A 117,550-nucleotide genomic window follows, 5' to 3' on the forward strand; every position below is an offset into this window, starting at 1 on the left:
ATCCTAACGATTACTTACGCTTGAACATACGTCATCCTTCTCTGAAATCTGGTACGAGTTTACCCAATGTAAACATTTGAACGAGGAGGTCATTTTAAACAAAATAGAAGCCGTTCAACAATCTAAAAAAGATTTTAAACTGGGAGACGGGTCTATGAAATTCGACATGTTTCATGTGAAATATCCTCAAGGAAGTGGTGGAAATAATTCCAAACACCTGATGATCAATAAGGACACTTTCCTTAAAGGAAAAAAATCTATCGTTCAGATCGATAATCCCTGGGATAAGATGTGTTTAGCTAGAGCTATTGTCATCACCCGGTTACACAGTGAAAAACCAGAAAATCCCGACCTCGAATGGGAAAAAAGATGGAAACGTATGCGGGTAGGAGATGTAAGGAGTAATGATCAGAAAAATCAAGCTAAAGCTCTCATGGAACAAGCCGGGTGTGATATTCATCAATCTTGTGGACCCGAAGAATGGGGGAAATTACAACAAGTGTTATATCCTCAATATCGACTGAAAATATTTCAGATCAAGTCTATGTCTTCTAAATTCTCCTTAGAACCTATCTACAAAGGGAATGGACAAGGAATTTCTTTAAACATTTTGTTAGAAGATCATCATTACCATGCCATTTTATCCATGCCTGGTATCACAGGGTGTCAATATTATTGTGATCATTGTGATGTGGGGTATAGAAACATCACAGACCATCGATCCAAATGTCCTTTTCGATGTGATTTTTGTTTATCTTACCCTCCATGCCCTAAAGACGGGAGCCAGATTTCATGTCCTCATTGCCAGGGATTTTTTAAGAATAGAGGTTGTTATGAAAATCATTTACGACCTTAAAGTAAAAATAAGACAACAACCATCTGTAATTTAATGGGACGATGTGGCCAATGTCAGAAATGGATGCCTAAAAAATTATTATCTCATCACTTATGCGGAGGACGGAAACAATGTAAGATCTGTAAGAAAATTGTACAGAATGATCATCAGTGTTACGTTCAACAGAAACCTCCCAAAAAGAAGAAGGGAAAAGAGACATTACAGATTTACATTTATTTCGATTTCGAATGTACGCAGGAAAACGGCATTCACATTCCTAATTTATGTGTAGCACATCGGGTCTGTCAACATTGTGGGCATTTACCCATTGAGGATCCTTGTCCTCATTGTCGGCACATGGGACCCCGTCAACATGTGTTTAAAGGATTAAATACCTTAAAAGACTTCATGGACTGGTTATTACAACCCATCAGCAAAGGAGATAAGTATGGTACTTTATTACACGACGAGACCATCGTCATTGCTCACAATTTCAAAGGATATGACGGACAGTTCATTTTAAATTACCTGGTGCATTCTGCTTGCATTAAACCCACCGTCATCCAGAACGGGAGTAAAATCTTATCCATGGAAATCCTTGGATTGAAATTCATCGATTCTTATAATTTTTTACCTTTTGCTCTGTCCAAGATGCCTTCCGCTTTTGGATTCACCGAACTGAAAAAAGGGTATTTCCCTCACTTTTTCAATACGGTACAGAACCAGAATTACGTGGGACCTTATCCCCCTCCAGATCAATACAATCCGGACGACATGACTATTAGTGGACGACAAACTTTTTTCCAATGGTACCACCAACAAGCTGGAAAAGTGTTTGATTTCCAGAAGGAATTTTTAGAGTATTGTATTTCCGACGTCGATATTTTACGACGATGTTGTGCTCAGTTTAGAGCCACCCTCAAGAATTTAGTGAATGTAGATCCCTTTCAGGAATCTATCACTTTTGCCAGTGCAGCCAATTTAGCTTACCGTCGAGGATTTATGCCCGAAGATACCATTGCCATCATTCCTAACCTGGGATATCAACCTGCTCGTCAATATTCGGCCAAAGCCTGTCGGTGGTTAACCTTTTTGAGTCAACAGAGTGGATCTCACATCCAACATGCGAGAAACGGGGGAGAAGTCAAGATCGGAACTTATACTGTAGACGGATATCAGGAAGATAGCCACACCGTCTACGAATTTTACGGATGTAATTGGCACGGATGCCCCACCTGCTTTTCCAATCTACAGACCGAAACTCATCCTCACCAACCCCAATGGACTTACCAACAATTATATGAAGAAACTTTAAGAAGGAAATCGGTCTTAGAGCAATTTGGTTATTCTGTCACCTCTATCTGGGAGCACGAATTCGATCAACAAGTGCAAAGAGATGAAGTTTTACAGAATTTTTTATCAGACCTAAACATTTCAGATCCTTTAAGCCCCCGAAAGGCTTTGTATGGAGGTCGGACCAATGCTACACGATTATATTGTGAGGAAGGAGATATGAGATACATAGACGTTTGCTCTCTCTACCCTTACGTGTTAAAACACAGACCTTTTCCTGTAGGGCATCCTCAAATCATTACCGATCAATTCCAAGACGTCAGATCCTATTTTGGACTCATTCATTGTCGGGTCTTACCACCTCGAGGCCTCTATCACCCAGTTTTACCTTATCGCACAGGAGGCAAGTTATTATTTCCCTTATGTCGAACTTGTGCAAAACAACAAGACCCTAAACATCGATGTCGACACAATTCCCGTGAAAGCAGTCTTACAGGTATCTGGGTGACCACCGAATTACACAAAGCCTTGGACATGGGGTATACTTTAGAGAAGATATACGAAGTTTGGCATTTTCCAGAAAGCAGCACAGATTTATTCAGACCTTACATCGATACTTTTTTAAAGATCAAACAAGAAGCGTCTGGATTTCCACCGGAGTGTCAGACGGAAGAACAGCAACTAAATTACATTCGTCAAGTGTTAGAAAAAGAAGGAATTAGAATGGATTGGTTAAGAATTGAAAAAAATCCAGTGCAAAGAACCATAGCCAAACTTTTTTTAAATTGTTTGTGGGGAAAATTTGCTCAACGTCTGTTATTACCGAAAACGAAATACTTAACGGAAGAAGAGGAATTACATCAACTCTTACAAGATTCGACCAAAGAGATTAAAGGGATCCAACTCTTAGAAAATAAAGAAAAGCCGGAATTAGACATGATGTTAGTCAATTATCAAGACAAAAATCAAATTGTAGAAGAATGTCCCTTTGGAAACATAATACTGGCCTGTTTCACTACCGCTCATGCCAGATTACACCTCTACGAGACTTTACAACCTTTAGGAGATCGGGTGGTTTATTTCGATACGGATAGTATCATTTACCAACATAAGGAAGGACAATTTAATCCGATTCTTGGAAACAGTTTAGGAGAATGGACCGATGAATTGGACGGGGATCACATTATCAAATTCATGTCTGGAGGTCCCAAAAATTATGCTTACCTTACCTCCAAGGGAAATTCCATCCTTAAAGTCAAAGGATTAACTCTCAATTTTAGGGCTTCTAATATCGTATCCTTAGAGACTTTAGAAAAAATGCTCAAGAAAGAAATAGATGAAGTCACAGTGTCTTATCCTTACAAAATACAGAGGACCCGAGATCATCAAGTCAAGACAGTACCTTTAGAAAAACAATATAGAATTGTTTACGATAAGAGACAGATCTTGAAAGATTATAACACTTTACCTTATGGTTATTAAAATGATGGTTATTGACTATAAATAAAGCATTGAAACTACCTTTGTCTTCATTTGTCATCATGCAACATGAGGAGACACCTCTTCCCTCTTTTCTTTTAAAACATGAATTTACCATGGTGGTAGCAGGACCTTCTAAATCTGGCAAAACTGAATTTGTCAAGAAATTAGTAGAAAATTTACATTGGATTACCCCCGTGCCACAAAAAATTGTGTGGTGTTATCGGGAATGGCAACCTGCTTACACTTCTCTAAGAGATCGGGTGTCTTTCATTCGAAATATTCCCGAAGACGATGAGAAATTAGTGGCTAATTTAAATATTCCACACTTACTCATTTTTGACGACATGATGGGAGGAAAAGCCATTGAATCGATCGTGGATTGGTTTACCCGTAAAGCTCATCATCGGAATACCAGTGTGATTTACATCACTCAGAATTTATTTGATAGGGCAGCATCACATCGCACCATTAGTTTGAATGCTCATTATTTAGTCTTGTTTAAAAATCCCCGAGACAAATCTCAAATCAGTGTCTTGAGTCGTCAGTTAGCTCTACCTCATTTGATGTCCGCTTATCAAGAAGCTACCAATGTTCCTCATGGGTATCTCTTGGTGGATTTGAGTCCACACACCCCAGACGAATACAGATTAAGAAGTCGATTGTTTGAATGGTAAACTATACACATGCCTCAAGAGTATAAATAAAAATGTATCATCCTCACCCTTGTCATTTATCATTCAACTCTCATCATGGCACCATCAGCCAAGAGTAAATTAGTGAAAACTTTAAGACGTTTACAGCGGGAAAAAGATCCTGCTAAGCGAGCTCATTTAATTGAATTAGGGCGTAAAGCCTTATTGAATTGGTTTGCTATGGGAGCTCGAAATTTAATGAAAGGGGTCTTACCCAATAATAAACAGACTCAGAGATTTATTGATCATCATCGTCAAGATTTAAGTATCATCTCTGATAAATCAGCTAGTGAGGAAGACAGAAAAAAAGCTATTTTAAAACGTGGCGGAGCAGGATTTTTAGGAGGAGTCATCATTCGTCATTTATTTAAATGGAATACCCCTAAAAAACGACGTGCTCGTCGTTTGAAAAGTGTGGTGGTAAGAGTCCAGAACAAAAAGACAAAAAAGAGAGTTTTACCAAATTGGATGGTTCGACTAGGTGGGGGGTCAAACAATAAGAAAAAACCTTCTCAAAAGAAGAAGAAGAAGAAAAGAAAAAGAAACAAGCTGAAATGAGAATGGATCGTGCTATGGCACCCATAGGCAGTCAAAGAGCCCCGGATTTATTCAATTACATTTAGTCAATGTAGGAATTCCTTCTCCTGGAATTAAAGTACCCATACAGACTCCTAAAATAGCCCGCTTTCAACCTTATCTGCTTCTACACCTAAACTTCCAAAAGGAACGAGATATAAATGCCGATATTGTTCCAAAATCTATGTCACCGAAAAAAATAGAGATAAACATGAGAAAGACAAACATGGTATGTATGCTCCTCCTCCTTAAAAAGAGTATAAAAGGAGGACACACTGAGGGACACCTCTTCATTATTTGAAAAGGATGGCTAAGAAGAAGAAGAAGACTTGTTGTTCTACAAGATTAAAATCTCATGGGCCTCTTTTAAGAGTGTTATCTAATCCTCATTATTCTTCACCCTTAAAGACAAGTATTTTAAAACATTGTTCTGGAGATTGTATCCTGAAGATTTGTGAGATTGTGTACAACCTATTAAAAGGAGTGTTACCTCTCACTTCGGTTCAGAAACGAAAACTAGCTGGAAAGAAACACATCTTAAGGAGACTAATTCAACCTCAATCTATTCAGAAAAGACGAGCTTTGTTAGTCCAGCAAAAAGGAGGCCTCTTCCCTCTTTTACTCGGTCCTTTACTAATAGGAGCAGCATCTCTCCTAGGGGGAAAATGAGTCGTAAAATGGTATTAGTTCCTGAAGTCTTATTGAATGAACTTAAAGGAAAATTACCGAAACCTCCCAAATTTCAAACTACTCTCAGTTTAGGTCAGGAATTAGAGGACATTACAAGACGTGAAGATTTAACCCCAGAAGAAAAAGTCGCTTTATATGGTCAAGAACTTCATCGCTATAGAAATGAAAGAAAAAGTGAGCAAGCTCACATACCCCACGCTTCCCCAAAACTCGACAATGCAACACGTAATGAATGGCACAGTGCATTTTAAATACACAGTATAATTCAAAAAAGGGGCATTACTTGCAAAAAATCATCACATCAAAACTTCTTGCATATAAGGACATTCAAATCTTTGTATGTTACAAATTTAACTGGGCTGAAGTTTCTAGATAAATAATGGAATCAAAATTTCTTGGTAATATACAAATCTATACATTATTCTGAAATACCTACAAAGTTTCAGGAAATTCAGTGCCGGAATTATGCTGACAAACTGTTATTTAAATTCCTCAGTGATTTCGATTTGTTAATGAGTGTAAGTCCATGTCCAACACATGACAGTTTACACATTTAAATAATTGATGGAAACAAAATTATGATGTAGTCATATGAATCTGTTTATATACTGTACTTATGAAATTATTTAAGGCAAAGCACACCAATTTGAAGGGGGGGGGGAGAGAACTATCGAAGATGGTGTGTGTGTGAGTGTGTGTTTGTGTTAAACCATTAATATTTTGATCTCAAAATCAATAGGGGTCTTTTAAGGTCATAAAATATTTCACATAGAATTTCATTATAAAAAGCTGATTCCAGTGGAGTTTCTTATTACCTAGCTGGAAAGTTTCTTCAATAAAAGGCAAAAATCTTAAGGCAAAAATAATGGAATCGGAATTTCCTGGTAATATGCACATCTACACACTGTGTACTAAATATCTGCAAAGTTTGTCCAAATTCTGTGCAGCGGTTTAAGAGGAGTTGTGCTGACAAACTGTTCACCTCTATATTCAAGATATGGCCAAAAACCTAAGTTGAAAAGTGCCAAAATTCCCAGAAAAAATAATGGAATCAGAATTTCCTGGTAATATGCACATCTACACACTGTGTACTAAATATCTGCAGAGATTGACCAAATTCTGTGCAGCGGTTTAAGAGGAGTTGTGCTGACAAACTGTTCATCTTTATATTGAAGATATGGCAAAAAATCTAAGTTGAAAAGTGCCGAAATTCCAAGAAAATATAAAGGAATCGGAATTTCCTGGTAATATGCACATCTATACATTGTGTGCTAAATATCTGCAAAGTTTGACCAAATTCTATGCAGCGGTTTAATAGGAGTTGCGCTGACAAACTGTTCACCTCTATATTCAAGATATGGCCAAAAACCTAAGTTGAAAAGTGCCGAAATTCCCAGAAAAATACGGAATCGGAATTTCCTGGTAATATGCACATCTACACACTGTGTACTAAATATCTGCAAAGTTTGACCAAATTCTGTGCAGCGGTTTAAGAGGAGTTGCGCTGACAAACTGTTCATCTCTATATTCAAGATATGGCCAAAAATCTAAGTTGAAAAGTGCTGAAATTCCCAGAAAAATAATGGAATCGGAATTTCCTGGTAATATGCACATCTACACATTGTGTCCTAAATATCTGCAAAGTTTGACCAAATTCTGTGCAGCGGTTTAAGAGGAGTTGCGCTGACAAACTGTTCATCTTTATATTGAAGATATGGCCAAAAATCTAAGTTGAAAAGTGCCGAAATTCCAAGAAAATATAAAGGAATCGGAATTTCCTGGTAATATGCACATCTATACATTGTGTGCTAAATATCTGCAAAGTCTGACCAAATTCTGTGCATTGGTTTATGAGGAGTTGCGCTGACAAACTGTTCATCTCCATTTTCAAGATATGGCCAAAAATCTAAGTTGAAAAGTGCCGAAATTCCGAGAAAAAATAAAGGAATCGGAATTTCCTGGTAATATGCACATCTACACATTGTGTCCTAAATATCTGCAAAGTTTGACGAAATTCTGTGCAGTGGTTTATGAGGAGTTGCGCTGACAAAAAAACAGGACTGACGGACTGACTGACTGACTGACTGACTGACAGACACACTGACTGACTGACGGACGGGTCAAAAACATTATACCTCACGCAACTTGTTGCGTGGGGTATAATTATTTACAACAAGCTAGACAGGAACCTATTTCTAAACTGAAAATTCCGGCAGCAGCAGCTCCAGCCCCAGCAGCAGCACCACCTCCACCAGGAGCAGCTCCAGCCCCAGCAGCAGCATTACCAGCAGCTGAGATTGACGATGAAATTCTTGAAACCGTCAATAAAAACATGAAAAGAAAAGCTGGATTATTATTAAATCATTTAAAGAAAAACCCTAAAGTGTTAACTTGGAATAAAGAAGGTGAAATTAGTTATCGAGGTCAAAAAGTTGTCAATTCTAACATTGTGGATTTAATGGCTGATAGTATGAGATCTCATACTCTGAAAAATCATCCGGTTCCTACAGGATTATAACAATTTGCTCAAGCTTTAAAAGAGACCCGTACTCCTTTGGAATACCTGAGTAATGGAAACCTTATAAAAGCCATGCAGAAACCTGGAAAAATCAGTACTCCTAAAAGTGACGAAAGAGACGATAGTGGATTTTCTTCCTTTTTAGACACTCAAGTAAGTAGTCCTATAGAAGATCCAGGAACCGTCATTAAAAAAACCCATTTCAACCCCTGTAGGGACAAGGGTAGGATCCAGATATAGTCCTTTACCTCGACAGAAATTAAAAAACAAACTCGAAGAAGAAGAAAAGAAATTAGCAAAAATTGAAGAAAATTGGCTTCCTTTACCTAAGAAGAAATGAAAAAGAAACAAGTGGAAGATATTTTAAAAGAGATTTATTATGATCCTAAAAGAGGGTACGGAGGAATACAAGCTTTGTATCGTCAGGTCAAACCTTTAGGAATTTCCCTGAAAAAGATTCGAGACTGGTTAAAAGAACAAGATACTTATACTTTACATAAACCCATTCAAAGAAAATTCCACAGACAACAAACTAGAGTGACCGATATAGATGAACAATGGCAATTAGATTTAGCAGATGTGTCCAGTTTAAAGAAATATAATGATGGATATACGTTTTTATTGTGTGCCATTGACGTCTTATCTAAATATGCCTGGGTAGTGCCTTTAAAACAGACAACGGGAAAAGAAATGATTCGAGGATTACAAGAGATTTTTCAACAAGACGGACGACGTCCCATCCGCATTCAATCCGATCAAGGCAAAGAATTTACCAATCGAGAATTCTTACACACTTTTAAATCCATTCATTTTTTTACTACTCGTAATACGGACACTAAAGCCAGTATCGTGGAACGATTTCAGAGAACCCTCAAAGCACGCATGTGGCGTTATTTCACTCGTCATAAAACCAGACGGTATGTAGACGTCTTACCGGATTTAGTATATGCTTACAATCATTCTTATCATCGAAGTATTAAAAGATCACCAGCTCAAGTGAATGCTTCTAATGTATTGAAAGTCTGGAAAACTTTATATGGGGAAAAATCTCAAACATTCCCTAAAAAACCTCAATTTAAACAAGGAGATCGGGTCCGCATTAGTAAAGCTAAACGCACTTTTGAAAAAGGATATTTACCCAATTGGACTACAGAACTGTTTACCATTTCTAAAAGAGTGGCTGGAAGATATCCTTATGTGTATAAAATCCAAGATGATCATGGTGAGGAATTAGAAGGCACTTTTTACGAGAAAGAATTACAACAGATTAATAAAAAAGATGATGTGTACGAAGTAGAAGAAATTTTGGGGTATAAAAAGCGACGTGTAGGGAAAAAAATCATTCAAGAAGTCAAAGTGCGGTGGAAAGGATATCATCCTAGTTTTGATTCATGGATTCCCCAAACGAATCTCATTCAATAACTCCTCATTGGAAATTTTGTGGAGAGAATGTGCCTCGAGAAGAAATTGTTTATTTTGCACAATTATTGATTTGTGTATCTCTTATCATTACCAGTGTGGTCATGTTAGCTTTACATGATACTAATCGAGAATATTGGATGGTCTGTGTGAGTTCCTCCGTAGGATACATTATGCCTAGTCCTACCCTAATGCATCATACCCCTAAGAAGACCACAAATCCAGGGAGTCTAAAAATAGACACAATAGAGTATATATAAAAATAGACACAAATCCAGAGAGTCTAAAAATAGAGACACCATAGAGTATATAAAAATAAACACAAATCATAAGAGTCTAAAAATAGAGACACCATAGAGTATATAAAATGGAACAAGTCCAAAAAAAAATTGATCATTTCTGATTTCACTGAGACAGAGAGAGAGACAGAGCACACACACACAAAAAAAAAATACAATGGAGTATTTAAGCTCAGAGTATCGTTGGAAAATTAAAGGTTCTACTAAGAAAGGAGAATGGATGAAAAACAAACAAGAATGTATTCAAGATTTCAAAGATAAGAATCCAGGAAAACAAAAAGATGCCACCCTGTATAAGAGAATGAAGTTTCCAGACCATCCATGGGTAATAACACATAAGATGGCAATATTAGGGGGTCGAAAGGAACCTAAGTATCAGGAATTCAAATGGAAAGTGAAATGTCTTGTTTCACAAACAAAAGGGGCCAGAAAGGACTTGGATTCAAGGAAAATGGATGGAAAGAGCCAAAGAGTGTATCCAAGATTATCTGAAAGTGCTCTTAAAAGGATACAGTATCATGGACTGTGCTTGTGAAACAGAATATTTGTACATGAGAAGATCTTTTCCCATAGATGAAACAAAAGAAGTGTACAATAGTTTTGAATGTTTATTAATATGATTATTTTGTTATGATTGTTGTTATTATGAATAAAAAAAAAACACACAAAAAATTACAAGTCTTATTTTTGATCTGTATCACATTTTTTAGTGTGATTAATGACGTCATAATGGACATACTTGAATCGATGCCAAGATTTGTGTATTACCTGTGTATTAATGACTCAGCAAAAAAAGAAGTTTTTGCACACAGCACACTCATGTGGCCAGGTGTTTTCAGAATAAGATCTCGTGCTAAAAATAAATATAGTAAAATTCTAAAAATAAAACACAGAAAAAGGTATATAAAGCTTAGTTTTGAGTACACTGCGCTCAATCATGATTTTTATGTGGAGACTGGCGTATTTGTTTGACGTAGAAAAGTATTACTGTCATTACTGTGATAGGGAAATGATTCATGAGCGTACATTTACGGTGTATGATTATCCTGGATGGCATCACAGAACTTATCGAATTTGCGAGCATTGTGAAATGACTTTTCCTCACTGGTTTGTGGATGATCCCCCTTCTATGGAGACCTGTGGATGTAGCTGGTGCATTAAATATTTCACATGGAAGTTCGGGGTAGAGAATATGGTGCCCCCATGGGTCAAAGTGACCAGAAAAAGAGCTTTAAAGAAATGCCTGACCTGCTGGGAGGAAAATACGGAGGGGAGATGGAAGTGTCAACAATGTCGACAGTATCCATGCTGTGTGAAATGTGTCGAGAACTTTGTCTTGTCGTGACTTGCTACAGACTTTGTCCCTTATGTAGATATGAAGTAAATAAATCATAAATTGAAAATGTGTATAAAGAACATTATAGAGACTTCTTACAGACAATGTCCCTTATGTCGATTTGATGGTTAAAAAAAATAAAATTCTTTTTAAAAAAGAATTGTTGTTGTTATTATTATTATAAATAGAAAGGTTAGAAGTAATTATCTCTCAGTCGCTTACTGAACAAGGGTGAGAACAGTGGTTTTTACATGACATTACCCAGTGATAGCTCCATGCAATCTTTTCCGAGGAATACGACCGCTCAATTTAAAACTTTATTACCACAATCTGTGGATTTAACGGATGGTCAATGGGAAGTAGCATTAACCGAAATGATTTATCCTTGTAGTATAGAAAATATAAGTCAGGATGAATCTTATATCGAAGTGTGTATAGTGGAAAAAGTTCCACCTTTTTTTAAAGGCGTTTCACCATCTGAGAAACTGGATCTCGAGGACCCTGATAAGTACCAGTGGGGACGGTTTCAATTATTGAAAAGTACTCCCATCACTTTTCAACAAACCAAGCTTTTAGTAGATTGGAGTAAAGCTTATTGGTTAATGGGTACTTATGATCCTAGAGAGAAAATGAATTTGTATCAACTTCGATTTAGACCGGGACCTTATCCTAACCCTACAGCTATCCTGGCAGAAATCAATGAAGGTTTAGTACAGACCATGAAAAAAATCTGGAAAAAGTATCACAAATGGAACGAGAAAAAAACCCCACAGATCAAGGAAGTGATGACGATGATGATGTGTATGGAAATTTAAAACAAAGCTTAAAGACAGTGATACAAGACTTGAAAGAAGAAGAAGAAAAACCCTCAAAACTTGAGATGAAATTTAATTATCGGGAGGATTTCAATCGAGTGAATTATGTCACTCATTTACGTCCAATTCCCATCTTTGTACATCTTCCCTTAAGTCTGGCTTATAAATTAGGATTTCATGATTCTAAATTAGTCCCGGAAAATTGGACAGAAGACACGACCAAATGGATTAACATCAGTTATCTGGCTCCAGACACTGTAGATTTATATCGAAATTTAAAATCCATGTATGTGTATTGTGATCTGATTCAACCCCAGACTGTAGGATCGAATGCCTTGAAATTATTAAGAGTGTTCCCTTGTCAATTTGAACATAATGACAATCAATGTAAATGGGAACCCATCCGTGCGGAATATCTCCCTTTGAGTAAAAAACATTTTGATACCATTGAGATACACATCATGACACCTTTAGGAAAACCCATGCCCTTTTTAAGTGGAAAAACTTTAGTCAAACTTCATTTTAGAAAAGTGTACTGAGATGAGTGTACAGCTTTTTTGTTACATCCTATTGGGAGTCATGATTTGTCTGGTATGCTGTCTATATTTTATTCAGCCCTAAAAAGGGGTATAAAAGGAAGTCCTCAGAGTGCACAAAAGTCAGTTTTTAAGAACAGTTATCACCATGCAGTATCATCCAGGAATATTAAGACAGAGAGGACATGGTTGGACTTATCATAAAGGTTTATTGCGACAAAAAGGACACGGGCTTGGTCTTTTAGCTCCGGTGTTAAAATTAGCAGCTCCAGTAGTCAGTAATCTATTAGGTGGAATATTAGGAGGGGGTCAACAGCAACCACTCCCACCCCCACCACCACCAGCTTATTATTATCCACCCCCCAAAAACTATCAAAGAGGGGAAGGATTTTTTACGGATTTACTGAAAACGGGAGCTAAACATGCCTTGACCGCTGCTGCTAGAACGGGGTAAGATGTGTTAGAAAATAAGAGATCTTTAAAAGATGCTATCAAAACTCACGGAATACAAGCCCTAAAAAATACGTCGGGAATGGTAAAACAAAAAATGAATCTAGGAGATAGTAAGAAAAGAAAAAGAAAACAGACAGAAAGAGTTCTGTTGGCTAGAGGAGGTCCTAAGAGAAAAAGAAAAAATCAAGAAAACAATATTCCCAAGAAGAAAACACGGTCTTTAGATGTCTTTGACTGAGAGACTATAAATAGAGGAGTGTGAGGGAGAAGAGTTTCATTTGTGAAAAATCAATCTTAGTAGACAGACATCATGTTACAGCCCGATTCCTGTGCTTGTGGGATGGACAATTTACAATTGTTCCAAGTCCCTCCCACTAATATTGCTTTAGAAGACTCCAAATGGGAAGAATATTACCCTATTTCTAGTACTTTAGATTCAGAGACAGCTCCGATCGAATTTGAAATTAAAGGACAAGGAGATCAATATCTAGATTAATCTCAAACTTATCTTCAAATGGTATGTCAATTTGTCCAAAATGATGGAAGTGATCTGGCTGGAGTTCCTGCTAAAACAGCCCCAGTGAATAATATCTTACATTCCTTGTTTACGGAAATCGATGTCAATGTCAATGGAAAAATAATCACTCCAGGGACGGATACTTATCCTTACAAAGCTTATCTGGAGAAATTACTGTCTTATAAACCCAGAACTTTAGCCACACAAATGAAAGCCTGTAGTCTATGGGAAAAAGATACGGCAGGACACATGGACGAAAGGGGGCTAGCAGCTCTGGGAGTGGCTGCTAATCAGGCCTTTGCTGTAGCTGCTGGTACTTGTACCATTAACAAACCCATCATTCCAGCGTACCCAGCCAATTCTAAAAACGAAGGATACAGAAAACGTCATGAAGCCATAGATGCTAGTAAGAAAATTACTTTGTTGGTTCGTTTACATCTGGATTTGTTTCAACAAGATCGATTTCTACCGAATGGAGTCGACGTCCGTTTGAGATTTAATCGAGCTAGACCTGATTTCTACATGATGACGGCTCAAGCCAATACGGGAAAAGTCAAAATATTAAGTATGGTCTTGTGGGTGAGAAAAGTGAAACCTTCCCCTACTTTAATGAATCACATCAATCAAACTTTGAATCTCACAGAGCCAAATATCTATTAAGAAGAGTCGAAGTCAAAAGTTTTACCATACCTACAGGAACTCAATCTAAGGTTACGGATCATCTGTTTCAAGGCCAGATGCCAAAAAGGCTCATTTTAGGGTTTGTGGAGAATGCGGCTTTTAATGGAGATAAAACTAAAAATCCCTTTAATTTTCAAAATTTTGGGATTAAAAAATTAGATGTTAGTATCAATGGAGAGACCATGATGACTCGTTGTTTCGAACCTAATTTTAATGAAGATTTATATTTGAGATCTTATCTGAGTATATATCAAGCTTTGGGAAAATTAGGAGAAGATTGGGCTCCGGACATTACCTTAGAAGAGTATAAAAACGGATACACTTTATGGGGCTGGGATTTCACGAAAGATCAAGAAGCCCAATCGGATAAATTTCATCTCATAGAAACAGGAAATTTAAGAGTAGAAGTTCAATTTACTAACAATACGGCTACCACTTTAAATTGTGTGGTGTATGCAGAATTTGATAACCTCTTAGAAATCAACAAACAGAGAGAAGTGAGCATTGATTATTAATGGATACAGGACAGTTGAGAGAAGTGTTATCTAGAGAAATAAAGAGTTCGTTTGGTGGAGTGTATCCTTTAGATTTATTACCAGATCAATTAAAATTTGGAGAAAAAGCCATTGTAGTCAATACAGATCCTCAAGATCAACCTGGAGAACATTGGGTGTGTTTATATGTAAGCAGTCCAGTGGTAGAATATTTTGATTCTTATGGATTTCCTCCCTTACAAAAAGAAATTCAAGACTTTATCCAGCGTCATGGTCATCAATGGATTTATAATCCGTATCGATATCAAGATTGGAATACGGATGTGTGTGGACAAAATTGTGTGTATTATTTACATCAAAGACATATGAAGAAAATTAAAGCAGATGAATGGTTATTTCCCTTTGACCATCATACAGCTTTACAAAGAGATCATTATGTAGCTCAATGGTTTAAAGACAGTTATCATAAAAGACCAACAGGTCATGGACAAACTTGTCAATGTTTCTATCAAAATGTATTGTAAAAAAAATTGTTATTGTTGATTGTTGTTTGTTTGTTCTCAAAATAAAAAAAAAAGAAAAAAATGCTACCTAGATGTTTTTTTAAGAATCTGAACTGATGCTCCTATATATATATATATATATATATATATATATATATATATATATATATATATATATATATATATATAAATAGTAACAAAGAGTTAAAAATAAACTTACAAAAAAGGTATAAATACAAAGGGATAAGGTGTATTAAAATCAGTTTGATGAGGATGAGCTTGAGTAAAAAGTCAAAAGATATGGAGGAAGAGAAAATACCATTATTAGAAAAAAGAATGATCATGCCTATGGAGGTAAATGATTCCAGTCCTCCCAAAAGAAGAATAGAACTAAAAACAATGGATGAAGAACCCTGTAATGTTTACTTGCCAGCAAATGAGAAGATCCATGACCCAAAGGACCCATACAGAAGTTACAGAATAGCCACTAACTGGACATTTGTTTTAAATCAAGTGAACGAAGAAATAGAAGATATAGACATTTTTCTGAACCTTGAAGATGATGAAATTCAGTACCTGATCCTAAAAAAGGAAATTCATCCCTGCACAGGAAAAGTGCATCAAATCAGGGGTTTCATTCAAATGAAAGAACCTGTAGGAGGACTGGATGTGCATAAACTTAATCTTACAGCAAGATTTGATATGTCCCACAGTACACCAGAATTAGAAAGAATGTTTTACAGGCAAGGTGGTAACTATCAAGAATATGGAATTCTGAAACCTGAGGAGAGAAACAAAGAATTACTGGAGAAATGGGAAACAGCAAAATTGTGCCTGGAGAAATTTCGTAGAAAAGAAAAAGAGAAATGTTGTTTTTGTTCAGCTTAAATATATGAAAAGTGACATTTAAAAAATTGTGTGTGTGTTAATAAAATGAAAGAGTTCTATGTTAATAAAATGTTGATTTGTAAAATAAAATAAAATTAAAATTAAAAAAAAAAATATATATTTATTTCTTTTTTAAAAAAATTAATGTTAATAAAAAAATTTAATTTTAATTTTTAAAACAACAGTGACCTCTGGGTGTTTTTATGAGACTTTTCTATTATAACCAACTGTGTATCAAAAGGTATCTATTCGAATCATTGAAGTGGCCCTTAAAAGGGCCGATGTTGATTTTTTTATTTAAGGGTTTACTCCCTTACTCTGGCTGTAGCCCAAATCCTCGCCAAGGGAATGGGTTGTAGCGGCATAATGGACAAGGTAAACGTCGATCTATGATCCTTGCTGAACATAGATAGCAAGCTGGTCTTTGCCTGCATTGGTCGGATATATAATTATTCTGTTCTTCATCGCACAAACACAGGCTGCAGAATATGGTAGATACAGGGACTTGTAAACCCCAGCTGGGGATACATCCCTGAAACCTAGTCTGGGTCTGCTGGCTCTGGCGATTGTAAACCTCATCCACCGTTGATGGTATCCCAGGAGATGGAGGTGGTGATTCTGGAGAATCAGGGAGAGAAAGATTTCTTCCCTCTTCCTGGGGTCTAGGGTGGTAAATAGGCCTTGGTGCTGGTGGCGGTGGTGAGGGTGGCCTTGCTGGTGGTGAGCGTGGCCTTGCTGGTGGTGAGGGTGATCTCCTCCTCCTCCTCCTGGGGTGAAGTCTATCATAAGGTGTCGCTGATATTCTTCTGGCATGGGAATTTTCACTTATCTGCACCCGCATCATCGGACAACGCAACAATTCTTGGCCGTCTGTAATTCTACGTACAGCATAGTAACACACTAACTCAATCCCTGGGATGAGGTATAACTCTTCATGAAAATTTTCGTCAGCCATAGAAAGGGTCGCTGTGAAATCAGCTAGTAACGAATGACAGTTAACAGCTGACGAGCGTTGGTATTTATACACACAGCGCGACCCGAAAAGATAGCCCCAAAAGCCCGGATGAAACAGAGCTCAAAAAATCATGGAGAATTCAAAATTGTGTTATTCTGTGTTTGTGAATATCTCTATTGGATTAAATAACATATTATGGAATGATATATAGTTTCAAACCTTCTAGTGAAAGAATGAAGGTAAGTTTTGAGGATGATTTCACAGTATTATTCATACATGACATTCCTCCGTTGTTTAGAACAGGCTCATTCATGCCGAAGTGAAGGTCTAACCTTGAGTGACCTGAATACCTAAAATAAGTCGTTTTAAACTTTTAAAAGTGTGACACCAAGAAAACTTAATGTCTATCATAAGATCGAACCTAAGGAAAAGTGTTGAGAGGGTTTTTAAATCAAAAGAATCCTTACAAGTGTAGAAATAAACTTAGCGTTGGTTTAAACATAAACACAAGGGAGGTCAAAGGTCAGCCATTTTCAGAAAATCACTGTATAGACTTGTATAGAGCTTATAAGATTCTTTTCAATCCTGATCTTTGATGATGAAAATTTTGAAATGAATACAATCGGAAACTTATAAAAATCATTTGTATCTACTTTATTTGCAATGGGAATGTCTAGATTTTTATAAAAAGACTAAAACAAAAAAAACATCTCAGCGTCTAAACAAGGACACAAGATGGCGTCCTATTTGTATAGAAATAATAACAAAAAAAAGAACTGATTGTTTTTTTCATTCTTTTTTTTTTTTTTTTAATTTTTTTAGTTTTAACAATTGTTCCAAGTGTTGAATTCTCTTTTGTAATCTTATTCTATCCGCTACTAGAGCCATCCATTCACTTTTCCGATCTTCGGGGGGTAAATCATGAATTTCATTCAAGTCTGTATTAAAGGTCACACATTTTTTAGTAGGTCTGATATTTCCAGAGATTTCATTCCGTATTGAATACAGATTTTCTCCATCGTTTCTATTTCTTTCCAAAGTAGAATCACTTTGCTCCCTTGGGGATGACATAGAAAACTGTAGGGTTTTTGTAAATATTGCATCATGTTCATCCCGTACATTTTTTCGGGTAAAGTCTTTTTCATTCGTTGACATATGAAATGAATAATCGCTAATCTCCCCACTGTCGTACGATGGGATAAAGCCAGGCATTGTAACCACAAGTCCTGAGTGGTTTCTATGATGTTGTCTGCTTTCTGAAACACTTGTTCCGCTTCGGGGGGTAATGGTTGTTCCTGTTGTTCTAGACATTGCATTAAAGTATCATAACTTTCCAACACTAAAGTGTGATAGTGTCTCAACATGATATAAATGATTTTTAAAAAAAAGAAATGTTTTTATGACCTTATTTATACCTTTTGGTTTTCTATTTATAGAAATAAAACCAATCAAGGTAAAAATAGGCTTAAGTTAAATTTTTTGCACACGGTACTACTACAGAGGTGTGTTTTAATTGAATTGAATTGGTGCCAAGATTAGGTACATGACCCCTCTCTGCAGGTGTTTTAAGAATCAGATCTCGTGCTTAATATATATAATTATATAATTATAGTAACAAAAAGGTAAAAATAGTTTTTCAAAGTTGAATAGGTGCCAAAATTTCACCTGTGCAGGTGTTTTAAGAATGGGATCTAGTGCTATTATAATTATAGTAACAAAGAGCTAAAAATAGTTTTTCATAAGGTATATAAACTCAGAGTTAAGTCAGTTATAGCATCAGTTTTGACACATGTAGAGAGAATAGAGATGGCAGAAGCAATGATGAATCTTAATAATCTTACAGGTCAGAATTATATTCCACCTCAGAGTACAGGACTAGGATATGCCTTACCCACGGCACCTGATACACAAGATCCCATCGGATTGGATTTGGGACTTTATAATATGCCAGAACCCATGACCAAAGAAGATATGAGCATCTTAACCACCACTCTGGATGGAATTATTAAAATGCTGACGGATTTAAAAGAATACAACACCAGTGAATTTTGTTTGATAAGGGGGAAATTATCCAGATTAGAAGTTAAAGTGACTAATATCCAGGAGAAAATGAATGGTAATTTTATCAGAAAAAACAGAGTAGCAGCAGTAGCAATAGGAGCAGCACCACAGGAAAAAAGACAAAAGAAACAGATCCATGTTACATTTGTAATGAGTTTGGGACATTGGGCTCCAGACTGTCCCAGAAAAAAACAGGATTTGTGTTACAAATGTGGAAGAATGGGACATTGGGTTAATGAATGCCCAGAAGATGATCATCAATTTGTGAAAGAAGTACAAAATTTAGAGAAAAATTAAGAGAAGAAAAAACATCAGGAACATCAAATTCCTACTAAAGGCAGTAACAAAAGAAAACTTGAGAATACCAATGTAAAGGAGAAACTAAAATTGAAACTCTAGAAAAATAATTGACAGTTTTGTTGTGAATAATGGATGTGAAACAGTAAGTTTTCATGTTTTTAGTGAACCTTGTGATATTCCTGTTAGGACTGTTTCTCTGATGTCTTTTTTTCTTGTTTTTGTGTGATAATGACGTCATAATGGACATACTTGAATCGCTGCCAAGACTGTGTACGTCCTGCCTATTGGTGACTAACCCAAAAAAATTCCTTTTTGTACAGTGATAAAAAATTTGTGATTTTCCTGTTGTAATAGGACTGTTCTCTGATCTTTTTTTTTTCTTTTCATATTGTATTGTAATGTATTGTATTGGATTGGATTGGATCAATAATAAAGGTTTTGTTGAAATTGAAAAAAAAATCTTTTTTTTTTTGATTTTTTTTTTTTTTTTTTTTTGTATTTTTTTTTTTAAAAAGGGAGAAAAAAAATGCACTTAATTGACCCGTCCAGCGCATTTTGGGACTTTTGATACGGTATCCTGTATAGACTTTCTTATTTTGACTTTTTTTTTACCGTCTATAACGGCCCCTATACGCCTGGATAGACCGGTCCAGCGCATTTTACATTTTTCGTATTTTTTCCATTTTTTTACCGTCTATAACGGCCCCTATACTCCAGGATAGACCCGTCTATCCTGGAGTAATCTACTACTTGCCTCACATAAGATTTTTTTTTTTTTAATTTTTGAGCAATATAACCTCATTTGAAGTCAGCATTTCGTTCATTCTATCGTTACGATGACCTTGTTATCAAGTATAACCTATCATTGGGTATATTATGGCTGACTCGTAAACTGCTAAGCCTTTACTTGACTACGGAATGTTCTGTGTACCTGATCAATACGCAGGACTCGCGGCGGGTGTGACAGGTCAACATGGAATGCTTACTCCTAGGCTCCTAATCCAATCTTTAGTATTTCTAAAGGTCCGTGTTTTTCCATGCCCTCTTGACAGATTGACATTGTTTATAATTTTTTGAGATCACTTGTTCGTTATTTTCTCCATTTTTACATATATAATAAAATGACTATTTTCTTACGAATGGGAATATCAAAACCTAAAACAATAATTTCATATTAGTAGAGCTTCGGTTTTAATAACCTACCCGGAAATAAAAATGTGGGTACAAATTTTTTATTTAAATCTACGGATTTTTTTTTTAATTTTTTTTTGGTTATAATATGTATGTTTCAATGATGCCGACGATTTGCCTGGGATTTGACAAGCATCCTCATTAATAAGGCTTTACTGTACATTTAGTAAAACCTGTCTCATCTGTTACGTATCTCATCGAACTTAAACTCCCTTTTGTGGTTGCACCCTCGTTCTGTAAGCGTGATACATGTATGAATAAAACTTTGAATCAATACATAGATATATTTTTATATTAATACAACCAAATGTATTCCTTCTGTCTTGAAAAAGCCTTTTCTCTATTTTTGAGTTCTTTAATGACCCCATCTCTGGTCACATCCTAGTCTCAGAGGCCATAAATTGAAGAAACACGATCAGCTTTCAATAAGGAAACATTCACTATTTTTGTCTTTAATTGTTTAGTTCTTCTTTTAAATGATCCCACCTTATCTTTATTATCTCCCCTTTGAATTGGGAAGTTTTTCACTTGAACGAACTAAGTCTATGGATTTGTACCCTTTAAGGCAAGCACGCAAAATTACGTGAAGAAAAATATTTTACAATTTATCGTCTTACCCGCATCATTTTTCTTGTTTGAATACGAAAATTAATTTTGTGTTTGATTGCAGTCTCTTTTCCATACAGAAAGATTAAAACTTGTAGAATGTTCTTTGTCAAGAAAAAAAATGTAGAAATGTCAACGTAACTGATTAGGTTATGTAAATTCTATTAAATGCAATATCATTGATCAAGTAAATATATTAAAAGCTTCATGTTTTAAATAATGCTTTATCAAATGAATATGTTCCATTGATTTCATGAAAATTACGAATTATCACATAACATCTTTGTTACCAAACCGTTCACAGTAGCTCAGTCGGTAGAGCGCTCGCTTCGTGGTCGGGAGGTCGTGAGTTCGAATCTCGGCCGCGACTGACCTAAGTCGATAAAAAATTGGTAGCAACTGTTCTTCGCCATGCGCTCGGAACTTTGAAGTGAAAGTTGCGGGCCCATCGGATGAGAACTTAAAAACCGAGGCCCGCGTTGGTACAATAAAGATTCCTCACTGTTCAATGGCCCTGAGTGCCTAGTAAAGGTCAAAATTTGAAGCCCTTCACCGGTATATGGGAACGTCTATATATGAGTGAAAAATCCTCGAATCTCGAATGGGGCGTAAAACAACAATCAATCAATCAATCTTTGTTACCATTGAAAGTATTGTGTTTGCTTGTATGTTGTTTAACGTCCCTCTCGAGAATTTTTCACTCATATGGAGAAGCCACCACTTGCCGATGCAGAGCTGCAAATTTTGTCCTATACTCGGCGCTTACGGCCATTGAGCAGTGAGGGATCTTTTTCGTGCCAGCACCTACAGCGACACGGGACCTGGGTTTATACGGTCTCATCCGAAGGACCGGTCTCCACGTCCCACATCGGGATTCGAACCCGCAACGTAAGGATCAACTCCTTACTTCGCGACTCTTAGAGCAGACGCTCTAACCACTGGAAGTATTGTGTAATTGTCCTTAAAAATACTGTACCAAGAAAAAAATCACACTTCTTATTTCTCTCTCCAGCTTATTTTGTTACATGTGATGTCGTCACAATGGGTAGCTTTACTGACTTGAATCCCCGCCAGTGTTTTTGTGTATTGCCTGTTTATACTAACTTGAGTCGCCTGCGTGGCGCAAGGGTAAGCGCGTCTGCTCTAGAGTCGAGGTACCGTGTCGCAGTAATTGCGGGCACGAAAAAGATCCCTCACTGCTCATTGGCCCAAAATGCTGAGTAAAGGTCAACATTTACAGCCCTCCACCGGCAAGTGATGGCGTCTCGAGAGGGGCGTTAAACAATAAACAAACATACCTTACCAGACTCGCGCCTTTCCTTACAAAAGAGTCTGTTTTAGCAGGAGGAAATTGGTTTCATTATGGACAATTAATACACACTTGTCAAAAACGTGTACATCCTTCATAAAGATTGAATGTACGTTCTTAACATTGATAGAGTGTGTTTCGTGTTCGTAAAAATTGACTGTGTTTAATGTGTTCTTAAATAAAAAAAATATTGTGACCTGAGTTTTTAAAATTCTTTTATGACAGCTGTTTTAAAAGCACCTTTTTCTTAAAATTTGAGTGAGCCTTAAAAGGGTCATCGAATTTTTAGGTCATCTAAGTCACTCAGGTGACCTATTGCTATCTGTTTTCGTCTGTCGTCGTGCGTCGGTCGTAGACTTTTGAACATTTTCAGATTCTTCTCTTGAACCACTGAAGCAATTTCAACCAATTTTTGGCATATAGCATCAATGGGTGAAGGGGTACAAAAATTGTGAATTTTGTGGTCCCTGCCCCATGGGGCCTGAGGGGTGGGGCTAAAACCATCAAAATTAGTGCTATCTTTAAAAATCTTCTTTACTCCTGGACATCAAGCAGTCAAACTGTTGGCATGATTGTAATAAGATTGAGCCCTCCACCAAAATTGTGAAATTCATGGCCCCAGGGTCAGGGGTTCTGGATCTAGGGAGGGGCTATATAGATCATATAGTGAAAGTGCATTATTTATTTTAAAATATTCTTCTCTACTCCTGGGTATTATTGAAACAATTTGAATACATAGTTATGATGTGCAAGGGTGACTCTATCAAAATTGTGAAAGTGCATTATTTCTTTGAAAATCTTCTTCTCTACTCCTGTGTATTATCTAAACAAATACATAGTTATGATGAGCAAGAGTGACTCTACCAAAATTGTGAAATTCATAGCCCCAGGGTCAGGGGTTCTGGTGCTAGGGCGGGGCTATATAGATCATATAGTGAAAGTGCATTATTTCTTTGAAAATCTTTTTCTCTACTCCTGGGTATTATTTAAACAAATTAAATACATAGTTATGATAATCAAGGATGCTTCTTCCAAAATTGTGAAATTCATGGCCCCAAGAATCAGGGGTTTTGGTGCTAGGGTGGGGCTATATAGATCCTATAGTGAAGGTGAATTATTCCTTTGAATTCTTCTTCTCTACCCCTGGGTATTATTTTAACAAATTAAGTACATTGTTATGATACGTAGGATGCCTCTTCCAAAATTATGAATTTCATGGCCCCAGGGTCAAGGGTTCTGGTGAAAGGGGGCGGGGGCTCTTGATTATATAGTGGAAAAGCAAAATTTCTTTGAAAATATTCTTTTCTGCTCCTGGTTAAAAAGCAAAGAAGCTAAGTGTATAGTTATGATGAGCAAGAGTGCTTCTTCCAGAGTAGTGAATTGCATGACCTCTGGGTCAGATGTGCTGGTGTAACGGTGGGGCTTTTGATAATATAGTGAAAATGCATTAATTCTATTAAATAATCCTGTCTGATCTTAGTGTTAAGCAGATAAACAAAGTAATTACTTATGATGAACAAACTGCTGGTCCCAGGGCGAGAGGCTCTGGTGTTTCTCACTGGGGGGGGGGGCTGTATTGATAATATAGTGAATCTGTACTAAAAATGCATTATTTCTTTAAAAATCTTCTCTGCACCTGGGCATATCAGAGGCAAAAAGAGTAAGAGTTTTAATAAGGAAGAGTATTTTAACCAGATTTTTGAACATCTGGACTATTTGGTCAAGTGTTCTGATCCTGGCCAGGGCTCTATTAATTTGTATTCTACTGAGAGGAGTTATTCCCCTTTGCCATTTACTTTTGATAATTAATCACTGTAAATAATGTACTTGAAAGGTTAATAAAATAAGAGAATTATGCAAGGATTTTTATTGCATAATACAAAAAGTACTATCATAGTTTTAATGATCAGGTAGACTTGTAAGTAATAGATAAATAAAAATGAGACAAAAATAACTTGTCCTTTTAAATGTTCATAAAAGACCAAGAGAGGCCAATGTAAGGGATTTCAACAAGGAATTAAAATAGTACAGAAGTACTGTATGGTGATAGTGATAAATGGGGAACAGATTAGAACCTAATTTATGAACTGTTAATGAATACTTGACTAATTATTTTGTTGATACTGATCACCCTATTTTTCTTGCTTTGGGGCAACAAAGCTTCACCTTTCGGTTCATTTTATACTCTATGGATCCTTTAAATTGTTGTATTATACTCAGGTGACCGTTAAGGCCCTTGGGCCTCTTGTTTTAATCAAGGGTTTACTCCCTAAGAGGCCTGCCTCGGAGGGGTGGACTCTGATTAGATGTCAGGGGCTCCAGAAAGTCCGACCTTCTTGGTGGGGGTGGACGTAGCTGTCCGAGTGGTGTCGATCCTCGCCTGTGAGGTGCAGCATACCTTTACGCCTGCGTCTAAATAGAGGACAGCATGCATTCCGATGTACCAGCACAGTTGAACAATGGAATGGCCATTGGGTTGATTATTTTCATCAAGGGTTTACTCACCGAGAGGCCTGCCTCGGAACTCCCCTATACCTTAGAGGGATGGTCTCTGATTAGATGTCAGGTGCTCAAGAAAGTCTGGTCTTCTCAGTGGGGGTAGCCCGCAAGGTGCAGCATACCTTGGACGCTTGCGTCTACACAGAGGACAGCATGCATTCCGGTGTTCCAGCACAGCTGAACAATGGAAGCAAACCGGACGTTGTCGACACCTGCAACAACAAAGTAGTTGTTCAGCTGCTGGTCTTCTAGGCACACTGCACAGTTATCCTGCCTGGCTTCCTGCACCGAAATCCCCCCTTCTAGTCATTCCTGGAGACATCGGGCACCAACGTGAAGATGGCAGCTTTTGCTCCGGGATGAATTCTTTGGAGATGACCAATCCAGCTGTCCAGCAGCAGCTCCCTGTAGTTGGCTCGATGACCAGGTAGGGTTCGGCAGTCGTAAAGGGGTGAAGGACTCTCGAACTCTCCTCTGGTGGAGGTGAAGGATTCCAGAATTCCTCTAGAGGCAGAGAAGAATATCTGTTTACTGATAGACACAGGGAGGTAAGGGTCGGCCCTTTTTAAAAAATCACGACAGACATATATAAAGAATATAAGACTTCTTAAATCCTGACTTTTTCTGACATAGTGTTCCATACACAAATGTGATTTTTATGAATCCTGACCTTTTATGATGGAAATTTTGAGATAAAAAGAAAAGAAAATCTTTTAAATCAATCTATATCTACTTTATTTGAAATGGGAAAGTCTAGTTTTTTTCGATAGAAAAAGACCCAGGCGAACCTGGAGAAGGTCCGTGGAAATGGAGGCAAAAGAGACAGGTTATACTTGGACCCAATTAAAAAAACATAGCCAAAAGCAGTCAGATGGCGCGGTGTGGTTGCGAGAATGTTAAGATTGGAGGTAAAAGTGACTTTGCATCCAGGACAGAGTGGGAGGAACCTACAAAAAGAGGGCACAGGGTGTAGGAAAAAGACCAAAGAGACAGATCATTGTATCATTTGGAACCTGACTGTCTCAGAAAAAAAAAACAGGACTTGTGCTACAGTTGAAGCAATTTTGGACATTATGCGAGTGACTGCCTGGATGAAAAGAAATAGTCAAAGAAGTGGATAAATTGGTGGAAAAGACGAGTCACCAGGAACACAACACCAGCCACCAAGAACACAAAACCAGTCACCAAGAACACAAGAAAAACCTGATTCCCACCACTGAGAGGGACTACAACAAGAGGAAAAATTCTAACAGTGAGAATAAGAAGCAGTCACTGAAACTTTAGAAGAAAAAGTGACTTTGTATGTACTGATAATATTATTGTGTTATTAAAATGCTACTCGTATAAGTGATTTTAATCTTTCAGTTTTATTGTTTTTTCATTGTTAGATACTCAGAAAATAGGATGTGAATAGCATTACGTCACAATAGAGATTTGATTGATTGTATGCTGTTGAACCTCCCTCTCGAGAATTTTTCACTCATATGGAGACGCCACCACTTGCCGGTGGACAGCTGCAAATTTTGTCCTATACTCGGCACTTACGGCCATTGATCAGTGAGGGATCTTTTTCGTGCCAGCACCTACAGCGACACGGTACCTCGGTTTATACGGTCTCATCCGAAGGACCGGTCTCCACGTCCCACAGTGGAATTCGAACCCGCGACATAAGGATCAACTCCTTACTTCGCGATTCTAGAGCAGACACCTAACCACTGCGTCACGCGGACGACACTAAAGATTTGAATCGCTGCCAAGACATAGTATCGTTCGAACGTAGATCCAACATAAACAAGTTTTTTTTTTCAGATTTTATTCTGGGAGAGGTAGGGTGTTCAAGGTTGACCCGCCTATCCCCCCCCCCCAGGGAGGGGGATGTACTAGGTTGACCTCGCTATCTAGTTGACCCGGACCCAAAACACCCGCCTACCTCCCCACCCGCACCCAAAAAATAAAACCAGGATTCTTACACAACTGTCGGGGATACTGTGACGAGCTTTGGTCCCTAGATTTGCTTGGACTCGCTAGGAGGTGTTTCTTAATGCTTCTTAAAGTACTTTTATTCTCTTCGTTGCGTTTTACTTAAATGACTAGCAGATTTTGTCGGTCCATTAATGAGCAAATATTTTTGTTCAAATTTCGGATTAGTAACTGTCTTATTTTTTATTTTTTTGTGGGTAGGTGTACATACAAACGTTTTGATTTCCTCTCTGCATATAGTTGTAATCTACGCTTCTACTTCGTCCTCTAAAGAGGGTTCGGCAAGGGGCGAGAATTTGACTGCTTAATTCCAAAGTTTTCCGTTTCTTCCCCAGTTTGTTCACTCCTTGAAGATTATCTCAAAAGTAAACTAACTATAGTTTTACCTAAACACGTGAGGTTTTGAGTTAAATTCAGAAGGTGTTATGCGAGGTCAATTCAGTAAAGGTTATCGTATTTACCGCCTAAAGTGCAATTGGAGAGTGCAATTGGAGATAATCGATACAGTGTAGAAACAAGGAAGTCGATAGGTATAATACTGAGCACGCGAAATTTAAATTGACTTTTTGCAGTAAGAAATTGAAACCATCGCGATTGGTACTTTTTGAGAAATCATGAAATTTTAACACAGTGAAATGAAAAAGACTTACAGAAATACACAAAGTTTTGTGAATTTAAAGACATTATATTAGTACAAAAGAATATCAAGACACGTTTGTGGAGAATGATAACTGTATTAATAAAGGACTTTTGCGAGAAGCGCTGACTTTTACAATCGACGACTTACTTTTACACTGGGACATAATACGGCAGCTCTTTTGCAATATAAATATTTAGCTTAACAATTAATTAAACGATAATAATTTGGTATTTCAAAGCACATATTACGTTGTCTAGGGAGGGGAGGAGAAAACACCCTCTACTAACCCCCTCCCTTCCCATTTGACCAACGACTCCCAAGTTTTCATTCCGAATCTTTTTTTCTTCCTTATTTGATTCCTTCATAAAATAAGATTGAAAGGAAATACTATCCCTCACGAATAAGGAATTTTATGTTATTCTACCTCCCATCATCTCTTGTGCTGATTGCATACAAGTAAATCATGTAAGTGCCCCTGTCACCATACCTATGACCACTAGTAAGGTTTTCTAATCTAATTTCAAGTCCGTACCTCCGTACATGACACATGTTTAAATGTCAAAGTAAGCCGTCGAGTGTAAAAGTCAGTGCTTCTCGCAAAAGTCCAAAAGTAGCAGGTAATGTTCAACCAAATGCAAAAATTATGTCAAAAAACAAGGGGGGTATCGAGATTTTTGATTCGGCCTATCGAGCTAAGCACAAATGTATGCACGCGAGTTCTTGCGAAATTACCATGTCATCTTGTCTGGACTATTAATTTATCTTTAAATCCTTTCAAAGCATTTCACCAGAAATATAAATATTACGTCTGTATCAAGTAAATGTATCAAGTATTGCAAGCGCACACACGTGCATGCATGTTGTCTTATCTACACTACTAAATACCTTACTATTCTGAGTTTCAAAGCAATTCAATATTTTGAACAGCATTGATCTGGTCTCACTGAGCAAACATCCCTTATCTACGGTTCCGTTAATCCGTCCAAGGGATTCATTCGTGATAGTTACGGCAAAGGATTCAACGATTGCACAGACATTACGAGAACGATTTTCTTCGACGAGTTTTGCTTTTTTACAAGCACTATCCTCTGATATTCATTATATATATATCTCCAAGCCTTGACTGCTTCCTACCAGGGTTTTTTTTTACCTTGTTTTTTTCTTTTCTCGTAGAACTGTTTAGTTGAAGGATTTTGTAGGCATAGAAATATCAATGATCATTTGTAGTGATAATTTTGCAGACAAAATATGACAGCAGTAATGAGGAATAAGACAAGAACAATTTTCTTTGGGGAATAACTGAATTGTGTATAACTGTCCTGTAGGTCCCATTCCTATAATACTTTCCATTTAGGGAACAACAAAAAGAAACCCTGTCACCTGATAAAATTGGCTTTTCAAATTTAGACAGGTTTGAGTACTTCATTGATTACTCAGGTCATCCGTAATGCAAAACTCAATTCTTAATTGATTTAACAAGAGACTTGCAGTTACGGACGAAACCTGAGTGTTGCTTATATTCATCAAGAGGAATCTCTTAAGTGTTGGTATTCTGATTTAAGAGTAAAATCCCCTAAATCAGTTTTGCCTTTCCTTATTTCTTCAGGATAATACTTTCGTAAAAATCGGAAGGATAAGACAATGGCATCTTTTGTTTCTTCCTTCCAGTCATTAAGAACCGTAACAAATTACAACTATCACTGTGGTTAGAAGTAACACCATTTTCGGTATGCAGTCAATCATACTGTTTTTAAGAGAACGAAGCTGTATTTTTGACCCCGTTGCCTTTTGTGATTTTATTTCAAGATCAATAGAATTTAAGTTCCTCAACATAAAAACTAGCATCTGGCTTATTGCCGCCAGATAAAAAGGTATATCCCTCTACGTCTTTTCATAGATATCGCAGGCATCCAACAATTTTTGGGGTAGTTACTGTCTCATTTGCATTCAATATACTCGGTTCCATGTCAATCTTTACAATAATAGTTTACTATAGTTAAAATTATTTTACTATAGTAGAAATGTTTTCACTATAATTAATCAATTTTTTTTTACTAAGGATTTCAGGTTGTTATATTTTATGTTCTCCAATTCTTTTTATATTAAATGGAAAAATTACTTGTAGATTCACATATTATTTCAAAATTTTACATCACTGTTATCGAATTAAAATGATTTTAAGCTTTGAATTCTCAAAAAAGTTCCATAGTAAATTATCATAGGAAAAGTTTTTACTATAATTATTAATATAGGCAGAAATGGTTTTTTATACCCCACGCAACAAGTTGCGTGAGGTATGTTTTTGACCCGTCCGTCAGTGTGTCAGTCAGTCAGTCCTTTTTTTTTGTCAGCGCAACTCCTCATAAACCGCTGCACAGAATTTCGTCAAACTTTGCAGATATTTAGCACACAAGGTGTAGATGTGCATATTACCATGAAATTCCGATTTCTTTATTTTTTAGGTCACCTGAGTCACTCAGGTGACCTATTGCCATCTGTTTTTGTCCGTCGGCGTTCGTCGTGCGTTAACAATAGAACATTTTTAGCTTCTTCTCTGAAACCGCTCAACCAATTTCAACCAATTTTGGCATATAGCCTATGGATGAAGGGAAACAAACATTGTGAATTTCATGGTCCCTGACCCCCTGGGGCCTTAGGGGTGGGGCTAAAACCACCAAAATTATTGCAATCTTTAAAAACCTTCTTTACTCCTGGACATCAAGCAGTCAAACTGTTGGCATGATTGTAATAAGGATTGAGGCCTCTACCAAAATTGTGAAATTCATGGCCCCAGGGTCAGGGGTTGTGGTGCCAGGGTGGGGCTATATACATCATATGGTGAAAGTGCATTATTTCTTTGAAAATCTTCTTCTCTGCTCTTGGGTATTAAATAAACTAACTAAGTACATAGTTATGTTGAGCAAGATCGCCTCTTCCAAAATTGTGAATTTCAATGCTCCTGGGTCAGGGGTTCTGGTGTTAGGGCGGGGCTTTATTGATTATATAGTTAAAATGCATTAAATCTTTGAGAATCTTCTTCTCTGCTCCTGGGTATGAAACAAACTAACTAAGTACATAATTATGATGAGCAAGAGTGCCTCTACTAAAATTGTGAATTTCATGGCCCCTGGGTCAGGGGTTCTGGTCTTAGGGGGTGTGGTGGTGGTGGTGGTGGGGCTCTATTGATTATATAGTGAAAATGCATTAAATCTTTGAAAATCTTCTCTGCTCCTGGGCATGAAATAAACTAAGTACATAGTTATGATGAGCAAGAGTGCCTTTACCGAAATTGTGAAATTCATGGCCCCAGGTCAGGGTTTCTGGTGTTAGGGCGGAGCTCTATTGATTATATAGTGAAAATGCATTAAATCTTTGAGAATCTTCTTCTCTGCTCCTGGGTATTAAATAAACTAACTAAGTACATAGTTATGTTGAGCAAGATTGCCTCTTCCAAAATTGTGAATTTCATGGCCCCTGGGTCAGGGGTTCTGGTGTTAGGGCGGGGCTTTATTGATTATATAGTTAAAATGCATTAAATCTTTGAGAATCTTCTTCTCTGCTCCTGGGTATGAAATAAACTAAGTACATAGTTATGAAAAACATGGCTGCCTCTTCCGAAATTGTGAATTTCAATGCCCCTGGGTCAGGGGTTCTGGTGAAAGGAGGGGGGGGGGACTCTATTGATTATAAATCAAAATTCATAATTTCTTTCAAAATATTTTTTTCTACTCCTGGTTATAAAGCAAAGAAACAAGTGTATAGTTATGATGAGCAAGGATGCTTTTACAAATTTTTTTTAAACTTGTGGTCCCAGGGTTCTGTTGTTTATCTGAAGGGGGGGGGGCTCTATTTGATTATATAGTGAAAATGTGTGAATTCTTTGAAAATCTTCAACTAATTTCATAGTTATGATGATGAGGGTACCTCTTCCAAATTTGTAAATTTTCATGACCCTAGGTCGTGGGTTCTGTGTTAGGGTAGGGCTGTGTTAAATAGTGAAAATGCATTATTTCTTTGAAAATCTCCTCTGCTCCTGGGCATATTGGAAACAAACAGAGTAAAAGTTTTAATAAGCAAGGTATTTTTACCAGAATTTTGAACATCTGGACCGTTTAGTCAGGTGTTCTGGTCCTGGCCAGGGCTCTTTTAAATTGTATTCTACTGAGTGCAGTTATTCCCCTTTGCTATTCACCTTTGATAATTAATCACTGTAGATACTGTATTTGAAAGGTTAATAAAATAAGAGAATTATGCAAGAACATTTATTGTATAATACAAAAAGTACTTTAATAGTTTTAATAATCAGGTAGACTTGGAAATAATAGATGAATAAAAATGAAACAAAAATAACTTATCTTTTTAAATGTTCTTCAAAGGGCAAATGAGGCCAATGTGAGAGGTAGTAATATAGACATTTTGTTAAAAGTCTGCATGGTAATAGTGATAAATGGGGGGAAAATTAGAAAGATACTAGAACAATTATTTTGTTGATCTTCATTATACTGTTTTCCTTGCTATTGGGCAACAAAGCTTCATTTATCAGTTTATGGATCCTCTAAATTGTTGTACTCAGGTGACCGTTAAGGCCCTTGGGCCTCTTGTTCTGGGAATTTCGGCACTTTTCAACTTAAATTTTTGGCCATATCTTGAATATAGAGATGAACAGTTTGTCAGCGCAACTCCTCTGAAACTGCTGCACAGAATTTGGTTAAACTTTGCAGATATTTAGTACACAGTGTATAGATGTGCATATTACAAGGAAATTCCGATTCCATTATTTTTGCCTCAAGAGTTTTGCCTATTATTGAAGAAACTTTCCAGCTAGGCAATAAGGAAATCCACTGGAATCAGCTTTTGTAATGAAATTTTTTGTGAAACATTTTATGACCTTAAAAGATGCCTATTGATTTTGAGATCAAAATATTAATGAATTAACACACACACACACATTCAAAAAATCTTGGCTAGTTCCCCCCCCCCCCCCCCAATTGGTGCTTTTTGCATTAAATAATTTCATAAGTACAATATATAAATAAAATTCATACGACTACATCATAATTCTGTTTCCTTCATTATTTATATGTGTAAATTGTCGTGTATTGGACATGGACTTACACTCATAAACATATCGAAATTACTGAGGAATTTAAATAACAGTTTGTCAGCATAACTCCTGCACTAAATTTCCTGAAACTTTGTAGGTAATTCAAACATAATGTATAGATTTGTATATTACCAAGAAATTTTGATTCCATTATTTATGTAGAAACTTCAGCCCAGTTAAATTTGTAACATACAAGATTTGAATGTCCTTATATGCAAGAAGTTTAGATGTGATGATTTTTTGCAAGTAATGCCCCTTTTTGAATTATACTGTGTATTTAAAATGCATTAAAATAAATTGTATAAACATTAACATTTGTAAAAAGTTCATACATCGTTCTCACATTACCAAAAAGTCTACTTGGAATAGGCGTATATTCGGAACATTCCAAGAGAATATGATTTATAGTTATCGGACAGTCACATGATATACATTCTGGCTGAGACTCCCGATTTAGTAAGTATTCATGCGTAATTTTTGAATGACCAATACGTTTTACTTGAAATAATCACTTCGTAAAGCTTGCTTTCAATCCAAAACTCCCAATAAATTTGCGAAAGAGAATTGACATAAATTTTAATGAGATATTTCAGATCAGTGGAAGGAATTTTAAATAAAGTAATTTCATGTTGAAGTGCCGTTTTTGCAGCACTGTATCAGCCTTACTGTTTCCAGGGATGCCGGTATGAATCGGAATCCAACAAAAATTAATTGTTTTACCTTGTTGAGTGAAATGATAATACTGAATTAATATATCTAAAATGTATGGTTGATCAATATTCTTATTTAGTACAGATTGTAAGCAAGAGAGCGAGTCCGAAAATATAGTAAATATGTTGTCACTAGAAGATTTTATTTATTTAAATGCAAGTTGTATGGCTTTTGCTTCTGCTGTGAAGATTGTTGTTCATTTGGAAGCCATGTTGAGAAGATACGATCTTAAATCACTGCAGATGACGCAACTGTATCCTTATCTTTTGAACCATCTGTATAAATCTCGACTGTAGAACCCTTAGAATGTTTTATTTCAGCCAATTTTTGTTTAAGGACAAGAGAATTCGTTTCTCATTTCTTAAATTCTATTAAAGATATGTCTAAATTTGGTTTTATTAATTTCCAGGGCGGTTTTTCAGAAAAATTTGTAGGTTTTATAATGTCCAGAGGTAGGCGAAATCTCTGATATGTTTTTTTTTACATCTTAGATCAAGTGGTTATGTACATGTTTTTCTCTTATGATACAAATCTTCACTCTGCGGATGAAAAACACAATTATAAGCAGGATTACTAATATTTGCTTTTAATTTCAGAATATATTGTAAGGTGAGTTTAATTCTTCTTAAGTCGAGAGGTGGTTCATTTGCCTCGACTATCTACAGGAGAAGTTCGAAAAGCTCCTAAGCACAGTCGAAGGACTTGATGGTGTATTGCATTTACGTATGAAGTTCTTGCAGAGCCATAAATACTGCCATAATCCAACTTGGATCTAACTAAAGATCGATAGAATTTTAAAAGAGTATTTTTATCTCCCCCCCCCCCTTTTTTTGTTTTTGCAATAATTTTAAGAACATCTAAAGCTTTTGTTCAATTTTCTTTGAGCATTTTAATATGTGATACAAAAGAGAGTTTATTATCAAAGATATACCTAAAAACTTTATCTCTTTAACAACTTTTAATAGGATTTCCATCCAGCCACAGACGTGGTTCGTCATGGGCTTTCCGTTTTGAGCAAAAATGCACGCTAGCGGTTTTACTTTTTGAGATTTTAAATCCATTTACATCAGCCCAATTTTGAATTTGATTTAGACAAAGCTGTAATGTTTTGCTCATTATAATTCATATTCTTGGATTTATAACGAAGAAGAAAATAATCGACATATAAACTTCCATCATTTTCAAGAACTTCTGCTAAGTTGTTAATTTTTATACTGAATAGTGACTGATAAAATACTACCTTGTGGCATGCCCAATTCCTGTTCAAAACTTTCCGAATATGTAGACCCCAAGCGTACTTTAAAATGTCTATCATTCCAAAAAAAAATTTGATAAAATTTGGCAAATGTCCTTTAAGGCCCAGATTGTAAAGATCTTCTAAAATGCCATGTCTCCATGTAGTATCATATGTTTTTTCTAAATCAAAAAACACAGATATAGAATAGAGGCATCTCGAATATAAGTTTCCAGTCTTACTAACTGGTCAATAGTACTCAGATTGTTTTCTAAAACCACATTGAATATTAGTTAAAATGGTATTGGTTTCAAGAAACCATATAAGGCGTTTATAAATCATCCTTTCCATTGTTTTACATAAGCAGCTTGTTAAAACAATTGGACGGTAATTATTAGGATCTTCGATCCAGAAAGGTGAAAAATGATCTCGCTCCCAAATCTTATTAAAAATTTGCAGAAGACATTCTTTACTCATCATAGGAAGGTGTTTAATTATTTGATAATGGATTTGGTCCGGTCCTACCGCTGTGTCATGAGATTTTTCTAAAGACTTTTGAAGTTCATCTAAAGTAAATGAATGATTATAGCATTCATTGCTTTCAGATGTAAAATCTATCGTTTTCTTTTCTTGTGAATTTTCATATTTACTAAACTTGGTGCTGATGTTTTTGGTAGAGGAATTTTTAGAAATTGAATTACCTATTTCATTTTATATTTCTCTTTTATCCGTAATAATTTGATTTCCAACATTAAAGGTGCTTGGACACAGATTTGAAGTTAACATTTTCTCAAATTTTCTGCATAATTTCATGACTTATATGTTGCTATAGCATTTCATACTAAAATATAATAAAACTCATTTCATCTCGAAGTTATTGAAACTTCAAATTTATGGACGCGTTTGATTGACACATCCTTGCACTTTCACAAATTTTAATTCTATTCTTAATACTTAAGAAAAGTGGCAATTTTGTTGTGTATAAATGAAAAATATTAAAACTATAATCCAGAAAATTTCAGAGTAGAAATGTTCGAAAGCAAAATCCACTCACAGTATTGTCAGTCCGTGCTCAGTGGTGTGTGCAGACTTAAACAATTGAACACACCCGGTGAATCGTAAACATTAACAATAACAGAGCTCGTGCCCTGTTTACAAAAACAGTTTATGTTTCACGGGTGTATTCAATTTGTTAAACTCTGTACACAACACTGAGTACGGGCTGACGATATTAGTGAGGGGGTTTACTTTCGCACATTTCTACTCTGAATTTTCTGGATTATAGATGTAATGTTTTTCATTAATACACAAAAAATAGCTTCTTTTCTTAAATATTAAGGATAAAGATAAAATTTGTGAAAGTGCAAGGATGTGTTAATCAATGTGTTAATCAAACGCGTCCAGGAATTCGTAGTTCCAATAATTTCCAGATAAAATAAGTTTTTAATTATATTTTCATGTGAAATGCTATTGCAATATATAAGTCGTGATATTATACAGAAAATTTGAGAAAATATTAACTTCAAATGTGTGTCTAAGCACCTTTAAGATGTTGATATTTTTCAGGACCTTTACCTTTTATTTTTCTTATTGCATTCCAAACCTTATTGAGAGGGGTATGAGAGTTAAGATTGGAAACGAACCTTTTCCAAGATTTTCGTTTACTAAAATTTATAGTTCTGCGAGCTTTTGCTCTAAATATGCGTAAATTGCTTAAATTTGATGATGTCGGTATTCTAATAAATTGTCTTTCTGCTTTTTAGGGAGCTTTAATAGCATTATTACATTCTTTGGTAAACCATGTTTTTTTAAATTTTAATAGAATTTGTCGAGGTTTTAGGTATACATTTATTTGCAGTATTTAATAGTATTTCAGTAAGTTTTTGAATAGGATCAGGGTTGCTTTCAAACTTTTCAGCCGAAATATTTTGTAAGCATAAGTTTTCAAATTGCGTCCAATCAGCCTTGTTTAGTTTCCAGTTTTGAACAGAAGTATTTTCGGAGGGTATATTTAGTTTAATGATAATTGGGAAATGATCACTTCCGCATAAATCGTCATGTACTGACCAAGTAAAATCCAAGAGTAAAGAAGGGTCTACTAAAGTGATATCTATGGAAGAATATGAACCATTACCCGGATGCATGTAAGTGTTAGAGCCGTCATTAAGTATACAAAGATTATGATGTGTATTGCATCTTCAATTTTCTTCCTTTTATCTGTTATTTTGTAGCTACCCCATAATGGGTTATGGGCCATAAAGTCACCCACAATCATAAATGGAGCAGGGGGTTGTTGTATCAATTTTGTAAGTTCTAAATCTTGTAAATGATGCTTTGGAGGAACATATACAGAACAAAGGGTAATTGTTTTTTCAAGAGAAAGGCGTACAGCTACTGCCTGATGATTTGTTTTTAAATCTATTTGGCTATGAATGTATTTATTTTTAATTGCTAAAGAAGTACCACCAGATGCTCTCTCTGTTTGAGCATAATGGTTACACATACTATACAGCCATTCTCCAGAAATGGTTCCAAATATGTAAAAATGGTGTCGCTTGCATTTAATACAAAATTATTTTTTCCTACTTAATGTAAATTACTGAAACTTTACTCAAAATATGTCTACAACAAAATTAAAAAAATTAGGTACCAATTATTATGCATTTGAAGTGTTAGATTATGTCCAAATATTCCTATGAAAAATAGTTTTGTTCGTTTCTCAGCATGTCGTAAGTGCATATTCCAATTTTAATACTCTACTGAGTGGCATATACTTGAAGAAATAGACAATTAAAACTTAGTCTTTATTTTAACATCACAAAACCTGTTTTCTCAGTAAGACACAATCAGAAATCAAACATTCTTCCTTCATTTACCCCGATTTATATATTGTCGCTGAAACAGGCCTGATTTCCGTAACGCGTGATTGATTTGAAAGGAAGTGATTGTATTCAAACGAATATCTATGGATAGTATCGTAATAAAAAGTAAAAGGCACACTAGAAGAAAAATATATACCTCTGAAAGTCGGAAATGTATGGGGTTTTTTAAATTTTTGGTTAAAAAATGAATATTGAGTTTGACGCATTTTAAAGCCTGACTTCCGTAACGCCATTTTCAACCAAATTAATGACATTTGGCAAACTTATTCTTTATGTTTTTGAAGAATACAATGATCCAATGCTACATACGCTTATCTACAGAAAATGACGATGATAACGTGGTAAATAGAGAGGGAAAACAACTAAAAATCCTGATCGGCGTAACGTATGACATCCGTAACAATGTTTTCAAACAAAAATTATCGGGTTCGGCTTTCCATTATTGACATAAAGAGTGTTCAGTGAAGTAGAACACGAGTTAGCATATGACGAAATTTTGAAATTACCGAACTTAAGCGATTATTGTATGAAGCAAAGCGTATATTTGAGAAAAATATGACAAGGGTGCGTTAAAATGTTGAATAAATACGAATGGATATGTGTGGAATTGTCTGATTTAGTGTATACTCATTTACAAGAAGTATATCTGCTGTAGACTAAAGCCATTTCACCTAAGTCAATTAATCATTTGACCTTATTTTTAGAAATTTTCTGTAGCGTTACGCATGTCAGGGGGAAAAAAATCAGATTTCATACCTATACTTTCTAGTGCTTATAAAGTGTTTTCTAAATTTTATTATTCATTCTTATGTTCTAAAATCTAAAAAGTGATAATTATTACTGCGTATTATGCTTTGGATGTTTTATTCCATTGATATATTCGAACACCAAACTTATTGATTTACACAATATGTGATCAGATATTTGTGTATCAGACATATTTGAAAAAAAATTACCATATGAACAAAATTTATTTGGCACTTTGAAATATTGTATTGATATGCACATATGAAAATTGTATTGTGTACAGATTAAATTATTTGTTTAATACTGTCTGGTAACAAATTTATTCTAAATAGTATTGGTTACGGATATCAGGTTTTATGAGACCTGACACCCATAACGAATCTTACTTAGAATAAATGACTTCTCTTAAGAAAAAAAATATTTAATTTAGCTTATACCAATGCATAATTATATGCATTATTTACAGAATGCTATTAACAAATGCAGAAAGACAGAAAAGATGGAGAGAAAGAAAAGTGAAAATATATGAGTGTATTCAGTAAACGAGTGAGAGAGAAAACGGAAGGCTTACATAAGTGTTTTAGAGTTAAATCAAAGGGAATTGAAGAAAAGAAAGAAAAAGTCAGGTAAAGAGCTTGAATGAAAGTCCTATTATAGATGCAAGCAAAGAAAAGCAGAAGAGGTGGTAGGGAGTTCTAGAATGAAGTCACAGTGAAACTATCTAGGAAAAAGCCACGCCAGGGGAACGTGATGAGTTAGGAACTAGTGTTAAATGAGCTACAGTTTATTCTCACTAGTGGTATATTGGAAAAGTTACAGAGAGAGATTATGAAGAGTAGGAGGTTCGGGTGAACTCCATGACCAAAGTGTGCAAATATGAAAAAATATATAAGTAGCCATTTGAAAAAAAAGAGTTAATGGTTCAATCAGCTCATATTTTAATGGTGATAAGCCCCCCCCCCCCTCCCCAATCCCTCTAGGGAAAATATCCAGTTTTTTTAACTTGAAAAGTTGACTTAGTTGAGAAAACTATAAACAATAAATTTCAAGACTATTGTAAGATATCTTCAGAGTAATTATTTGCAAGAGGAGACTTTCTGACATCCGTAACAGAGTTGTGAGACATATAGAAGCTTTCAATTTTCAAAAATATACTATATATTATTATCTTTTGAACTTACAAAATTGTAGACTGGAGATCTATCAGGGCATGTAATTTTTGTACATTTCTTCACTTTTTTTTTGACAAATAAACCAGAATTCTACATTTTTTAAATTCATTTAATTGCTGTTTACTGACAAGAATTCGCTCTTTTTCAAGTTCAAATTACATTAAGTAATCAATAATTTCTATGACGTATAATCTATATTTCATTTTTTCCCCCTACTATTCAGTTGAAAAATGTATTTGAAGCTTATACTCCTAGAAAATGTTCACATGCTGACATCCGTAACTTTTATGGTCTTTATTTTTGAAGATCTCTCAACTTAAATTTGTGAATTGAAATTTTCTTAACTTCTCTGCATAAGTGTTTCATGAATTTGGTTTTTTATTTAAAATATCTGAATATAAGATATTCTTCATAGTTTGCTTTCAAATTTGAATGAAAGTTAATACATAGTTGTCTTTTTGGTGTGAAAAATAGGGATTTTGTTGAGACATGAGTATTTTTCCAAAATATGTGTCTTGAAGTTTAATTCTTAAAGATTTTGACAGAATTAAAATTGGTCTTCAGTAAAATAACAAATAAAGTGCTCTGTGATGTTTATTTTTTGTGTTTCGGCCGATGATTAGTGGCGTGTATTTACTTCTGACTTCCGTAACATGATTTTAAGTACTGTCTTAAAAATCAATTTTTTCGAAAACGAAGAAACATCCGTGAGTCAAATTTCATATTTATGTCGGTGAATGGTTGTAGTAAAATATTTTAACAATTTGAACACAACAATCAAAAGTTTATTTTTCAACTTTTGCTATCCTATTAATGGAACCATTTCTGGAGAATGGCTGTATAGTTTTTAATATTAATTTTATCTGTTTCTTTTAAATTTGTTCTTGTAAACATATAGCTACTGGGCAGTGATCCTGAATGAGTAAAGACAATTCATTAAAATTAAAACCTCGACAATTCCATTGTATAAAAGTAGGATGAATCATTTTTATTTATTATGAGAAATGGGGGATATTCTCCTTTTATTTTTATTTGGTGAAACGCTTCGGACTCTCGAGGAAGAATGGCATGGTGTTATGTGGAGAGTGACAACCCCTTTGGACAACCGATCACTTGACTGTTTTGGGGTATTTTTTTGAGGGAGATTTGTTATGTCTCCCTGGTGATGTTGATTTACCCGCAGCTGCTGGTTTTGATGTAGTCGTAGCTACAGATTTGGTGCAGCCGCAACTGCAGGGCCTGCAGAAGCAGGTTTTGAAATAGGCTTACTTTTGTCATTAGATGACAAAGGTTCTTTACATGATGAAGTCTGTTGAAGAAAGTCTTTCTCAGAGACCTGTGTAGAAGTGTCCTTCAAAGAGGACGATTTTAAAACAGTTGCGTACGTAAAGTTCGTCTCGGAACACTGTACAGGTTAACCAATTTTTTGGCTTCTTGATAAGATTTTTTTTCGACTTTAACTTTTTGTTATTCTCCTTTTTTCACATTGGGCATTGTTTGGAGGAAGACATGTGCCCACCCTTACAGTTTAGGGATTTGGGGGCGTTTTGACAACCTTTGCCATCATGCCCCTCCTCACCACACCTGAAGCATGCTTCGGAGCCTTTACAATTGGACTGTCCATGTCCAAATCGCTGACATTTGAAACAACGAGGGGGATTTGGAACGAACATTTCAACTTTCATTTGATAAAGCCCACCTTGTAGGTAATGTTGGCATACCAAAAGTCACAAGGTAGGTATATGTCGGTTCTATGTTATCATTCCGCTTTTTAGTAAACCGTTTCACAGAGACCACTCCCTGGGACTCCAATTCAGATTGTATTTCCTGTTCAGGAATGTCATCCAGGTCGTGATCCCTGTCGAAAAGAATACCTTTGCTTTGGTTTAATCCACTGTGGGTTTTACCAATAAAAGGAATATCGGCAAGCATTTTTAAACTTAATAAGGAAGTTGACTGTTTTTTTTGGTGACTTCAATAAGAAGTGACCTTGGGTAATCCAGAATTTTTTCTTTTTAAAATTATTTTAAATGTCACTAAAAATGGGTAATCACAATTCTTTGATTACAGTAATAAATCCTACAAAAAGTACAACATATTTTCATAACATTTAATCATTTTGTCAATTAGGAATGTCTAACATTATAAAGGTTTGAAGCACATAATTATGTCAATATTTTTTTTTATTTCAGGGATGATCGTGACAGGAAATTACTGGTATATGAATGTCAGCTCATGGAACTCTTTGCAAATTGTCCCTCCTGTGCACAACCAACTTATGGGGAGATAAAACAACTGAAGGGATCCTTCATCTCTATCACTCAAGACTGCAGATTTTGTTTCTACCAGCGGACTTGGAGTAGCCAGCCCCCTGATTGGAAGCATTCCTGCAGGGAATTTTGAAATATCCTGTGCCTTGCTATTTTCAGTATCTCTTCCATGCAAAGCAGTCAGAATGTTCAAGTGTTTGAACATGGCTTCCATCTCCTACAGGACATTAATGTATCACCAACAGTGCTACCTCCATCCAACAGTGATTGAAGTATGGAGAGACCAACAAGCCTCTTATGTACAAGAAGCACGGGCGTTGTGGCGGCAGTTACATTTAGGTGGAGATGGAAGGGCAGATACACCCGGCCATTGTGCTAAATTTGGGAGTTACACTCTTATGGACCTTGAAAAGAATGTGGTGGTGGATCTGCAACTTGTACAGGTAAATACAATTATAGGGGAAAAATGTTATTTTAATAGTTTAATGATTATATAAAAATTTGTTCTTTCCCTGTGTTGTAAACTTAAGTGATATTAGAATTGCAATTTTCTTTTAATCCTAAAGAGTAATGAAGTAGGTGGGAGTTGCCTTATGTTTTGTTTGTATGTTGTTTAACGTCCCTCTCGAGAATTTTTCACTTATATGGAGACGCCACCACTTGCCGGTTGAAAGCTGCAAATTTTGTCCTATACTCGGCACTTACGGCCATTGAGCAGCGAGGGATCTTTTTCGTGCCAACACCTACTGCGACACGGGACCTCGGTTTATACGGTCTCATCCGAAGGACCGGTATCCACGTCCCACAATGGGATTCGAACCAGCGACGTAAGGATCAACACTTTTGCCGCGACTCTAGAGCAGACGCTCTAACCACTGCGCCACGCGGGCGAAGAGTTGCCTGATGGAGAAAGAGGGTTTGATCCGAGGTGTTCGTTACCTTCAGCAGAATGGGGTACCAATAAGCCAGATAGTGACTGACAGACATCTTCAGGTGCGAAGTGGCTGCATGAGAACCTACCAGATACAACACATAGCATTGATGTGTGGCATGTAGCAAAAGGTATGAAAATAGAGCATGTCTTTTTAAATTGGTGGGAGAAAATATTGCACACAAAGTAAAAGCATCACATATGCATTTCTTACTGGTTACTTAATTAGTTAGTCAGGGTGAACATGTAAGTAATCATGTTTTCACTTTTAGGTTTTAAGAAGAAGCTGTTGGCCCTCAGCAAAGAAAAGGATTGCGAGCACCTTAGAGAGTGGATAAAAAGTTTGGTAAACCATTTGTATTGGGTACCCTCCTCAGCACCTGATGTTGAAGACAATGAGTTCAAATGGGAAGAGTGGACTAGTATAACCAACCATGTCCAGAACATTCATGAAGATCACGGGCAACGTTTTCAACGGTGTGAACATGGGGACCTTGACCCAACTGCTAGACAGAAAAGACGGTTGAGACCAGGTAACATTCACATACAGTTTTTTTAAGTTCTATTAATATAGTCATCAATTAAAAAATACACAATATGTATGATATCACTATCATTTACTGTAATGGAGAAAAAAACGCATTGGGGGGGGGGGGGGGACTTGGTGCAACGTTTAAAATTAAAAAAAATTAACAAAAAGGAATTAACAAAAGAAATTAGCCCAAAAAAAAATGTAAAAACTTGTAAAAATTAACATTTTTTTTTCTTTCAGGAACCAGAGTGATGGAGAAGTTAGAAACCATTGTGAGTAGCAGGCAAATGAAGAAGGACATCCCATGCTCTCGTCATCATTTCAGACTTCAAGTGTAGAGGCATTTCAATGTGTCATAAACCAGTTTGCGCCAAAGATGTACAAATTCTCCTACTTTGGAATGCAAAGTCGGTATGTTGACTTGCGTACTGAACAATACTTTTAATATTTGTTTTTGTACTCAGTGTCATTATAGAAAAACAGTGACATACACAAAATAAATACGATCTACAAAATAAATTATAATCTCGTATTGTTTTCAATTATAGCTTGGCCTTAGCAGCACTTCACTACAGTGAGAATTCCAGTAAGGATCAGGCAGCCACAAGAGAGGGGAATCTACAATACAGCATTGTATTTCCTAACACAAAAAGGGTGACTACACTGCGACGAAAATCAAGACGCAAAGTACTTATGGTAAATTTATTATATCTTCATCGCAATATCACAGATAAATATAGATAGAGATAAAAAGTAACATAAACAGGTTTCAGAACTGTCATTTAGATTTAATGGACACAAATTCTCTTTCAGACTATATTGATGTTCTTACAAACGCTGCAAAGACGCGGGCCATCAACATGAAGATGCCACAGTGTGGGAATCTTGGAGTTGCACCACCGCCACCGTGATGCGGTGGGTCAGATGCTGTCAAGGTTCCGAAGGAATTAGGCCATGTTGAATCCTTGGTATTCACCATCTTCCTCTGGATATGTGTCCCGGATTTTCTAGACAGCACAAGCAGGAAGTGGTGCACGACTTGTCTCCCCAACCATCCCCAACACATCTAGCAAGTTGTCTGTACCCTATGTAGCGCATCCGCCTGTAAAATATTACAAGTTTTAAGAGGTTTTTGATGACTAAAACCATTTTACTTTTCATTTTTGGTTAAAAATTCTGTTATTGACTTTTACTGTTGTCTATGTATTTTCAGTTATTTCCCTTTTTGTGTTAAGATTCCTGTTCTGATATTTTTAAATAGACTTTAACTGTTGTTGTCTAGTCTGTTTTATTTATGAATTTTCAATTGTTTCATATAGTTGGTTATGTCTGCTGTTTTGATTTTTTTTTCATTGATTTTTATTGTTGTTGTCTAGTCTGTTTGTTTTATGTATGCATTTTCAGTTAATTTTCATTTTTGGTTAATGTTTGTCGTTTTTGATTCTTTGCAGTTTTTATTTGTTGCATTGGTCATGTTCAAGTACTTGCCTTTTGGCTCTAGATTAGGATAGAATATTCTGACATTGTTGTTGACTTTTTACTAATGTGCATTTTGTGTGTGGGGGGGGGGGGGGGAAGAGTTAGTTATTTCTGTCAAAAAAATTTACAGGTTTTTTTGTTATCTTTATTCTTGTTTTGTTCATGCATTACTATCTAGTTGTGACTGTTGTACCTATTTTTATGGTTCTTGTTTAATATAAATGCAAATCATTTTACGGTCTATAGAATCTACAATTCATGCAGGCATGATATATATCTATATATAAAGTTTTTACATTTTAATCTCATGGAATTTTGTTTGTTTAGTTATTTAAAAAGTTATTTCAAAAGTTGTTTCAATTATTAAAGATTCTTGAACTGATGAAACCTGACTTCAGTTTCTTGTTTTCATTTTTAAAATCAATAATATATAATTTTTTAATGTCCTGAAAAATATTCAAATTATAATCTGTATTGATACTTACCGATCAGTTTCGGGGAGTTCTTCATACTGTTGTCGATACACATAGTATGCAGTACGAAGAACTGATGGATGCAGACATACTGGTTGAAAACCAGTGTGTTCTATGATGCATGGCTTCCCGGGATCTCCCTCAAGTACAGCCATTACTTGTGGAATTTCCTGACAGCACACAGACTCTGCAATAGAAGTCACTGGGGGGCAGCGACCACAGGTACACCTACAAAAATATTTCAGTTTTTCATGTTTTACTAATACATTCAGGAGAGTATAAAGCCAAGGTTTCACATAACTCTGAAAGAATAAATTACTTTTGGACGTAATATGTTTTTCAAATTTAATTCAGTCTTTAGCTTTGGTGGGGGAGATTTATATACCATACTTGTGACAACTAACAAGTTCTCAAAAGAACTTGCAACTAAAAACAAAAACTTGACCTAAAATTGTGAAAACTGGCACGATAATTCATTTCAAATTACATAAAATAATATTTTTGAGTTTTAAAGGCAGATTACATACCAACATTTCAAGAACAAAAAAGTTATGCCTAGATTCTATCCAAAAAAAGAAAAGAAAATTTGTATTAAAAAAAGGCTATGGTCTGGTATTATGCATGAATGTTCAGCTGGAATTTGTGAGGCTTAGAGGTAGAATAAAGTTAAAATATTCAATTGACAAGTTTACTATCGTTAGATACTTTGAAATTATCGGATAAATAGAGTTTATCTATTTAAATCTAGCGATACATTTGATAGGTAGGAAGCCATATAAATTCGAACCCCGCACCTAGTTTCAGCGAATGTATACAGACATTGTAGTAAAGATAACAGGAAATTTATATTTATAATTGAACATGAAGACATAGGTTTACTTCAATGTAAGATATAATAATGAAAAAGCTTATAACGATCAAATATAGGATAGATAACTACCAGTCATTGTTCCCAAGTCGATCTTGATTTGTGGCTTCCGGAGGACTAGCTGCCGTAGATTCCTCGTCTGTACTCGCTTCAGGCTCAAAAAGATAAGGTTGTGTACCCAAATTGGTCATCTCATCGATCGTTTCCTCAAAACTTGATGAACCACAGTCTCTATCGCTATTTTCGTCGCTATAATCGCTATAAACACTATCTGTATTCACCGCCGTCGTCCTCTTTGTGACGTCACACAAACTGAGCCTCGTTTTCGGGTGTTTCTATTTTCTCTTGATTGGATTTCCGGTACAGGTAAAAATAGACATTTTACAAGCGGAATAACTCTGTAACTACTGCATGGATTTCGATGCGGTTTTTTGCTATGGTCAATTTATGACGTTCGTAACAAACGGAAATTATTGCAGTGGCCATTGCATATACCCTTTAAGGATTGGATACGAAAAATTTTCATAATCTTTTTCGTTTCTGGTATGATTTTTATATTTTAAGTAATTAAAGCTGGAATTGTATTTTTAGGTTACTTTTCGCTTTCCGTTCCGTTTTTCGTTCCGCGTTTTACCGACACCCTCAGATTAAAATTTGTTAAAATTATTACCTTCCTCACCCTGGTGGATAGGGTTGGCTACTTTCACATGGGAATATACGTTTTTTTATGCCCCCAGATCGAAAGATCCCGGGGGTATATTGTTTTTGTCCTGTTTGTCTGTTTGTTGTCAACTTTAACCTAGCCCATAACTATTGCGCTGTCAAGGGTAAGGCTCTTATATTTGACATGAGTGTTCATTATGACAAGACCTTCCATTGATACAGAAATCTGATCATGTGACCTCAACTGTGACCTTTGACCTACATTTGAAAAACTTTAACATTGGCCACAACTGTTGCACTGTAGTCTACGTCCCAATCCAGAATTGTGTTACCATCGGGGGCATAGTGTTTCACAAACACATCTTGTTTTCTCTTGTCTACAAAATTTATGCAAGATATTCCCTACATCGCCTGGGCACGCCCAGTGCATATTCCCTAGTTATGTTGATATTTATCTGATTTATAAATCAGGTTGAAGACTATCGCCTTTTATTTTACTTGCCGTTTGAGTCGGTTATATTTCTTTCCCAATCAATTACCTGTACGTGGTTCAATTTGCGCAAGAGTGCTATTTCTAGAAAAAATGTTCACATTTCAGGGTAAGAACAATTTTTTTTTAATTTTTAAGGTTTAAAACTGATATAATTAAAATTTTTACGTTCATCTTATTTATATTATTTAATTATCTGTGATTTACCTAATTTTAAAGGATATAAAATCAAACAAATGCCTTCTTGCCTTTGTAAAACTTAAGTTATTCATATTTCAAGCTACTACATTTAAGCTGAAATTGCATTCTGCAAATTAAAAAAAAAAACATAGTCATTTACATGAATGCTTATTTATTGAATGTTAATTTTTTTTTCCGAACTTGACATTTTATTATTATTTATTTTTATTGAGGTTTCAAGGGAAAGTAAAACAGTTATATAGCTTACGAAATTTGTAACTGAATTTAGGCAAGGTACCACAGTTTTCAGGTGGCCCGGGTTGGAAGGCGGGATCATTAACAAATAGTTTAGAGAACAAGAGGCCCAAGGGCCTTAACGGTCACCTGAGTATAATGCAACAATTTAGAGGATCCATAGAGTATAAAATGAACTGAAAGGTGAAGCTTTGTTACCCAAAAGCAAGAAAAATAGGGTGATTAGGATCAACAAAATAATTAATTTAGTATTAATTAACAGTTCATAAATTAGGTTCTAATCTGTTCCCCATTTATCACTATCACCATACAGTATATTAACAAACTTATCAATTGAGCCCCCCCCCCCTCCCCCAGCGAGAAACACCAGAGCCTCTCACCCTGGGACCAGAAGTTTGCCCATCATAAGTAATAACTTTGTTTATCTGCTTAACACTAAGAGCAGACAGGATTATTTAACAGAATTAATGCATTTTCACTATATTATCAAGAGCCCCACCCTTACACCAGCACATCTGACCCAGGGGTCATGCAATTCACTACTCTGGAAGAAGCATTCTTGCTCATCATAACTATACACTTAGCTTCTTTGCTTTTTAACCAGGAGAAGAAAAGAATATTTTCAAGGAAATTTTGCTTTTTCACTATATAATCAATAGAGCCCCCCCCCCTTTTTCACCAGAACCCTTGACCCTGGGGCCATGAAATTCACAATTTTTGAAGAGGCATCCTTATGTATCATTACAATGTACTTAATTTGTTAAAATAATACCCAGGGGCAGAGAAGAAGATTATCAAATAAAAAGTTCACCTTACTATAGGATCTATATAGCCCCACCCTAACACCAGAACCCCTGATCCTTGGGCCATGAATTTCACAATTTTGAAAGAGGCACTCTTGCTTATCATAACTATGTATTTAATTTGTTTAAATCATACCCAAGAGTAGAGAAGAAGATTTTCAAAGAAATAATGCACTTTCACTATATGATCTATATATAGCCCCACCCTAGCACCAGAACCCCTGACCCTGGGGCTATGGATTTCACAATTTTGGTAGTCACTCTTGCTTATCATTACTATGTATTTAATTTGTTTCAATAATACCCAGGAGTAGAGAAGATTTTCAAAGAAATAATGCACTTTCACTATATGATCTACATAGCCCTGCCCTAGCACCAGAACCCCTGACCCTGGGGCCATGAGTTACACAATTTTGGCAGAGTCATTCTTGCTTATCATAAATATATATTTAATTTGTTTAAATAATACCCAGGAGTAGAGAAAAAGATTTTCAAAGAAATAATGCACTTTCACTATATGATCTACATAGCCCTGCCCTAGCACCAGAACCCCTGACCCTGGGGCCATGAGTTACACAATTTTGGCAGAGTCATTCTTGCTTATCATAAATATATATTTAATTTGTTTAAATAATACCCAGGAGTAGAGAAAAAGATTTTTAAAGAAATAATGCATTTTCACTATATGACCTATATAGCCCCACCCTAGCACCAGAACCCCTGACCCTGGGGCTATGAATTTCACAGTTTTGGTAGAGTCACTCTTGTTTATCATAACTATGTATTTAATTTGTTTAAATAATACCCAAGAGTAGAGAAGAAGATTTTCAAAGAAATAATGCACTTTCACTATAAGATCTGTATAGCCCCGGCCAAGCACCAGAACCCCTGACCCTGGGGCCATGAATTTCACAATTTTAGTAGAGGCACTCTTGCTCATCATAATTATGTACTTAGTTAGTTTATTTCATATCCAGGAGCAGAGAAGAAGATTCTCAAAGATTTAATGCATTTTAACTATATAATCAATAAAGCCCCGCCCTAACACCAGAACCCTGACCCAGGGGCATTGAAATTCACAATTTTGGAAGAGGCAATCTTGCTCAACATAACTATGTACTTAGTTTATTTAATACCCAAGAGCAGAGAAGAAGATTTTCAAAGAAATAATGCACTTTCACCATATGATGTATATAGCCCCACCCTGGCACCACAACCCCTGACCCTGGGGTTATGAATTTCACAATTTTGGTAGAGCTAGGCCTCAATCCTTATTACAATCATGCCAACAGTTTGACTGCTTGATGTCCAGGAGTAAAGAAGAAGATTTTTAAAGATAGCACTAATTCTGATGGTTTTAGCCCCACATCTCAGGCCCCAGGGGGGCAGGGACCATGAAATTCACAATTTTTGTCCCCCTTCACCCATTGATGCTATATCCCAAAATTGGTTGAAATTGGTTCAGTGGTTCAAGAGAAGAAGCTGAAAATGTTCAAAAGTTGACGGACGATGGACGACGGACGATGCACGACGGACGACGACGGACAAAAACAGATAGCAATAGGTCACCTGAGTGACTCAGGTGACCTAAAAATATATTCAGCTCTGATTTTCCAATCATCTTTTAGAATTTTGTATAATTTTCGTAAAAAGAATAACCTTAAATGTAAATTGATAGTTTTTTTTTTCAAAAATCAAGTATGAAGTTTTAGGAAGAAATTTGAAGAAGCTCCATACTTTCGGATATGAACAAAACATTTTGTATTTGGAAGCCTTTTGCCAAGTTTGTTATTTAGACAAAATATCAATAATTTTGCTGAAAATGCTTGTGGACAGTTTTGCATGATTTTATCATAGACAAAAACTCAATGTACATGTTCAACTCTTTCTGTGTGGTGTTGATGTAGTTTCGGGTAAATACTTCAGTGATGATAACAACAAAAAGAATGAACTTTACAATACAGACAATTGCATTGTCTTGGATACATCTGCAGAATAACATCTGAATAATCTACAGATAGGTATTAATTAACCTCTGATGAATAAACGATAGATACAGACTTGATTAATTCGAAATGCCTGAAGATTAAGGTACATTATGGCTCAGCATTAAGGTTTAGATGTGTACATGCTATCATAATGGTTAGAAAGATTTACGAACGATAGAAATAGAGACAGTTGTACGCACAATTTGAAGAAGGATCTCTTTAAAAAGAACTTGGAGCTGTACAGTTAATATATGCTCTGTCTGTATCATCTGTTTGAATGAATGGTTAAATTCCCATTCTACCTAATAAAGATACCTACAGAAGGAACACTTTAGAGAAGAAACCTGCTGTTGTCTTAGATTAGCCTGTAGATATCTTTTTTTTTACCGTTTTCTTTCTTTATTAAACAGGGGGCTTGAGTAAAGCATTGTTTGTGTGTGTCTACATAATGGTGCACTCATTACAAGTGTGTTCTAACGGGGAAGGAACGGCGGAGAAGGCAACTGTTTCATCAGAAAAATCTGAGCTAGATGCCATGAGTTCAAATGATGCTACAAATTTCTTTTCTTTTAATTCATCATTGTTGTCAAAAAAATGAGGGAAGTAATGACTCCAGGTCCCTAGCGCCCCTCCTAGCTGTACCTAAATATTCCAACATAACAGAAAAACTTAATGAATGTTTGAGAAGCGGTTCTCATATGCTTGATTGCCTTCACTTATTAAACATTAAATTAGGTACAAATGATCACTCGCTGGGTAGTCTTCTTGAAGATTGGTGTTCTTCGACCTCATCCGAAAACGCGATTGGTCAGGAAGGTTCTAACAAGTACATTCGGTCCACGTCGAAAGAATTCACTTCACAACTTGCAGAAAAGTCTGATTTACTGACATTCTTAGCTTCGACTATTTCCGCCTTAGGAATCATTTGTAACTTATCAACTATTGTTATAATTTTGAAAAAAGATAAGCTAAGAAAACCATTTTACTTGAGTATCTTAAGTTTAGCTGTTGCCGATGTCTTGTATCAAGTGAATTTTGTTCTAAATGAATTTCTTGAAATTCCGTCAAGTATCTGTGAAGTTTTATGGTTCAAAAGCCTTTTTGATATAACTACATATACAACGAAAATGTTTTCTTCCTTGAATGTAATAGTACTTTTAACATTGAGGTACGCCATGTTTGTTCAACCATTAAAATGCCGTGCCTACCTCACAAATCTTAAAATATATATCATATCAGTTATTTGTTTGATATTAAGTATTGTATACGGAGTTCTTATTGTAGAAGTTATATGGTCTCTGAACACCCCTTATTTAGATTTCTTGTACATAGCTGATGATGGGCTCCTTCTCTTTTTTTTCATCGTTCTGAACATCTATTTCCTTGTCAATCGATGTAAAACTGTGAAGTCATCGTTAGCTGCTAGGAATCTAGAAAAGCGGATGACGTTAATGGTTTTATTAATTCTTTTTCTAAGAACTGTGAGCTCGTTGTTTTCTATTGTTCAGAGTTCCCTTTCAAATGAAATCATGACGGGTCTTTCTAATTATGAGAAATTTGATAACGATATTATTATTCTTCATGTAAGTAAGGTGTTTTAAGTTCTTGTTCACTCTGTGAATCCATTCATATACTTTTTCAGCTCTACCCAAGCGATAAAAGTATTTCTGTTTTGTTTTCGATGTAATGAGTGACATATAATGAAAGATTTCAATGCTGCTCACAGGAATAATTAACAATTTATAAGATGTTGCTGATATCAAAATATCATGTAACGCCATCTTTATGTGTATTCTGTAAATGATACACCTTGAAATCCCCTTTTTTATGCTGAATTTTCTATGGATGAAATACGGAGATAACAATCAGTAGTCATGCTCAAAAGTCCATTGAAGCACTACAAATCTTAAGCAGATCAAACACACGGACATCCAAAAAAAACAAAAACAAAAAAACATCAGAGTTAGGATCGGGTGCCAAGGAGCATCCCCTGGTAACCGGTCACATCCACCGTTTGCTCCTTGTCATGATCGGGTAAACGGGGGGAAATCCGTGACAATTCAGTGTGAAAATAATGGCATAACCATTTGTATGTTAAACGTCAGTCAGCATTCGACTAAATGATAGATTTTATTTGCTGTTGTTGACATGGTCATCTTCTCTTTATCCGATCATGACGGGGTTCAGGGCGAATGTAACTGTTAGACAGGTGATCCTAACTCCTCCATATCATATATAACATAAGAATTTCAAAGGTCCCTGCTTACTTTCAATCTGTATTGTTTAATTGGATTTTTAGGCATAATTACAAATCATTATCCTCATATTTCTCGTTTTAAGACAATGCATTGAAAATAAAACTATACATCTTCTTTTTCCTCTTATGTCTTTTTTTTGTATCGAACTGTATGTATTTCCTTTGTCTCTGACTCTTGGGTATAAAAGATTCAAGAGAAAAGCTCACGACCTTTTTACTGCAAAGTTGGACTACGTTAGAGATACTAGATTTACTGTGCAAGTTCTTCGAAAGATTATTTAGGATGAAATCAATTGGGTCATGGCAAATAATATAGTTAACCATAGTTTCCTATAGTATCAAAGTTTTAGCTCACCTCAACGAAGTTGGGGGACCTTATGTAATACCGTCGGCGTCCCTCGTTAAAGTTTTTGGTGCAGTTTTCTTTTCAAGTATTTCTGTGGCCTCTATTAATCAGAGGTGCTTGGAGGATTCTTCTAGTATGTGTCAAGGTTTCAGATGCTGCAATTTCAGCTGAAGAATGACCAGGTTAATGTTTTAGAGCAGGTGTAAGTTCTCGGAGCAGGTTAAAGTTTTTGGAGCAGGTCTCATTTCCAAGTAACTATAAGCCCTATATTGACCAAACTTGCAAGGATAATACATCTAAGGATGCACAGTACTGGACTTGCTTCGGATGCTGGACTTGACCTACATTTTCCAGATGAGTGACGAAGTTACAGTTTTTGGAGGAGGTCTCATTTTCAAGTAACTATAAGCCTTATATTGACCAAACTTGCATGGATGATACATCTAAGGTTGTAAACTAATGGATTTGCTTTGGATGCTGGATCTGACCTACATTTTCCAGATGAGTGATCAGGTTAAAGTGTTTGGAGCAGGTCTCATTTCCAAGTAACTATAAGCCCTATATTGACCAAACTTGCATGGATGATACATCTAAGGATGCACACTACTGGACTTGCTTCGGATACTGTATTTGACCTACATTTTCCAGATGATACCAGATTAAAGTAAACTATAAGGGCTATCTGAACCAAACTTGCATGGATGATGCATCAAGGGATGAACACTCTCAAACCTGCTTCAGATGTTGGATATGACTTACATTTTCTGGATGAGAAACTAGTTTTAAGTTTAAAGGTAAGTCTTTTTCCAAGTAACTGCAAGCCCTATCGTACCAAAATTGCATAAATGTTACATCGAGGGATGCTCACCACTAGATAATTAGTTTGGGACTTTGCTTACTTAAAGACAACATTCGTTGAGGTGAGCTCTGTAATCTCTGATTACCTATGTTTTTTACTATAGTAAATCAAAATTTCCATTATAGTAAATTAAAGTACCTTTACTATGGATTTCACATTGTTATATTTTATGTTCTCCAATTCATACATGCATATTGATTTATTAAATGGAACTATTACTGGTATATTTACATATTATTTCCAAATTTAACATCACTTTTAATGAATTTAAGAGATTATAAGCTTTGGAATCTCAAAAAAGATCATGAGTAAAGTTTCATAGTAAATCAAATTATTAAAGTTCTTACTATCGTTAACTATAGTATACTATAGTTACCTATAGTATGCTATAGTTACCTATAGTTATCTAATATTGTTAATATTTGGATGTACTATGCCGAATAAAAGTCAGTGTTTGACACATTGTACACGAGAAGCTCTTTAAATCCAGGCGCGGATATATCCTAGAGCTATCAATCTGAAACCAAGAATCAAACGTACAAATTAAACAAATAAATCAATTGTGTAGCTTTCACTGTAAAACTGTCGATGTAATAAGGGCTTCATTTGTATCTTTGTTTAACGTCGCCACACAGGTGACCTCAATTCTCTAAAATTTATTATTTTATATTTATTTCCCAATGAAATGATGAAAATTTCCATTTTTAAATACAGGTGTTTGTTTTTACTGAATAACTAAAATATCTCAGAAATCTGGCCCCAAGACCATAAACTGAGAATAGACTTAAGTCAAAATTTCAAACCAATATAACTTTTGAAATAATTTTGATATTGAAACAAAATTTTCATCATATATTTCAATTTAAATGTTATATAAAATTGCAAATTTTTAAGTAAATACATTGAAGAAAACTCAAGATATTAAAAATCAAAATTTTGACTTAAGTCTATTCTCAGATTATGGTCTTGGGGCCAGACTGATTGAGCATCATTTTTGAGGTAGGATGGATACCAAGAAACACATTGAAACATCGTGCAGTTAAATTTGTATTTGCCTTGCCCTTGCACTTTTTGGTTAAATTTGACATTTTATATCTTGACCTAAAATCGGAGCCACTTGACTGATGACAAACAAAAATACCGATGTGAAAAGCAATGGATAAACTCTTCCAAATGCCATTAAGATATTTCAAATAAAGTTACATGCTTTCATGAAGACCGTTGAACTTTGGGTGACTAATTTCGGTGGATAATATTCAGGAAACTTGTCATTTTTCTCACTGGATCTGCTGGAGACTTCATGAAGCAGTATTTCAATTTCTTCCAAATTATACCAGTAAAATAAATACCAGTAAAAATGTTCCTACCGAAGTTGATTTCCCAGTCCTCAACTCTAAACGAAATTGGTTTTTCGAGTTTGAGTAATTTAACCTTTTATTGTCTTTTTTATGATCAGGTAACTTGTCTCTTTTTTCTGACTAGATCTGTGGGAGACTTCTTGAAAAAACAAGTCTACGTGTGTGAAATACTACTATTCCAAAGAAATCTAGAATCTAGACAGGGAAATGTAGTGGTTCAAATCGATTATGTAGATCAGTTTTCCATATGTCGCAGTCCTCATGAAATGATCAATTGTTTATGAATTCCAATTTCAGTTTGCAGTGCTTTTTCTCTTCTTTTCTGAATTTTAAATTATATCACGTACATCGCGATTGCCTGTCGCAATCCAATCTGTAACGTTTGTCACTTTCATAATGAATTTTGTTACCTGATTTATAAACGCAAAAATAATCAAGAGAATTCATAAATTTGACCCTCTGTTTTGGTTGTCAATGATTAAATTCTTCAACAAAATGTCAAAGAAGCAGAATATTAGTAGCAAGCGCAACTTTTCGACACCATGTCGAAGGAAAAATATTTAATTTTTTTCTCGTTATAAATATTATATAACCTGATATTACGTGCATTTATTGTCACCGCGCAGTGGTTAGTGCGTATGCTTTAGAGTCGCGGAAAAGGGAGTTAATCCTTATATGGGGTGCGTCTCCCACTGCTGGACATGGAGAGGGTCCTTCGGGTGAGACTGCAGAAACCGATGCCCCGTATTGCAGTAGGTGCTTGCACCTTCACTGCTCAAAGGCCTCCAAGTGCCCAGTAAAGGGTAAAATTTGCAGCCTACTTTCGGGAATTGGTAGCGTCCCAATATGTATAATTAAAAAAAATCAAAAATCTGTAGAAAGTAACGTTTTGAATGTCTTTTCAGTAACCATGGCAAAACAAATGTAGAGACGATAAGAAAGAATGAAGATTTGATAAAGCCGATATTTCTATTATAAAAAATGTGTTCAAGGATATTTGTTATGTTTCTTTGTTATATTTTCTACGTGCCGTTATAATTGCGAGGGTGTAATAAAAACATATAAGGGGGTGGATCAAGAATTATATTATCCTTTCCTCACCAGGTAAAAAAAACCCCAAAATTTTACAGTAGTCGTAATTCACGAACAAACTAGCATATATATATATAGAGAGAGAGAGAGCAGAGTTGTAGAAAGGTCAGCTTTCCTTTATATTTCAGATCCCTTCCTAGCTGTTATAATTGCTGAATTGCTGTTTGATCTGAGTAGTGCTGCCCCCCCCCCCTTTTTTTTCTGAATTCGACGATGATTTACCTATTTAAATAATGATTAAGTAAACTTTAAATTAAAAGTCGCTGAGTTTTGCAAAATAATATTATCAGAATTTGACAGCATTCAAACATACATGTAAAAAAGAAAGATCAATCAATTAGTAATATGGCAATCGAAGTTCAAAATACAGAGATATTATCAAGTCGCGAGAACTTGAAAGGTTTGTTAAACTCACAGCGCCTATTATCCTTCTATCTACGCCCCCGTTTTATTTTCTGAGAAGTGTGTTGAATCAGAATATTTCGAATATCTTGGGGAGTACCGATTAACAGGCCAAACTGGCATGCACTTCATGAGAAAATACAGGCTGTGACAGACTTTGAAATCAAAAGATTTATTAAAGAATGGATGTGGCTGCTATTCTTAACATTTCTATATGTATTGGAGGGGGGGGGGGTAAGAGGGAATCTCTCTCTCTCTCTCTCTCTCTCACATATACTAGTAGATTTTACATTTCAGTAACAATTTATATTATAAAAAAAATCTACCATTACAGAATATAAAATTCTGCATATACTGCAACCTATAACCACATATTCGGGATTTAAATCTATAACAAATATATACATAAAATGCCTTTTTGCCCCAACTTGTCCAAATATAGATCAAGGCATGTTAGGGGGTTTCAGAGGTAGTATATAGTGAGTTTAATGAATCATTAAGAAAATGAGAAACGACACTTTTCCATGTACATGTATATTATTCATGAAAATATTGGAATACATATATATTTTTCTGAGACATCAACAGATCTCTGTTTTTTTTTTCTTATCGTAACAATTCCTTACTTAAGAAAACAGCTGGCAGTACCTTATTTCACACAAATTCGCCTTTTCACATAATATTTAGTCAACTCCTTGAATTGAGTATATCCATCGGTTATCTCGTGTTCTAAATAATTTAAGGACAAGTCCATAACATTTTGATCAAATAGAATAACCATGTCTAAATTAAAGATTAATTTTCTTTCTTTTTAGTGGCAGGTTTCAATTTATAAGTATATATAAAGGATATAAAACTGTATTACGATTTTCTATTGGTCAGTTCTATTTAAGTTTGGGTAATAATTTTTATATTGAAAATGAAACTCAGAAATCGGGATATTTGGCATTCAAATCATAGGGTGTATTTAGAGAATAAAACATCGTCTGCATTATAGAGAGCGTAGAGACAGTCTCACTCTGGACAAGATGAGATAGATAAAATTGCATGTCATCACTATCTATGTACTGGAATTTGCTTGCTGGCATTTTTCAATTATTTTAGATATGTATAAATACATTTGTATTCTTCAATAAGTATCATTATTATTATTGTGTAAAACTGATAAATCTCCATGTGTGACAAATATTTTGGGGCTGGAATAAATGTAATCAGAAAAGATCTTTAACTCTTCTAGAGGCATGTGCATGAAACTATAAATTCGAAGTACCTAAGTACTTAGTGTTACAAGCAAAACGTTAAAAATGATCTAAACACTAAATTAATGAAAAATGTTTTTTGAACATTAGGAAAATTCTTTCATATGAAAGTGTACACATAGAGTTCATCAAGTTCATGGCCACAGGAGGCAGGGGGGGGGGGGGTCCCAATAATTTTGCCGCATCAGAGACACATAGTGCATTATAGAAAACAAAGCTACTTTATCCTTTTGCCCCCTCAATGATAAAATGAATTACGAATGATTACCGTTTCTTTTTTTGGTTTGATATAATGTTTAGAATACTGTAATCTATTTAAATCCCTTATTAGAAACCTAGGCATGAGAAAGATGTGGAAAAATGGGGAAAATACACCTTTACGTTCTGTACTTTGATATAATGTTTGGAATACTGTAATCTATTTAAATCCCTTATTAGAAACCTACGCATGAGAAAGATGTGGAAAAATGGGGAAAATACACCTTTACGTTCTGTACTTTGATATAATGTTTGGAATACTGTAATCTATTTAAATCCCTTATTAGAAACCTACGCATGAGAAAGATGTGGAAAAATGGGGAAAATACACCTTTACGTTCTGTACATATTCTTCAAAGATGCACTGCTACATTAACAATTCCTTTTTGAGGAACAATGACATTCTCCATAACATAACATCATATATCGTAAACTCTGTTTACCTTTTACCGTTTGTATTCGATTTGCTATAACACTGCACACATCACTGAACCCGAAGAGACAACATTGGTGTTTTTATTTTCCTTTATTACGTTTTTTTCCTGATATTTCTCTTTTGTGTTTTTAATATTGTTTGTATTTCACCACAGATTTCCAACCTTTCTAATCAATAAATAGTAAGGATTAATTTAGTATGTAAAGTTCAAGGATGTGTGACAATCAAACACGCCAAAAATTCGTAATTTCTGTATAAAGGAACTTTATAAGGCTGATTTTAAAGATATTAGACTAAAACGAGTGGCAACATATGTCATGAAATTTTACCAAAAAATTTAAAGGATTAAAAATTCATGTATGTCCCTTCTAATGCCATAAAATGAAAAGAGATCTATTTATTCAAGTGTTATATGATGGGCCTGATTTTGAAAATTAAAAGGAACTTTGTTTAAAACTTTACATAATTGTAAAATCTTATAATTATTATGTTTATAATTGCGTGTAGATTTTTAAGCAGGGTAAATCGAAATCGAAATACCAAGGCAGTTCTAAAGAACGATGTATAAAATATCGGGAACATATTTATCCCTTGTATGAACCTGGTCATACACGTTTCATAGGAAATATCTTTAAAATCTTCTTCTCAAGAATAACTAAGTCATATTTATACAGAAGCAACCTGAAGTATTTATAATCAAGTTTGTTCAATTTATGACCCCCAGTGGTTTGGGGGCACAAAAAGGCTCAAAGTTTTGCATAAGAGTATATAGGAGTCATCTACTCAAGAACAGCAAAGCCATGATATAGAATATTAATATAGAAGCAACCTCAGGTTGTGTAGGTTCAAATTTAGGATGTGTAGGCAGGGGTCACAATGAGAGATCAGGGTTTTATATAGAAAAACATACGGAAAGTCGGCTTTAAAATTCTTCTATTTAAGAACAGCAAAGTCATGTTTAGTAATATTGATATGGAATCATCCTGAAGTAGTGTAAAGTCCTTCTCTCTCTCCCCCCCCCCCCCTTTCACCACTGAACTGATTTCTGCTTCTTCCTAGACAATATGCTCAGGTGAGCGATGTGTCCCATGTGTCTCTTGTTTTGATATAATTTAGGAAGAGAAAATCCACGCTTTCTGCAGAAGCAAAATTATAACGTGGTACGCTTCATGGAAAGTTGGACTTTGTGTGTAACGTTTTAGGAGGCACCATACTGTGAAAATTTGAATGTGAAATTTGAATTTATTTATTTGAAATTAGTGTTTAGCTCAGTTTTAAATAAACCATTGAAAATATTTTTATCAAACTTGATATGCTGATACGTTATGTGAGAACTATTCAACTGCATTGAAAGTGTTTGACCTTGAACTTTCCTGTGACCTTGACCTCACTTTTCTTAACTTTGCATTTTGCTTAGTTTTAAAGAAACCATTTAAGATATGTTTATGTAAGCTTATGTACTTATACATAATTTGGTAAGAATTTATCATCTATATCCAACTTTTTAGATTTCATTTTCAATTTTAAAGAAACTATTCAAGATATTCTCATCAAATTTCATACACGTATACAAATTTTCATGTTGCATTACTAATATACCCTCGGCGGGGCATTCATGTCCTATGGACATGTTTCTAGTTATGAATTCTTTCTTCAAAATCGATTGTCAGTATTTATTGGATATATTAAGAACAAATTTAATAATGATAAATGATTATAACTGGGTCAGAATATATTTATTAATAAAGAACTTCTAAATACATGTAGTTTTGTTGATGTGGCAAATGAAAAAAAAAATCACATACGCTTTTCTGTATTTGACGCGTACAGGCGTTCTTAGCATTAGATTTTAAGTTCAGATGAGATGTAGTAAGAAGTGAGTAATATACAGAACTTCTTTTGGTAGAATTAACTGTGTCGTCCGGTACGCGTATTGGTTGAAATTAATTTCTTTGAAGTGACACATTTGTTGGAATTAAGCGGATGTTAGATTTGGTAAAAAAGAAGCTCTTAGATGATTCTTCAACGCGATCAAAGAAAAAAGCCCCAATAAACCTACCAACCCGATCGCTGTCATAGAGATACGATGGAACATTATTCCTAATTCAAATGTTTTCCATACACGACATCAATCAACCAAACTTGATAGTATGTAATTAGGACTCGATACTCTAAACCACTTTGACTGCATAAAAATATTATTTTGAGGTGTTTATGACAGTTGTTACTGTTGTCAATAACCTCTAGAATTCCCTTATTCCATTGAAAATTATAATTCCATTATCCCTAAATCTGCCATGAAACAGAATATTGTTGGCATGTTGAAATTTAGAATCAATATACTGCAATAACGAAATCAACCAGCAAGTCTTGATAATGGGTAACAAGGACCCGAGGCATATCTTGTTACCGGAACACTCTCCAACTACCATTATCACTATCATTTTGATCCAAATAATATCATCTAAACGCTATCAAAGTGGTTTAGAGCGTAGGTTTCTAATAACTCATTGCCAAGTTTGGTAAATTGATGTAGTTTATTTGATTAGTAAATCAATTTTAATAGTAAGTCAAATTTAAGGGATAATTTTCAATATAATAAAGGAAGAAATTCTAGATTTAGATTTTTTTTACATAATTTACAACTGTCATAAACACCAAAATTCACATTTGAAATATCGCACTCTTTTCATTATTTTTTTTTTTTTTGACACAACGCTTTATACAATGGTCATACATTTACTAATTGGCAGAAACTTGATATTAATGCCAATATTAAACCAAATAATAATTTTCGATATCTTCAAAGAAATAGTGCATGCAATGTTTCTGTTTTAAAGACTTCATCAAAGAAGAATGTATAAGTCTCTTTAGAAATAACAATGACCTATCAACCCTTAAAATGAAATATATGGAGATAACGAACAGTATTCAAGCTCAAAAGTCCACTAAACGTTACAAAATCGGTGCAGAGCAAACACGGACCTCCAAAACATCAGAGGTGGGATCAGGTGCCATGGAGGAGTGAGCATCCCCTGCCGACCGGTCACACCCGCCGTGTGCTCCTTGTCATGATCGGGAAATAACGGGAAAATCCGTCGACAATTCAGTATGTAAATAGTAGCCTAACAATTAGTATGAAAAACGTCAGTCAGCATTTGACTCAATGATAAATTGTATTTGCTGACAAGGTCATTGTATCGACCATAGAACTTACGAAATGATGACTTTAAACGAGACTGCTGAAATTCTTGTTTCATCAACTTGTCAATAAGTTACCTCGTTTTAAAAATTGTACATAGGTAGAGCATGCTCTTGCGTATCGAATCAACTGAGAGATATAAACCGCGTATGCAGGTGATGAATGTACATTGATGCATAAGTACGGGAAGTTGACGACTGAAAAGTTAGTCGTCACGTTTATCATAAAGCTTGGTTGTTAGATTACCATTAACGTCTTTTTCAAGTAAAATATCCAAATATGAAACAGATGTGTCAGACTCTGTATCTTTTATCTCAAGCTCACCGGGATATATCGAAGCGACATAAGAATGGAAATAACCATTGTTAATTGAAAATACGTCGTCGACATATCTAAATGTCGAGTTGAAGGCCACAACAAGTGTTTTCTTCTTATCAAGATTTTTTTGGACAAATTCTGCTTCATATGAATACAAAAAAAAGGTCTGCTAATAACGGGGCGCAATTGGTACCCATGGGAATTCCAATAGATTGTTGGAAGACCTGGTCTCCAAAAAGCACATAGATACTGTCAATCAGAAACTCAAACATCTTTTTAATGTCCACTTCAGATTACTTGTGTGTACAATCAAGATGTTTTAAACAAAATAATTTTGCAAATGACCAATGAGAACTATGAGTGTAAGTTGGATTACCACTTGTAGAATTAAATCTTAGTTCCTCTAAAATACATTTAATATAATGAGCCTTACAAACAAAGACAATGTTGTTACCCAGTACGTACTGATCATGTAATCTATCTATTTTTTTTTCACTTCTGGATCATTGAATACAGAAGGATAGATGGTTCTAATATTGCCCCTCAATCTTTTAATGCGCGATTTTAACATACATCTGATACATTTAATCCATTCTGACAAAGTGTCAAGGTCTTTTTCATGTCTGGCCCAGCGCCTGGCGTAATCCTCTACAGAATCCATAATATTTATGAAATTCCGACGCCAGTTGAAGGATCGGGGTTCCCTATATTTGGGACCTTTAAAAATTAGTGATCTAAGGTCTTCATTATTAACTATATTTACGTCACCAGTAATTACGTGTCCAGCAGGACTATAGTTATAGGGTGAAGAAGAACATGAACACGATGGAGGATTATGTTTCAGATATTCGATATTCAGGCACTGTAAAGTTTTCTTGTAAATAAAAAGTTTTGAAGCAATAGTCGATGTATATTTGTAGGAGATACAAGGTGTAGTCTTTAACTTGAAATATGGTGGAATACAAGACCGGTCCCTTTTGTGATTAAGAATATTACTTATACTAACCGCGTCAATTCCTTTGTTGGCATATTGAAACGGACTGTTTTAGCGGCTTCTTCTTCCGTAAAACGTGGGGGTTTAAGAAGCCTATGATTTGCAATATCCATAATCACAAATCCGAGCTTATATTCTGGTGTCGAGAAATCAAAAAATGGACTTTCCTTGACCTTTTCAAGAAGACTATGTAAAAGTTTCAAAGTTTCAAAACAATTTTACAGAAATTCAAGAGACATCGATCTTTCAAAGAAAAGTTATACTGACAAACAAATTTACCAAATGATTGAAGAGACTTCACGAAAGGAAAGATAACTCTTTCCAAAGAATAAAAAAAATCAAAGCTTAGACGTCCTCACGTCTGGTTACAAAAGTTAACTCACGTATCAAAGGAATCAAAAACGTATTTTGAAATAAAGGATTATATTGATTACAGGACCAATGTTCAAGGACTTATTTAAGTCGGATCCTTTCATTGTGTACAGTAAGCACAAAAGTATAGGCGATTTGTTGATAAAATCACAATAAATGTGGAATTTCTGAAATGGGACTTCTAATGGAACAAATTTTGCTGCTGAAACATTCTACTATTATGACTATCATTTTCAGATTTTGATCAAAATAATATAAATTTAGTCCAAAGTAGTTTGGAGTGTCTGGTCTGAAGATCTCATTTTGAAGTCTGGTTGTTTGATGTCGTTTATTGAAAAGGGATGGTGAGGATTAGAAAAATTATGTGTATTTTTGATTAATTCCTTTGCAGCTGTTATGGTAAACAAAACAATTATCGCAAATTATTAACTCCGTACTTACTGCAGACAATTAAAACGTTAACGTTAGATTTGTTAAGACTTGCTCCGATATGTTTTTTTTTTGTCCCCCGCCTTCACTGAAAGTGGGGAATATTAATTTGGGTCTTTCTGTCTTTAACACTTTCGTTTCCGCGCGATATCTCGAGAACCCTTTGAGCTTTCCCTATGAAATTTTGCATAGCAAATTCCTATGCTTCCTATGGTCTAAAGAACGCTATTGATTTTAAGATCAAAGGTCAAGGTAATGATTTCTGTCTGTTTTAACACTTTCGTTTCCGCGCGATATCTCGAGAATCCTTTGAGCTTTTGCAATGAAATTTTACATAACAACTCTATGGCCTAAGGAAGACCCCTATTGATTTAGAGGTCAAAGTTCAAGGTCGTAAATTCATAAATTTCGTCTGTATGTAACACTTTCGTTTCCGGACGATATCTCAAGAAGCTTTTGAGCTTTTGCAATGACATTTTATACCTTAACTCCCTATGGCCTCTCTCGTCCCTCTCAAAGTGTCCCTACCCGTTTTTTTTTATTGTATTAAAAGTCCTTGGTACTATTTATAGCACAGAGGCATGTGGAGAGTTATTACGTAAAATACAGGTTGTCGGCGGACTTCATATTCTAAATACATCTATTAGAACTGTTTAGTAAAGGCTAAATTAGACAATATCGAACATGAACATGAACATTATATGTGACCTTATGTTTGCATTTAATAAACAATTGCCTCCGTGGTCTAGGGGTATGATTATTGCTTAGCAAGTGAAAGTTCCCGGCTTCAAATCCAGGACGATCCTTTTTTTTCTGGAAATGTTTTTTTTAGGTCACCTGAGTCACTCAGGTGACCTATTGCTATCCGTTTTTGTCCGTCGGCGTGCGTCGTGCGACGTGCGTCGTGCGATGTGCGTTAACATTTGAACATTTTTAGCTTCTTCTCTGAAACCGCTCAACCAATTTCAACTAAATTTGGCATATAGCATCTATGGGTGAAGGGGAACAAAAATTGTGAATTTCATGGTCCCTGCCCCCCTGGGGCCTGAGGGGTGGGGCTAAAACCACCAAAATTAATGCAATCTTTAAAAATCTTCTTCTTTACTCCTGGACATCAAGCAGTCAAACTGTTGGCATCATTGTGATAAGCATTGAGTCCTCTACCAAAATTGTGAAATTCATGGCCCCAGGGTCAGGGGTTCTGGTGCTAGGGCGGGGCTATATAGATCATATAGTGAAAGTGCATTATTTCTTTGAAAATCTTCTTCTCTGCTCCTGGGTATTAAATAAACTAACTAAGTATATAGTTATGATGAGTAAGAGTGACTCTTCCAAAATTGTGAAATTCATGGCCCCAGGGGCAGGGGTTCTGGTGTTAGGGTGGGGCTCTATTGATTATATAGTGAAAATGCATTAATTCATTGAAAATCTTCTTCTCTGCTCCTGGGTATTAAATAAACTAAATAAGTATATAGTTATAATGAGTAAGAGTGCCTCTTTCAAAATTGTGAAATTCATGGCCCCTGGGTCAGGGGTTCTGGTGTTAGGGCGGGGCTCTATTGATTATATAGTGAAAATGCATTAATCCTTTGAAAATCTTCTTCTCTGCTCCTGGGTATTAAATTCAGTAACTAAGTACATAGTTATGATGAGCAAGAGTGCCTCTTTCAAAATTGTGAATTTTATGGCCCCTGGGTCAGGGGTTCTGGTGTTAGGGTGGGGCTCTATTGATTATATAGTGAAAATGCATTAATCCTTTGAAAATCTTCTTCTCTACTCCTGGGTATTATTGAAACATATTTAATACATAGTTATGATAATCAAGGATGCCTCTTCCAAAATTGTGAAATTCATGGCCCTGGGGACAGGAGTTCTGGTGCTAGGGCGGGGCTATATAGATCCTATAGTGAAAGTGAATTATTTCTTTGAAAATCTTCTCTGCCCCTGGGTATTGGTTAAACAGGCTAAAGTACATTGTTATGATACACAAGGATGCCTCTTCCCAAAATTGTGGATTTTATGACCCCAGGTTTAAGGGTTCTGGTGAAAGGGGGGGGGGGGCTTCTATTGATTATAAAGTGAAAAAGCAAAATTTCTTTGAAAATATTCTTTTCTTCTTCTGGTTAAAAAAGCAAAGAAGCTAAGTGTATAGTTATGATGAGCAAGTGTGCTTCTTCCAGAGGAGTGAATTTCATGACCCCTGGGTCAGATGTGCTGGTGTGAGGGTGGGGCTCTTGATAATTTAGTGAAAATGCATTAATTCTATTAAATAATCCTGTTTGCTCCTTAGTGTTAAGCAGATAAACAAAGTGATGATGAGCAAACATATGGTCCCAGGGTCAGAAGCTCTGGTGTTTTGGGGGTGGGGGGTTGGGGTTGGGGGGCTCTATTGATAATATAGTGAATTGTAGTAAAAATGCATTATTTATTTAAAAATCTTCTCCGCACCTGGGCATATCTGAGGCAAACAGAGTAAAAGTTTTTATAAGGAAGGGAATTTTTACCAGATTTTTGAACATCTGGACCATTTGGTCAAGTGTTCTGGTCCTGGCCAGGGCTCTATTAGTTTGTATTCTACTGAGAGGAGTTATTCCCCTTTACCATATACTTTTGATAATTTATCACTGTAAATAATGTTCTTGAAAGGTAAATAGAATAAGAGAATTTTGCAAAAACTTTTATTGTATAATACAAAAAGTACTTTCATAGTTTTAATGATCAGATAGACTTGTAAGTAGTAGATAAATAAAAATGAGACAAAAATAACTTGTCTTATTAAATATTCATCAAAGACCAAGAGATGCCAATGTAAGAGATTTCAACAAGGGATTAAAATAGTACAGAAGCATTGATAATTTGTTAATATACTGTATAGTGATAGTGATAAATGGGGAACAGATTAGAATCTAATTTATGAACTGTTAATGAATATTAAGACCAATTATTTTGTTGATCATGATCACCCTATTTTTCTTGCTTTTGGGCAACAAAGCTTCACCTTTCAGTTCATTTTATACTCTATGCATCCTTGAAATTGTTTTATCATACTCAGGTGACCGTCAAGGCCCTTGGGCCTCTTGTTTTTTTTTTGGTTTAGGTTTACTAAATGATAGTATTTAACACGTGAAATGAAAAGTTATGACGTCTGGCGTGTACAAACTCATAAAATCATTATTACAGTGTGATATATATTCTATATAAAGAGAATCTTCTATACCCATATTAAAGAATAAGCAAGGCCAAAATAAAAAAAAATTCCTTTGTTTCCCCAAACGCGACCGATCCACTTAAATCGTGCCGACTGAAAAAGTTTTGAAAGTAAGATTATTCAAATATTTTTTTTTTTATTGTTTATCAACTTTATGAAATACAATTTCATCAAAATCCGTTTTTTATCAGAACGGCGGCTTTTGTTTTACTCTCATTTGGCGCCCACAACATGTGGCCACAGAGGTTTATTTCGTGTTATAAAACAACGGCGATGCATCAATCTTAATATATATCTTTAACTTATTAGAATCTTACATTCTTGAAACATTTCTTGAATTAAAGAGGTTCGTTCCTGAGCTTTTGAGCATATTTTTGTCTTGACTTCTGTTTAAAAAATTCTGGATAATATTTTAGTTCTAACAATAAATTTGGATTCTACAATGCTAATGATACCATATTCAGTTAAAACCCCATGATTAAATTCCATACCGAAAGCATTAAGTGAGGAACTATATTTTATGGCGGAAGTTTTTTTTAAGACGAAAATGATAAATTTTTCTCTTTCGAAGTATTTTCAGTATCGTTAAGTTTGTATTCCTATTTGTACATGCAGCCTGCACATAGAGTTATTTTGAGCAGTGAAATGTTTTATGCTGGTCCTAAATTATATATTAAATTAACTGTCATGAACTCTATCACCATATTTAGAAAAATATAACAAACATATTGTGAAAGTCCTGGAAAAAAATAGCCCAATTTAAGCTGAAAATTAACACAATTTTAGTAATATCTAAAAATTAACATAACAGACCCCAACTTTTAATTTTCTTCTCTGAATATATAAGATATTTTTAACAATACTGCTTAAATTCAGAAAAATGGCATTACTTTCAAATGATTTTATTGCTTGTTAAATTTTTAATGCCAGAAAAATGAATGACATTTTTTGAGTGCAGAGAGGTCAAATAATTGAATATGCCAGGTAATTTGAAACTTTTTTGTTGTCACAAATTTTATTGTGACTATTCAAGATGAAAATAGACTGTGTTTGATCCCATAATTTATTTGGATAAAAAATAATAGGGGAAAAAACTTTGAAAAATTGATTTATGTGTAAGACGTAATTACAGTGCAAAAAGGTCACATTGAAAGCTCAGTAGCTCCAAAAGAGGCGCATTGACACCCATTTTTTGTTTTGATTTTTAGTTAAGCTATGTGTGTAGATTTAAAAAATATACTTGACAAAAAATTCTCAATACTTTTGATGACAGGATCCAACCTCCTTAAATATACCATGACTAAGGAGTGTTAAGATGGTATTTACAAATGTTTTTTTCTAAAATTAACGTACGTAGTAAGCATGACAAAGCCTGCCTCATGAGCAAATGATGGGCCCACCTTGTGTATGCATATTAATAAATTTCACTGCAATTCATTCGTTTCGATCTAATTTTCACTTCATGTATGATTCTTTTTTTTACTATATAGGACCATGGGAGTTGTAAATATGTCTTTGTATATTTTTTTTCATCTTGATAAATATAATTCAGATGTTTCTTCATTCCATTTATTTATGAGGTAAACTTCGTGACTATAACATAAGATATATGAAACTTTTATCATTTTAGATATGGTTTGGCTGAAATAAATATTGTTTATACAGGCACACTCTTTTCAGATAGTGTTGAAATCTTAAAAATTGGCTTATGGTACGGCTTCCTGAGACGTCCAGTGTATTTTTCTTTGGTTAAGCCCTTGAAAATAGGTTGTTTCTTTGCGTTAAAATATACCTTTAAAATTGCGGGGTCGACAACATTTGAAACCTGCCTGGTGGAAGGCTCCTAATTTAGACATTTCTCGGCATGTATGCCATTCATCATAAAGCATCAGTATGGAATTTTTTTCATGCCAACATCTACATGTATACTGCGACACTGTTATATATCAGATCCTGTGACTTAGAATAAGCTCCTGAATTACGTCGTGACTCCAAAACGAAACACTAGAATTACTGCGCCACGCGAGGCCCTTAACATTTTAATAGCGATTCTCTTTAACCACTTAAACTTCTTTGCCACGCATGGTCACCGATTTTGATGAAATTTGCCCTTTATTACAACTTGACACCAGAAACATATATCAAATAAAATGTCGTTGCTATATGTCTTGGTTGCCATGGTAACAGCCAGAAAAGTTGGAAAAAATTTGAGATTGTCAGCTACTTTGAATCTTAAGTAAGCCTTAATAGACTAAGAAAAACAAACAAACCATTCTCACATAAACATGAACCTTGTTGCCACTTATGCTATAAAGAAACTATTTAGAATTTATCTTTAAGTAAGTGGTAACCATGGGTACATTTGGAATACATTTTAGATGCTGAAAAATGCTGAAAAACGCTCAATATTTACTAATGATAGATTTTACATGATCGAACTCAATCAACAACCAAAGAAAAGCAATAAAAATATTTGACCTTAAGTAATAAGGTATTGGCAATGTTATTCTAAAAATAACTTTTATGGTTGACATGGTAACACAGTGTAACCATGCAAAATCTGTTGCTAAGATTGGGTTAATGCTACTATCTTGAGGAAAAACAATAAAATTCATGACTGGCACATACACATCCTTAAGACCTTGCAAAACCGACAAAATAAGAAAAATCGGGATTAATTGTTACTTTGCAGTGTAACCATGGAAACAACATACCACTGGTTGAAAGTGATATTTTTTGCTGCTTTAGGAATTTACTTACCTTTTAATCAAGAAACATATTATTTGACTCACCTTGAATAGTACTTATCTGGTAGAACTAAAGTTGAATATCATATATTGATAAAGTTTGTTGAAAAATACAACACTGTTGCTATGGTTACCAAGAAGGGGAAATGTTCGAATTTGTTAATTTTATATCAATATTAAATCCTTTGTGCCAGCTTTTTGCATCCAGTTAGAGATTGAGTGGTAGTCAAAATTGAAAGTCAGGTTAGTCGTGCATATATATCAATCATAAAAGATTTGGGAATCTACATACAAGGGTACGTATCCAAGGAAACAGAATATTTTGGAGATTTTTTATGCACATTTTTTCGGCTAATTTCCATAGCAACGCTCTATTTAAAGAGTTGATTTTGAATTTTTTTTTAATGTGAAAATTAGGGTCACACCAACGCCTTTAAAATTTGATCCTCAGTTATATAGAAATATGCTTTTTAAAAAGATAGGATAAGATGAAAACACTAAGAGAGTAAATTTAAAATCCCTTTGTGGTATTAAAACCATGGCAACCATTGCCAATCTATAAGAAATATCATTTTTCGTCCTTGGTATATGTTACTAGTATCTCTTGTCTATTATTTGCTTGCATTTCAACCTAATTGTTTTTAGTCTTAAGTGTATGACTTAATAAATTTAAACTAACAAAATTATTACTTTTGAATACTTTGTTTCCACAGTAACGTATGTAATAGTTGATTTACCAAACATGTTTATCATGCATTTAAGACAACAGGCCTTCAAATTTCAGAATCAGTCAATGCCACTTGTTTGCTTTGCTGCAAATTAACTGTGGGACTCTGAACATGTTGAAAAATGCCATTTTTCAAATTTTAGGACATGTTGCTATGGTAACCATGACATGTAGCAACCAATTTTTGCCCGATTTGAGTTTACGGAATCATAGAGAGTTTGGAGAAATTCTGAGACTATGCGTGCCACAGCTCCTATATAAAAGATAAAGTCATTACAGAGAATGGCTCTTAACTGTATAAGCACTCGAAGATGATTGTAGGTTTGAACAAATATACTCGGATGGCCGATGGTTGAGTATTTGCAAATCTTGTCTTTGTGTAAACATTCGATTTCAATAAATTTCTGCTGGCCTGAGATATTTCACATGTTCAAATGAGTAATATTTGTGAATTAATTTACCATACATGTTGTTTTTAAATGTCATTTGTATGATATTCGGTTTAAAAATCGGTTTCTTTTGTTTTTTCTTGTTTATAAAGATATTATTCAATTTTTCAGAATGTATTTTCAAAACTACTGTCGTCGCCCGCGTGGCGCAGTGGTTAGAGCGTTTGCTCTAGAGTCGCGGCGTAAGGAGTTGATCCTCACGTCGCGGGTTAGAATACAACTGTGGGACATGGAGACCGGTCCTTCGGATGAGACCATATAAACCGAGGTCCCGTGTCGCAGTAGGTGCTGGCACGAAAAAGATCCCTCCCTGCTCAATGGCCGTAAGTGCGGAGAAAAGGACAAAATTTGCAGCTCTCCACCGGCAAGTCGTGGCGTCTCCATACGAGTGAAAAATTCTCGAGATGGACGTTAAACAACATACAAACAAACAAACTGCTGTCAGAAAAAACCCCCAATAAATTACCTTCCTACCTACCCAACTTGAAATTTTAGGGTCGGGTTAGGGGAAACAAAGATATTTTTAATGATGGCCCAATCAAATTTTTATATCAATATTGGTATTTTTTATTTGCTTCAATATACAGTTTACATTTAATAATTCTATAAATCCAGGGGGGGGGGAGGTCCGACCCCCCCCCCCTTCCAGAACTGCGCATGCTCTTCTTTTTTCCCTAAGCGGTGGACACAAATTCTCTGAATTAACTTGTTTATTTCTGTTTGTATGAAATTTTATTTATAACTTGAAATATATAGCTTTATTCTACTTAGACGCACTTTTCCTGCTTGATGCTTTTCCCTTTATATCATTAATCATTTTTTAAATGTGTAAAATTTTGAACTTGTATCAAAATGGAAATTAACGTTATATGCATTATTATTTCTTTAATTAAAGAATAATTATGTAGAACTATTGTTTGATTGGAAGGATTTTGATATTGCATGTATTTACATATAAATGTATATTATTTTACCATTTACTTCTGATACCTTTTGAATTTGCAACGTTTCTAAGAATGAATCTATTTTGATTTTAACTATGCTGATATTTTTTTTTTATATTTTCCTAAATTGCTGGACATAGCTTTTTTTCCTAGAAGAATGTAGTAATGATTCTTTATACTTGGACTTGTGAATTGTTGTTAATCTTTCTTTATGTTGTATTACAAACGGTCTATATTTTGTGATTCATTATTCAATACAGAATTTCGGAATGAACTTTGGTAGCAATGTAGAATGTTCATATTTGAATAAATGTGAATAGAAAGTAAAATTTTATATCATTTGATTTTAAAATTTTTTATTGGCGAATGTTGGTTCTCTATGTAAGAAGGTCCATACCTTACTTTTTTAACACCCCAAGTGTTTTGTTAGTCGAATTAAAGCGATCTAAAGGCCTGTGGACTTAAAGCTGAACACGACTCGTAAATAGGCATACGCCATTTTCGATATTACTATCTTAGATATCAGCACCAGGGTATACTTTTCGGATTCGTTACACCTGACTGCTTTATTGTCACGGGTACCGGCGTGGAATGGCGACCCGTGTTCGTGCTGGTTATCATGCATAACCTTTGTTTACATTTTATTGGAGTTACGTATATTCGTGTTTGTTTGTACATACTGCGCTGAGCTGTGCAACTGTTGAAAGTGTCTTTGGTATCTACTCTCCTGAATTAGAAGAAGCACACAGTTATTTTTGTCGCTACCAAGTGCTGTATAGCATACGTCCGTCTACACCGGTGACGATTGATTACACTGAACAGTGACCAAGTGAGCGGCTCTATATATATATAGGGGCCCTCAGATACAGCTCGAGTCCAATCGAATATGACGGACGCATTCTTTTTACGAAGCGTGTTCAGCTTTAAATAGCTTGATGATGCACCAAAGGGTATTGACATTTTTTCATTAAGAAATAATAGTCTTGAACAGTTATTGACTATCTGATAAGGAATATCAACTTGGGGTATCATTACACGGCTGACACGTAAACAATAACGTTTAAACTACAAAGGTTCCTCCTTGAATTGTCATTGACTATTCATCATGTTTAGAATTTGATATAAGTATATCTTTTTCTTCAAAAAAAATAATCATCGAAGGTTTTTCCCAAAACATACCAAGCATCAGAGTCGTAATTTCAAAAGTCTAGGGACTCACTGCTTTTTGCAGATATACCTTATTAATCAAAGAAAGATGGACTATTACCAGAGAAGTTCTAATGTTGATCTCGTCATTTGTCCATGATTAAATATATGTTATACCTACTTGAGAGACAAATAAATCAGTAAAAGAATAATTAAGATTAGATTTAAGTTTGTTTAGATTTGATCCTTATACAAGTGATTGTATTTAAATGAAATTTTATTTATAACCAGAAATAAATAATAATTGATAGATATTTAACCATTATAATGCCTTTCTAGAGAATGGATGGACATAAGATATTTCGAAGATGTATTATCAATTAAGAATAGTTATATACTTTCATTAATATGACGATTCATTATATCCCAGTAAACTTGAAATTAAAGACACCACAGAATCTGCCTCATCTGTTTCATATTTGGATGTTTTACTGACTATAGACGATAAGGACCAACTAACAACTAAACTGTATGATAAACGAGATGATTTCAAATTTTCCATCGTCAACTTTCCTTATTTATGTAGTAAAATCTCGCTATCACCTGCATAAGGTGTTTACATCTCCCAAATTATTCCCTACCGAAGAACATGCTCCGAGTACAATCAGTTTTTAAACCGAGGTAGTCTACTGAAAGATAAGTTGATGTTACAAGGATTTCAACAACCTCGATTGAAGTCAGCATTTCATATATTCGATGGTCGTTATAATGACTTTGTTAACAAATATAAGCTATCATTGGGTCGTATTTTGGCTGACTTGTTTCAAACCGATTTTTAGGCCTTTGTATGCATACTGAATTTGACTACGGAATGTTTCCTATACCTGATCAATACATAGGGCTTACGGTGGATGTGACCGGTCGACAGCGGATGCTTACTTCTCCTTGGCACCTGATCCCATCTCTGGAATTTCCAGGGGTCCGTGTTTATGCCCTCTTCACAGATTTGTATTGTTTAATAATTTTTTGCGATCGATCACTGTTCGTTATCTTCGCCTTTTTCATATGGAGATAACTAACAGTATTAAGCTCAAAGTCCATGAGTCTTTAACCTAGGATAGACCCACAAGTTTTCATGAAAATGTAGATAAATCTTTTAAAAACAACCTTTTGAAGAGCAACAATATCGAAAGCGACTCAAATAAGCATTTTGGCCATTATGCTTCTTTGTATATTTTTCAGAAGAAAAAATAAAATATTTTTCCTACCTACCTACCCATTGTTAAAAATCTGGGTCGGAAAACGGCAAACAACAATTTTTGTTAATTTTGGCCTTGTATAAAATTTTAACATCTGGTGATATTAATACATTAGAGGTGTTTTTCCAGGATCTATTGGAAAGGCTTAAGAAGTTGAGATTGTGAGACTTTAAAAAGTTCTTATAAAGAAGTTTTCATGAGAAAATTTTTATGTTTTAAATTCTGTGTGTGAGTGTCTGGTGGAATTGCCGTTACATTTATAAATTTGTGCAAAATGTGTCTTGTTTATTTATTTTTTTTCGGCCTACCGACCCAAATATTAGAAAAAAAAATTAAAACCAACAACCATGATAAAAATTATGACCTCATTAGTCAAGGTCAAAACAAGATGCAGAATTCTTTGTCATAAAAACAAAGCTTAAGTCTTGCTCTCATTTACATAGGTTTTAAAAAAGTAACAAGTTTCATTCCCAAACAAACTTTTGTTTAATAGTTGTGAATAAAATGATAAATCTTGTTTTTTACGAGTCCTTGTATTTAAGATGTATGTAGTAATTTTTTCATGACATTTGTTAACTAAAACATGACAGGAGCTTGCATAAAAAATTCTGAGCTCTTGAATTCTGACAGTCATATTTTAGTAAAGCATTAAAAACCACAAGTTAACAATTCTAGAAATTAAAGTTAGAAAAATAAAACAAGATTTCTTTAGCTCAAAACGTGTCTTATTAAGAAACAAAAATGAAATGCATTCGTATCACTGCCAAAGACATCGGAGCGAAGGTCTTGTAAGCCAAATGTTGCCAGCCAACCAACAAATCTTTTTCTCTCTCTCACTCTCCCTCTCTCTCATTGCCATAGACGGTATTGGCTTATATTTTATTTAGATTTGAATAATTGGCGTTTCATAAGTAATTTTTCAGATGGAGTTGTCAAAATTCTTTGTTCAAAAAATAGGGGGCTTGGAGTCGTACAAAATTATTTCCCTTGAAAAAAGTTGTGTTCCCTGACTACTGAAGTCATTTTCTTTAAATGTTTATCGTGAAAAAAACGTCGCTGGTTAATAATTTGATTCAAGTTCTTTCAGTAAGAGTAGCATGTGTACTTCACGGTATTTATGTTTGTGAAATTGTGAATCAATTGGATTGAAAGTATACAAGTACAACCATAGAAATGCACATTGACTAAGGGAATTCATATGCCAGAGCTTCAAAGCTTTAATCTATAGGCCAACCCCTACTACAGATTACGGAAATTGTACCTACAGGATTTTTTAAGGGTTAGTGTTGAGAATGTGAGAAAGACCTGTGTTTTGTGATCTTTAGGGTACATGCACGTGCACCTTTTGCAATCGATTGACATACCTATCGTAACTTTGTAGTTGATTTCACATCCTCCAGAGCCATCTTTCTTCCTGCTTGAAACTTTGGTAGTGTTGCAAGTAATCGTGATAAGCTCGCCAATCCGTAAAGTTTCTCGTCAATGATGTCCCTCAGATGAGGGACCAACATTGTTTGCACTGCATTTGTTCAGCTAAAATGCCCAGGCCAACAACACGACAACCTATTGTCCATTCACTTTCACTGTCGGATCTGCATGTAGTTTTGGTTGCCACCAGTGTGTCATCGTTGTAATCATAAACTATATTTTCTACGTCTGTTTTTTGGCATAACTATGATCAAAGATTTTGTCTGAAACATGATGCTGCATTAAATTAAAATTATAGTAATCCTGTCCTTTTTCTGCCTTTTTTGGAAATGAATTTACCTTTCTTATCACGGTATGTGATATAGACCGTCTGACGTTTGCCATTCTGATAAAATAAGCGTCGGGCACGTGCTGACGTTATAACATCACTAACGTGAATAACGTCATATAGCGTTATTTTACGTGGTATGGATCATTACCTTAACACTTGTCCAAATCATCGGAGAGTCATCTTCGCTAGCCAAGGGTTTTCGGTCCACTCCGCTCCCCATAAACCCTTGGCAGATTTCATTACGAAAATACGGTGATGCGGTGGCGCTATCTAGCGACTAACTAGAGTTGCGCCCCTTGAAACTTCATTTTCATATCCAATGAAATAATGGGTTACATACACGCTACGGCAAAACAACAAAAGTGAAAACATGTTGACTGACGAATCACGGAAAAGAGTTAACGACACTTTTAAAGTAAAATTACGAGAAAACCAAGAGAAAGCAATTAATGCTGTGTTATTAAATCGCGATGTGTTCGTTGGGACCCGCACCGGGAGTGGAAAATCGCTGGTATATGAAAGCATTCCTGTCATAAAACCAGGTATCGTCGTCATTGTAGCACCTCTCTTGTCAATAATGAGGGAACAAGTTGAGAAATTGAACAACTTTGGACTTGCTGCCACTTACATTGGGAAGAACGTTGAGGAAAATGAAAAAATAGAGGCGGGGCAATACGATTTCGTAGTTGGTAGCCCCGAAAGACTGATTGGTGAGAGGCGGTGGAGAGATATGTTCAAGTCAGAGGAGTATAGGAGGCGGCTACAGTTGTTAGTCGTAGATGAGGCCCATACAGTAACACTTTGGTATCTCATAACGATTTTTATTTCTTTTATAATGTGTAGTTTAGTGTACAAATGATTTAAATGAATAATGTATAACATGTATAATGAAGGAAATGTAACTAGTACATCATGTCTGTAAAGGCAAGTACAGTCTTAGTAGCATGTACCTCAGTCCTCATGTAGTCCTATCAGAATCAAACAGTTGGGACACTAACTCTATTTAGCTCAATAGCTTCATTGTTATGATTAAAAGGTCAATTGCTTTAATAATAGTTTTCAAACATGCATGCATGCATCAACATGCTTATCTAACAGCACTGGTTGATTTTAGCATATACATTAGGAATTAGTTCACAAAAGTATTAAGTTTGTGCCTTCCTGATTACATATATCTTGTATCACGTTGATTAAGGTCCTGTTTAATCGAAAGTCCCAGCTATACTTTTTATTATGATGTTGATGATCTCACCTTGGATTATCGTAAATTTCTTGTGACAGAGCAAACAAGTATTTACAAATTAATACCATATAATACATTTGAAATTATTAAACACCATATACATGTATTTTAAGAATCTTGCATGTCATGGATTTTATACATATACTTCTTAATTCTAATTAGCAGAATAATTTTTTCTGGGGAGAGGGAAGGACAGATGAAGATCCTTTTAGGGAGTGGTTTTCAAAGATTCAGGAGCTGCGATCTTTATGCCCAAATGTTCCTGTCCTTGCTCTTACTGCAACTGCTGGACCAACTCAGAGGAGTAAAATTTTAAAATGTCTATGCTTTCGACCAGGTTATGAACTTGTTCTTGATTCGCCTGATAGGAGAAATATTAAGATTACTGTGAAACCAATTAAAAATAATGATACTATAGACAAAGTTTTTGACTGGCTTATTAAAGACTTGAGACACCACAGAGAACAGTTACCAAGACATGTGGTCTTTTGTAATAGTATAAGTGACGTTACAAAGATTTATTTTGCATTCATTAAAAATTGCAGACAAAATAGATCAAACTTTGAAATGTTTCATAGTAAAACTGATGACGAAATCAAAAACAAAATTAGAGAAGATATGGCTACTGAAGGTCACATTAGAATACTTATTTGTACTAATGCAGCCGGAATGGGTGTCAACTTCCACCAAGTACATAATGTGCACTATGGGATACCCAGGGAGTTGGAGACTTTCGTGCAACAAATGGGTAGAGGTGGGAGGGATGGAAAACCTTCACATGAACTTGTATTGTTTAAGGCACATAAAGGTTACTTAAAACATGTTGAACCAGAACTTGTTCGAATTGTCAAAGATAACAGTGTATGTCGAAGAAATATATCATGCAATGCTTTTCAGACGAAACATTGTGAACTAACACCTTTACATGCATGTTGTGATGTGTGTGAGAAAAAGTGTAAATGCCAACTGGATACCTGTCCAGAATCGCATGTTGCCATGAAAGATGATGAAGAAGGAGGATCTTCCGAAGATGAGATGGAGCGAAATGTTTCAGTTGAAGAAAGACGTCTTCTGACACAAAAGTTGGAATCCTTACAGTTTACTTTGTCTGACAAATCAAGCGGTGGGCTTCTTAATTCAGAGTTAGTCAATGGATTTACAGAAGAACTAGTGAAAAATATTGTTTCTAAATGTCATGTTTTGTTTACTGCAGAAGACATTATGCAAAAATTCCCTATTTGGTCTTTCTGTATAGCTCAGGAGATTTGTAAAATAATACTTGATGTATTTGGAGACGAAACAATGTACAATTTAGTAGACAGTGATAGTTCCACATTTCAACTTTGTACACAACCATTCCCCACGATAAATTAAAGTCCAGGCTTGTTGATATCATTGACAGCTGCTTTTTCAATAAAAATGGAACTCGTAAATATACTTACCTTGTCATTGGTTATTTGCAAAATTATTTTGTTAAAAACATTCTGATTGTTCGCACAAGTACTCTGAAGTTGACATTAAAAGGATGCTCGAGTTTCTAATTGACAATATCTATGTGGTTTTTGGAGACCAGGTCTTCCAACAATCTATTGGAATTCCCATGGGTACCAATTGCGCCCCGTTATTAGCACACCTTTTTTTGTATTCATATGAAGCAGAATTTGTCCAAAATCTTGTACGTGAAAAGAAAAAACACTTGCTGTGGCCTTCAACTCGACATTTAGATATAGCGACGACGTATTGTCAATTAACAATGGCTATTTCCATTCTTATGTCGATACGATATATCCTTGTGAACTTGAGATAAAAGATACCACAGTGTCTGACACATCTGTTTCATATTTGGATATTTTACTTGAAAAAGACGTTAATGGTAATCTAACAACCAAGCTTTATGATAAACGTGATGACTTTAACTTTTCAGTCGTCAACTTCCCTTACTTAGGCAGCAATATACCTTCATCACCTGCATACGGGGTATATATATCTCACAGTTGATTCGATACGCAAGAGCATGCTCTACGTATGTACAATTTCTAAAACGAGGTAAATTATTGACAAATAAGTTGATTAAACAAGAATATCAGCTGTCTCGTTTAAAGTCATCATTTCGTAAGTTCTATGGTCGATACAATGACCTTGTCAGCAAATACAATTTATCATTGAGTCAAATGCTGACTGACGTTTTTCACACTAATTGTTAGGCCATTATTTACACACTGAATTGTCGACGGATTTTTCCGTTATTTCCCGATCATGACAAGGAGCATACGGCAGGTGTGACCGGTCGGCAGGGGATGCTCACTCCTCCATGGCACATGATCCCACCTCTGATGTTTGGATGTCCGTGTTTGCTCTGCTCCTATTTCGTATTGATTAATGGACTTTTGAGCTTGAATACTGTTCGTTATCTCCATATATTTCATCAGAAAATTGACTGTTGGAAAAAAAATACTAATATTGCAGAACAGTGCAACTATACTATAAAGTCATGTATGAACATCTTTTCATTTTTCAGTTCAAGCATTACATTTTATAAACTGTTTTTTCCACATTGGGACTCCTTTTATTATTATTATTTTGCTTTGTGATATTGTCAATAAAATTATGCCTCGAAATAAAGTTTTCAAACTAAACAAAATATTCTAGGTATTGAAAAAAGTGTTTTAGATATTTAAGGTTTTGGACATCTATATATTAGATGTTTGAAAACAATTAAAGAAAATAGAGAGCTGACAATAATAGAAAGTTTAAAATGAAGGTGGAAAACAGACCTAATGAAGAATGGAGTGATAAACAGGCCTACCAGGCCCCAGTATCATGAAGCAGACTTAGAAATAAGTCAAATTTTTAATCGCCTGTAAAATGTTTATTGCTTAATAATTATTGAATTCAATATCAAAATTTGCAAATTACAATAATTTTGTGAATTGATATTGAAACATTTTAATTTTGAGTTGCTTGACTTCCACAACATTTAAGTATAATATAAAAATTTGGACTTGAGGTTAAGATGTTTCATGATCCCGGGGGGCAGATTTGTAAAAACCAAAATATCTTCAGATCAACTTTATAATATTTATTGGTAACAGAGAGAGAGAGAAAAAATATCATTGATGACCTTGTGCAATGATAGATATTAAAATTTATTCACTTTGACCTTGTGACACCAAATCTCCCAATTGTTTTTATTCTTTGACCAATTTTAAGGTTCACTGACCTTTGATAAGGGAGACAACTCTCATTGGGATGATAACTATTAAACTTTCCTATATAAACTTTGAAAAGGTCATTTCAGTCTTTTGCAGTATGAGGTTTGCTAAAGTTGTTTATTTTTAATGGAAGATATCTTTTGGAAAATCATTAGCTCAAAGCTTAAACTATATGAACTATAAAAGCTTAATCATATGACCAACTTCCTTAATTAAAAAAAAAATCATGTTCATATTTTTTTTAATAAAGGTTTAGACTTCAAATATAGGGTAATAGCTTTCAAACAAGCATATACATATATCCACTCCCTCTAATGTAGAAATGACACTGTAATAAATATCGAACAGCTTCTTTAAAATGCTAGCAATAAAATAACAGTAACAATGCTCAGGTCAACAAATAATCTTGATTACATTTCTAACTGAGCACTTCGTAAGACAGCCTCTCTCTATTTTCTGTAATCCAGGCATGCAAATTTACAACTTTAATGCGAGAAAAAAAATCAATAAAACCTGGGAAATTAACAAATTCTCTACCAGAAATGTAGTCGAACATTTTGGCATTGTTCAGTTCAGTCACCATTTCCAAAATGTCTGAGATTTTATTTGCTTCAGGTATTCTTGATCCTGATTTTTTTCTTATTGCATTGTGTTTGCAAATTCTCTTTAATTTCTTCTTGAATTTGAGTTGTGAGTGCAGCTTTCGGAACACTTGCAAATGTTGCATTGGCTCCTTGAGAGTAAATTTTTTTCTTCACAGTTTGGACCATAATTTCTAGTAAATTATCATTTGGAATGTTCTTTCCCATACCCCCTTGCAAATTTGCAGAGCAATTCCACTGATACTCATAGGCCATTTTTGGTGATAAGATGCAACTTATGTAGGCCAAATACCTAAACAGCCATAACTGATACTTGTTGTGTTTTCCAACACGGGAGAGAAGCATCTGATTTGCAGTATCCATAATCACAGATTCTAGCCTATATTCTGGTGTCGAGGAATCAAAAAATGGACTTTCCTTGACCTTTTCAAGAAGACTATTTAAAAGTTTCAAAGAGACAGAGTAAAATTTGGTGCGAATATGATGTAGTCCTAATTGTTGATTTACGTAAGGTAGTAATGAATCAAAAGAGACATCGTGTATTAAAGGGTTATTGTAAGACCGATGCCCATGACTACGGTTACGTCTCTGTGTATGGTTCAAAAGTCCTATCACATTTACATTGTTACACTGTGGACTGGAAAGATTTCCAACAGTATCGACATTGTCATTACATCCATAGGGAAAGGCTGTCCCTAGCTTTCTCATCCAAAATTCTTCTCGTTGTCTACGAAAAGGTGTACTCGGTGATGGACTATTTGTGTTGTGGTAAATCTTTTCTAGAATTCTGACTGTCATTGACAAAATAAAATGATCAGGTAAATTAAAATGTTTGTATAAAAGTTGCTGACCCCCATTATTTATCTGATATGACCTGATATTCTTTTATTGAGTGATCCCTTGGTTTCACCAACATAAACAAGTCCATTAAGATTGCATTCTATTCCGTAGACAACATTAGAAGATTTGCAGTTCAGATTTTCCCAAGTTATGGTACAGAAGCTCTGTCCAGTAAGATTACTGGTGAAAGAAGTGTTAGTTATCAAAATGTCACAGGTTTTACAATTTTTCGCAGAACATTTTGAAATAGATTGTTTTATTGATTTTTGTATTTTTATCACAAAGACACCCCAAAATTATCCATTATGTTTCACTCAATCAATGAAAGTTAAACTGGAATGTAAAATAGTGGATATCTTAACACATTTTAGTAATAAACAGAAAGAATTTAAAACAAAATAAACTTATGCCAAGTAATATGGCGTCTTTGTTTTGCCAAGTAATATGGCGTCTTCTTTGTTTATCTTCAGTAACGAAATCTCGCGGAATACTGTAGGCCTATATGTATTATTTGCATTTAGTGTTTTATTATTCTTGGGGAAACAAATTATCTAACCTAATGAATGTTTGTTTCATTTCATTTTAAACCTGGCCATGAAAACCCTAATGTTTACCAAATTTTAACACTTGAGTAATATTTTTTGAAACAAGTATTTAATGTCTTTTACACATTGTACCGCCGATTTGCATCGTCATAAATCAATGTCTATGATAGTTATTGCAAAGAAACTTGTACCTAATTGTCATCACAATTATGATAATACAAAGTAGAGGGTTATTTTATACAATTCACTATTAAATTCAAGTATTGAAAAAAATCAGTTTAACAACAATTCAAATCTTCCAAACTTGTTCTCAGTCTAAATGTTCTTGTTATGAGTTAAAATTTTACGTCTTTTTTTCCAAAAATTATTATTATTGACATCATCATTGTATATAAAATCACTATACAGATATGGTCTGTTAATGTCTGCACAAAATTCGGGCCAACCGAGACTGAAATTTCTTCATGCTCGATTCAGCTGGTCTATCATTTCTGATGGAAATTGATGAATTTTTGTGCACTCCATCTTTGTCGTAATGGTTGGGGTAGTGAATATCGGAAAAAGTCGCAACGCACTGTTTATGATTTCCGTATATGTTTGCCGATTAGCTCTCTTTTCCAATCAAATGTATTTTTATTTAGTTCAGGTTTTTATAGGTATTTTAGACATAATGTATAGATTTGTATATTACCAAGAAATTTTGATTCTATTATTTATCTAGAAACTTCAGCCCAATTCAATTTGTAAAATGCAAAGATTTGAATGTCCTTATATGCAAGAAGATTTGATGTGATGATTTGTTGCAACTAATGCTCCTTTTTGAATTATACTGTGTATTTAAAATGCACTGTGCCATTCATTACGTGTTGCATTGTCGAGTTTTGGGGGAGCCTGGAGTATGTGAGCTTGCTCACTTTTTCTTTCATTTTTCAAATACTCTCCCTGTCAAAATCTCAATCTCATACAATTTAAATGCCACTGTTTTAAGACAATTCACAACACCAACAGTATCTCCATAGGTTTTCTAGGACTGGACTCAACACTGATGTCATTGCCACCTAAACTTAAACAGACGCTGCATTCTTTTCAGACGCCGAAAGACTCATTACCAAAGTTCCAGCTACTCTTAACAATATGGAAATAGATCCCATTGTTGACAAAATATTCTAACAATGCCTTTTCCAAATAGTGCAATCAAATCAACGGGGGACGGCGATTGTTTGCTCAATTCTGTGTCAAATCTGTTGGTTGGTGACGGATCTTTGGCAGTGAAATTACTCTACATGACCTGCCTGGAAATGTACCTAATCAAAGACAAAATCCAAGACCACAAAGACTGGGCGAGTTTCCATCTCTTATCCCCAACCTGTGACACAGCTTGTTTGCGTCCGAGACAATACTTCTCCTTGTGGAACCTATTAGCTTTGAGTAATGTGGCCAAACTGCCAATGGATGTGATTTATCCTGCAGTAAACGGAGTCAATGACCTAGCATTCAAAAAGCTCAATATGTCAATTTGGTCTTAGGATCCATTGAGCAGTGACCCGATCAAAGTGATGTTGTCCAGCTCATTTCAACCAAGGCCAAAAAAAAAAAAACCCACACAACTGTGGACTCCCAACCATTTTGTGCCAGTTGTGCCCCAGTCAAGTACAAACGTTACTCCTTATCAAAAAATTTAATTTAGCTTCAAGTTTCAAGAGAAGATGTCGAAGCCTATGCAGAAACAACATCCAATGAATCAAAGCAAGAAGTCGTCCATCACCTCCATTTTCCATAGGATCCAAATCATCCCACTCCCCCTCTCCGTTTGTACCATCACTACCTAAATTGAAAAAAAAAAGACCACGAGTCAAAAGCACATCTCCATCTTCAAAAAATAATATACCAAAACCATTATCGCAAATCGCTTTTCAGTATTCCAGGATGACGAGGACTCTATTGATGAAGTGAAATGTTACCAGGATGAAGAGGATCAGCGGGACACACCAGTATAAAAGAACACCTTCCAAATGGCCAATTTCTATCTATTGACGCCGCCTTCAAAATTGTTACCACATCGACACCATAGGACTTTGTAAATAACTAACCACCTGGCCCTAAAGAAAACGTAATATTACCTATTGTGACTAAAAACATATATGATTATCGGATTTTCCGCGATGCGAGTGTGCCTAAACTGAATGTGACTTAATATTACCAATTGTGACTATACATACATATATGACTACCAAATATTATTATATGCACTGTATATATGTACAAACAAAGGTTTAGAATTGTACTAGAAAAATCGAGTCTGGGCCCTGGTAGGGCGTCGTATGGTAACTCAATAAGAACAGTTTTCTTGTACATTCGATAAAATAAACTGTAGATGTTGTTATTAGATATTTACTCCTTATGTACTCGGTTTTATACCCGTGATTAGAGGTAGAATTTATAACGTGTGTATAAAAGAGTCTGGCGCAGGTGATTAATGAAGATTAATTTGATATCTTCTGTGCAAATCTGTAAGAGGAGTTTGTTCTCTAACTGAATTTTGCTTGGGAAAAATGTGTGATGGCTAGGTTTTAATACAGATTACAATATTGAGTGGAAAACATCCTCAAATGTGTCGGTAAGTTGAACTTTTCGTGAAATATTTTGTACTCAAGTAATACTCTGACTTTTCCCAAGCACATTCCGGGTACACAAGAATACGATGAATTTATTTATATAACAAAATGTTAATAAATTAAGTTGAAAGGCTGCGCCGAAGCGATTTATGTGAAACACTTCAAAACATTATAAATGACCGTTATCTGATCTACGGAATCTTGTGATATTATAGCAAATATCTATACTTATAAATTTATAAATTCTGCAAATAAGCTCCGAAACAGGTACACCAGAGTTCTCACCAACACCTTTGTGAATACACTAGATACAAGATGATTTCCGTAAACTATATTCAGATTTCACTCGCATAGTAAGTATCGTGCATTAAATTAAAAGTCTACTTTCATTTTCTATAAACGGCCTTGAAATAGCAAAAACGTGAGTACGGTGACGGTTCCGGTTGGCGGATCTAAGTTACTGGCAATTTTTAATGAAACTGACAACAAGCAATCCTTTATTTATTTCATAAAACACCATCAATCAATTATTCAATCAAAACTTGCTTTAAATGATATAAAAGAAATAAGTTGTGATATCCGATTAAAAAGGAAAATGTGCAAATTATTTTCGTCATTCACCGATCATAATATTGACGGAAACTTCTAGAACATCATTTAGCATCGAGTCCGATGTTAAAAAGAAAAACGATTATAGCTGCACTGTTAAGCCTCAACCTTGTCATATTTTAAGGTCAGTATTAAACATTTACTTATTTTATATTTATAACTAATATTTAGCATTTTAATTAAGAATTCAGTTTTATTCAAAATTAAAAGTTTAATTTATTAATCGTGAAATTAAAGTTGGGATCTAATTATTTATTGTAAAAGGAATAATTAAAGAACATCATATTATTAGGTATTAATTCCCTTAAAAGTTAATTAAGTCGGAAAATAAATATCATACTTCACCGCATTATTAAAGTTAAGTATACGATTAAAATTGTGCTTTTTTTTCCTTCCATAACATTTTATTATATTCTACTTATGTTGAAATGTAACGGACGCCATAACTCTTTGTAATATTTTAGTACCGGAAATGTAAGTTTTCGACATGGCCGTCAATGTTTAATGGCGGGCCGTCAATGTTTAATGGCGGACCATTGTATTGTTTCTTTATTATCAATTTAAGTTACTTGGTAATTTTATACAAATTAATATTTTATATTTTTTATCTTACTATTAATTAATTATAATACTTTGTAAATTCAGCAATCTTTATTATGTTGTAATATACTCACTTACGCTCGGGACACGAGACAATAAACTTTGTTAAGCCTCAACCTTGTCATATTTTAAGGTCAATAAGGATCATCCAAAGGACCAAGGACATAGGTGTTGCTGGGTGTGAGGCACACGCCGTAGAGCTATTCCCCAGGCGAGACCAATTCTACGCCGTAATACGTTGTAAAAGCTCCAAAATATTTCTCATATGGAAAGATATTTTTCAATATTATTCGCAGAAGGTGGACACATAATTCAATTTAAACTCTTACTTATTTCACTGTAATTTAATAGCCAGTCCAAACTGCTCATGTGGACTATTAGAAGATTCATTATTATTCAATAATTTGTATATTATATTTATAGATGTGCATTTGATGCTATCCGGTATTGATTCATTCTCTGATCAACATACTTTTTAAAAGGAATGTGGTAGATTTTCTTTAAAAAATCTAAGTTTTTTTTATGTTAGTTTTATTGATTGACTACACGTTGTTTAACGTCCCGTTCGAGAATTTTTCACTCATATAGAGATGTCACCATATACCGGTGAAAGGCTTCAAATTTAGACCCAGGGCCATTGAGCATTGTTAGGGTTCTTTATCGTGCGAACGCCTACCGTGACACAGGGCCTCGTTTTTGAAGGTCTCATCCGAAGGACCCACAATTAACTTTCACTTCAAAGCGCTAAGCGCTTTGCGAAGGAACAGTTGCTACCTATTTTTTATGGACTTAGGTTAGTCGCTGCCGTGACCCGAACACACGACCTTTCGAGCACGGAGCGAGCGCTCTACCGACTGAGCTACCGTGACGACTATCAGTAGAATTGTATTTTGCGTATCAAGAATTTTCAGTCTTTGACACTACTAAATTTGTAACAGAAGATAACTGTACTTGTCTTATGGCAATTTTATAGAATCCTGTATAAGGAGAAGACTGTCCAAGGTGTAGAACTTGTGTCTTATCCTTTCGACTTTGGCAATAAAATATGTTTATCAATTCAAACGTTTTCTATACAATGCTAATGTTGTAACAAAAGCTAAAAATAAAGAATAGGGACTCGCGCCTGTCCGAGGGCGAAAGTCTAGGGATGTGCACAAAACACTCATGCAGAAAAGAAAAGCGCTCTAGCAACATCCTTCACACAAAATAAAAGTTCAAATTACGGTGGGGACGTCCTGTTAAGACACTTCGTGATACTGGAGCTAGTATTTCTGTGGTCAACAATGATTTTATTTCTAATACGTCATATGCTAGAGAAAACCTGCCCACAACTCATGGTCGTATCAAGGGAGTGACGGTAAACTTTTTGAATGTGATAGGGGTCCTCCCAGTTGTTATAGTTATGGACAGTGCTCAGAGGGGTGGGGCTAAAACCACCAAAATTAATGCAATCTTTTAAAAATCTTCTTTACTCCTGGACATCAAGCAGCCAAACTGTTGGCATGATGTAATAAGCATTGAGCCCTCTACCAAAATTGTGAAATTCATGGCCCCAGGGTCAGGGGTTCTGGTGCTAGGGTGTGGGCTCTATAGATCATATAGTGAAAGTGCATTATTTCTTTGAAAATCTTCTTCTCTGCTCCTGGGTACTAAATTAACGAAGTGCATAGTTATGTTGAGCAAGAGTGCCTCATACAAAATTGTGAATTTCATGGCCCCAAGGTCATGGGTCCTGGTGTTCGGGCAGGGCTATATAGATCATATAGTGATAAAGCATTATTTCTTCAAAAATCTTCTTCCCTGCTCATGGGTATTAAATAAGCCAAGTACATAGTTATGATGAGCAAGGCTGCCTCTTACAAAATTGTGAATTTAATGGCCCCAGGGTCAGCGGTTCTGGTGTAAAGGCGGGGCTCTATTGATTATATAGTGAAAATGCAGTAAATCTTTGAAAATCTTCTTCTCTCCTTGGGGGTATTAAATAAACTAACCAAGTAGTTAATGATCAGGTAGACTTGGAAATAATAGATGCTCACTCCTCCATGGCACCTGATCCCACTTCTGATGTCTTAAGAGGTCCGTGTTTGGTCCGCTCCTATTTTGTAATGTTTAATTGACTTTTGAGCTCGAATAATGTTCGTTATCTCCACATATTTCATGAATAAAATTGAAACAAAAATAATTTATCTTTTTTAATGTTGTTCAAATGCCAAGCGAAGCCAATGTGAGAGGTAATAATAAGGGGTGAAAAAAATACACATCTTGTTAAAGGTCTGCATGGTAATAGTGATAAATGGGGGGCAGATAGATACTAGACCAATTATTTTGGTGATCTTAATCGTACTATTTTTCTTGCCTTTGGGCAACAAAGCTTCATTTATTAGTTTATGGATCTTCTAAATTGTTGTACTCAGGTGACAGTTAAGGCCCTTGGGCCTCTTGTTTTCAGTGGTTCTAGAGTTTTTCCAACACTGTCCTATATTTTCTTTATTATTTCCAACGTTCAGCGTCACGGTAGCTCAGTCCTTAGAGCGCGCAGTCCGTAGAGAAGGTCTTGGGTTCGGACCCAGGCCGAAACTGACAACTAAAAAAAGGTAACAACTGTTTTCTTTTGCGCTCGGCACTTGGGAGTGAAAATTGTTGAGACTTAAAATTCGGGGCTCCGTGTTACGACAGGCGTTGGCAGGATAAGGATCCCTTACTGCTTAATGGCCCTGAGTGCCGAGTAAAGGTCTAAATTTTAAATTCCTTCACCGCGGTATATGATGTGATTTCTATGTGGGTGAAAAATTCTCGAATGGGACGTTAAACATCACACCATCAATCAATCTTGCTTTGATTCGAGAGTCTGGTTGGTCTTATTTCCGAGCTTATTTGTACCTTATTTCAACACCTCAAATCAATTGTAATGAAAACACCAGTTTCAACAAACATCAAAGTTTATTAGACTTTGCATATACACACACAAAAAGTAGTTGTATAAAAACGGTACATTTCTGCCTTGTAGAAAGAATCCTAACCTACTGAACTGAAAAATCAGCCCCAACCTAGGGTACAGAAAATCTTTGATCAATGATACCTGCCGCGAATACAAAATGTATTAGATTATAATACATGCATTGTATTTGTGTACAGGTTAACCTGTATTACCCCAACAAAACAATTCTTCAACAGAAAATCTGTGCAATGAGTGCACATATTTACTCTGTATAACAATTTTATTTAAGGACCACCGCTATATAGATTTTAAAAAAGAAGAATCTTACCACATCTCCTTAAAAACTATAAAACTTTCATTTCTTATAGTGAGCCACTCTCACGAGAATGTGAACCAGTTTTATCTCACAATGATCGGTCCATATCTCCAGAAAACCAATTCCAACCCTTCCAGTGCTCCAAGATTTAGCAAAGGAGGCTTACAGTCCAACTCCTCATCTGGAAAACATTTGGGATTACAGAAAACTAGGACTGTCCTCAAATGTGCAACTGGTTGGACAGAGCCCCCATGTGTTCAAGTTGTTCAGAGAGGAGGGGGGAAGTCCTGATGACATATAAGGAATTTCCTGGCCCCTGAAATCCCCCGCCTATCAGAAAGTGTGTATGAGTGCACTGGCCAGTGCCTACTATTAGGACGCCTAGCAAAGACACAGATGCCCGTCAAAGGAGCGAGATTATATTAAGCCGTGGAAATAGATCTTCGAAAATGTTATGAAGGAAGAAAGCTTTCAGCCTCAAACCTTCATTGGTTGAGGAATCATCTTCAGAAGGGAAGAAAATTTCCCGAGATATCAACCAAAAAGACCAGTGATTTCGGAAGTGATGGTCTCCCAGATGAAGGATCTGCTGTGTCATTTCCATCAATACAGCCATTGCAGAATCATATGAGAAGTCCAACATAACAGTCCACGGTAGGGCTGCGTATTGAGCTAAATATTTCGATACGATACGATACAATATTTTTTAAAGCGATATGCGATATATTGGATTATTTATTAAGTCTTTCACAAATGTCTTGTAAATGACATTTAATGCATAAATTTGATAAAAACTGGGTGAGTCTAACATAACATGTTAAAATATAGTTGTCTATGTATTTTGTAAAAGTTATTTAAGATGTACTATCTCCTTAAGTTTTGTTTCATTATTGACCAGTTTTAATTCAAAACAGTTAAAAATAATCCTCGGTATAACTGAAATTCCCAACTTTTTTTTTACAGAATTATAAGGAAAACTGCTTGTCCGATACGTATTGGAAGTCATTTTTTCGATACGATACATTCCTGAAAATCGATACGTATTGAATATTCGATATATTGACACAGCCCTAGTCCACGGTAATTTTGATGAATGTTTATTACTTTTGTTGGTGTAATTTCTTTTATTAAATCTCTGAATACTTTTTATATTGCATCATTTTTGCAAGCAAGGAGTTGTCCGTTCACTCTGCTTTTCATAAACTCTCAGGATAAAAATGAATATGACATAATTGAAAGTATAAACAGTTGTTTTTCAGCAGTAATTTCCATATTTATTTGGGATATTTAAAGAAATGTAAAAGGTAAAAACGAACAGTGATCGGTCTCAAATATCTATAAACAAAACAAATATGTGAAGAGGACAAAAAAAATCAGAGTCCTAGATGTTCCAAAGGTGGGATCAGGTGCCTAGAAACTGTCTGAAAGAAATACAGATTACAAATACATATCTCTACATATAGAGATTGTCACCCGCGTGGCGCAGTGGTTAGAGCGTTCGCTCTAAGAGTTGCGGAGTAAGGATTTGATCCTTACGTCACGAGTTCGAATCACACTGTGGGACGTGGAGACCGGTCCTTAGGATGAGACTGTATAAACCGAGGTCCCGTGTCGCAGTAGGTGCTGGCACGAAAAAGATCCCTCACTGCTCAATGGCCCCGAGTGTCGAGTATAGGTCTGAATTTGCAGCTCTCCACCGGCAAGTGGTGGCGTCTCCATATGAGTGAAAAATTCTCGAGAGGGACGTTCAACAACAAACAGACAAACAAAAACAGAGATTGGAAAAGATCTGATAAAATAAAGTTTTTTTTCACTTGTGAATGTACTTAATTCCCTAGTATTTTCAGCTATATTGAATTAAAAAACTGATTACTAAAATGAGAAGTAAATCGTACTTTTAAACCTACGGTGCGTTACGTAAATAAATATTATTAAACGGGCAACAAATTATCTGCCGTAAAACAGTCCTAGTTTTGGGATTATTTTCTCTATAACACCAGGTTAAACCATCATTATTTTTAGCCAAGCATCATTCAAAACAAACCAAATAAATTCAAGTTTTCTCAAAAGGACATTTTTATCATGACAACTTTTCATCTGACAAATAAAAGCATAACATACGATTAATTCAACTGAATTTAAGGTACATCTTTTCAGAGAGGAATATGCATTCAGAAGACTTAAAATGTCCTTTTCATTAAATTAATTTTTTCCTAACGTAGAAACCGATTGGCGACCTTTTAGTGAAAGTTAACCTTTTTATTATTTTTATTTTTTTTTACACGCATGTGTCACTATCGCCGTTTTGTACGAGAAAGGTTTGAACAATAAAAACCACATGCAATGGCCAGTGCACCTTTCACAGCATTTTGAAAGATATACGGTAGACAACGTCCGTGAATATTTTTTTTAATAAATAAAACTGTGTCCCATAATCACACTGTTGATGCTGCATCCAAGATATTCAATTTGTTTCAAGTCAAATCTTGGCCACTAAATAACAGACCAAAAATGAATCAAAATGAGTAAACTATGTAAAAAAATTAATTATTTTTAAAAAATACTTTATTTACCAAGACATTGCCTTTCAACTAAAAAATAGCATTATGTCATTACTTTTAGGTCACAGTACATTGTATCAAGAAAGACAATTTAAATCTGCAGGCGTTTAAAATATTACTCATTAACTTCTTAACATTCTCTCTATCATTCTCTCTCTTTCCTCGCCCTCTTAAAATAGATATTTTATTGCACTTCCATAAATGTAAAAAATATGTTAAAAAAAAAAAAAGTGAAAAAAAAAAAAACATTCCAGGACTCGAACCCATTCTCAGGTAAAATAATTCGTTAGGAGTCCACCAGCATAACCACTAGACCATTTCAGACACTATTGCTCCGTTTGTTATTTTATGTATAAATTTTGCATTTCGTATGGAAAATAATTTTTATTCAATTTTTGTGTTTTTCAAAAACATGCCTCTTTGAAACAAGAATCGGAAATGGCAGTTTTGAAGAAAATTCCTGCCTCTTCGTGCATATATCAAAATTATTCTGTTTCAAGGAGGCGATTTTTCAGAACAACAGGGATTCCCTATTTAAAACAAGAGGCCCAAGGGCCTTAACGGTCACCTGAGTACAATACAACAATTTAGAGGATCCATAGAGTATTAAAATGAAAGGTGAAGCTTTGTTGCCCAAAAGCAAGAAAAATAGGGTGATCAGGATCAACAAAATAATTAGTCTAGTATTCATTAATAGTTTATAGATTAGGTTCTAATCTGTTCCTCATTTATCATTATTACCATAAGTATATTAACAAACTATCAGTGCTTCTATACTCTTTTAATTCCTTGTTGTAATCTCTTACATTGGCCTCTCTTGGTCTTTGATGAACATTTAATAAGACAAGTTATTTTTGTCTCATTTTTATTTATCTATTACTTACAAGTCCACCTGATCATTAAAACTATGAAAATACTTTTTGTATTATACAATAAAAATTCTTGCATAATTCTCTTATTCTATTAACCTTTCAAGTACATTATTTACAGTGATTAATTATCAAAAGTAAACGGCAAAGGGGAATAACTCCTCTCAGTAGAATGCAAATTGAGCCATGGCTAGGACCAGAACACTTGACCAAATGGTCCAGATGTTCAAAAATGTGGTAAAAATACCCTTCCTTATTACAACTTTTACTCTTTTTGCCTCTGATATGCCCAAGTGCAGAGAAGATTTTTAAGGAAATAATGCATTTTTCCAACAGATTCACTATATTATCAATAGAGCCCCCCCCCCCTTCACCACCAAGAAACACCAGAGCCTCTCACCCTGGGACCAGAAGTTTGCTCTTCATAAGTAATCATTTTCTTTACATGTATCTGCTTAACATTAAGGAGCTGACAGGATTATTTAATAGAATTAATGCATTTTCACTATATTATCAACAGCCCCACCCTTACACCAGCACATCTGACCCAGGGGTCATGCAATTCACTACTCTGGAAGAAGCACTCTTGCTCATCATAACTATATACTTAGCTTCTCTGCTTTTTAACCAGAAGCAGAAAAGAATATTTTCAAAGACATTTTGCTTTTTCACTATATAATCAATAGAGCCCCCCCCCCCTTTTCACCAGAACCCTTGACCCTGGGGCCATGAAATTCATAATTTTAGAAGAGGCATCCTTGCGTATCATAACAATGTACTTAGTTTGTTTAAATAATACCCAGGGGCAGAGAAGAAGATTTTCAAAGAAATAATTCACCTTCACTATAGGAGCTATATAGCCCCAACCTAGCACCAGAACCCCTGTCCCTGGGGCCATGAAATTCACAATTTTGGAAGAGGCGTCCTTGCTTATCATAACAATGTACTTTGTTTGTTTAAATAATACCCAGAAGCAGAGAAAAAGATTTTTAAAGCATTAATGCATTTTCACTATATTATAAATAGAGCCCAGTCCTAACATCAGAACCCCTGACCCAGGGGCCATGAAATTCACAATTTTGGTAGAGTCACTCTTGCTTATCATAACTATGTATTTCATTTGTTTAAATAATACCCAGGAGTAGAGAAGAAGATTTTGAAAGAAATAATGCACTTTCACTATATGATCTATATAACCCCCCCCCCCAGCACCAGAACCCCTGACCCTGGGGCTATGAATTTCACAATTTTGTTAGAGTCACTCTTGCTTATCATAACTATGTATTTAAAATGTTTAAATAATACCCAGGAGTAGAAAAGAAGATTTTCAAAAAGAATGCACTTTCACTATATGATCTATATAGCCCCGTCCTAGCACCTGAACCCCTAATCCTGGAGCTATGAATTTCACAATTTTGGTAGAGTCATCCTTGCTTATCATAACTATGTATTTCATTTGTTTGAATAATACCCAGGAGTAGAGAAGAAGATTTTCAAAGAAATAATGCACTTTCACTATATGATCTATATAGCCCCCCCCCCCCCCACCAGATCCCTTGACCCTGGGCTATGAATTTCACAATTTTGGTAGAGTCACTCTTGCTTATCATAACTATGTATTTAATTTGTTTTAATAATACCCAGGAGTAGAGAAGGAGATTTTCAAAGAAATAATGCACTTTCACTATATGATCTATATACCCCCCCCCCCTCCCAGCACCAGAACCCCTGATCCTGGGGCCATGAATTTCACAATTTTGGTAGAGTGACCCTTGCTTATCATAACTATGTATCTAATTTGTTTAAATAACACCCAGGAGTAGAAAAGAAGATTTTCAAAAAGAATGCACTTTCACTATATGATCTATATAGCCCCGTCCTAGCACCTGAACCTCTAACCCTGGAGCTATGAATTTCACAATTTTGGTAGAGTCATCCTTGCTTATCATAACTATGTATTTAATTTTTTTCAATAATACCCAGGAGTAGAGAAGAAGATTTTCAAAGAAATAATGCACTTTCACTATATGATCTATATAGCCCTGCCCTAGCACCAGCACCCCTGACCCTGGGGCCATGAATTTCACAATTTTGGTAGAGTCACTCTTGCTTATCATAACTATGTATTTCATTTGTTTTAATAATACCCAGGAGTAGAGAAGGAGATTTTCAAAGAAATAATGCACTTTCACTATATGATCTATATAGCCCCCCCCCCCCCAGCAGCAGAACCCCTGACCCTGGGGCTATGAATTTCACAATTTTGGTAGAGCCACTCTTGCTTATCATAACTATGTATCTAATTTGTTTAAATAATACCCAGGAGGAGAGAAGAAGATTTTGAAAGAAATAATGCACTTTCACTATATGATCTATATAGCCCCACCCTAGCACCTGAACCCCTGACCCTGGGGCCATGAATTTCACAATTTTGGTAGACTCATCCTTGCTTATCATAACTATGTATTCAATAATACCCAGGAGTAGAGAAGAAGATTTTGAAAGAAATAATGCACTTTCACTATATGATCTATATAGCCCCCCCCCCCCAGCACCAGAATCCCTGACCCTGGGGCTATGAATTTCACAATTTTAGTAGAGTCACTCTTGCTTATCATAACTATGTATTCAATTTGTTTCAGTAATACCCAGGAGGAGAGAAGAAGATTTTGAAAGAAATAATGCACTTTCACTATATGATCTATATAGCCCCGCCCTAGCACCAGAACCCCTGACCCTGGGGCCATGAATTTCACAATTTTGGTAGAGGGCTCAATGCTTATTACAATCATGTCAACAGTTTGACTGCTTGATGTCCAGGAGTAAAGAAGAAGATTTTTAAAGATTGCATTAATTTTGGTGGTTTTAGCCCCACCCTTCAAGCCCCAGGGGGGCAGGGACAATGAAATTCACAAATTTTGTTCCCCTTTACACATAGATGCTATATGCAAAAATTGGCTGAAATTGGTTCAGCGGTTTCAGAGAAGAAGCTGAAAATGTTCAAATGTTAACACACGACGCACGACGACGGACGAAATCAGATAGCAATAGGTCACCTGAGTGACTCAGGTGACCTAAAAACAGAAAATCTGATATATTTTGCTGTGTGACTAATTTACACTTCATTTAATGGCAAATTGGAAGTCAATATGCAGCTTCCAAATATTTTTTGTACATTGTGCTGTATATACCGTTATACCTTATGAAAAAAATTAATATCGTTTTCAGTAACTTAAAATTCTTCTTTTAATCTGCTACACATTTAGGGAAAATAACAAAAGAACTACAACACCCTCTTTTGTATCACAACACTGTCATCTACCAAAAGTGGAAGAGCGCAAATAGTAAGTATTAATACTTTGTCATTCGGGTCTTTAGCACCTGACACAACGTCAGGAATTTCTACTAAACGTTATAACGCTAAAATTGACGTCGAAAGGGATTGTTCCGACATGTGCTGTATGTGAATTTAGAGAACAATTAATCACATTGAACTAATAGTAATCTGTAGACAGAACCTTGGCTAAAAGTATTTTCTTATTATTTAAGCAATTCATCGAGATGAGAATTATGTTTCTAATTTTCTGTCATTGTGTTTTCTATTCCATGTGAAAGTCAAGCCATGCCAACTCTACAAATGCAGATTATATTGAATTAAAATAATGTACCCTCCACGGATATCTGTCCAGTTGTATACAGAGATGCTTCATAAAGTTCAAAGTCAGGTATCTCACTGTTTACTATCATTCTGCATTTCTCGGTTTTTGACATAAACCGGTTTGCCTAGGGAATTTTTCCCCCAACTATTCATTGTTTACAGAAAAACATAGGCACACGGGTATTATCAACGGGAGTATCTGTGCGACTGTTCCGTGGTACGATTTGCTGAAGAGATTATGTCAGACGGCGGAATATTCGTACGGGGCGCTTCTGCACGTGGATGCCAAGGAGACCAAAGATGTCTCGAACATTGGAGGAAGCTGGGAGTCGGTCGTTTGTCACAACATATGGGTACGTTTGTGTTTGAACATAGATTTAAGAACTTTGAAAGACTATAAATTATATAGGTAGAAAAGCAACTAAACACTAGTACTAAACACTATCACTACTAATATATAGATTAAGGTGAGGTTCAAAAGAACTAAACACTCTCACTGTCACTCGCATGGCGCATACACAGTTCCACAAAGACGTACGAAGTGTCCTGTTCAGATCAGCACCCCTGACCCTGGGGCCATGAATTTCACAATTTTGGTAGAGTCACTCTTGCTTATCATAACTATGTATTTCATTTGTTTTAATAATACCCAGGAGTAGAGAAGAAGATTTTCAAAGAAATAATGCACTTTCACTATATGATCTATATAGCCCCCCCCCCCCAGCAGCAGAACCCCTGACCCTGGGGCTATGAATTTCACAATTTTGGTAGAGCCACTCTTGCTTATCATAACTATGTATCTAATTTGTTTAAATAATACCCAGGAGGAGAGAAGAAGATTTTGAAAGAAATAATGCACTTTCACTATATGATCTATATAGCCCCACCCTAGCACCTGAACCCCTGACCCTGGGGCCATGAATTTCACAATTTTGGTAGACTCATCCTTGCTTATCATAACTATGTATTCAATAATACCCAGGAGTAGAGAAGAAGATTTTGAAAGAAATAATGCACTTTCACTATATGATCTATATAGCCCCCCCCCCCTCAGCACCAGAATCCCTGACCCTGGGGCTATGAATTTCACAATTTTAGTAGAGTCACTCTTGCTTATCATAACTATGTATTCAATTTGTTTCAGTAATACCCAGGAGGAGAGAAGAAGATTTTGAAAGAAATAATGCACTTTCACTATATGATCTATATAGCCCCGCCCTAGCACCAGAACCCCTGACCCTGGGGCCATGAATTTCACAATTTTGGTAGAGGGCTCAATGCTTATTACAATCATGTCAACAGTTTGACTGCTTGATGTCCAGGAGTAAAGAAGAAGATTTTTAAAGATTGCATTAATTTTGGTGGTTTTAGCCCCACCCCTCAAGCCCCAGGGGGGCAGGGACAATGAAATTCACAAATTTTGTTCCCCTTTACACATAGATGCTATATGCAAAAATTGGCTGAAATTGGTTCAGCGGTTTCAGAGAAGAAGCTGAAAATGTTCAAATGTTAACACACGACGCACGACGACGGACGAAATCAGATAGCAATAGGTCACCTGAGTGACTCAGGTGACCTAAAAACAGAAAATCTGATATATTTTGCTGTGTGACTAATTTACACTTCATTTAATGGCAAATTGGAAGTCAATATGCAGCTTCCAAATATTTTTTGTACATTGTGCTGTATATACCGTTATACCTTATGAAAAAAATTAATATCGTTTTCAGTAACTTAAAATTCTTCTTTTAATCTGCTACACATTTAGGGAAAATAACAAAAGAACTACAACACCCTCTTTTGTATCACAACACTGTCATCTATCAAAAGTGGAAGAGCGCAAATAGTAAGTATTAATACTTTGTCATTCGGGTCTTTAGCACCTGACACAACGTCAGGAATTTCTACTAAACGTTATAACGCTAAAATTGACGTCGAAAGGGATTGTTCCGACATGTGCTGTATGTGAATTTAGAGAACAATTAATCACATTGAACTAATAGTAATCTGTAGACAGAACCTTGGCTAAAAGTATTTTCTTATTATTTAAGCAATTCATCGAGATGAGAATTATGTTTCTAATTTTCTGTCATTGTGTTTTCTATTCCATGTGAAAGTCAAGCCATGCCAACTCTACAAATGCAGATTATATTGAATTAAAATAATGTACCCTCCACGGATATCTGTCCAGTTGTATACAGAGATGCTTCATAAAGTTCAAAGTCAGGTATCTCACTGTTTACTATCATTCTGCATTTCTCGGTTTTTGACATAAACCGGTTTGCCTAGGGAATTTTTCCCCCAACTATTCATTGTTTACAGAAAAACATAGGCACACGGGTATTATCAACGGGAGTATCTGTGCGACTGTTCCGTGGTACGATTTGCTGAAGAGATTATGTCAGACGGCGGAATATTCGTACGGGGCGCTTCTGCACGTGGATGCCAAGGAGACCAAAGATGTCTCGAACATTGGAGGAAGCTGGGAGTCGGTCGTTTGTCACAACATATGGGTACGTTTGCGTTTGAACATAGATTTAAGAACTTTGAAAGACTATAAATTATATAGGTAGGAAAGCAACTAAACACTAGTACTAAACACTATCACTACTAATATATAGATTAAGGTGAGGTTCAAAAGAACTAAACACTCTCACTGTCACTCGCATGGCGCATACACAGTTCCACAAAGACGTAGGAAGTGTCCTGTTCAGATCTGTCCAGCGTAATACTGCACCCAGGCCTCGTCCAGTTTCTTCTGTGTGGTTGATGAAGAACGCCTGACATCCCCTGAAGAGGTTGTCTCTGGACACACGTGTCTCCAGCAGCTTTGCCTCCTGTAGTAGAAGAGGGACCAGCTTGTAGAAGGTGCATCCCCGATTTCCAGACTTGCCGTTGACCCTGTGATGCCAACCTTAAATAAATACTAATTTATTTCATTAATGACAAAAAATACTAAACATTTGAAATACTTAAAAATTATATTATAAGGTCACCTGAGTCACTCAGGTGACCTATTGCTATCCGTTTTCGTCCGTCGGCGTGCGTTAACATTTAAACATTTTTAGCTTCTCTGAAACTGCTTAACGAATTTCAACCAAATTTGGCGTATAGCATCTATGGGTGAAGGGGAACATAAATTATGAAATTCATGGTTCCTGCCCCCCCCCCCCCCTGGGACCTGAGGGGTGGGGCTAAACTCACCAGAATTAATGCAGTCTTTAAAAATCTTCTTTACTCCTGGACATCAGGCATTCAAACTGTTGGCATAATTGTAATAAGCATTGAGCCCTCTACCAAACTTGTGAAATTCATGGCCCCAGGGTCAGGGGTTCTGGTATTCTCTTTAGAGAAGTGGACAAGCTGTCGCCTACATCCACTTCTCTTCGCAAGCCTTCATGTTTTGATTCTGGAAAACGTGTAAATCTCGAACCGGTGACGGTCTACACTTCAACTGATATTTCGTCTAAAATACGTCTGAATGTACGTAATAGACGTGTTATACTATCAATTTTAACATAAATACACACAATTGTCACAAAAAAACTGACCTTTAAGTATTGTTAATCCATTTTCACAAGTTCTCCATCCCGGATTTAAACTAATGTTTGTCCACCACAGCTTATTAGAAAAAATTGAAAATTTTAAGTCGGATAATTTGGAAAAATTGGCGAAGACGTATTTTAATGTTCAAAAAAAGTTTTTGACAATTCACTTTTGATTTAGCATATTATTAAAAATTAATATTATTACCTATACTTATTTTTACTATTTTAATACAATTTAAATGTAAATTTGAGCTTAAAAAATACTTCATTACTTCCTCACTGACAATACTTAAAAATTATTTTCTTTTATTTTTAAACGATATTAACTCTACCTTTCCCGAGAAATGAAAAAAAAAGAAGATTTAAAACAAAGATAAAAAGAATTTGAACGAAACTTGAGGAAATACTTTCTCGTTAGTTTATACAGAGTAGACGATTTCTCTCGTTTCATTATTATTTTGTAAAATTAGTTTCCATTTTTATCCGAATTAGAGATTTTTGAATACTTCAAGAGTTACTTGCACATAATTTAAATCCGGGATGGAGAACTTGTGAAAATGGATTAACAATACTTAAAGGTCAGTTTTCTTGTGACAATTGTGTGTATTTATGTTAAAATTGATAATATAACACGTCTATTACGTACATTCAGACGTATTTTAGACGAAATATCAGTTGAAGTGTAGTCCGTCACCGGTTCGAGATTTACACGTTTTCCAGAATCAAAACATGAAGGCTTGCGAAGAGAAGTGGATGTAGACGAATGCCTGTCCACTTCTCTAAAGAGAATAGGGTTCTGGTGCTAGGATGGGGCTATATAGATCATATAGTGAAAGTGCGTTATTTCTTTGAAAATCTTCTTCTCTGCTCCTAGGTATTAAATAAATTAAGTAAGTACATAGTTATGAAGAGCAAGAGTGCCTCTTCCAAAATTGTAAATTTCAGGGCCCCAGGGTTAGGGGTTCTGGTGTTAGGGCGGGGCTGTATTGATTATATAGTGAAAATGCATTAATTCTTTGAAAATCTTCTTCTCTGCTCCTTGATATTAAATAAAGTAACTAAGTACATATTTATGATGAGCAAGAGTGCCTCTTCCAAAATTGGGAACTTCATGGCCCCTGGGTCAGGGATTCGGGGGGGGGGGGGCTATATAGATCATATAGTGAAAGTGCGTTATTTCTTTGAAAATCTTCTTCTCTGCTCCTAGGTATTAAATAAATTAAGTAAGTACATAGTTATGAAGAGCAAGAGTGCCTCTTCCAAAATTGTAAATTTCAGGGCCCCAGGGTTAGGGGTTCTGGTGTTAGGGCGGGGCTGTATTGATTATATAGTGAAAATGCATTAATTCTTTGAAAATCTTCTTCTCTGCTCCTTGATATTAAATAAAGTAACTAAGTACATATTTATGATGAGCAAGAGTGCCTCTTCCAAAATTGGGAACTTCATGGCCCCTGGGTCAGGGATTCGGGGGGGGGGGCTTAATTGGTTATATAGTGAAAATGCACAATTTCTTTCATTTTTTTTTCTATTACTGGTTATAAAGCAAAGAAAAAAGTGTATAGTTTTAATGAGCAAGTGCGCTTCTTCCAGAGTTGTGAGTTCATGGCCCCGGGTCAGATGTTCTGGTGTAAGGGTGGGGCTTTATTTAATAATATATAGTAAAAATGCATTTCATTGAAAATCTTCTATCCTTCTCGGCATATTTGAGGCAAACAGAGTAAAAGGTATTTTTAACAGAATTTTGAACACCTGGACCATTTAGTCAAGTGTTCTGGTCCTGGTCTCAGGGCACGATTAAGTTGTATTCTGCTGAGCAGAGTTATTCCCCTTTGCCATTCACCTTTGATAATTAGTCACTGTAAACAATGTATTTCAAAGGTTAATAGAAAATATATATATATATATATATATATATATATATATATATATATATATATATATATATATATATATATATATATACGAGAATTATTCAAGAATATTTATTGTTTAATACGAAAAGTACTTTCATAGTTTTAATGATCAGGTAGACTTGGAAATTATAGATGAATAAAAATGAGACAACAGTAACTTATCTTTTTAAATGTTTTTCAAAGGCCAAGAGAGGCCAATGTGAGAAGTAATAATACGGGGTTAAAAAATAGGCATTTTGTTAATAGTCTGCATGGTAACAGTGATAAATGGGGGACAGATAGATACATGACCAATTATTTTGTTGATGCTAATCATACTATTTTTCTTGCTTCTGGGCAACAAAGCTTCATTTATCAGTTTATGGATCCTCTAAATTGTTGTATTGTACTCAGGTGACCGTTAAGGCCCTTGAGCCTCTTGTTTTGTTTTACATGTAATTTAACTTTAGTTCTAGAAATTATATGCACTTTTAATAAATTACAAATAAAGTTATATCATAATGTGATAAAAAGTTTATAAAATAATCACCTTCCAAGTCGTTTTTGGTCCTGACAGGCTGGTGGTGAATGTCCAGGATGATGGGTGGAAGACGAAATGGTTCATCCACTGCCTGTCGATGTAGTTGACGAGGAACTGGAGGGGCTCGGCGTTGGCTCTCTCCTTCAGTGTCTGGAATGCGGCGGGAATGCCAGGTGCAGGTAGGAAGGGTAAGGCCATGAGCTGCTTCGGGTAGCGGTGGGTAGCTTCCCTCTTCATGAAAGTGGCTGCAAGTCCTAGCTCATGGATGCGTCTCCATATGGCCTGTCACCAATGGAATGTGTATCCCTTGGTAACAGCATCAGGGAATACCGTAGAAATGGATTTCCAGGCACCTGAAATAAAGATAGCAACATGAGTACCATATGTATAACAGCTATTTTTTTTTGTCTTAGAGAATGTTAATACATGTATTTAAATAATTTGTAAGCCTCTTTTTTTAAGATATTTTGTAAGCCTCTTACAAAGCTCAAAGTCAAACATGAACGTCTCCACAACTGGCCTGGTTGGAAGAGCTTCAAGGATGGCATTGAAGGCCTACAAGAAAATAAAATAATAATGACTAATTCAACATCATAGATACTTTGCTGTTTGATATTTTATGTAAATATACTTTAGACGGTATATATATATATGTATCATGTAAAGCATACCAGTATTATAAGATGAAAAGAAATGAAAACCTACCTTTACATAATCTGCTTCTTGCCTTCATGACATCAGTGCGAACGCAAGGGGAAACTGCTGTTCTTTGCCATCTCTCCTAACAAACCCAAGGAGTGACAGCAGTTGTCCTCTTGGCTTCAGGAAGTCCGGTACAATCTGCAATATAGTAGGAATACATGAAATATTTTCATAATATTTTAAGCACACATTAAGAAAATATATTTTTGGATATTTATATTATATAATAAATTAATACTTTTATTTTACATATTTCTTAATTCATTTCATTACCTTAAAACACAATATGGCGAAACCCCTCTCCATGAATGTCCTTCACCAAGAATTTATGTGAAGAGATGGATCCAAGATCCAGCTGCAAAAAAGCATCATAATTAATACTTGTTACTTCTTAAATACATTTTATACACATGATGTTGTATATTGTAGCTTTGAAGTAATCAGAATTTATTTAAGAAATAAGGTATCATTTTTAAACATCTATCGGGCTATAAATACGGGTTGGTCACGAGATCAAATTCCATAAAGCCCGAAGGGCTTTATGGTAAATTTGATCTCGTACCAACCCGTATTTATAGCCCGATAGATGTTTTAAAATGATACCTTATTACTTATATTTACATTTTGCCTGATTATATTCTTAAGCGCGTGAAACGTTTTATTTTTCAAACCTAACGGCACATGTTTGATCCACTGATTGCGTGTCTACCCTTTATGACGTCACTGAGAAATTACGTCGAACGTTTATGACGCGAGGAACCCGTGTTTATACGGATATAGATACGCATTGCTTTTAATAGTGTTATATAAAAGAAAACATTTGCAAATGTAAATATAATAATATATGAAAATTATCCCTGAATAGTATTATCCATTCTCATTCTTTACAGATGAAAACTTAGCAAACATTTACTCCTGAATAGTATTATCCACTTTAGCTAAAATTAGCTACCTTGTTCTTCAGAAAGTTATGCACAGGAGCATAATTCAAAACCAAATTTCCAAAATTAATGAAAAATAGACAAATCCAATATGAACCCCAATATTTAATGATTGATTCAATTAATAAAAGATTTTATTAATGGAATTATAGTTTCAAACATTATTTAGACATAAATGAAATTAAAAAAAAATCCGACATTAAAACAACACAACACTTCAAATATAAAAGACCATCAAGGTAGCTTAGTTGATAGGGCGCTCGCTCCGTGATCGGTAGGTCGAGTGTTCAAATCACGATAAAAAATGGGTAGCAACTGTTCTTTCGCCAAGCGCTTGGCACTTTAAAGTGAAAGTTGCAGGTCATTCGGATAAGCCCTTAAAAACCAAGTCATCGTAGGCGTTGGCAGGAAAAAGAACTCTTACCGCTTAATTGCCCTGAGTGCCGAGTAAAGGTCTAAATTTGAAGCACTTCAAAGCACTATATGGTGACGTCTTTATACGTGTAAAAAAAAAATTTAAAACGGGACGTAAAACAACATACAGTCAATCAAATACTAGAAGCCTAGGTTTAAGTTAAAATGAGTCAAGTATTTTTTCACAATGACGTTTTAAATAATGTAGAAAAATAATTGAAATATAAATTGAAAAATGGAATAAATCATAACAAAATTATATTCTAAAAAAAATTGACCTCCAATATTGCGACCAACGGGAAATAACTCTTGCTTAAATCGCGTCTATCCAGAACTATTTATTGTAAATCCGCAGATAGATAGTAAACTTGCTAAATTGACAATCTAGCCGTACTCCGGAATTGAATGCAAGACCAATCAGGATGTTTGTAAAATTACATTTGGAGGGGTCAACAACTTCATTTGATAGGTAACTCGTCTCTCTGAAGCCTGCCTCGGTTTAAAACTTGGTCGTACTCAAAAGCATATACTCTAGTATCAAGTTAGGTATGAGACATAAATATAGGCAGGTGAAAGTTGACGATGGAAAGGCTGAAGTCATCTCGTTTGTTACACAATTTACTTGTTAGTTGGCCCTTGTGTTTTTGGTGAGTAAAAATCCAAATATGGTACAAATGAGACAGTCTCTGAGGTGTCTTTATTTTAAGTTCACTGGGATATATCAAGTCGACATATGAATGGCAACAAGAGGCCCATGGGGAAAAACCGCACAACTGAGCACATTAACTAGGCAACGGCACAAATTAGTTAAGTATTGAAAAGATTACCGGGGGGGGGGGGGGTTGTCTTGAACTACCTGATGATGCTTCCATGCCTATATAACAAATGGCTTTGTTGTACTTGAGATTTTTAAAAAATTACCCATATATTATTTTGGAAAAATTTTATCCCCCATTGTGGCTTCTTCCTACCCCAGGAGTCATGATTTGAACAAACTTGAATCCACATTACTTGAGGATGCTTCCACATCAATATGACTAAATATAGCTTTTCTGTTCTTGAGAAGAAATATTTTTTCTATATGTTCTTATGTAAAACTTTCTAACCCCCCCCCCCCATTGGGCCCCACCCTACCCCCGGGGGTCATTATTTGAACAAAATTGAATTTACACTACCAGAGGATGCTATCATATCAAAATGGCTAAACACAATTTTCAGTTCTTGAGAAGAGGATATTTTCCTCTATGTTCCTACGTAAAATTTTCGACCCCCATTGTGGCCCGACCCTATCCCCGCGGTCATCATTTTAACAAACTTGATTCTACACTACATGAGGGTGCTTCTATATCAAAATGACTAATAATGGTTTTGCAGTTCTTCAGAAGTAGATATTTTCCTATATATTTCTATGTAAAACTTTGATCCTTCATAGTGGCCTCATCCTACCCCCGGGGGTCATGATTTGAATAAATTTGAATCTACACTACCTGAGGATGCTTCCATATAAATATGACTCATAATGGCTTTGCTTTTCTTGAGAAGAAGATTTTCAAAGGTTTTTCCTATATATTTCTATGTAAAACTTTGATCATCCATTGTTGCCTCGCCCTACCCCTGGGGTCATGATTTGAAAAACTTGAATCCACACTACTGAGGATGCTTCCATATAAATATGACTCATCATAGCTTTGCTGTTCTTGAGAAGATTTTCAAAGGGTTTTCCTATATATTTCTATGTAACACTTTGATTCTTCATTGTGGCCCCGCCCTACCCCCAGGGGTCATGATTTTAACAAAATTGAATCTACACTACCTGAGGATGCTTCCAAATGAGTTTCATCTTACCTGGCCCTGTGGTTCTTGAGAAGAAGACTTTTAAAAGATGCTATTAATTTTTCACTAATTCTTTATTATAACCCCTTGAAAGAGGGCGTGGCCCTTCATTTGAACAAACTTGAATCCCCTTACCCCCAAGGATACTTTGTGCCAAGTTTGGTTGAAATTGGCCCAGTAGTTCTGGAGAAGATGAAAATGTGAAAAGTTTAAGACGACAACAACAACGACGACAGACAACGGACAAATTTCCATCAGAAAAGCTCACTTGAGCCTTCGGCTCAGGTAAGCTAATAACTTTTGTTGATTGATAAAACGTCGTTGTTGTCGAGGTGAAGGCCAACGCAAGTCCACTCTTCTTCTATAAAAGAAGCCTTTGAATAAGTTCTGCTCTATAGAAATATAAATCCTGTCGGTTGAGAAAAAATATGTATAACTGCAATAGTTTTTAAAAATGCGAATCTGAAATATTTCAAGCAAATTAGTCGTATATATTTTTTGTATTGCTACAACATTTATTCGAGATAACGTCAATCAGAAACACTTGTATAAGTAATGCTGAGTTCATCAAATCACATAACTGGCGTAAAGGACCGTCGATGGAGGCACATCCCTAAGGCAGTTGGCTTGCTTTGATTCGTCTATCGTTATATTGTTGCCTTATATCATTCATCTCTCTTGCTGTATCTTTCCTTCCGACACCAGCTTTATCTGTTGGTGGAGGTCCATTGCTTCTGTGTAAAGGAGGGCGACACGATGGTAACCGGGCACAGGTCCCCTGGTGGCCACGCTGGTATCTTTGTGCCTCCAGTCCTCTTTGTTGTTCGTCCCAATGGCTGTCATGAAGACACTCCAGTGATGGGTTTCGAAAATGGTGCTTGGAATCTATGTCCTGTAAACATAGTCCATCACAGGAGCTACACATGTAGGACCTCTAAAAATAGCTACCTAGACGGTGGAAGGTTTCTTTGATGTGTTCCGGCTGGAGGTATGGCAAGGCCGGTAGTTGGCAAACGAACTTGAAAATCTTGTTCTCTTTGTTGTATGCTGAAAGAGTTTTAAATTAACAAATGAATTAATCTTGGCAAAAAATATTAAGTGCTTGCACTAGATATAATGCTTGCATCCTTAACAATTCAATACTGCATCACACACGAGATCATGTTTGTAAATAACATGTAAAACTGGTTTTTTTTTTCTTCATCAGTATTTTTTTTAAATTTTAATAAAAAAAAGTTCTTTTTTGCGAAATTACTTTTATTTTGACAAAAATGATGGAATTTCTACACAGACATATATTTACTTCACCGTACTTGCACGGGCATAATTTAGTAATATATATTCAATGCTATATTACGAGTTTCAATGATAATTTCGTTTAGGTTGTACATGTAAGTCATGATCCTAGAGCTTTTTGAAAATGGCTTTTGTCCAGTGAAAGACGCAACCTAAATACGGGATGCCCGCTCGTGAAGGCCTAAAGCGCAGCATCAAACTCAGCCACAAGTCTCACCAGCAAGGTTTGTTATTGCAGATTGAACTTAAAAGTATATACAATATACATGTGTATAAATGCAAGGAAACTGATTAAAGATTTACCATGAGAGAAAATTAGGAAGAAATAAAAAAAAATCTGAAAAAATTAAGATGGAAAATATAGTAATCCACGTGGTATAGTAATTCACGTGGTAGTAGTCTTCGCTCCTTCAAGGCATAATAAAAACATCAAAGGGATCGTCTTTATTTGAATACCGGACTTAATGAAGCCTTAGGAGGAAAGCGCTTCTATGGATTGTTTACACATCGGAATGTCCCATCAATGTACCACGCCTTCGCCCTAGCCAATAAGTGAAGCTGTCTTTCTGTATTAAATATCAGATGCCGCCTTAACTTCTCCTTTACAGCAGTTAAATTTTCAATGAAGAAAACTTAAGAGGATTTGTATTAAAAGTTTTGACATCAAAATCAATAGGGTTCATTTCTATGTTACAAGGATTTGAGATACAATTCAAAAAGGACTCTCTGAGATATCGTCTGAAAAAGAAATAGATGGAAAGAATTGCAGAGGGACCCAAATTGCCCGTCTTAAGAAAACAAAACAGAACAAAAATAGAACTGAACTAGTAGACTAATTGTTCATAGAACAATTAGAGGTCTTTCCACCTTTTTAAGTGTTTCCGTGTCATTTGGGCTGTAAAAAAAGAAGAAAAATGCAAAAAAAAAAAAAAAAAAAAAAAAAAAAAAAAAAAATGTTCTTCCAGCAGGGATCGAACTCATAACCCTTAGCTTGAGAGTCAGGCGCGCTAACCACTACGCCCCGAATTCCGATGAAGATGTCTGCAGTAAACTACCTATTTAAGAATTAAAAATTGTTGTACAATGTAGTTATCGGAATTGAATGGTTTTGAGAAACATGTTTCCATATCATTTGGCTTTCAAAAGAACAAAAGAAAGAAATAAAGAAGAAGAAGAAGAAAAATACAAGAAAATAAATAAAACTAAAAAATTCGTCTTTTGCTATAGATTTATTGTCGGGCTCGTTTCTCTGTAGAGTTCAAAAGGTCTTCGCGCAGCTCCAAAAAAAGATGTTTTTTTTTTTTGTTTTGTTTTTTTTTTTTTTGCGATTTAGGGGCCAATTTTTCTCTCTTTCCCCTTCTCTTTTCCTTCCTCTCCCCCCCTCCCCGTCTCTCTCTCTCTCTCTCTCTCTCTCTCCTTTTTTCTTTTTTGCTTCCCTGTTGATGGCATTTGTTTACATAGTTACCATGGAAGTACAATGCATGACATGTGTTTTACTGTGCATGTCGTAATTCTATTTTTGTGCATTATGCTTACGAAGCTTTAATTTGAGGTGTTAAATGTTCTGATTTAGTTAAACTACTTAGAAAAGTGCCGATGATATAAATCGGACTCGAGGCTAATATTTTATGGTATGTAGGTCGTCATATTCGAAAACATGGATTGGACTCAAAGCGACCTGACTGTGGATCCTAAGATTGTTGCAGGTTCAGTATGAAGATTCCTGAATGAAACAAGCTTCCATGTGGGTTATATTAAATGCAGCTATGATAAATAAAATGTTCTACATGCATTTTAAGAAGAAAACAAGATAATTAAAGCGTGGAATAGTTTATTTCATACAATAATATAGGTTTAACCCCCCCTTTTTAATATATTCTGTATTTCTAATATTTTGGATGACCTTGACCTTTGACCTTGACCTAAATATGAAGAACAAAAATGCAAGATTCCATTTCAGTTGTTCCCATGTCTCTACGTCTATGTGTTAAAATTTTTTTCAAGTTAACGTAAACAGCAAAAAAACTTCAGGGGCAATAAGTCGTACAAGGCTTCGATGAATCCTTTTGCAATGATAGATTGAAAAGCCCTCTCGATTAGTGGAAAGCATTGGTGAAGGTTCTGTATCTCTACGGTTCGTGGTTTCAGAGGAGTAGCGATAACAAGGATTTTTGCACAAGGGGCAAGAACTTTTTAACGCGTCAGGCTCTACGGGTCAAAAAGAGAAATTTGATAACAGTTTTATAAGGACATTTGATATATTGGATGTTATGTAATATATGTTGTAAGACAAAAGAGATATAAAAAGAGCTATAATTCTCATATTCAGAGTGACCTTGACCTTTGGCCTTGAACAAATTTTGAAGGTCAAATGATGAAAAATCCAATGCAGTTGGTTTCGTGTCTCTACGATTAATCGTTTTAATTTTTTTCATTATATGTAAAGAACAAAAACAGTCAGGGGGCAATAACTCATCAAAGTGTTCCATTTATCATTTCGCAATGCAAGATCGAAAAGTCTTCTCAAGTAGTCGAAGACATCGGTGAAGGTTTCGTAACTCTAGGGTTTACGGTTTCGGAGGAGTAGCGATAACAAGCTTTTATTGCGAAAGGGGTTATAACTCCTCGAGGGTTCAAAGTTCATATACGCAGGGTCAACTGCAAAAATCTTTTATGAAGTACATTCTTATGGACCATGAATCTTTTCGATAAATCTTGAAACTCAAAAACACGCGGCGGAAAAATAATAATAATAATAATAAACAGAACAATTTCAATAGGACTTTCCACAGAAAGGTGGAAAGCCCTAATTAAACACTATAAATGCTTTATGGCATTGACAATGAAAACCCATTTATATAACATACTTAAAACTGAGACAAGACAGGGAAAAGATTGGTAAAATTGTCTTTCGCCTACAAGTAAAGAAAAGATAAAATAACTATAATATGTGTGATCGCACTCTGTCCTAAAGTACATCGGAACCTTCTTGAAATGGCCTCTACACCCGACTCCTGAAATCGCATAATACTTGAATTTGGGTGTATGGAAGGTTTCATACTTTTTTCCTGATAAAGGGTTTTCCGTACACGGCACTTGTGCAGGGAAATGTTGGAAACCCTTGTTTGACCTGTATTTCAAAGAGGGAAGGTAAATTTATCACATATACTCACGTTCGCTCTTGCCCTGATATGTGGAAGGTAGGTTTGGTTCATCTTGATAATATAAAAAACTGATCAACCAATTACATAAAACAGGTCGACATTTAATTGACAGCAAAAGAGATTACATTTCATTTTATCGGCATTTTGTACTATCGGGGCCTTAGGTTAAGGGTGTTGCTAAAACGGAACCCCCAAGAACTACATGCGGTGCATGGTCAATGAAATACATACTAATTAGACACATAGCCCAATTATCTATCTGATACTCATCCATCACTTGTCCAAATCTAATTTTTAAAGCTTATTCACTAAAGACAAAACTCTCCTTTTTATCATTTATTATGAAACAGACAATGGTGTTTTAAAACGGGGGGGGGGGGGCAGAGAAAGAGAATAATTATGTACACCTTTGTGTTCCAAACAACGATCACTGACGTTAAGGAAAGAATAGAGGACATGCTTATTAAAACTACAGGCATTTGCGGATCTAGAGTGGGTTCGGTAAGGGGTTCGGACCCCCTGAAATTTGCGGAGTTATTACGTGTACATTGTAAAGTAAATATTTATTAAGTAAAATGACCCCCCCCCCAAAAAAAAAAAATCACGGACCCCTGTGAAGTTGATGGGAAAAGTACACATTAACCCACGCTCCCCTAAAAATATCCTGATTCCGCACTATCCACCGTCAGGCACTTGAAGCGAGGACAACGTAGGCTAGATCTATGCATCATCCCCCCTCCATTCCAAATAATATATAAATTACGAGAGTGAATTTTCTGGAAAATGTGTGATTTCCCCATCATAGCAATTTTAATGTTATTCTGTGCAATCGGTCAGTGTTGTTTTCCAGTTTTACAATTTGGCCAAATACCGGGGATGGGGATGGGTGGGGGATGCAGAGTTGTCCGATATTATAGTTATTCGCGCTTTAGGTACCTGTGCATCGAAAATTATGTTGTGTTCGCACATATAAATTTCGAATTCTGGCTATTGATGTTGATCAGAGTGGTCTTTTATTAGGTCACCTGAATAAACTCAGGTGACCTATTGCTATCCGTTTTTGTCCGTCGTCGTACGTCGTTCGTAAACTTCTGAACATTTTCAGCTTCTTCTCTAGAACCAGCAAACCAATTTCAACCAATTTTGGCATATAGCATCTATGGGTGAAGGGGAACAAAAATTGTGAAATTCATGGCCCCTGCCCCCCAGGGGCCTGAGGGGTGGGGCCAAAACCATCAAAATTAATGCAATCTTTAAAAATCTTCTTCTTTGCTCCTAGACACCAAGCAGTCAAACTGTTGGCAAGATTGTTATAAGCATTGAGCCCTCTTCCAAAATTGTGAAATTCATGGCCCCAGGGTTAGGGGTTCTGGTGCTAGGGCGGGGCTATATAGATCATATAGTGAAAGTGCATTATTTCTTTGAAAATTTTCTTCTCTACTCCTGGGTATTATTGAAACAAATTGAATACAGTTATGATAAGCAAGGGTGACTCTACCAAAATTGTGAAATTCATAACCCCAGGGTCAGGGGTTCTGGTGCTAGGAGGGGGGGGGGGCTATATAGATCGAAATTAATGCAATCTTTAAAAATCTTCTTCTTTGTTCCTAGACACCAAGCAGTCAAACTGTTGGCATGATTGTAATAAGCATTGAGCCCTCTACCAAAATTGTGAAATTCATGGCCCCAGGGTTAGGGGTTCTGGTGCTAGGGCGGGGCTATATAGATCATATAGTGAAAGTGCATTATTTCTTTGAAAATCTTCTTCTCTACTCCTGGATATTATTGAAACAAATACATGGTTATGATAAGCAAGGGTGACTCTACCAAAATTGTGAAATTCATAGCCCCTGGATCAGAGGGTCTGATGTTAGGGCGGGGCTCTTTTTATTATATAGTGAAAATGCATTAATGCTTTAAAAATCTTCTCTGCACCTGGGCATATCAGAGGCAAAAAGAGTAAAAGTTTTAATAAGGAAGTGTATTTTTACCAGATTTTTGAACATCAGGACCATTTGGTCAAGTGTTCTGGTCCAGGCCAGGGCTCTATTAATTTGTATTCTACTGAGAGGAGTTATTCCCCTTTCCCATTTACTTGTGATAATTAAACACTGTAAATATTGTACTTCAAAGGTTAATAGAATAAGAGAATTATGCAAGAATTTTTATTGTATAATACAAAAAGTACTTTCATAGTTTTAATGATCAGGTAGACTTGTAAGTAATAGATAAATAAAAATGAGACAAAAATAACTTCTCTTATTAAATGTTCATCAAAGACCATGCAAGAGAGGCCAATGTTAGAGATTTCAACGAGGAATTAAAATAGTTCAGAAGCACTGATAGCTTGTTAATATACTGTATATTGAGAGTGATAAATGGGGAACAGATTAGAACCTAATTTATGATCTGTTAATGAATACTAGACTAATTATTTTGTTGATCCTGATCACCCTATTTTTCTTGCTTTTGGGCAACAAAGCTTCACCTCTCAGTTCATTTTCTAATCTATGGATCCTCTAAATTGTTGTATTATACTCAGGTGACCGTTAAGGCCCTTGGGCCTCTTGTAAAGTTAATTCACTCATATCTCACCACAACGTTTTATATATACCACGTGTATATATTTTATGTTTTCCATACCCTATGCTTTGCTTTTGTACTGGAAACTTCATATGAGAATACCGATATACATGAAGAGATCAACTCATTCTTGATATCAAGGTTAAATATGAACAACACATATAATTTATATCGTTTTTGGTATAATTTGTATTTTTACAAGGGCTTTAAACTGGTATCATATTTTCCGTTCCGTTCCGCATATTAGCAACATCCTTAGGTTAAGAAAAATTTCTTTAACGTATTTATTAACCTATTATGAGGTTATTTTCTGTGTAATCTTTAAACCAATTGTTGATAAAAAGCTTTTTTAACAGTAGAGGGACTAAAGTTGAAATTTATGATTAAAAAGTATACGCTCTACTTGTTTATATATAGTACGTTTAATTGGTCACCAATTTCATTCTGATGGTGTCTTTTAGTAATGCTAGGGAGACCATTTCAGAAAGACCTGGCATCATTAAGGGTCAAAATTTTTACAACTCATTTTCCAAAAAAAAAAATCACTGAAGATTGCGAAAGTTGTTCATGATTGAGTGATTTTCTATTGCATATCCTGTTTTGAACAATTGTTTAAAGCCCAAATAATTTCATAACTATTTTAAAACCATGATGTGACGCAATTGAAGTATGTCAGTCCAAAATATGCAATTCGTTTTCCTTTCAGTATAATTGACTTTCTACAATCAGCCATGTCAACTTTTCGAAGTATTTCTCCTGACACTGAAAAAAAAACTAAAGAGGATACTATCTGTTATAAGCAAAATTTTCCGACTTCCGTAGAATTGAAAAGACTTTATGGTTTGGGTTTTTAAATGTTACACTGTACATATTATGTGCAGGCATGATTACAAATATCGAATAAAAAATAGAAGTCAATGGTATGAAGACAAGCAACGAAAAGGTAAACATGTATAGAAAAGCGAAAATATTGTTAAATGTTACCCACTTCACTGCAAATACGACGAGTTCGGTTTCATTGCACCGATTAAAATCTTTCTACCTGACATTTTAAGTTAGTGTTCCACATTTGAGGCAGTGTATTTTATAAATTAAATTTATAAATTAAAAAAAGGGTCAGGCAGTTTTGTTTTATACTTCTAATGCAAGGTTTGGTCACAAGTTTCAGTCCTTCGCCGGCCATTAATGACCTAATGAGTTAAAAAAAAAATGAAATATAGAGCAAGAAAACGACACTGTATAGATATCTGATTAATTTTCACTAAAATTTCCATAATAATCAAATTATTATCAATGTCAGACCAAACCATAATATTATTAATTCAAATTTAGTTAAATTTAGTACATATGGTACATATGGTGTTCACTCTGCTGATTTGCATATCGGCCATTATGGAACTATAATGGCGGCTGAATTTATAAAGGTTTATATAGAGAAAACACAAATAATCGCGAATTTTTATATCCTAACTATTTCAGATAAAGTTCTTCCGCCGATGGTTTGATTCTTCTTAATATCTTCTACCGGAAATGGCAAGATTGTTGATACCGACGTGAAAGTTGCGACCGCCTTTTTGATTTGAAAATTCGAAGTGAGAGTATATTGTTTTAATGAAAGATAGAGCACAGAACTGGTGTTTTTTTTTGTTTTTTTGTTTTTTTTTTAATCATTTTTTATGAGGAAATGCAAGTTTTATTACAAGTTGACAGAGTTCTTCCGCCGATTAAGAGGTGCAGGAGAGAGCCTATTTTTATAAAATACATACGTTTTACCATTCCATGGGGAGTTACGACTGCCTTATTAATTTGAAAACGGCAATTTTTTGCATCAGTGTGACCTACTTTATCTCGGGAAAACGGGAAAACAGTCGTCAACTGTTATTCACACAAAGTTCTACCCATATATCTATGACAGAGCCTTGAAGAAAAAACAAAACGAAACAGGCTTGCAGGTTTTAACATAAAAATTTAAAGAAATGGAATTTCGAGTTTATTCAGTATCTTATGTATATTAATGAGAAATTAATCACGTGGAAGCAATCTCATGAATAAATTGCACACAATTTCTCCATGTGATAAAAATATGTCCGTAGAAAATCTTCATTGGTCCTTTAAGTTTAGATTCCAGACTCGGGACTCTTTTCAGTCATTTAGACCTTTTCTCATATAAACCCTTATCTTTCTGTAATGCCGTCTTTTACAATATATTTTTTTTATTTTGAATTAAAGAATAGTGATTCTGCTGGATTCAGCTTGCTTTCGTCAACAAGTCGTCAGAAGAAAAAGAAACAAATCTACGCCGTTCGTATTCTGATGACAGAGTTAAGCTGGCAATGCCTGCCATTCTTTTATTACGTACATTTCAATTCATGTACGCGACACCAGTGTAGGGATATTTAATAGAGGTATTATGTTGCTAGTAATTGAGATGTGATTTAATATTGATCGATAAGTATCATATATGACAAAGGTATCCTCACGCCATCATTAGTTCAGCTTTTAATATGACAATCTTTAGACAAAGTTGAATTGATATGGTCTCTTGATATTCTCCATTTTTGTTTACAAAATGTTTGTTTGTTTCTTTCAGTTAAAATGCTAAGTGAAAACTGATTGAGAATTTTTTTTCTTTCTAAAATGTAACATTTTGTTCCTGCTCCGAATGACCCATCTATTATTGCAATTTAAAAATGTAATCAATAGAGCGAAAACAAAAATGAGGCCAATCAAATTAAATGTTCAAGTCTCCAACCTGCCGAGTCCGAATAAAGTACACCATCATTCATACTCTAAAGCTAATCCAAGTTTAATTTTTGAACTCTTAATTAAAAACATTCAAGTATTAAACCCCTTAATTATACACAATAAAAGTCAACATCGGATGCAAATAACCCATTTAACAAAGAGAAATACTTAAAAGAAGTTACGTTTTGTGGTCTAGTAAATTTATTTCATTTCAGATTTTTTTTTGTAATGCGCTGCTCTCTTGCCAATGAAGATAGAGTACATTAAGAGCGCAAATTAGTCCAAATCCAAAGAGATTAAACAAGTGCAACTTCCATGTCTTGTATTTATGTGAGACAACTTTAATAAAATATTTATCTAAGTATTGATTACGTGTTGAATTTCATTAGTGTGTGATATAAGCTTCCAAAATAAGACCAGAGTGTACGAAGTTTGGGACAGTAGTAATATTACTTTAGTAGTCATAAATACACATTTACGATTTTATATATCCAAATGAATGTTTCTCAAAATTCAACTGACATTGTTGTGACCCAGCGATCATGGAGTGAGACAGGTGATCTTAGTGAGATTTAATCAACCAGGAAGTAAAGTATTTAAACGCACAGACGACGTCAACATTTCATTGATAACAGAAGGTGTAGGTGTGTCAATATCTTAGAGGACGGCTTCAGGTAAGGGCTACTTAATTATACTTACCTCATGATAGAACTGCCTTTCTATTTTATAATAGGTCAAATGTTTGACGATTAAAAATTTGTTGACTGCTCGGAAATGCAATTGAAATCTATGTTTAAGGGTCTAACATTTTTCTTAATCTGACATGGATATAAAATCAGTGTGCGTTTCAGTTGAGTGCGTTTAATTACACACAAGAATATAAAAAAAAAACTCTCGAAAGTCTGTTATGCATTTGTCGGGATTTGTTAATGTTTAAAAATATTTTGAATAATGATGAAAATTTCAACACAATCCTACATATTATAAATGATGGAGTCGTAACCATCAAAAACATTGGCAGTAGACGTAAAAATTGTGCACAGCCAATATAACAAGAACTGATGTAGCATGACTTGGATACTTTTTCATAACAACACTTGTCTTATTTAATA

At 35.3% G+C, this 117,550-nt stretch overlaps 6 protein-coding genes and 1 pseudogene across 6 annotated transcripts; 5 read left to right on the forward strand and 2 right to left on the reverse strand.

The window, feature by feature from the left end:
• Window positions 1-166: 166 nt before the first annotated feature.
• On the forward strand, window positions 167-856 carry LOC133175177 (uncharacterized). Its single transcript, XM_061310294.1, has one exon. It carries the CDS (start codon window positions 167-169, stop codon window positions 854-856), a length of 690 nt encoding a protein of 229 aa, XP_061166278.1.
• Window positions 857-919: 63 nt separating this feature from the next.
• Window positions 920-3,610, forward strand: LOC133175178 (uncharacterized). The gene has a single exon (XM_061310295.1). The coding sequence runs from the start codon at window positions 920-922 to the stop codon at window positions 3,608-3,610; it is 2,691 nt and encodes an 896-aa protein (XP_061166279.1).
• Window positions 3,611-8,158: 4,548 nt separating this feature from the next.
• Window positions 8,159-9,508, forward strand: LOC133175179 (uncharacterized). Its single transcript, XM_061310296.1, has 2 exons — window positions 8,159-8,309; window positions 8,457-9,508. Exons 1-2 carry the CDS (start codon window positions 8,159-8,161, stop codon window positions 9,506-9,508), a joined length of 1,203 nt encoding a protein of 400 aa, XP_061166280.1.
• A 33,902-nt stretch (window positions 9,509-43,410) lies between these two features.
• LOC133175187 (uncharacterized) lies at window positions 43,411-44,061 on the forward strand. The gene is made up of 3 exons (XM_061310302.1): window positions 43,411-43,562; window positions 43,700-43,847; window positions 43,965-44,061. Exons 1-3 carry the CDS (start codon window positions 43,456-43,458, stop codon window positions 44,013-44,015), a joined length of 306 nt encoding a protein of 101 aa, XP_061166286.1. The 5' UTR covers window positions 43,411-43,455; the 3' UTR covers window positions 44,016-44,061.
• Window positions 44,062-44,123: 62 nt separating this feature from the next.
• LOC133175181 (uncharacterized) lies at window positions 44,124-76,391 on the reverse strand. Its single transcript, XM_061310297.1, has 4 exons — window positions 76,320-76,391; window positions 46,044-46,264; window positions 45,116-45,331; window positions 44,124-44,253 (listed from the first exon to the last, which is right to left on the reverse strand). Exons 1-4 carry the CDS (start codon window positions 76,389-76,391, stop codon window positions 44,124-44,126), a joined length of 639 nt encoding a protein of 212 aa, XP_061166281.1.
• A 150-nt stretch (window positions 76,392-76,541) lies between these two features.
• LOC133175182 (recQ-like DNA helicase BLM) lies at window positions 76,542-78,685 on the forward strand. Its single transcript, XM_061310298.1, has 3 exons — window positions 76,542-76,964; window positions 77,577-78,556; window positions 78,670-78,685. The coding sequence occupies exons 1-3, from the start codon at window positions 76,542-76,544 to the stop codon at window positions 78,683-78,685; spliced, it is 1,419 nt and encodes a 472-aa protein (XP_061166282.1).
• Window positions 78,686-81,044: 2,359 nt separating this feature from the next.
• Window positions 81,045-90,307, reverse strand: LOC133175183 (uncharacterized; annotated as a pseudogene).
• Window positions 90,308-117,550: the final 27,243 nt, after the last annotated feature.

This window comes from Saccostrea echinata, unplaced genomic scaffold, assembly GCF_033153115.1.
Source record: "Saccostrea echinata isolate AGI-Se365-2 ecotype Australia unplaced genomic scaffold, CSIRO_AGI_Sech_v1 ptg000061l, whole genome shotgun sequence".
Lineage (NCBI taxonomy): Eukaryota > Metazoa > Mollusca > Bivalvia > Ostreida > Ostreidae > Saccostrea > Saccostrea echinata.

Bases quoted from the DNA above. Each gene is read 5' to 3' on its own strand.
- LOC133175177 (XM_061310294.1), top strand. From the start codon at position 167: ATGTTTCATGTGAAATATCCTCAAGGAAGTGGTGGAAATAATTCCAAA.
- LOC133175178 (XM_061310295.1), top strand. From the start codon at position 920: ATGCCTAAAAAATTATTATCTCATCACTTATGCGGAGGACGGAAACAA.
- LOC133175179 (XM_061310296.1), top strand. From the start codon at position 8,159: ATGCAGAAACCTGGAAAAATCAGTACTCCTAAAAGTGACGAAAGAGAC. The intron at 8,310-8,456 runs GTAGGATCCAGA...ATATTTTAAAAG, and splicing joins CAACCCCTGTAGGGACAAGG to AGATTTATTATGATCCTAAA.
- LOC133175187 (XM_061310302.1), top strand. From the start codon at position 43,456: ATGCTCTCGTCATCATTTCAGACTTCAAGTGTAGAGGCATTTCAATGT. The intron at 43,563-43,699 runs GTATGTTGACTT...TTTCAATTATAG, and splicing joins TACTTTGGAATGCAAAGTCG to CTTGGCCTTAGCAGCACTTC. The intron at 43,848-43,964 runs GTAAATTTATTA...ATTCTCTTTCAG, and splicing joins CAAGACGCAAAGTACTTATG to ACTATATTGATGTTCTTACA.
- LOC133175181 (XM_061310297.1), bottom strand. From the start codon at position 76,391: ATGGGGAGCGGAGTGGACCGAAAACCCTTGGCTAGCGAAGATGACTCT. The intron at 45,332-46,043 runs GTAGTTATCTAT...ATATTTTTGTAG, and splicing joins CGACTTGGGAACAATGACTG to GTGTACCTGTGGTCGCTGCC. The intron at 44,254-45,115 runs GTAAGTATCAAT...AATATTTTACAG, and splicing joins GAACTCCCCGAAACTGATCG to GCGGATGCGCTACATAGGGT.
- LOC133175182 (XM_061310298.1), top strand. From the start codon at position 76,542: ATGTTGACTGACGAATCACGGAAAAGAGTTAACGACACTTTTAAAGTA. The intron at 76,965-77,576 runs GTAACACTTTGG...AATTCTAATTAG, and splicing joins TCGTAGATGAGGCCCATACA to CAGAATAATTTTTTCTGGGG.